At 41.8% G+C, this 144,179-nt stretch overlaps 2 protein-coding genes across 3 annotated transcripts; one reads left to right on the top strand and one right to left on the bottom strand.

The window, feature by feature from the left end:
* Positions 1-17,491: 17,491 nt before the first annotated feature.
* LRRC63 (leucine rich repeat containing 63) lies at positions 17,492-61,252 on the bottom strand. The gene is made up of 9 exons (XM_060637168.3): positions 60,074-61,252; positions 44,187-44,876; positions 43,575-43,643; positions 40,726-40,886; positions 30,291-30,389; positions 29,865-30,001; positions 26,543-26,626; positions 22,724-22,963; positions 17,492-18,174 (listed from the first exon to the last, which is right to left on the bottom strand). The coding sequence occupies exons 1-9, from the start codon at positions 60,156-60,158 to the stop codon at positions 17,955-17,957; spliced, it is 1,785 nt and encodes a 594-aa protein (XP_060493151.3). The 5' UTR covers positions 60,159-61,252; the 3' UTR covers positions 17,492-17,954.
* Positions 61,253-91,592: 30,340 nt separating this feature from the next.
* LCP1 (lymphocyte cytosolic protein 1) lies at positions 91,593-142,467 on the top strand. 2 transcript variants are annotated; one of them, XM_060637166.3, is made up of 16 exons: positions 91,593-91,705; positions 111,959-112,045; positions 112,631-112,794; positions 112,963-113,092; positions 114,760-114,892; positions 117,361-117,442; positions 119,291-119,456; positions 121,280-121,422; positions 123,667-123,762; positions 125,329-125,524; positions 127,584-127,662; positions 128,534-128,648; positions 129,551-129,684; positions 135,955-136,078; positions 139,230-139,354; positions 142,093-142,467. In XM_060637166.3, exons 2-16 carry the CDS (start codon positions 111,982-111,984, stop codon positions 142,223-142,225), a joined length of 1,884 nt encoding a protein of 627 aa, XP_060493149.2. In that variant the 5' UTR covers positions 91,593-91,705; positions 111,959-111,981; the 3' UTR covers positions 142,226-142,467. The 2 variants fall into 2 exon arrangements, with proteins under 2 accessions (XP_060493149.2, XP_060493150.1); XM_060637167.3 differs by lacking the exon at positions 91,593-91,705 and adding an exon at positions 92,041-92,203.
* The last annotated feature ends 1,712 nt before the right edge of the window (positions 142,468-144,179 follow it).

Here is a 144,179-nt window from a genome sequence, read left to right as displayed (position 1 = left end):
TCTGAAGCAAGCTCCAGGCTCTGAGCTGGAGTACAGAGCCCAATGCAGGGCTTGAACCCATGAACCGTGAGATCATGACCTGAACCGAAGTCAGTTGTTTAACCGACTGAGCCACCCAGGTGCCCCCCCAAATAACTTTAAATTAATATTCTATAGTAAAGGAGGAAGGATGAGACTATAAAGGGGTAGCACAAGGGGGATCTTCGTGGTGATGTGTTTTATGTGATAAAATGACACAGAATTATGCACACGCCTTGGACCAATGTCAGTTTCTTGGTTTTTGATATTGTATTATAAGTATGCAATGGGGGAAACTAGGCAAAGGGGTGAGGGGTGCTTGGGACCTCCCTGTCCATCTTTGCAATTTCCTGCCAATTCTATAATTATTTCAAAATAAAAAGTTTAACAAAAGCCAATATCCCCAATGAGTTAAGAAAAGATATTACATCCCAAACAAAAAAGAAGTACTATAAAAAATAAGCAAAGGAATAAACATTTGAGGTTAAAAATGGTACCTTTCCCCAAAATTAAAGGGCCGAAGAAATCTCACATAAAATAGAAGTGAAGTAAAGCAGTGGAAAATGTGGGAGAAAAAAAAATAAAAGAATCAGATTTGTCTCGAATGTCCAATATGAACGAACAGGACTTTCATAAAGCAGAAGAGAGAAAGCAGAAGGAAGTCATGAAAACAAATAAAGCGATGCAATGAGAGAAGTTCTCAGCACTGAAGGACAGAGTTCCCGGCGGCAGGGCTCGCTGAGTGCCCAGCACAAAGGACTCACACCAAAGCTCATCATTATGTAGTTGCACAACGCAAGAGGTAAGATTCTAAAACCTTCTGGGGAGAGAGAGAGAGAGAGAAAGCAACAACAATCTACAAAGGCTTATGAGCTGAACAGCAATGCCAGAGCTAGTAGACAAGGTTCCATGCTGCGGGACCCCGAATTCTATAAGCCACACACGTGGAGGCTGGATTAAAGGCATTTTCAAAGCCCTCAAAAGAATCGTCTCCCTTCTATGCTTTCTTGGGAAACTACCAGAGTCTGTCCTCCCCCAAAATAAAGGAATAAACCAAGAAAGAGGAAGATGCGGGTCCAGAAAAAGAAGATCTAACACAGGAGAACGGCACATGAAAAGTCCTGAGATGGCAGTGGAGGAAAATGATGGGACGAACTGTGTGCAGCAGGTGGGGGCAGAAGATAGTCCAGCTTGGAGCAGGAGAACAGGGCTTCCAAGGAAAAACGCTGAAAATAGCCGATCTGTTTGAGTGCCTAGAAATTGTGACCGGTGAGCAGCACGTGACAATAGTAAGGAACATCTGGAACACTCAGCCATGCACTTAGCGGACCCGTTCTGCAGCGCACTGGCTTCACCAATAGGATTACTCGATTTTGGAATTTTAGAGCTGGAAGGTGTCTTAGACACCATACAGTCCAACATCTGGTTTTACCCTTGAGGATCCTGAGAACCCGAAAGTTTCAGCACATTGCCCAGCTCTGCAGTGGTTACAAAGCAATATGAAGTGGAGGCCAGTTGTCCTGACTCTTGGTCGTTACCAGGGTTCCTTGAAATTCCTGAAGGAAGATGAATTTCCTCTGAGACTCCCGCTGAAGGATCTTCAGGCTCCATGCGGTGTAGGGATCCAGCAGAAGGGCCAGGTTGTCTCCCGGGTAGGAGCATAGTGTGGAGGATGGGTGCGGGCTTCCAAAACAGATCTGGGTCATGTTCCAGCTGTATCTGCCACTAGCAGAATACCTTTGGAAAAAGTAACAAAGTACTTCGATTCTCAAAGCCTCAGTTTCTTGGTAAACGTTCCACCTCCAAGGTGGCTCTGAAGATTAGAGATGCAGAACTGAACTCTCTGGTGTTCCCTCTTGGGGTAGGCAGAAAAAGGCCCCTGCACCCCCCACCCCCGCCCAAAGATGTCTCCATTCTAACTCCTGGAGCCTTATGTGGTATTTCCTGGCAATGGGGAAATTAAGGTTTCAGGTGGAATTAAGCCTGCTAATCAGCTGATCTCGAGGAGCTTATCCCGGATTCGACGGATGAGCAGTGTAATCACAAAGGTCCTTAGAAGGAGGTAGAAGAGAAAGAATCAGAGAGACTGTGGGATTATTGAGCCCGCCACTCTTGGTTTCCAAGATGCAGGAGTGGATCCACGAGCCAAGGAATATAGGCAGCCTTTAGAGCTGGAAAAGGCAAGAAAATGGACTCATCCCCAGACCATCCAGAAGGAACACACCTTTGCCTACACCTTGACGTCAACCCAGTAAAACCCATTTTAGACCTCAGAACTCCAGAACGATAAAGGTAATACAAGCATGTTGTTTTAAGCCACTGGTCCGTGGTAATTTGTGTCCCAGCAGCTATAGGAAATGAATCAACCTTTCGCCTGAATGTTGTTCCTCTTCCCCCAGAGCGGCCTTTGCATCGTCGTTTGGTTAGACGCAGCTTTTTGGAGGACACTCGTAGTGGTATTCTTGGGCAGAACTCCTGCTCTGACATCAGACAACCAAAGCATAAAGGCTGCTTCTTCGCCGGGTGTCGCTTCTCTCTTGATGCTTCTCAAGTCCTTTTAGCTAGTTTGGCTACAGCTGAACTGGAAGCAATGGTTTGCATTTGGAACGCCTCGCGCTCGTGAATGCAAATGGACTCGAAAATAGCTGGTAATCGGATATGTTTTTTGCCTGCTCGATGATACATTTTTTTAGTTAGAGCTGCAGTCTTTCCAGAAGGTGCTGCCCTCTTGCAAGGTGTCAGATGCTAGTCGCCAGGAAATGGTTGAGAGAGAGGCAACGGCGAGGTTCTGCACTGACTGGCAGCGGTGGCAGACGGTTTGTGGTCTCTGCCCCTTGCGACAGCCACCATCCTGTTTGACACAACCCTTTGATGCAGCGTGAAAGCCGCTGCAGCAGGAGTGAGGGTGTCTGTTTGACCTACTTTTTTATACTCAGGGGCAGGTATCAGGATTGGCGCGTTGGGTAACCACGTGCTCGTTAAATTCCATACAATCCGACCACGTGCCCGTTAAGTTCCATACAATCCGACCACGTGCTCGTTAAGTTCCATACAATTCTCTGTCTTCAGAGACACTATAACATGACCATTGCCAGTGATGAGTTTATATAAGAAATGGAGAAAACGCAGGGTGAAGCTCCACCTGGTTTTGGTACATCCGTGCCCACACGCTTCCAGTCACGTGGGTCGGCCGCTCTCAGCCTCTCTGGCCGGTGCTGATGCTGGCGCTGATGTGGGCTGTTGAGAAGGGGAGCGGAGCAAACTTCTTTCTGGTTCCTCCAAGGAGACAAGCCGTTCCTACTTCTGGAGCAAGCTGTGGAAGTGTGGGTTACTTTTAGCTTCTCCCTTTTCTAAATTTTTCTTTTCCTTTTAAAAATAAAATAGCGAGGGGCACCCGGGTGGCTCAGTCGGCTAAGGGTCCGCCTCGTGATTTCGGCTAAGGTCATGATCTCACAGTTCATGAGATCCAGTGCTGCATGGGGCTCCGTGCTGACCATGCAGAGTCTGCTTGAGATTCTCTCTCTCCCTCTTTCTTTGCCCCTCCCCCACTCATCTTCTCTGTCTCTCCCAAAAGAAATAAACTAAAAAATGAAATGAAAAAGGGGCGCCTGGGTGGCTCAGTTGGTTGAGCGTCCGACTTTGGCTGGGGTCATGATCTCATGGTTCCTGGGTTCAAGCCCCACGTGGGGCTCTGTGCTGATAGCTCAGAGCCTGGAGCCTGCTTCAGGTTCTGTGTCTCCCTCTCTCTGCCCCTCCCCTGTTCATGCTAGGTCTCTCTCTCAAAAATAAATAAACATTAAAAAAATGTTTTAATGAAATAAAATAAAATAAAATAAAATAAAATAAAATAAAATAAAACATAAAATAAAATAGCAAAGGCTGGCTCCCAGTAGAATAGTGAAGCATTTCATCCATTTGTTTAGGATTTCTGTCATGTTTGCTTCCTACAAAATTCAGAAGAAAATAGGACATTTAAGATCAACACAATTGAAATAACCACAGTAAAGTATGGTTTTCCTCCATCAAATGATTAAATATTTCAAAAGATAATCCTCAATGTGTTGGTGAATGTGTGGTATGTACCACAAGCAGGAGGTACAGATTTTCCAGAAAGCAAATTGACTTCCTCTACCAGGAACCCTAAACATGTTAATGTTTGTGACCCTGAAATTTTACTGTTCAGATCCTTCCTTTTAAAACTCACCCAACTCTTGGGCGCCTGGGTGACTCAGTTGGTTAAGCATCTGACTTTGGCTCAGGCCATGATCTTGTGGTTCACGAGTTCAAGCTCCAAGTCAGGCTCTGTGCTGACAGCTCAGAGCCTGAAGCCTGCGTCAGGTTCTGCCCCTCCCCCACTCACGCTGGCTCTCTCTCTCTGTCTCAAAAATACATAAAAACATTATAAAAAATGTAAAACTCATCCAGCTCTTGATTTCAGCTCAGGTCACGGTCTCACAGTTTGGGAGATGAAGCCACCCGCCACCCTGCCGGGCGAGGAGCCCGCTTGGGATTGTCTCTCTCCCCTTCTCTCTGCCCCTTCCCTGCTTGTTCTCCCCACTTGTTCTCTCTCACTCTCTCAAAATAAATAAATACATAAAAGTAAACTAAAAAAAAAAAAATAAATCAAACTCATCCCTTCAGTTTCATCACCTGTAAAATCAAGCTATTAGTAGAAACTGTTAGTGATGTAAGAATAGCAGACATCTGGCCCACAGTGTGTGCTTAGCAATCGTTAGGCGTCGTTATTGATGGAAAAGGAAGAGCCCTTCCAGATAAAAATTATTGCAGCATCATGGCATAGAGATTTCAGGCATGGATAGCACCATATGCCTGAGCACACCTGAAAACCATTCTAGGAAGAGAGCTTTGGCTCACCCACTTGCCATTCAGCTCTTGAAATAGATCTCTTCAGATGTCTCAAAGTTATGTAAATTGGAGATCTTGATTTAATTCAGACATATGGTCATAAAAAGGGGTGAGGACTTCCTTGACATAAGAAAACTGCACATGTTATTTTTAATGGGATACTTCTGGGCCAACTTAGTGTTCTCTTGAGGGAACATTCTGGTGAGCACCCTGTTCCTGGAGTTGCGTGTTAAGTGTGGGCTTACCAACCTTTCTCAGCAGGCACTGCTGTAGAGCTATGATATGGGGCTCTTTGAAGGTTTTCAAAGAGCTTTGAAGATGGCACTTTCTGGGCCCCTGCGGAAAGGGGATCCAGATTGGCTTTGGCTGGGAAGGAGTGGGCTGTGGTTTAGATAAGGAAATCAAGTTCTGTTGTGAAATAAAAGGAGAATACTGCTGTTTAGGAAGGCAGTAAAAATGGTGCATGGCAGGAAGTCACAGAAAATAGGGAAGACAGAGCTCTAGTGGTTATGGGATAGAGGCTCAGTGACCTGGGCCCTGAGTAAAAGAGAGTGGTCAGAATGGGAGGGGAGACTGTCGGGGGCTGGGGGGTGAGAGGAAGGGCTGGGGGAGAAGACTTCTAGGCCTATGCTGGGTCCCTCTCATGCATCCAGGAACATCCTTGAATGGTGTCTTTATCACTGACCACCCAGCCTTCACCCATGTGGAAACCACTAAGTCCAGCTCTGAGCTGCACACAGGAGAAACGGGGCTCCACCTGCTCCTGTACCTTTCCAGCCGCCAGACTAGCAGGTGTGACCCCCCCCCCCCCCCCAGCAATGCCATAGGCCGGCTTCTGTCCAACTGCCCTGTGCAGACACTTCCCCCACAACCTCCCAGGATACCTAAAACCCAAGAGGGGCACTGGGGAAGCTCCGGTCTTCAGCTTGGGCACAGGTCCTGCCAAACTGAGCAACATCTAGACCCTCAGGCTGGGATAGTGCTTAAGGACATCCCCGTTACCCTTATAATGTGAGATTCTCTTCCTACTTCTTTTAAAGCTATTTGCCTTTTACACAGGAAACACTTTCCACTGTGCCCACTGAGAACTCGGGAGAGCTGTGATTCCATTTGCTCAAAGGAGCGCAGGCAAGGAGCGAGATCTAATCGTCATGATAACAAACGCTCTCTATTATCGTAATGGAATGAATGCGGTTGGAATCCAAATATGGGGACATTTGAGGGCTCCTTGAGCTTTGCCAAAAGGAACCCTGTAGATCACTTTGGGTCTCTTTTTTGGCATATTGCCAAATAGAAGGGGAAACAAAATGGGAAAGTTCCAGTTAAGGCAATTCTTTCTGTGATGTATGATGTTACAAAGAACTGCCCTTGTCTGGATGCTGTTTTAAGGTCTGTTTATTACCGTGCTTTTGGGCCAAGAGAATCCTCAGTTAAGTTCAATTGGAAATCTGGTGCCCGAGCAAGTATCTCCCAATTAATAATGACTTATTTCTAACTGTCTCTGTATCTGTCCTCGGCCTTCTGGAGACTATTGATCTGGTTGTTGAGCCAAGTTTTGCATTACTATAAATTACTCGGGTAATTCTTACTTTTTAGTGCCTCACTTTGCAAATTAGAAGCATATGACAGAAGCGAGAGTGACTCAGGGAGCAAAAAAAATGCCATTAGTGTGCCTTTCTTTTTAGTACAAAAAATTGATACAACCCGTAAGCTATATGAAATTGAGCTAGAGAAAAGTAAAAGAAGAAAATCGAGCCATTATTTCTACAGTTTTAAGTAACCCCATGGTTTTTACCGAACTTTAAAATATTATGGTAAGTGGCTTGGCTGAGTTCCTGAGGAAAACGCCCCTTTCCCGCATGAAGTATCAACTCAAGACCAATCTAGTCATAATACTATTCTGGGCATATCCCTGGCTTCTGCTGAATTTCTAAACGTCAGCTTTCTGTATTTGAAATATACCAAAAATTTAACTGGTTTGGATTTTCCCAGCAATGAAACAAATTCAGCAAGTTGATGTGGAAATGCTGAGGAGGGTTGGACATTTCAAATTTGATGTGACACTTTGAGGACACAGACTCCTATTTCATGCTCTAGGTGTCAGGAGACATCCTTTCCAGTTTTCAGGAGCAGCCAAGGTAGAAATTCTCTCAAAAGGGACGAGTAGTTCCACTGCCCCGGATTCAAGCATTGCCTGTGGGTCATGAGGGATGGGGAAGCTGGTGTGGCTGCTTTTCTGAGCAAGTGAGACCCAGTGAAGGGGGGGAGGCAGCTGGGGGCAGCACAGACGGAGTAATTTGACCCTCCTCCCTCACCCCTCCCCCCCACTGGCCCTTTGTAACGTCTTTCAAGAACTGGTTCTTTCCTGCCTCTGCAAGAAATCTCTGGTAGATGCCAGAAGTCCTTCCTGCCCCTTTGGGTCATATGACCAGTATCATTGCAGCAACAAAGCATCCAGTCCGGTGTGGCAGTCATACTGGAAGCTCTTAAGCAAGTGAGAATAGTACCGGGTCAGGCTTGAAACCCACAGTGGGGTAGGGGCTCTGATCAACTGTGCTTGTCACCCCCTGGCTACTCTCCCCCCCGCTTGCTCTCCCATCGCTTCTCTGTAGTTTCTGATGCTTTCCGAGTGATGCCAAGGGCGAACGGGATGGGAGAAAAGGACACAGTCTTTGTCACCGGCACTGCCGTGATCAGACATTGTGCCTTTTGGCCTTGCTGGGTGCTCAGTTGGACTCCGTCTGGGCAATGTAGTGGGTTTCTTGGAGAGGCCCCCACTCACCAGGAATCTGCCACTGCAGCTCCCATCACAAAACTAGTTTTGTCCTCTTTCCTAGCTCTTTGGTTGGGAATGTTCCGTCTAACACCTCAATTTGGAAACGTATCATTTTGTCTTAAGCATTTAAAAGTGGGAATGCCGAGAGTCACATTTTAGCATCCTATTATCGTTGCTAACCAGGACGAAACAATAGCTTAGCAACCTAGCTCGGATGCATGCGTCTGTAAGGTGCTAACGTGTACCCAGAGAGAAGCTTAGTTGGGGAGTTTTTTATTTTTTAAGTTCATTTATTTATTTTGAGACAGAGAATGCAAGCAGGGAGGGGCAGAGAGAGAGAGAGGGAGAAAGAGAAACCCAAGCGGGCTCCGTGAAGTCAGCACGAAGGCCAACGTGGGGCTCAAACCCACGAACTGTGAGATCATGACCTGAGCTGAAATCAAGAGTCGGACGTTTAATCCACTAAGCTGCCCAGGTGCCCCTGGGGAATTATTTTATTAAGGAGTCAGAAGCAGAACAGGCTGAGCAGGTGAAAGCGTAAGGATTGCTTAGTAAAGTCTGCAGCGAGCTGGGGACTATGATAACGTGGGGCTGGCATTTTCCACCGTGGTGCATGTTGGCCACTCAATAACATGCTTATATGCTGTTCCTAGGCCTTCTTGGCTTGCTGGTTTAGAAGACATTTTATTTTCTTTTAAGAGGTATACAGGGGTATAAAAAGGAAAATAATTTGACCAGAAGTGGTCGATTTGTTCCTTGCCAGTAAGTAGGTCAGAGTCTGATGAGGTGAGAGAGCCTGCCTGACTCCCTGCCCTACTGCACAAATAGCCTTGCAGGTAAATCAGTTTGCTTACCCTTGTCCCCAACCTAATGTATAAACCTAAGTGAAATCAGGTTCAAAAGGGAGTTAAGACCAGCTGAAGGGAAAAAGAAATGATCTAAAAGCATATTACTTTAGTAGAGGGAATATGACTCTCTCCTAATGTATTTTTGATTGTAGTGTATTACAAGCTGTATCTGTTAAGATTAAATTTGGCTGGAGATAACAGAAAAGCCCAAAATATCGATGGCTACAACAAGATAGAAATTGAGTTCTTTCCATGTACAAGGTAGGCATACCAGTCTGATATTGTGGCTTATGGTGTCACCAAGGACCTAGGCTCCTACCTTCTATTTTCGAGGTGACCTCATGGCCCAAAATGGCTACTGGAACTCCAGCCATCCTGTCTGCATTCCAGGCTAGAGACAAGGGGAGAGATTAAAGAGCAAAACGAGTCTTCTCTCAAATCAATCTGTTCCCTTTAACCAGCCCTCCTGGAGTCCTACCAACACTTTCACTTAGATTTCATTGCCATGAGGTAGTGACTGAATCTAGCTTCAAGGGAGCCTGGGAAACAAAGTACTTTATACTGGGAGACAATTGTGCCTAGTTAAAAATCAAGATTCTACTTCAAAGGAGGGAAAGGAAAAAGGAAATGTGAATAATCCGTCTTCTGTGCCACACAGGTAATACTAAAAAAACAATGGCTTTAAAATCCCTCCTTTCCTTCAGTATATGAAAGTGCTTTGCAAATTATAAAATATTTAGGCAATGTAATCTGCTTTACAATGGTATGTAAGGGGCTGAAGTGTTGTGAAGACAGCACATTATTTGATGAGAGATTCAGTGAGCAAATTAAGAGCATTTAAATCATACTGTCTTTTTCTCCTTATAAATAACTTGAAGATTGTGAGCAAATACCTGAATTATTTTTTAAATGAGAATATATAGTCTGACATCTTGTCTGAGGCTGACAATAGATCAGAATATTTAAAATTGTGAAGTCACTTATGCAGTATATTGTTAGAGTCACTTTCTGTTGCGTGGAGAATTTATTCAGTTGAATAAATGTAGAAAAAGTCCCTGCTGTGGGCCAGACACCATGCTAGAAAATAAGTTAAAAACCAACAAAAGGGAAAACAACCTCCGCTATTTGTAAGAAGAAAAAAAGGAACAATTTATGAGAATGCAAATTCCATGAAGACAGGAACTTTTGTCTCTTTCATTCACTGCTGTCATTGAAGTGTCCTACACAAGTGTCTGTCAAACAAAAAGAACTCAACAAATATTTGTTAATTGAATGAATGAACAAATAAATGAATTCATCCGGAAAAATACCTGCCACTTACTCTAAAAAAACCAAAAAACTATCTTGGAAAAGAAAACCGACTAATCAATTCAAAAGTGAGTATATGTCTGATTTTATACAATATATGTATTTCTGAGGAGCAGAATATTAAATCATATTTAGAGCTATTTTATTTAAAAAAATTTTTAATGTTTATTTATTTTTGAGAGGGAGCACAAGCAAGGGAGGGGCAGAGAGAGAGAGAGACACAGGATCTGAAGGAGGTTCTAGGCTCCAAACTGTCAGCACAGAGCCCGACGCGGACCCCGAACTTACAAATCGCGAGATCATGACCTGAGCCAAAGTTGGACACTCAACTGACTGAGCCACCCAGGCGCCCCTCGAGCTGACAATTTAAAGGTGTCATATGAAGATTGATTTTATAAAACAAAGATCCTTTTATAAAGAGAATAATCACCTTTGGTTTGTTTGACAGATCTAGATTTTTAACTTTTTTTTTTTTTTTAACATTTATTTATTTTTGAGACAGAGAGCATGAACAGGGGAGGGTCAGAGAAAGAGGGAGACACAGAATCTGAAACAGGCTCCAGGCCCTGAGCTGTCAGCACAGAGCTCGACGCGGGGCTCGAACCCACAGACCGTGAGATCATGACCTGAGCCGAAGTCGATGCTCAACCGACTGAGCCACCCAGGCGCCCCAGATCTAGATTTTTGAAATGTGACATTTGTATAAAGTCAACTCCACTTAGGTGTCCAGAAGAGAACAGAATACGAATTGAAACCAATATGCAGTTTTGAAGTATCACATCGTCTCTATAAAACTATTTTTTTCTATGACAAAGTGTTAGGCTTGGCAAATTGAGAGTGCAGTCAAGATTTTTCTCATGCTTCTTCCTCTCATGAAGTAGAAATCAAGGGAATCATTCCAGAGACTCCCCTTCTCCCTCATGCTCAACATCCTTTCTGCCAATTTTACATTCTAAATATTTCTAGAAAATTTTCCTCCCTATTACTACGGTCATGACTTGTTGCAATTCCCAGCACCTTCTCTGAGTTTTCCAATCTGTTCACACGGTGGATCGTGTTATTATTCTTCCATTAAAATCTTCAATGGCTCTTCAGCAGCTAATGACCCTTCTTCGTATGGAATGTGAGAGCCTTAAGACCCAGCCCTGTTTACTTCTCTGGCCTTAAGCCTTATCTCTGAAAAATCCTCTGCTGTGCAATTTACAACATTAACCCTGTTCATCTGGCTTAACAAATATGCCCTCCGGAAAACTTTCTTGAATCTCCATAATTGGTTCTGTGCTACTTCATTGTGGACACACCTCTGTCATAGAACATTCCACATGATACTTTATCCAAAGAGCCTATATTTCATGGCATGTAGTAGGTACTCAATAAATCACTGGCGAAACTTGAACTCACCTGGGGAAGAAGCGATCTCCAGGGAACACTAGCTTGAAAGTTTTACTCAAATAAGTTTAATGTGATCATTATTTATTTTCTTTATTCTGCTACAAAACAACAAATCTTCAGGGGTCCCCAGAGGTATGCAGCAGAAGGGCCCTTTGGCCTCCCGCACATATGTCCTCCCACAACCACTTTATTATCAAACGTGTAGCATTTCTTATTGGTGAAAAACAGGAATTCCTGACGTGTTAGGAAAGAGTGCCTCGGATGGTCAAAATGGGTTGGCGCTCTTGATTTGTGGAGTTATGGATTTCTGAGATTAATTGGATTTGGAACATTTGTATTGTTTGCTAGCCAAAAGAATCCTATTTAAAGATTAGAAGTGCTTAACTAAGCACAACTTGGAGAAAACAGAAAAAAGAATCAATTTTTGCCATTAATCTCTACATCTTCCCCCTCCCCTAAATATAATGAAAACAACAAATAAAAAAATATGAGAGATCCTCAACTGACCCTCAATCAATTGGAAATGTCCTTGTGTTGGTAATTTAAAAGTAGGAGAAATTGGAGAAACCCGTGTTTAAAATCCATTTAAAAAGACAAACCACAACGCCCTTGAAGGCAGCCATCGTGATATCGGAGAAGGGAGAATTGGGTGGGGTCCTGTAATGCTCGCCACTTGACCTCTGTTTTCCTTGACGTTATTGGAAGTAAGGACCCAGGGTCTGGGATTTTGGTAGGGATGGAGCATTAGTAGAGGAGACTGGATGGCCCAGTCACCTCTCTGGAACAGGACATTCCTTCTGCTTCCTAACAACCACCTCTGGGGCCTTAGGCCTTGACTCTGAGCCTGCAGGACGTGGAGGCCCTGGGTGGTACCATCTAGAATGCTCACTGCAGCTGTACCTGCCGGGGCTGGAGAATGCTCTGGGCTGCCTCAGTTGAGGGCTGGTGCTTCCCCATTTCCACCCTTGCAGTCTCTGGCAAGCAGTGACACTATGGAATCTCTTCAAATTGTCACTTGCAGTGCGTCGTTGGAAGGACAGTTTATGGGAGACAGATTATCAAGAGTACAGGCTCAGGATGCATGAATTCAGGTACGTGGAAGTAAAGAACTTCCTCGATGGGTTAAGGTCATGGTTATGGTTAAACAGGGATACCAGTAAGCGACTGCTGAGTCCCTGGAGCCCGGGAGATGTCACATACTTCTGTCTCCTTAGATTCCAAGCAGAAAATGACAATCTACAACAAAGGGGGCTTAGGAGGCTCTGCCCTCCCATCCCCAACCCCTGCCTTTGGCCACAGTCAGCTAAGCATGCTGATTCCATAGAGAGCTCTGATGGTGGCCAAGAGGACAAAGCGGAGAGCGACCAGAGCTGGCATCCAGTTTTTCGGAGCTGGGCAGAATATTCCTCGGAGCTCTATTGATCAAACTTTTGAGCTTAAAAATTCTGCTTTTTGAATAAGTGCATAAGCAATAATAGCCACGATTACTGCTCCCAATAAGATGCCAGCATTTTAACATAAACAATGTAGGTCATACAGAAGAAAATCTCCCAATGGCTGAATTGCTATCATTATCATTATTACTACATAAATGATGTCACAGAGTATATGTGCCTGGATGGGGAGACTCTATATGCGGATATCAGTTTTCTTCAGTTTCCAACAAAAATCCACAGTAGCTTATTTGGTAAAAGGGAGGGACATAATACACAACAATTTTAAAGATTTTAATAATTATTGTAGAAAAATAAAGGTATAAGGATAACTAAAAAGTATTGAGCAAAAAACAGCAATGAGTTGGAACTTGAGAAACCAGATATATTAATTAAGATGCAGTTTCAGTTAAAAGAATTAAAACCGTATGGTGTTGGCATCACAGAGAACAAGTTAGTGGACTAGAGTAGGAAAAAAAAAAAACCCAGACCTAATTATGTAGGAATTTAATGCATAGTAAAAGTGACATTTCAAGTTGGTAGGGTGAAGCTTTAGTTGCTATTGGATGGGGACCTAATTTTTCAGCATTCTAGAAAGATTTAAATTTGGAGCCACCCCTCATGTTCCATACTAAAGTAATTTTGAAATGAATCGAGATTAAAAGGTAAAATATACTACAGATGGATCTTTATGTAACTGGAAAGAAAGAAGGATTTGCTAAGCTTAGCAATAAAAGACAAAAACATAAGGGAATAAATTGATTTTGACCAGTATCTGCCCATTATCCCTAAACCCCGGCTCCTGGTAACCACTGTTTTACTCTCTACTCTGACCTTGACTTCTATAGATTCCACATATATGGGAGATCAGGCAGTATTTTTCTTTCCGTGTCTGGCTTATTTCACTATTCACTGACGTTATGTCGTAACTCCAGTTTCATCCATGATTTTGCAACCTAAAATTTAAAATCTTTATGTCAAAAAGTAAATACATAAATGAAATAAAATCTTCTTGTCAAAAAAAACCCCACTTTGAATAAAAATAAAAGGCTGGTTGTAAATGGGGGGAAGAAAACCCCTTTCATCATAAATGGCAGAAGGTAACATTCTCAACATATATAAACCATTACAAACCAGTAAGATGAACATATCAATAGAAGCATCAGAAAAAAGATGTAAAGGAAAAAATTAAGAAAGATGACAGAATCATGATTATTTAACATGGAACCCAAATTAACTTTATTAGTAATAAAAGAAAGTGAAATAATCATATGTATGTACTTTCTATCTAATTGGCAATGCATACAGTTAATTAATTAACTAAAATCAACGATATTGTGGGTTTGGGGAAAAGGGCAGCTCACAGACTGCTGGTGAAAAGCTAAACTGATAATGAGGATAACAATTTAATCATAAGAATAAAAAGCTTTAAATCTCTGCACAATGTTCATCTAGCAATTTAAATGTCGGAAATTTTTGTTACAATCAAACAAAAACAAGAATAGATTTTGGCAACTATTTATCTTTGGTTTTATTACATTTATGAAATCTATTGTTGTTTACAACAGATAAACACCAGAGATAGTTTATTCAACAAGAGAATATTAGATAAGCAAGTTGGGGCATTTCCATGGCAACTTACCAATATTGGATATAAACAACCTAGAAAAATGTTTGCAATATATGACTCAGGGAAGAAAGACAGAAAGAAAATGTCGGCATTACATGATCCCATTAAAATCCCATTAAAACATTTTTATGTTTATTAGAGTAATTCATAATTAAACTGAAATTCAAACACTCAGAAGTGGAAACAATCACGTAATAGAAAGTGAAAGACCGTAGTCCCAGCCCCAGGTTCCATTTCCCAGAGGGCACCATGAATCCTTTGTTTATCATCCAGACAGTTTCTCCCACCCCCTTCTACATGTACCCAGATGTGTGCTCACACACATACTTGTTGTTACAGGATGACTTTGGGATTACCTTGAGAATTTTTTTTTACGTTTATTTATTTATTTTGAGAGAGAGAGAAAGAGCGCGCGAGCTGGGGAGGGGCAGAGAGAAGGAGAGACAATCCCAAGCAGGCTCCACGCCATCAGTGCATGGGGCTCGAATGCATGAACCACGAGACCATGAACCACGAGACCATGAACTGAGATGAGATCAAGAGTCAGACATTTAACCATTTAACCCACTGCACCACCCAGGGACCCTGGGATTACCTTGAGTATTTTACAGACAGACTGTTTCCATGATCCTTAGTCCTCCTTTGTGTTTAAATTTAATTAAGCACTCCCTACCTCAGGAAGAAAAACAGGAAAAAATAGAGGTCCAAAGAAAGCAATGAAAGGAGGGAGGGAGAGTGAGAAGAAAAAATGAAAGTCAGGGCAAGTGAAGGAAAGGAAAGGGGGGAAAGGACCTACTTATTGAGATGTTTTGCACCAGGATAATGAACATCTAGAAAGAGAAACATTCGCCTGTCTCTGTTCTCTGCACTCTGGTGCTCATGGAGGTCTGGAGGTCCAGTGGCCTACACTGATCAATTTTTGAATGTTAAACTAGTCCTGGGATAATAACATTCCTAAATAATTTTTGTAGAATGAGATCTCGGGGATGACAGTGTATGGCTGAGATGAGAAGACAATAAAGCGCATTATGCCCAAACCTGCATCTTTATTTCTCTGACATCTTGGGGTGAGCCTTCTGACCTCTGGAGACCAGAGAATGTCCATGTTAGTGACCCTTAGAATCATCTGGAGAGAGAGTGATTATGAAGATTCCTGGAAACCATCCCCAGAGATTCTAATCTAGTAGGATTGGGGTGGATCTGGGATTCTGCATTTCCAAGAAGCTTACAGACGAAGTCAGTATTGCTGCTATAGAATGTGACCCCCAAAAATTCTTTTAAAAAGCTACTGGAATAAGGAAGTATCTTCTACATCCAGCTGCGTGCTTATACATGCTTAGAATTTCCCTGGAGGCAAAGACAAGAAGCTGGTAGCAATGTTTGCCTCTGAAGAGAATTGGAATCTGAAGGAAGTTGATTGGAAAGACTAACTTTTCGCTCTGACCCAAATCTTGTTCCAAATGGGTACAATATATTAGTATTACATATTTGAAAGTGAACAAAATAAATATATTCCGTATGCCTCCAATTAAATATAAATGCCCATACCTTTTGACCTAGCAACTTCACCTTTAGGGATTTATCTCGCAAACAGATTTAAACACGTGCAAATGACAATGTTATTCTTTGCAACGTTTTTTGTTTTTTTTTTTTCATAACAAGAGGTTGTAAAAAGTCTAGAGTTCATTTGTACTGAACTGGTAAAGAAAACTATATACATTTCTCAATGGAATAATAGGCAATCGTAAAAAATAATAGAAGGTAATAATGTACTGATACAGAACCACCTCTATGGCATAGTTAAGAGGAAAGGTCCAAAAAGGAGTATATATCTGTTAATACTGTATAAATAGTAGGGAAGAAATATATTTACTTACTAGCTTACATATACAATAAAACATCCTGGAAGAATACAAAAAGCTTGGTATCACTGATTGCCTCTGAGACGGCAGGGCATTGGCGTTAAAGAATTTTTAAGATCTACTCTTTGGTATCTTTTGAATTTTAAATTATGTGATTATATTACCTAATAAATATCTTGTTAAGAATACTTGATAATTATCTTTCCATGTCAGGAAAAACAGAGCTATCTAATTTTTTAAGTGGCTGAATGATATTACCTTGTTGGATTTACCATATTTAACCAACTCTCTACTGATAAAAACTTAAAATGTTTCCAAGTGATCACTATTATATATATTTGCACCCAAATGCGAGTATTCTTGAGCAATAACTTCTTATAACTATGATGAAAATATATGTGTATTTAATTTTGTTACAGCTATTTAAATATTTAGCGCACATTTTTGTTATTGCCATTTGTTGTAGTTTATGCATTTTTGAGAGAGAGAGAGCACACATGAGAGAGAGGGGGGGAGGGGGAGAGGGAGACAGAGAATCTGAAGTGGGCTGTGTGCTGACAGCAGAGAGCCCAATGGGGGGCTTGAACTCACAAACCGGGAGATCATGACCTCAGGAGGTCGGTCACTCAGCTGACTGAATCACTCCTGTACCCCCTTGTTGTTACTAAATGAAACACACACACCTGACATAATGTGAGTTTTCTGACATTCTCTAGAGATAAGATCCCTGTATAAATTTCAATCATGTGATTTCATCAAGTTTCATCATTAGCAATGACATTTTGGACTTCAATACACATAAAAATATGACGCATATGAAACAATTTTGTGCCATTCTGAAATTCAATTGTTTGTTATATCAAAATGCTCTTACCTTCCTGTTACCAAACACTAATTCTTAAAGAAGTAAGTTCTACTGTATGCATATGTTGCTTTGCAATGTAATTTTGTAAGTTTTACCTTATTTTCTTGCCAGGCTATCTTTGGGTTTCTCTTTCAATTTTTTTTTTTAATGTTTATTCATTTTTGAGAGAGAGAGCGAGAGCAGGGAAGGGGCAGAGAGAGAAAGGGAGACACAGAATCCGAAGCAGTCTCCAGGCTCCAAGCTGTCAGCACAGAGCCCGACGTGGGGCTCGAACCCACGAACCATGAGATCTGACCTGAGCTGAAGTCAGATGCTTAACCAACTGAGCCACCCAGGCACCCCAATTGCCAGGCTATCTTTGAAGGCCTGGTGAGTGCTAGCACTGGCCTATGGAATCCGGCTTTATGAGATGAAGGTCAGGATAACTGACAGATTGTACCAGTATTCTAAAAGCCTGGGTAATGAATTCAGACAACTAAATATAGGACTGGAATAAATCTTTTATTACTGAAAACAATCCACAATGGAGATGGTTGGCACTGGGCAGATTTCCACAAAAATTCACGAACAGAATTCACATAGAGAACTTGGGTACGTGACTTTGAACCCACAGGAGGCACAAATGCCACTGGTTGACTTTGAAATGCTATCTTATCACTTGGAATGGATGCCCAAAAAAGCCAGTTGTAAGATAAATTGTGTTTTTTTGCGAAGGATTCTGTCAGTTCTCATTTTACGCCCAACATGCAATAAAAGAAATTTTCTAGATCTTCATTGAAATCCAAAGACCTTTTACTAATCTTCCTAAAGTAATTATTCTGCAACAATTCCCTCACAATCACAAAGTTCCTTAAGGAGCTGGGGTTACAAAGAGGCGTCACAGAAGACAGAACCTGTACTCTCAAAGACAGGAATTACCATATACACAAACTTTAATGGCTTTTAAAGTGGGACTCCTAAATCATTGTATGACTTATCAACTCAGAATTTAGAGCTCTTCTTTTACTGGGATCATTCTTTAAAATAAAACTGCTTTCCTTTACTTTTCTGTAGCAGTAGGAGGAACAGACATGGTACAAAACAGGAAGCTGTGTTGCTCCAAAAATATCACAGGATCGGATGACTCGAAAACCTTCACCAAACTTGGGACCGTGACACCATTCACATCTAGACGGGCTGCGAATGAGGAAACATCATGTCAATACTTAGTAAATATCTACTAAGGAAAAGACATCTTGCCTGATGCTGTGCAAGACTCAAAGTAGTTTAAAATGGGGCCCTTATCGTTATTGACCTTAGCATCTAATTAAAGAGCTAAAACATACACAAGTAAAAATTAAATGCTAAAAAATAAATATGTGAATACAAAACAATCCTAGTTTTCTAAAACAAAAAATATAGATGCATAGCAAGAAAACACTCTAAGGATAGACACAGAGAGAAAACAGTACTTATTCTTGGTCAATGTGATCACAGGACATTTTAAATGTCTTTATAAAGTTTTTCCATAGTTTTCAAATTTTCTGTAAGAACTACGTATTATTTTTAGAATTCAAAATAAATATATTATTTTAAAAATAAAGGGACTACCATAACCTAGTATAGGACTAGTGTCTGCATGTATTTTTAGATGCTCACAAATCAGTTAAAAAAAAATAAAGACATCAACCGCTTATTCCATTTGCACGAACAGACTGTTCACAGAAGAAGAGACTTGAATGTCGAGAGCACATTGAGAAATGTAGCTTCTCAACCTCATTAGCCATCAGAGACTACAGATACCATTTCATAATCATCAGATGGGCACAATGGAAAAGTCTGCCAGTACAAAGTTTGGTGTGGATGAGAATCATCAGGGGCCACTCATACTTTCTTGGTGGTGTAGACATCGGTATGATTTACCAATTTTAAATTTAAAAAATAAAAAAAAATTGATATAAACATGGATACACGTTAAATTTTATGTACGTATAAAATCTCAAAAGAGTTAACAGAATGTCTTGGACAAATTTTTATGGCAATACATTTTGTTTTGCTTCATATTATGAATAGCATCATAATATTCCATAACATAGATACACCGTAATTTTATTTTACCACTTTTTTATTGATGCACATTTAGGCTGCAATTACCATCCCTATGCCTGACTTGTGTTCACATGTTACTATTTCTATAAGACGAATTCTGAAGACTTAAATTTCTCTTTCAAGGGGTAAGCAGGGTACTGTCAAAATGCCTCCCACAAAGCTTTGACCAACTTACAGTGCCACGAATGGTACATGATAATCCAGTTTGGGGCATCCAAAGCCAACATTTAGTGTCAATCTTCTTCATCTTGATTAAACGGGTACACAAAAAACCTATTGTTGCTATGCGATATCACAGTTCCTTGATTACCAATAAGATTTAACATTCTTCATGTTTATCAGCTATCAATGTATCATCACCCCTGAATTGCATGTTCCTATCACTTATACACTTTTTATTGGTTATATCTTTTCTTATGGATTTGTGGGAGACATACATATATGTTTCAACAGCTGTATGCATTGCAATATCTTCTTGATGGCTTGCCTCTTAGTTTTATAGGTGTCATGTTACATGGAAAGATTACACTTTTGTCAAATTTATGAAATTTGGCTTTACTGTTTATATTTTTCATTTTGCTCAAGGCATGTTTTCCTATCGTGAAGTTATACATATTAGTCTCCTATACTTGCTTGCGAAAGCTTTGAAGTTTTGTTTTTTGCATTTACATTATTAATCCAACTGGAACTGGTTTTGCATAGGATAGTGACATACACATAGCAGGAATCTAATGATACATTTTTTTCCCCCGGTAGGTGACCAAATATCTCAGTACCACTTATTGAAAAATGTCTCCTTTCCCTACTGATCCACAGTGCTATTTTGCCCGACATCAGGCTTTTCCACACGCACGAGAACGTAATTGGACTATGTATTCTCTTCCATTGGTTAATTTGTCTTTTGTTGCACGTAACACCAGCTTTATTACTCTCTCTGACTTTATAATAATTGTTCATATCTGACCAGATATAAACCAACGAAGCCTTTAATGTTAGTCTTCTTTTTCAGGCTTGTCTTGGCTATTTTGGAGTCTCTGTTTTTCCATACTGGATCTTATTATACCTGAATATGTATCTTTCTCATTTGATTCAAACTTCTTTATTTTTCTGTCATTTGATGTTTTCTCTCTGTAAATGCTTTGTACATATTTCACTTGATGTATTCCTAGGTACGTTACGTTTCTTTACAAAAAGTATCATTTAAATATTACATCTCTAATTGTTTTTGATATCTGGTTTTAGTTATAGCTTCTTTTCAACACCACACCATAGACATTGTTGTTATTATTTCATGGATTCTAGAGACCATGTTTGTTTATCCGCATATTTCCAATCTCTTTCCCTCCATTCCTCCTTACATCTCAGAGCTTGCTTCTGGAGTCGTTTTCCTCCTGATGCACACCCTTTGCAAGTTCCTTTAGTGACAATCTAGAGGAAGTCAATTCTCTGTTTTATTTTCTCTAAAATGACATTCTTTCTCCCTTGTTCTTGCAAGTTCGTTGTGCTGGGCAAAGTAGCATGTTTTCGGTCATCGTCCCACTGTTGCTAGCAGTTGACTTCTTATTCTAAGTGCCTTTTTTCCCCCCTCGCTGATTTTAAGTCTTTGCCTTCGTCTTTGGTGTCTATAAGGTGTGTTACTGCCCTCGTATAGAGCTTTCAGCATCCGAGGTCACATCTTTCATTACTTCTGAAAATACACAAAATTCTCTGGGACTCTACGTCTGTGTTAGAGTATGTATTAATATCTCTTTACCTCCTGTCTGCATAGACACAATAATCTCTTCAGATACCTCTGCGTGTCTGTATAGTTGTCTATTTAACCCATGCACCAAGTTAATTTCAACTGTTACACTTTTGGTTTCTAGAATTTCATTTCATTTAAAATTTCTTTTTCAGGGGCGCCTGGGTGGCTCAGCCAGTTAAGAATCCTACTTCAGCTCAGGTCATGATCTCATAGGTCATGAGTTCAAGCCTCTCATTGGGCTCTGTGCTGACAGCTCGGAGCCTGGAGCCTGCTTCAGATTCTGTGTCTCCCTCTCTCTCTGCCCCTCCCCTGCTCACACTCTGGCTCTCTCTCTCCCAAAAATAAATAAACATTAAAAAATAAATAAATAGGGGCCCCTGGGTGGCTCAGTCAGTTGAGCAGTCGACTTCGGCTCAGGTCATGATCTCACGGTTCTGTTCATGAGTTTGAGCCCCACGTTGGGCGCTGTGTTGACAGCTCAGAGCCTGCAGCCTGCTTCAGATTCTGTGTCTCCCTCTCTCTCTCTACCCCTTGCCCACTCACACTCTGTCTCTGTCTCTGTCCCTCTCTCTCTCAAAAATAAACATTAAAAAATTTTCTTAATAAATGAAAATAAAATTTCTCTTTCATATGTGCCCACTCATATTCGATGGTCTTTTATTTCTTAACCATTTTTAAAATGAATATGTTTTATTACTTTAAACACTGAAAATAGGTATTTCATATTCTGTAAAGTTCATATTCTTGGATCCTTGGAGGTTTGTACCTGTTGACTGATTTTGCTGACTTTAACTCTTGATGGCTCATTTCCACACGTATTTGGACATTTCTTTCAATTGTCAGATGACGTTCAATTTAACTTAATTTTTTCAGAGTCTTCAAAGTCCAAATTGAGGATGTTTCTCTCAAAAACACTTGGTTAGCTAGAAAAAAGGTATTTACTGCCCAGGGACACGTAGCCCACTCTTGGGTACAGATTTGAGGAATGTCAGGTTCAGCTTCCCTACTTTGTGGTGAATTCAAATCTTTTTGTACCACATCTGTTACCACTCACTAGTTTGGTTTTATTTCTTTAGAAAACTTTGTATCTTTTGAGATATTTCTTAATTTTTCATGTGCGTTCAAATCTCATGAACACTGACATCTCAATGCATTAAAATGGAAAACTTTGGGTCCTGGTCCCATTTTACTGGTAGTTTAGAATCACCTTCTTCAATTTCTTTGATGATTACTAGTCTGTTTAGGCTTCCTGCCTTTTATTGAGTCTATATTGGTAATTTATATACTCCTGGGAAATTTTACTTAGGCATACAACAAATGTTTGTTAAATCAGTAATATACGCACTGATGAGTGTAACAACAGATTTATACCATCTGAAGGAAATAAGAGATAAGCTGAGTGGACCGCCAGTGGATGGGGTTTAAAAACCCTAGTCCTGAGATTAGGCAATGATTCTCACACTGGCCACGGATCACTGAGGAGAAGTTGCTCTAAATACGTCTGGTCTCTAGGAAGCTAGAGAATAAAGCATTTCTCTGCATAGTGTGCCTGGGACTAAAGAAGCCTTTTTTGGAAGAACCCACTTCTATGTCCTTAGTAATTCACAGGACCTATGACTACGGACTGTAGAGACATTGCCAGCTACCCCTCAGCAATGTGTAACTCCCACTGGAATTAAGTAGTGACTTGAGAATTTTAGCAAACGGGCTGAATTCAGACTACATCACATGCCTGAAGAGCCAGAAGGAGAAATTCGAAGAATTTTATGTATGCCCGAGGGTGTGGTGTGGTGTGTGTGTGTTGAAGGTAAAACTCTCACCTGGCCTCCGTTGACTACCATTTTAAAGGCTTAAAGGTGTATTCTTCCTAAAAGGGCTTCAGCATTTGCTCACCATTTTAGCAGCTCTTGAATTTCCACTGGGATCTCATCGTAATATTTGTCTAGATTACTTTTTAAGAAGAACAAGGAAGTAAGATGAGTCAGACACGGGGGGCTATTTAAAGAATTCTCTTTCCAAAGAGTAGGATGCGTGAAAGTGTTCTCAAACTGGAGTTTTTTCAGGTTAAGCTTCAAAATCGCAGGTGGAAAAGTAGTCAGATCAGTCCCGTTAACATTCAGATTTTCAAGTAATCTGAAAATAAAGGAAACCAAATTTAAAAGGTGTTTATGCAACTCATAATACTGAAATAAAATTACGTCCCAATGTTCCAGAAAATTAGCATCAAAGTTAGCAATAACATACAAGTGTTTAAGAACTTCTTTAGAATCAGAGAATTAAAAAGCAATTGAAACAGTATGTTATGCCAATAAGTGCGTTTGTGTGAATAGCAAGAGTTAAAGCATATGTTTTGGGTCTTTGCAACATGTCATTATGGAAAAAGAAATACTATAGCATAATGATACAAAGAAAGGACATATATTTGTTGAGCAATTGAACACCAGTACCTACTTTTTCATCCAAACCTCATCAAAACGGTGGAATTACCACGATCATATGTATCATGTGCTATGTTGCACACGGACTTTTCATCACCCGAGTCCCCCTGGTTTTTACTGTGTCCGTTGCTTCTGAAGCCCTGATTTCTTTGTTCAGAGAGAACGAACCTTACTGATTTTCTCATTTATACTGCTTGTCTCAATGGTGTGTTTTACAGCCACTCATCTCCTTTCAAATTAGTGCTGGAGACAGGCAGAAAAGTATCTGTTTATGAGGGTCACATAAACACAAATCAAAGGCTGGTCCAACTTGTCAAGTGTGCTGGGAGTGAAGAGGTTGAAATGACGACTTTTGAAGCGAGGGGCTGGGAGCTCTGGAGTCTGTGTCATGTGCTCATGTGCAGCCTCGTTTCTTGTCCACACAAACTCTTCAGTTCTGACTCCTGACAATACTAAAACATGATCGGGGCGCCTGGGTGGCTCAGCCAGTTGAGCATCTGACTCGATTTCAGCTCAGGCCATGATCTCACGGTTGGTGGGTTCGAGCCCCACATCCGGCTCCGCTGACACAACGGAGCCTGCTTGGGATTCTGTCTCCCTCTTTGCCCCTCCCCTGCTTGCTCTCTCTTTCTCTCTTTCAAAAATAAATAGATAAACATTTTTTAAAAATAGTATTAAAATAGTAAAGAAAAATGTTTGCTTGTGTTTGGGGGGAAAAGATAGCCATTCATTTTTTTTTTTTAACGTTTATTTATTTTTGAGACAGAGAGAGACAGAGCATGAATGGGGGAGGGGCAGAGAGAGAGGGAGACACAGAATCGGAAGCAGGCTCCAGGCTCTGAGCTGTCAGCACAGAGCCCGATGTGGGGCTCGAACTCACGGACCGCGAGATCATGACCTGAGCCGAAGTCGGACGCCTAACCGACCGAGCCACCCAGGCGCCCCAAGATAGCCATTAATAGACTGGGAAAGTACAGTAGGGTTTCAAAATTAATAAGGGAGAAAAAAAGAATAAGTAGCGTCTTGAAAAAATCACACACACATATACACACAGAAAGAAGGCAAATAGGAGAAGGAAGAAGGAAATAAATAGTAAATACAAAGTAAAATGGAAGGCAAAAATTTAAATATATCAGTCCTAACAAATGCGAACAGGTTGAATACTCCTGTTAAAATATAAAGATTGTTACATGGGATATAATGATTGGTACAAATATTAGAAAAGCAGAGACAAAATTATCTCACTTTACTGAGGATAAGACTATCCTCCTAGAAAGCCAAAGAAAATCCAGTAAAACTGAACCAGAATGAAGATAAATTGAGTTATATAACTTGATTTCAAATTCATGTAAAGAAGGACATAGCTTTTCTCTATTCTGTACTGGCAATAGTCAGCTAGAAATAAAAATTAGAGAAAATGTTACATTCATAATAGCAACACAATTATAGAATACTTAGAGGAAGTTAGTAATAAAGATAAAGGACTTATGTGAAATGAGTCATAAATTCTTTTTTTTTAATTTTTTTAATATTTATTTATTTTTGAGAGAGAGCAGGGGAGGGGCAGAGAGAGGGAGACACAGAATCTGAAGCAGGGTCCAGGCTCTGAGCAGTCAACACAGAGCCCGACATGGGGCTCAAACCCACAAACTGTGAGATCATGACCCAACCTGAAGTCAGATGCTTAACTGACTGAGCCACCCAGGTGCTCCCGGTCATAAATTCTTATAAAGGACATAAAACAAAATCTAAACAAATGAAACATTATGCTGTGTTTTAGGATGAAAAGATTTAGGGGCGCCTGGGTGGCGCAGTCGGCTAAGCATCCGACTTCAGCCAGGTCACGATCTCGTGGTCCGTGAGTTCGAGCCCCGCGTCAGGCTCTGGGCTGATGGCTCAGAGCCTGGAGCCTGTTTCCGATTCTGTGTCTCCCTCTCTCTCTGCCCCTCCCCCGTTCATGCTCTGTCTCTCTCTGTGCCAAAAAAAAAAAAAAAAAAAAAAAAAAAAAACGTTGAAAAAAAATTAAAAAAAAAAAAAGATTTAGTAACATCAGAAATATAAATTCTTCAGAATTTATATGTAAACTCAAGACAATTCCAATCGAAATTTCAATTTTGTGTTTATATTTTTTGGGGGTGGAGGGGCTTGGAATTATATTAAATGATCTTAAAGCTCATGATATAAAGAGAATAGGTTTTTTAAAAAATGTTTATTTATCCTGAGAGAGAGAGAGAGAGAGAGAGAGAGAGAGTAGGGGGGAGAGGCAGAGAGAGAGAGGGAGAAAAGAATCCCAAGCAGGTTCTGCCCTATACGTGCAGAGCCCAACTCGGGGCTCGATCCCATGAATCGCAAGATCATGACCCGAGCTGAAATCAAGAGTCAGACACTTAACCGACGGAGCCACCCAGACACCCCCTAAAGAGAATAGTTAAAAGATTATTATTGAAAAATAGTCTCCCTATTAATTGTTAAAAATTATTCTAGGGGCGCCTGGGTGGCTCAGTCGGTTAAGCGTCCGACTTCAGCTCAGGTCACGATCTCACGGTTGGTGGGTTCGAGTCGGCATTGGTCTCTGGGCTGACAGCTCAGAGCCTGAAGCCTGCTTTGAATTCTGTGTCTCCTTCTCTCTCTGCCCCTCCCCCATTCATGCTCTCTCTCTGTCTCAAAAATAAATAAACGTTAGAAAAAATTCTTAAAAAATAAAATAAAATAAAAATAAAAATTATTCTAAAGTCATAAGTAAAATAGGATGGCACTGACCTAGAAGGACATAGATGAACTTCAGAGACTTTTTAAAAATCAGTGTGAGAAAAAATCAGAGCTTGGTATTGTTAAGATTACACGATGTATGTGTATATCCTTACCCAAAATAAGTGAAGACTGATAAGAACACAGGTACACACACAGAAAAATGAACAAGGTTCTCTTGTCATTCTATTACGTAGCCATCAGGACAGCTTTTAAACGATCACTGAAAATGTTATGTCTTAAAATGTTATGTCTTAAAAATACCAATCATTTTTGAGGAGGGCACCTTTTGGGATGAGCACTGGGTGTTGTATGGAAACCAATTTGACAATAAATTTCATATATTAAAAAAATAAAAATAAAAATACCAGTCATTCAAATTCTGTTTTTGTAAACTTTATGCTTTCACATATTATGTTTTATGACCATTCAATATATGAACGAATTCAATTTTCTCCAACACAGTCATTACCAAATATACCCTTACAGGGCATATGACTGTGTGTACTTAGTACTTCCCAAATACCTGAGTTTCTGGATTTTGTTTGGGATAGAAGCAATACTATTGTAGGAGATATCAAGTTCCTCAAGATGGGCCAAAGAAAATAACCTTAAATAGAAAAAAGAAAATGAAATTAAAAATGACTACATGTTTGTCATTACTGGGCATGAATGAAGAATTAAATATTTGAGTAAAGAGGTAAAAGTATTAGAGAAGCTGTATTTTTCTAAGATCTTATAATTTATGGACTTCTTTTCATTATAGGCAGTGCAATTACAATCCAAGTTCCTCAAATAAACCATTTATCCTTTAAGACTGCCTTGAAATGTTTGGAGTGGATAAAGCTCCACGCAGAAAAAGCCACCTGAGAAATGTCTAGCACATTCGGATATATTATTTTCTTGGTTGCTGTATTAGTTTCCTAGGGCTGACATAACAAATGTCACAGCCAGGTGGCGTGGAGCAAGGGACATGTACACTCTCACAGTCCGGGAGGCCAGCGGTCCGAAATCAGGGTGTTAGTGGAGCCAGTTCTCTTTCGGAGGCTGTGAGGACCCTCCAGGTAGGCTTTGGGATGGAGAAGACAAGAACCAAGAAAGAAAGAGGCAAAAAAAAAAAAAAAAAAAAAAAAGGGAAAAGAAAGGAGACATTCTGGTGATGTCATTACCCCTTAAACAAACAATGAAAACATATTTCATGAACCAATGCTATCTCAAGGCTTTGGGGAAAAGAAGACACCTTTTGGGTTTTTGAAATGATTTATCATCTTTATTTTACAAGAAAACTAAATAGACCCATCGAAGGGCTTCCCGTGGTTACAAGACTTCAAACACTTAACCTGAGAGAGTTGATGACACCTTTACGTTGTATGATCAAGGGCATAACTCTAACTGTAGGGGGCCTAACGGCAAGGGCATAGCTAGGATGAGAACCCCGTTCTTTGTGCCTCCAGAGCCTAGACTTTCCTCTCTGCTTTTGCTTTACAACAGATGCCCTAAGCAGCTCAACACAAAATCGTAGCAACAAAAAATTGGGCCTCAGGGAATTTGTGCTGTGCTGTCAATCTTCCCCTAATACACATACAGAACCTGTTATCTAATAAAATATATACGGCTTTATTTTAGAAACACTAGTATTATTGAGAAATAGCTCCTTAAAACTTTTGACTATAACCAATGGTTAACCAATAGTCCAAACTAATTTGCTTAATCTCTAAATAGTGAATAATGTTGACCCTCTACTTACGAACAGGTTGTAGTTGCTTTAGGAATTTTTATATTCCTGGGTGCCTGGGTGGCCCAGTCAGTTAAGGGTAGGACTTGGGCTCAGGTCATGATCTCATGGATAGTGAGTTCAAGCCCCGCATCAGGCTCTGTGCTGACAGCTCAGATTCTGTGTCTCCCTCTCTGTCTGCTCCTCCCCTACATGTGCCCCCCTCCATCTTTCTCTCCCTCTCTCTCTGTCTCTAAATTAACATTAAAAAAAAGAATTTTTACATTTTGCTTATTTAAAATTTTTTTTTAATGTTTATTTACTTTTGAGAGACAGAGTGTGAGTGGGAGAGGGGCAGAGAGAGAGGGGGACACAGAATCTGAAACAGGCTCTAGGCTCTGAGCTGTGAGCACAGAGCCTGACGTGGGGCTCGAACTCACGCAAAACGGTGAGACTATGACCTGAGCTGAAGTCAGACGCTCAACCGACTGAGCCACCCAGGCGCCCCTACGTTTTGTTTAAATGACAGTTATGGTTATTAAAGCTTGTAATTCTAATTATAGATTATCCAATGTAAGTTTATATTTAGATGCATATATAGGTACATACACATACATATATGTGTCTTTATATGTACATAAATATATGCAGTTTGTGTGTGTGTGTATATGTGTGTGTGTGTATACATATGCAGGGTTATGTGTGTGTATATATATGTATATATGTACACACAGATTAGTGTACACACATATATTACTTAGCTCTGTTCACCGGGACTGTCTAGAAGCAATGTCATCACCATAGCAATGGGACATCCAGCACTCAGATCTCAGTTTTTTTTTTTTTAATTTTTTTTTTCAACGTTTTTTATTTATTTTTGGGACAGAGAGAGACAGAGCATGAACGGGGGAGGGGCAGAGAGAGAGGGAGACACAGAATCGGAAACAGGCTCCAGGCTCCGAGCCATCAGCCCAGAGCCTGACGCGGGGCTCGAACTCACGGACCGCGAGATCGTGACCTGGCTGAAGTCGGACGCTTAACCGACTGCGCCACCCAGGCGCCCCAGATCTCAGTTTTTAAACACCATCTTTCAATAAAAAAGAAACAGGGTTTCCCTAGAGAAATAGCTGCTTCTAGTATCAAGGCAGAGAAAATACAATTTATGTTACTGTTAAAAAATATAGATGATTTAAACAGAAATAAAATATACACAAGGCAGTATTCTTACTTTCTTAGTGTTTATGTTTTTATATATGTGTAATGTATGATGCGTATATACACATTTTTATACAGAAATGGTATAACTTCTATATGCTTTTTGTTCTTTTAAATGACTGAATAGTGATACAGTTTATGAATATAGAATTTGTCAGATTGTTAGTTATAAACAATGCTAGGTGAACAAGCTTATAAATGAATTTTGATGCGGTTCCTTAATTGCTGTGAGAATCTTTACAAAATGTTGTTCAACTATTTAAGAGCCCCTGTCCCTTTGCCCTTTACCCATGTTCAATTTGTTAAACTCTAACTTGAAGAAATATCTTGTTTTGCATTTGGTTACAGTTTTGGTTTAAAATTTTCATTAGGGGTTAAATAATTCCCTGTCCCTATGTGGGGGAGGGGGAGGGGGGAGGAAACCCATCTCTCTCATACCCAAATATCAACATTCCTATTACAGAATCTTCGGTATTATACTAGCTAATTTATTAGTTTACAGATTAGGAAATTGAGACCAGGAAGCTTAAGTGACTTTCTCCAGACAAAACAGGTCATTATCAATTTTGAAGTTAAAAGTCTAGATTTCCTAATTCCACATACAGTGTCCTTTCCAAAAAGGCTGTCAAGGGATAGGTGCAAATTTCTCACTTGAGCCTCTTTATATGATATGTATTCTTTTAATCTATACTCAGATAATCGATCTCTAGATGAACGCTCTAGCCCCTGTAAGAGTTGACATCTATGTAGCTGGTAGGATTCCTTTCAACACAATAACAAGAAGCAAATCAGTGAATCAGAACAAAATGCGAATTATTCGATGGCTAACAAGTTGCCAGCTGCTTTCAAACGGGAAATTGATCGCTTTCTAAATAGTAAATTCTTTTCTGTGTTTATAATCTCAGGCTACCGACCTTACCCAGGTGGAAGGGTAGTGATCAAATTAAAGGCGATGCTGAAAACTCTAAGGAACTTAAGCTGTTGAATTTCAGAAGGGATTTCTTTGATAGGATTATTTCTCAGGAATAGTAGTTGTAAATTTTTAAGACAAAATATCTGAGGAACAGAAAAGAGAAACAAATATGAGTGGCATGATAAAGTGTAAAAGTCTCTGTTTGTTACATTTTGTAAGCCCTTTGAACTACCATAGTAGAATCAGCAAAAGAACATTAACTGGCTGTATTATTTATCTCTTTTTTCACTCTTTTCCAGGGCATCATAAGTGGCGATTTTTTGGTTATAATTATTAATAAGACATTATTCTTGAAAAGACAGTAAAATCAAAATCAAAATTAAAATTAAAAGAAATTATTGCAATATATACCAATGATAAAAATGGACTCACTTCTGTGGGAAAATAACTGATCTCATTAAAGGATAAGTTAAGATATATCAATTGGGAAGCCAACGGTGTTAAGTCTGGACAATTCATAATAAAAAAACCCTGAAAGAAAATGACAAGAGATTAGAGGTGAATCATTAACAAGGCACAAAATATTTTATACTAAAGTAAACCAAGCAAAACAACGAGCACATAATCTGAGTGACGGTGTTTATCACAACACACAAACGAGCCTATATTCACCTTCCATTCATGTATTTTAGTCTGTCATAATAATAATTTCTTAATTATGTGAAGGACAGAAACGAAATAGAAACACCGCTAAGCATTCATGTGTGTAAGAAGTATAGTGTTATATGTGTGACAGGAATTATTTTCATTAATAACAAGCAAACATGGCTTGCGTGTCCACTATATGCTGAAAAGTTAGTAAATATATTTTACATTCAATTACATCTTTTATCTTATTTTGTCATGTTTCTACTTCTATTTCTCCCTAATCTCGCTGTTAATCTAACAGCTAAAATTTCTTCATGAAATATGCCAACTCGGAATGAAGAAAACTATGTCCTGTTATGAACTAAATGTTTGTGTTCCCGCCATATTCACATGTGAAAGCCCCAACCCTCAGTGTGATGCCATGTAGAGATGAGGCCTGTGTGAGGTAATTAGGGTTGGGTTCCACGAGGTCTGAAGGGTGGAGCCCTTCTAATGGGGTTAGTGCCCTTATAAGAACAGGAGGGGACCAGAGCTCTCTCTTTCTACCATGTGAGGATACAGGAAGAAGTCTGCTGTGAGCAAGAGACCTGGAACCAGGAAGCGAGTCAGCTGACCCCTCAATGCTGGACTTCCCAGCCGCCGGAACTGTGAGAAATGAACATTTGCTGTTGAAGTCGTTCAGTCTGTGGCATTTTGTCAAAGCAGCTGGAACTGATTAAGACAAGCCTGTTGCGCCCCCCCCCCCCCCCATCTTTAATGCTCCAGGAGAGTGGAAACATTTGTTTCTTAAGGATCGGAGACTCACTAATGGTCACCTGACTGAACCAAGGAACTCCATTGCTCAGCTCGTAGAGAAGGGAGACGTCGCCATAGTGCATCAGGCTACGCCAGGTAGCGTATAAGAATGAAAAGGTTCACGGCTAAAGAATCTTGAAGTTGAAAGTGCTGGTTTCAGAACTGAGATTTTACTTGTTTGTTTGTTTACGTTTTTATTTTTTTACCGAGAAAGCACGAGCTGGGGAGGGGCAGAGGGAGGAAGCGAGAGAATCTCAAGCAGGCTCCATTCCCAGCACAGGGCCCATGGAGGGGTTTGATCTCACAACTGTGAGATCATGACCTGCCAAAATCAAGTGTCAGACACTTAACTGACTGAGCCACCCCGGGCGCCCCGAGACTGACCTTGTATTAAAGTATTACTATTGGTAAACGTGTATATAGACAAAAAGGAGGCGTTCTTTTTTTCCTTAGACACTCCTCTCTGCCGAACTGGTGGGTACACTTATGTAGTAGAAACGTGTCTGTCGTAGTCTCCAATCACTCCACTTACTGTGCCAACAATTAGCGCCTTTACATTTCCTTCTGCCTTGGAAAGTGCTTCCCCCGTTTCCTTCCATGAACTGCCTTCTCACTTCATTAGTGGCCTGCGTATAGTCAGCGGTCAGCTCACAAGGCAGCTGACCAGAAAGGCCTTCCCTAACCAACCTGTGATAAATAGTGGCCTCCCAAACCTGTTTGCTGTGGTTATCATGGAAGGGTCTCAAAGAACTAAATAGCGCAGAGAATGTGGAGCCTTTCCCCATCTCCCGAACTGCTCTAGCGACCTTTAAGTGCTTAGACCCTGAGTCTGTATCATACTACACTTGTTTTGTGTAAATTTTGTTCATATAAAATCTACTTCTTTTAATAAGGCCCTGAAATAAATAAGGAATTATGACATTTGATTCGTCTGTGTCGCCCCCACAGAACTCTGGATTCTACTCTGGAGTCAAATATTTTTTTAAATAATATTTATAGCCGCGGAAATAATTTTTTTTCTTGACTAGCTTCACCCAGCTCTTTAAAAGCTACATTCTCAGCGCCTGGGTGGCTCAGTCGGTTAAGCGTCCGACTTCAGCTCAGGTCACGATCTCGCGGTCCGTGAGTTCGAGGCCCGTGTCGGGCTCTGTGCTGACCGCTCAGAGCCTGGAGCCTGTTTCGGATTCTGTGTCTCCCTCTCTCTCTGACCCTCCCCCGTTCATGCTCTGTCTCTCTCTGTCTCAAAAATAAATAAACGTTAAAAATAAATAAATAAATAAAAGCTACATTCTCTCTCCATTTGAAGCAAGGATGAGCAAACCACACTTTGCCAACTGTTTTTTTCTAAATAAAGTTTTATTGGAACGTAGCCGTGCCCATAAGTTTAAGCATTGCATATAGCTGCTTTTGAACTATCGAACACAGTTGAATACTTGTGACAGAGACCATGCAACCCTCAAAGCCTAACGTTTTACAATCCAGCCCTTTACAGAAAAAGCTTGCCAACCTCTCATTTAAAGTAATTCGCTCCGGGGACACCTGGGCGGCTCAGTTGGTGAAGTGTCTGACTCTTCATCCCGGCTCAGGTCCAAATCTCACAGTTCATGAGTTTGAGTCCCACATCCGGCTCTGTGCTGACAGTGCAGAGCTTGCTTGATATTCTCTCTCTCTCCCTCTTTCTCTGTCCCTCCCCCACTCATGCTGTCTCTGTCCCTCTCAAAAATAAATAAACTATAAAAAAAATTTTAAAAATAAGATTTAAAAAAAAAAACAAAGTAATTCACTTCAAAACCAGATAATCTGATATTTTTACTTCTAATGGTTGACAATCTTATTTCAAAAGAACCTTCCCACTGAAACCGACAGGGTAAACAAACACAACACAATAAAGGCTTGGGGAATTACCAAGGGTAGCTAGGCTTTCATAAACCAAACTTCCAGAGAGGAGAGAATCTCAAGGAGGTAAACCCGACGCTCAACACTACTTTTCTCCCGAAGTCATTTGCTTCATCAAAAGCTATGGTCAAGAGGCTGAATAGAATCATAGCCAGCCTAATTAGGGCTAGAAAGATAAAAACTGGAGTTCAGGGCTTACCAAAGACGAGGGGGGCCTCCGACTTGGTATGAAAGGGCCGAAAGGCTACAGCCTTAGGAGAAAAGGTTAACAGGAAAGCTCTATAAGATTGAAGCTCAGATTAAAATAAAGAGCTTTCGAAGCTTCTGGTCCAAGGTGGCAGTGTAGAAAGTCCCTGAACTCACCTCCTCCACGCACACACCCAATCTACACACACCTACTCAGAGAGCAATTCCTCCTGAAGAAGAACGGAGGGCTGACTGAACAGCTTCTGCACAACAAAAGATAGAGAGACCACGTAGAGAACGTCAAAGGAGATGGAAATACTGTGAGGAAGGCAACCCGCGCCCTCCACGCACTGCAGTGGGATAGTACTGAGGGACCAGGAGCAGATTCATCTGCTCTGAGGCACAGAGGAAAAGCCTGGGTTTAAGCGAGCAACTGGAACAAAAAGGAACCAGCGAACCGCGGGAGAGCCGCTGGAGCTCTGGAACTCTCTCTGGGTTTGTGGGGCTGGTAAGCGCCATGGTTGATGCTCCCCCTCCACCTCCATAGCGCAGAGGGGAGCAGGCCCCGCTGGTGGCCCCAGGCCCCTAGCTCACACCAGCCCCAGGCTCCCGGGGACACAGAGAAAAAGCCGCGGTTTAAAGGAGCAGCTAGTATAGAAAAGATTTAGCCCTAGAACGCTGCCAAATGGAGGGGGGCTGCTGGAACTCTTTCTGGGTCGGAGGGGCTGGTGAACACCACGTTTAACATTTCCCGGCCGCCTTGACAGTGCAGGAAGAAGCAGCGTCTGGGCACCATAGCCGGTGTGCTGTCTCAGCGAGCCCCAGTTCCCTAGCCCACACCAGCCCTAGTCACCCCTCCAAGATGGCCCCAGGATGGTACACACCGGGACACTCCCAGTCAGTGCTACAGATTCAGCCATCAAGCCAAGGTGACAAGGGGGCAAATGTCTCCAGAATAGGCCAGGCCTGCCCCCACGTCAGCTCCAGATGGCTTGTCAGGGCACCCCCAGCGCAGAGGGCTTTGGGACTTTCTGGCTCATGCCTACTTTGGCCCCAGCATCCCGCCAGGGCCTCTCCCGTGAAAACCACCCCGGGGAACCCCCAGCCTGCACCCTGTATCGGCTCCAGCCACCCCACAAGGGTGACCCTGCACAGAGTGTCCCAGGACGACCTGACTTGCACACACTTCAGCTTCAGCTGTCCTGCCAATGTGTCCTCTGCTCGGAGAATCCTGAGACCCCCCGCGCGCCCCCCCCCGCCCCCCGCCCCCCACCGGGCCCATACCCACTTCAGCTCAAGCCACTCCACCAGGGCAGCCCCGGCACCAGCTAGAACGATCTTTACAATTATTATTAATAATTATTAATTATTATTAATAACTTTATTTCTAATAAAGTTAGAGTTATTTAAGTTATTTAATAAGTTAGAGTTATAAAGTAAAGTTATTTCTAAAAACTTTATTTCTAATAATTTATTTCTAATTATTATATAATTATTATTATTAATAAATTATTAATAACGATCTATTACAATTACGATCTTTACAATTTCTTTCAACTCCAGTTTACTTAGAGGTATATTTGTTTTCCTTCATCCTCAGTGGGTGTTGAATGTTGTCAAGTTTTTGCATCTATTGAGATGATATTGTTGAGAATAACATTGATTTTCAAATATCAAGGCAACTTTGAGTTTCTTGCAAAAGCTTCATTTAGTCATGATACATTGTCCTTCGTTTTAAAACTTTTCACATTGCAGGATTTGAATTGCTAATATTTTCTTAAGAAATTTTGCACGTACATTCATGAAAAACAGTGGCCCATAATTTTTCTTTCTTACAATGTCCTTGTGTGGCGTTGGTATGAGAGTTATACAGGCATCATAAAATAAGGTGGTGTAAACAGGTTGTATCTCCCTTACATGTTTGGTAGACTCACTGGGGACGACCTATGGGCCTGGAACTTTCTTTGTGTGAAGGCTCTTAATTAAAATTTTAATTAGATTTTTTTACAGATACGAAACTGTACTGGTATTCTATTTCTTATTACGCCTGTTTCAGCAAGTTGTGTTTTCCAGTGAAGTTTTCCATTTCATCATAGCCGTGGCACTCACTGGGAAAATGTTCGCAGTGTTTTATTATTTTCTATTTTAAAGTCTGTGAGACATGTGGTGGTTTCCCCTTTTCTATTTTGATTTTGATATTTAGAATTTTCTTTCCTTTTTCCTTAACCAATCATACTATGGATTTAGAAATTTTATTCCTCTTTTTAAAGAACCAAGTTTTGTCAAATGCCTTTTCTGCATCAATTGAGATGATTATGTATTTTCTCCCCTTATGCAGGAATGTATATTGATTGATTTTCTTATGTTGAATCACCCTTTTATTTCAAGAATAAATGTCACTTGGTTATTATGTATAATCCTTTTAATTTTTTTTAAATCACTTTGCTAGTATTTTACCCAGGAGAATACTTTGCTAGTATTTTGCGGGAGAGGGGCAGAGAGAGAGAGGGAGAGAGGGAATCTCAAGCAGGATCTGTGGTATCCTTGAGTAGCCCGACAAGGCTTGATCTCAAGAACCACGAGATCATGACCCGAGCCGAAATCAAGAGTTGGACACTTAAGTGACTGAGCCAGCCAGGTGCTCTGCTGAGGATTTTTATCTATATTCATAAGGGGTGTTGGTCTGTGGTTTTCTTGTGGTGTCTTTTGTTCCTTTGGTATCTGGGTTATATTGACAGCATAGAATATGTTAGAGATTATGATATTCTAGTTTAAAAGAATATATATTTGTTCACTCAGATGACCAAAATATATCTCTCATATGTGTATTTGGTCTTCATTCCAAAGTTCCTGGCTCACAGCTTCCCACATCTTTGAAATTTCTAGAGTCCTAAGAGCAATGGGAACATCTTCTGTTATATTTAATTCCTTGTCCTCCATTCCTGAAACCACATCAGAGCCATAAAGATGAAATGGGTGTCTTGTTATTCATGACAAGCCCCTTTCTACAACTGGGTTTCTGTTAATGAGGCGGCTTGTGGAAAGCCCTGAAGGATGGAGGCTGGTTGCCAGGGGAACCAACCATGTGATTAGAGGGTTGGCATTTTTGGCCTCGTCAACTGCCCTCCTCCAGAGAGGGAAGAGGGGAGGAAGATTGAGTTCAATCACCAAAGGTCAGTGGTTTAATCAATTATGCCTATGTAATAAAGCCTCCAGAAAACCAAAACGACAGGGTTTGGAGAGCATCCTGGTTGGTAAATACGTGGAGATTTGGGGAGAGTGGTGCCTGGAGAGGGCATGGAAGTTCCATATACTTTTTCCATACTTTGCCCTGTGTATCTCTTTATCTGACTGTTGATTCATATCATTTAATATCCTTTGTAATAAACCAGTTATCTAGCAAGTAAATGGGATTCCTGATTTCTGTGAGCCACTCTAGCAAATTAATTGAACCCAAGGAGAGGGTCGTGGGAACCTCTAATTTGTAGCCAATTGGTTAGAAGTGTAGGTGACAGCCGGGGCGTGTGATTGGCATCCTGAGTTGAATGGCAATCTTGTGGGAGTGAGCACTTTACCTGTGGAATCTGGTGTTATCTCTAGGTAGTGTGAGAATTGAGTTGAATTGTAGGACACCCAGCTGGTATCTGAGACTTGCATAGTGGTGTGGGGCAACTGCTCCCCCCACCATGGTGGAACTGGGTTCAGAATACTATTAGAGGTGTTCTCTCCTCTTACATTTTCTGGAAGAGTTTGAGAGGTATAGGTATTCATTTTTCTTTAAACGTTTAGCAGAATTAATCCATGAAGCTATCCGGTCCTGGACTTTTCTTTGTTGGGAGGTTTTGATTATTTACTCAATCTCTTTACTCTGTATAGGTTTACTCAGATTTCTATTTGTTGTTGAGTCAGTTTTGGTAATTTGTGTTTTTCTAAAAAATGTTTCCTTTCATCTAAGATATTTCATTTGTTGGCATACAGTTGTTCATAGTATTCTATTATAATCCCTTTTATTTCTGTAAAGTCAGTAGTAATGTCTCCATTTTCATTTTTGGCTTTAGTTATTTGTATTTTCTTTTTTTCTTCATTTAGCTAAAGATTTGTTGATTTTATTGATCTTTTTAAAGAACTATATTTTTTGTTGATTCTCTCTACTGCTTTTCTTTTCTTTTCTTTTTAATGTTTATTTATTTTAGAGACAGAGAGACAGAGCACAAGTGGGGGAGGGGCAGAGAGAGCCCGAGATGGACTCTGAAGCAGGCTGCATGCTCTGAGCTGTCAGCACAGAGCCCGACGTGGGGCTCGAACCCACAAACCATGAGATCAGGACCTGAGCTGAAGTTGGACGCTCAACCAACTGAGCCACCCAGGCGCCCCATCTCTCTACTGCTTTTCTATCTACTATTTCATTAATTTCTGTTGTAATCTTTCTTACTTCCTTCTTGCTGCTAGTTTAGGGTGTAGTTTTCTCTTTTGCTCAGGTTCTTCAAGGTGTAGAGTTAGGTTGTTGATTTGAGATTTTTCTTCTCCACATACCCTTTCCACACACGTGCACCTGGTCTTCCCCAACATCAACGTTTCACACACCAGTATGATGTATTTGTTATAATCAATGAACCAACATTGCTCACATCATTATCAACCCAAGTCCGTAATTTACATTAGAGTTCAAACCTCTTGTTGAATAGTCTGTGGGTCTTGACAAATGTATAACGAAATGAATCCATTAGCACAGTATCATATAAAATAATTTTACAGCCCTGAAAATCCCTTGTACTCCTCCTATTCAACCTTCCCTCCCTCCTCCAACATCCCTGGCGACCACTGATAGTTTTACTATCTCCATAGTTTTGCCTTTTCCAGAATGTTTTTTATTGTTGTTATTTGATTACTGCCTCACTGGTGTTTAATTATTTTGCAATCTGCCATATTGATTCTTGTCTTGTTCTCTTTTGTGGTATATTTTTAAGACAGTTTCTTAATAGTTGTTACCATGGAGATTATAGTTGGCATCTTAAATTTATAACAATCTAGTTTGGACTGATACCACGTTAACTTCAATAGCACAAAAAAATCTTTGTTCCTATACACATCTACCCCTGTCCTTGTTGTTTCATCAAAAATGACATCTTTCTACATTGTGTGTCCATTAACATATATTGGTAATTATTGTTTTATGCATTTGTCTTTTAAATAACATAGGAAATAAAAAGAAGTGTTGAAAACCAAAAATAGAACAATGCTGGGTTTTACATGTACCTATGTAGTTACCTTTACCAGATTTTATTTCTTTTTAAGGTTTTTAGTTCCTGTCTAATATCTTTTCGTTGCAGACTAAAGAATTCTCTTCGGCATTTCATATAGGGCAGGTGTACTAATAACAAACTCCCTCAGCTTTTGTTTATCTTGGAACATCTTAATTTGTCATCTGGTTTTTGAAAGATAGTTTTGCTGGATATAGGATTCTTGGTTGAGAAATTGCTTTTCTTTCTTCACTTTAAAAACGTCATCCCATTCCTTTCTGACTTCCATGGTTTCTGATGAAAAATTGGCTATTAAGTTTGAGCATCCCTTATGCATGACAAATCATTCCTGCCTTGCTGTTCTCAAGATTTTCTCTAGCTTTTGACAGATTACAATGTGTTTCAATGTGAAACTGTCTGTGTTTATCCTTTTGGAATTTGTCAAGCTTCTGAGATCTACAGATTTGTACCTTTAATCAATTTGGGGAGGTTTTGGCCATTATGTCTTCAAATGTTCTTTCTGCCCGTTTCTTTCTCTTCTTTTTCTAGGACTTCCATTACTTGGTACACTTGGTGGTGTCTGATTGGTCCCTTGGCCTCTGTTCATTTTTCTTTCTTCTTTCTCCTCCTTCTCTTTCTTCTTCCTCTTCTTCTTCTTTCTGTTCATCATATTTGATTATTTCAATTGACCTATCTTCCAGTTCTCTGATTCTTTCTTGTGCCTGCTCAAACCTACAATTGAAAGCTTCCAGTGAGGTTATTGTATTTTTCAGTTCCATAACTACTTTTTGGTTCTTCTTTGTAATTTCTATCTCTTTATTGATAAATCTCTGCTCACATATCATTCTTCTGTTTTTTGTTTGTTTGTTTTGTTTTTAGCTACTTCAGAATACTTAAGACAGTTGATATAAAGGTTTTTCCCCCCTAGTAAGTCCAATGTCTGTGCTTCCTCAGAAACAGTTTCTATCAATTTCTGCTGTGACTGGCCACATTTCTTGTTTCTTCACATATTCCATATTTTTTGTTGAAAACTGAACAGTTGCATATTATAATGTGGTAACTCTAAAAATCATATTACTCCCCCTTTCCATTTTTTTTTTTTTTAAATTTTACTTGCTGTGGGCTGTAGCTGTTGGTTTAGTGATTTTTCTTAATTGTTTTCATGAAGTCTATAATTTTTCATGTGTTGTGTTTGAAATCTCTGCTCTGTTGGCTAGTGTTCAGTTAGTGTTTTGACAGAGATTTCCTTGTACAACAGGACAGGAGTAGAGAGAGAATAATATTTCTTCCAGTCTTTTCAGATTGGCTCTACGCAAGGGCACCCTTTCAATGCTTAGCCAGGCCATTAAAAGGTAGTGATTGCAGGGATCTTCTCTAGAATGCATCCTGCCCTGGCCATGCACATAGCTTTCTAAATTCCCCAGTATCCATAGGACTTTTTGAATGCCCTACCTTCCCCCAAGAAACTCTCTTGTCGCTTTTCCTATTTTTGCAAGTTTTCTATGAGTTTGAACTTATTTCGAAATACATTTTTAAATGAAACCTAGATCTTGAGGTCAAAGAGCTCTGACTTCAAACCTAAGGCTCTGCTGCTTGCTGGCTGGATGGTCTTATTTTCATTGGGCTTCAGTGCTCCTAACTGTAAACCGCAGATTATAATACCTATTCGGCTGAATTGTAAGCTTTAAGAGTAACATTTGCTTTGCACAGAGTGGGTCCTTAATAAATGGTAACTATTATTATTGCTGTTCATCACACCAGGCTTGTGTTCAGTGAAAATTTAGCCTGTTGCTAGATGTGGCACAAGGGCCGAAGATTGCCCATAACTTCAAAATATGATAATTCCGAATCTCACTTTTTTTTACTCACGCCAGATAATGAAAATACACTATAATTTCTTTGGATCTTAACATTTTACAAAACTGGAATGAAGGCAAACTAGGACATAGGTTTAGAGATAAATTTGCATGCGTTCCTGGAAAATCTCTATTGTAACAGGAAGTCTCCCTTCAATACCGTGGAAACTAACCAAAGTTAAGAAACCTAGAGCAAGAATAATGGCTGATTTGAAAAGAAATTGCCATTAAAAAGATGTAGCATACCTTAAGATTAAGTGCATTTCTTCCATGCATTTGACAGTTAATTATGGCTAGGTTGGTCATGGCTATTATTGTTTCATATCGTGTTGCATTAATAGTCTTAAAACCTTCACCCCGTATCACATGTGACTCCTCTCTTTTTATAGGTTTAATGTTAACGATACCTAAATAAACAGGAGAAAAAAATGAGACCTAAATGCATTAGCACTTAGAATGAAAGTTAAGAGGTATTTATATTACGGTCACAGTGAATCATGGTAAGTAGGTTAGCTGTGTACATCCTCTGGGAGAGAGTGCTCTGAGCCTTTACTAACCTAGTCCCACTGGTTCTATTTGCTAAACTGGGCTTTGTTGTGTGTGTGTGTGTGTGTGTGTGTGCATGCATGTGTGTCTGTGTTTCAAATATTAGCTGGCACCTTTGTCTTTCCAAAGGAAAACCATATGCTCATAGATTTCTCTCCAGATAACTTAGATTCTATCAATCTCAGTCTTTTTGTGTTATGTGTACAAATATTTTCAAAACTTTTACTACGAATTACGTAAGCAACTTCTTGCTTCACAAAACTAATAAAGGACATCACATAATCATAAGTCAGATAGAGATCACCTCGCAAGGGACACCCTCGCTTTGTTTCAAGGGCCTTATATAATTCGGCTTTCTTGTCTCCTTTTGGAGACCCCACACAAGAAAAGAAAAAAAATCCAAACAACTTAGAAGTTAGTCAAACAGAGAGCATCTAAATTTACTTCCTCATGACCCTTGTGGGTTTCACCTTCAGAAACGGTCTATTCAAGTATAAACCCAAATGCAGCAGGAAAATATTTTGTGACCTCAGAACATATATTTTACATTCACGGCCATTCTTGCTGTATTATTTGCAGCAACATATTTTACAATCTCGGAAAGCCTTAGGCCATGGCTTCAGTGAAAGGAAATCATGCATCCTAGACCAAAGAAAGCAATGTTCAGTTTCTAGCTGCCAAAATAGGCCCTGTGTGCCCATCTCAGATGAGTAGATGTGAAAGGTAACTGCAGCATCAAGAGAGATGTATGATATGATAGAGAGAGTCGTTGTCTTGGGAGAGAGAGTGGATCAAGAAGGAAAGGAGAGCGAGTTAAGACCTAGGTCTCTGTGCTGTTCCCAGCCCACCCATCCCCATGGACTAGGCCCAAGCATTGGTTTTGGAATGGAAATGGGAATTCAGGTGGAGAAAAAAATAGAAATGCCCTGATGGATCCCTGAAGGCTCTGGAAACTTTCAAAAGGGGACTGCCAGAGTGGGACAAAGTCAACAAATCAGAAATGGCAGCATGATTTGTTTCGGCTGATGACCTGGGAAAAAGAGAAAGTCCTATCATTGGAGCCTTCTGTGTTTAATCATTAACTGAATCATTCCTTGGTTATTTCTTCTGCTCTAGAATTTTATTTGACTCCTATTTTTAAAAACAAAACTTCTAGTTCTCTGGTAAAATTCTCTAACTCATTCTTTCCTTTCTTAAACATAGTCATCACAATTATTTTTAAAATCCCTCTTTGAAAACTTTGGTATCTGATTCTATGTGTCTGTTTCTCTTGCCTTTTTTCTTTCTACAGATCTTCAGACATTTTATCCTGTTTTTATAGGATGACTTGTGATTTTTTAATTTAATGCTGGATATTGTGTATGAAAATTTTAAAGGGTCCGGATAACGCCATATCTCTCCAACAAGTGTTAAATTTTCTTTGATTGAAAGAAAAGTGGAAAAAGTATCACTTTGATTCATTAGGGACTGGTTTTGAGCTTTGCTAGGGATAATCTATTTTAGTTTTGTACTTTTTTCTAAAACATCATCCTTATTTCTTTTTTCAACGTTTTTTGTTTTTTTTTTTTTTTTTATTTTTTTTTATTTTTGGGACAGAGAGAGACAGAGCATTAACGGGGGAGGGGCAGAGAGAGAGGGAGACACAGAATCGGAAACAGGCTCCAGGCTCCGAGCCATCAGCCCAGAGCCTGACGCAGGGCTCGAACTCACGGACCGCGAGATCGTGACCTGGCTGAAGTCGGACGCTTAACCGACTGCGCCACCCAGGCGCCCTACATCATCCTTATTTCTAAGGCATGGGTCCTCTGGGTCTTCAACTAAAACCCCCATGTGTTTACAAGGCCCCTGCATCTTGGCAGAGCTTTAACTTCAATAACTGTCTCCCATGCATGCTCACTTCTCGTAGCTTCTCTGCTGATGTTTTTTCTGTGTTTCTTAGAGTATTGTCCTGCACATGCACAGCTTAGAAATCAGCGGATATGGGGGCTCCTGGGCGGCTCTGTCAGTTAAGCATCCGACTTCGGCTCAGGTCATGATCTCACGGTTCATGAGTTCAAGCACCATGTCGGCTCTGTGCTGACAGCTCAGAGCCTGGAGCGTGTTTCAGATTCTCTATGTCTCTCTCTCTCTCTCTCTCTCTCTGCCCCTCCCCTGCTCACGCTTTGTGTCTCTCTCTCCCTCTCTCTCAAAAATAAACATTAGAAAAAAAGAGATGATTTTTCATTTGTTTTTTCTAGGTAACTAAAGTTAAAGCACTTAGAACAGTGCCTGGCACATGGAAAGTAGTTACCTTTCATTGTTGCATATTTATCTCACCTACCCAGATTAAAAATGCTCCAGCTTTTATGTTCCCAGCATCAGTACAAACTATGACTTATAGTCAATACGTCAAACATAGTTGCTGAGCAAATGGCTTAAAGAGCTGAAAATGAGGTGAGACATATGTGTGAACCCCACACACATACACCAACACAAAATCATGAATACTTCTGTAGAGAGATAAACTTATATACAGTTTTTTTAAAGAATGAAATACGCCTAGTGTTTACCTTCTGTCAGGTTTGACACGCTTTGCCTTGACGTGCTTTCCACATTGTCGGATTCTGTTACTTGAGTTTCTAGAAAAAAGAAAAAAAATGAAACAACTTTTTGGATACTTGTGAACACTCATGTTCAGGGTGTTATGATTTCATTATAATTGTTCATCTTTTAATGAATTTGGATTGTCCACGGAACCGTGCCCGTGAAGGGCTCCGTCCACACTGGCATTCTGCTTCTAGAGTTCATCTTGATCGCCTTCTGAATGACTGTTCATTCCCACTCCTCTTTTATGTTGACTTTTCTGATCCTTTGGGCTTCCTCATCTGGTTCCCACTACCGCCATCTGGGTAGAGCACCCAGTTTGACCTTGGCAGACCCTCAAGGTCAATACTTCTGTTACCTCTTTCTGGATCGTATATTGAATGTATGCATAGGCAGAAAGTGATCCCGCCATCCCAACCTGCAAACCCAAGGGGAAAGCAACCTTCGCTCGCGTGCCTTCTCTTCCCTTTGGTCCACTTGACCCCATTATTACAAAGCATGCATTATTTGTGATAGGAAAAAATGTAAATAATCCAAATGCCCATTTTGAACATGTATCATTTTAAACATGGATTTACCTAACAAAGACTGTCTTCGAGGTTTTCTTGGCAAAACTGGTGTTGGTAGGGCGATGGGACCTGGAAAATTACTAATAGTTAGTACCACCGCAGTATTTTGCTTTAAACGTTCAGACCACTGTCTTTCTGCTTTAACAGGCACACTTCTTGGTGGAGGGCTTGGCCCTGTTTCACTTAAATCTATCAGAGCCTGCTTAAAAATAAAGGTTTTATTCTTTGATAAAGGTGGATACTCAGAGAGAACTTCCTTGGGTTTGGGAGTAATAACTGGGGAAGGTGCACTTGCAGGTCTGGAGAACTCTGAGGAGAGAATCAGAATGTCTTTGAACATGTTATCAACATAAATATTTTTTCTTTTTGACACTTCTCGTTTTGATTTTCTTGAAGTTTCCGTTTGGCTTGTTTCTTTCCCAAAAACTCGACTTGAGGCTGAATGACAGCTTGGAAAAAATATGCAACCGGTAGCAGTCTCTGGAATGTGCCAATAGACCCTGTTAAAATATTTTCTTGGTATTGAAATAGTCGTCACTCTTTCTTGTACATGATGATCAAGAGAGAGATTTTGGATACTGATAGGGGTTTGTGATCGATCTCTTGAAACATCAGGAAAACTAATTTTCTTTCTTTCAGTTGAAGTGGTTTCGTCTGGAGTGAACGTCACACGTTTTGGCTTAGCTTTACCAGTCTTGGCTAAACCAGAAAAAAAAAAAAAAAGGCACAATTAGTTTATATTTATCAAGGTACCAGGGACAAAATTTAATGTCTTAACGTTCATGCTCACCCCTCTTTCACCTTCTAAAAATTTCTGCATATACCTGCTCAGCTATGAGGACTTTTGTTTAACTGACCGGGGTAAAGTTTGAGTAATCAAATGGAAATGAGAAAAGACTAAATTGTATTAGATTTAGAAAGGGTAGGGAGAGACTCTTGGAAGAACAGAATTGATAGAAGAAAGGGTATAAAGGTAATTTTTTGACCAGTTGCTACTAAAACTGGAAATAAAATGGGTAAATATTATTTTGATGAAGTTTTGTTATTTATCATTTCTCGTTATCCCTTCCTCATTGAAACTTCCTTGAGCAAAGACTCACAATTCTTTTCAACGCCAAATGTCAGACCAATGTGTCTTTTGAAACGATAACATCCTGATGCTGGGTACAACATACTACAAGTTCAGTTAGGTTAAAAGGTAAATGTTCTTTTCTCTCCTAGGTCCAGAAAACACACAATGCCTGTGTTCTTCGGTACCTCACCACACCAAATATGCTTTCTCTTTCCTACAGGACAGAATGTCAAATGACTCTTTTCCATTGTCTCAGTTGAGTACTAAATGATGAAGACTTCTACCTTCTAAAGAAGAGATAATAGATTCTTTAAGGCAAGGCTTGCAAAGAGATGCCAAAACAAATCCAGGTCTCATCCATCTGCTGTCTACGTATAAGAGATGGCTGGAGTCTGACCTGAGTTTAGAGAGAGGAATTCTCCTGGATAGAGTTATTGGAGTGCTATGTGTTTCCTCAATCTTCCCCTCCTTGTGGTGGGTGGAAGAGGATGATTTTTCCCCAACCTCAAACAATGTGACCAGAATTCTCAGAGAACCATTTAGAGAGCAGGAATGTATGCCAGGAGGAGAAAATAACATATCATTCCTCTACTCACCTCCCCCACTAATACTTACAGAGTAGCAAAAAGGGATCAGCCCACCCAGTCCTGGGTTCCAATTGGAGCAAGGCAAGAGAATCCTTGAAACTCCTTGACCTGTATCTCCTGGCATTTCAGGGGGTACAGAGACTGACGCCTAGTTTTTAACTCTCCTTAACTCTTCTCCATCCCTAGCCCCACTTATGGAGGAGCAGAAACCATAAGTTGGGGGAAAGAAGTAAAGAGCCAGGTGGAAGACCTTGTCACGCCCCTGTCTCCTCTGGCGTGTCTAAAAATTTGCAGACCTAGTCTGAGCTGGGGGAAGGGTCAGGCCAGATAAAAGTAATGATTCAGATTGAAATATTCGTTTAATATCTGAAAAGGAAACAAGGCTAAGAGGTGAAGTTGACTAGAAAAGCCTTGGAGGAAAGCTGTGTGTCCCGGGTGAGTTTGAAGGGCACTAGTGGGAGAATAAGAATGTTTGCTTCCTGCTTGTATGGAACTAATAAAAACTAGCTCATTCAAGAAAAATGGTCACACCATCATTCAACTTTTTTCCCTCTCTCCCATATTAAAATAAAACATAATAACGCAAGCAAAATCCTCAACAAACTCCAGAACTCCTTCCAACCACCACAGTCTCACCATATTTATCCTTCTGGAGTGTGAAGTAACTGACACTCAATTTGATGTCTTCTCCTCTCTGTTCTCTTTGCTGTTTCACTTTATTTAGTCTGTAACTTTTAATTAATAGTCTTTCTTTTTAGAACAATTTTAGATATGAAAATACTTGAGCAAGAATACAATTCCTATATATTCCCCCCTACAATTTTATCTATTATTAACATCCTGATTGGTGAGTACATTTATTATAATTGATGAACCAATGTTGACATACAATTAATTCAAGTCCATACTTGACATTAGGGTTCATTCTCTGTGTTGTACATTTCCATAGATTTGGACAAATGTGTAATGCCATGCATCCACTATTACAGTATCATAAAAAATCATTTTACCACCTTAAAATTCCCCTGTGCTTCACCTATTCAACACTTCTCTCTCTAAACAAATTTCTGGCAACCCCTGATTTTTTAGTTTTTACCATGTTATTGTTTTGCCTTTTCGAAAATACTACAGTGGTTGGAATCATGCAGTATGTAGCCTTGAATAAATAAGAGGGGTTTGTTTTGCTCTTCTCCAGAATTTGGTGGTGTCAGTGTTGTGTATTTTAACTATTCTAAGAGGTATGCAGTGGTATCTCATTGTTGGTTTAATTTGCAGTCTCTAATGACAAATGCAAATATTAAGCATTTTTTATCTTTTTTTCTTAAATTTCTTTCTTTTTTCGGTGTTAAGCATTTTTTCTTAAAAAACTTTTTTTAAACATTTTTATTCATTTTTGAGAGACAGAGAGAGACAGAACACTAGCGGGTTAAGGGCAGAGAGAGAGGGAGACACAGAATCTGAAGCAGACTCCAGGCTCTGAGCTGTCATCACAGAGCCTGATGCAGGGCTCGAACCCAAGAACTGCGAGATCATGACCTGAGCCTTAGTTGGACACTCAACCGACAGAGCCACCCAGGCGCCCCCCTCCTTTTTAAAAAAAAATTTTTTTTTAACGTTTAGTGTTAAGCATTTTTTCCTATGCTTATTTGCTTTCTGGATATCTTCAGTGAAGTGACATTTCAGATATTTAGCTCACTTTTATTATTATTATTGTTATTATTTATTATTATTATTATTATTTTAGAGAGAGTGTGTGTGTGTGCACACAAGCAGGGGAGAGGGGCAGAGGAAGAAAGATAGAATCCCAAGCAGGCTTCACACTCAGTGGGGCTCCACCCCAAGAACCCAGGATCATGACCTGAGCTGAGATCAAGAGTCACTCAACCGACTGAGCCACCCAGGTGCCCCTAGACCACTTTTTAATTAGGTTCTTTTCTTATTATTTAAGAGATCATTAATTTGGGATAGAAAGTCCTTTATCAGATATGTGTTTTGTAAATATTTTCTGCCAGTGTGTGGCCTGTCTTCTTACTCTTTTAACGATGTCTTTCACAGAGTAGAAGTTTTTAATTTTAATGAAGTTCAACTTACCAATTTTTTCTTTCATGGGTTGTTCTTTTTTATTATTGTATTGTTTTATTTCTATTTAATGCATAAGGGAATGTTCCAAAAGAAACAGACGGAAATATAAACCTGATAAATCTTCAATTTCATGGACTGTTCCTTTGGTGTCATATCTAAAAAGTCATTGCCAAATCCATGGTCACCTAGATTTTCTCCTGTGTTATATTCTAGACGTTTTAGTGTTTTGCATTTGTACATTTAGGTCTATGCTTCTTTTGTGTTTATTTTTGTGAAAGGTATAAGGTCTGGTCTAGATTAATTTTTTTTTTTTTTTTTTTTTTTTTTTTTTTTTTTTTTTTTTTGCGTGTTGGTACCTAGTTAATTTGTTCCAGGACCATTCACTGAAAAGACTATACCTTTGTTCTTTGTTCTTTTGTCAAAGATCAGTTGACTATATTTGTGTATATCTATTTCTTGGCTCTCTGTTTTCATCCATTGATCTATTTGTCCTTTATTTTGCCAATACAACACTGTATTACTTTAAAATCTTGAAATTGAGTGGTGACAATTTTACTTCCTTCCTCTTCTTCAGTATTGTATTTGGTATTGTGTTTTTCCTTTACATATAAACTTTAGAATAATTTTGTCAATACACACTAAATAACTTGCTCGTATTTTGGCTGAGATTTCTTTGAATCTGTAGATCAAGTTTAACAATATTGAATCTTCCTATTCATGAAGATGAAATACCTTTCCATTTATTTATATATTTTTTATTTCTTTTATCACAATTTGGTAGTTTTATGCATATAAATCCTATAATACATTATTAGCTTTATGCCTAAATTAATTCTAGTGTGTTTAAAAACATTTTTTTTAGTGTTTTTATTTATTTTTGAGACAGAGAGAGACAGAGCATGAGCAGGGGAGAGGCAGAGAGAGGAAGACACAGAATCTGAAGCAGGCTCCAGACTCTGAGCTGCCAGCATAGAGCCCGACGCGGGGCTCAAACTCACAGACTGTGAGATCATGACCTGAGCCGGAGTCAGATGCTTAACCAACTGAGCCACCCAGGCGCCCCAATTGTAGTGTGTTTTGATACTAAAGTAAGTTGTAGTGTTTTGAATTTCACATTCTAACTGTTGCTGGTATATAGGAAAGCAATTGATTTGGGTATATTAATCTTGTATCTTGTAACATTGCTATAACTGTTTTTTATTTCCAAGAGTTCTTTTGTTGATTCTTTGGGATTTTCTACATAGAATAAAGGTAGTTTTATTTCTTTCTTCTCAACTTGTACAGCTTTTATTTCATTTTCTTGTCCTATTGCATTAGCTAGGATTTTTTAGTACAATTGCTGAATAGCAGTGGTGAGAGGGGACATCCTTTGTCATTTTAGGGGGAAAGCATCTAGTTTCTCACCATTAAAGATGTTGTTAGCTGTGGGATTTGGGGTAGATCTTCTTTATCAAGTTGAGAAAGTTCTCATCTATTCTTAGTTTGCTGAGAATTACTTCATGAAGGCATGCTGGATTTTGACAGATGGATTTTCTATATCTACTGATGTGATCATGTGATTTTTCTTCTTTAGGCTATTTATATGATGGGTGACATTAACTGATTTTTGAGTATTGAACCAGTCTTGCATATCTAGAATAAATTCCACTTGGTCATGATGTGTGATTATTTTTATACATTGTTGAATTGAATTTGCTAAAATTTTGTGGAGGATTTTGGCACCTATGTTCATGGGTGATATTTATATGTAGTTTTCTTGTAAATTCTTTGTCTGGTGTTGGTATTAGGGTATACTGCTCTCACAGAATGATTTAGGAAGTGTTCTCTCTGCGTCTATCTTCTGGAATAGTTTGTAGAGAATGGATATAATTTACTCTTTAAATGTTTGGTAGAATTCACCAGTGACTATCTGGGCCTGGTGCTCTCTATTCTGCAAAGTTATTATTACTGATTCAATTTCTTAAAATAGGCCTATACAAGCCTATAAAGTAATAAATTATTTATAAATATAAACATTATTTATAGCAGATTATATATTTTACTTTGTGTGAGTTTTGGTAGTTTATGTCTTCGAAAGAATCTGTCCCTTTTATCTGTTACCAAATGTATGGACCTAGAGTTGTTCATAATATTTCTTTATCTTTTTTTTTTTTTTAATGTCCATAGACTCAGAAGCAATGAACCCTCTTTCATCTCTGATAGCAGTAATTTATTTCTTCTCTCTTTTTTCTTAGATAGCCTTGTTAGGGTTTTATCAATTTTATTAATCTTTCCATAGAACTAGCTTTTGGTTTTGTTGATTTTCTCAATTGATTTTCTTTTTTCAACTTAATTTCTGCTCTAATTATTATTTATTTTCTTCTGCTTGCACTAGGTTTATATTCTTCTCCTTTTTCTAGTTTCCTAAAGTAAAAGTTTAAAGTATTTGTTTTAGATTAATCTTCTTTTTCTAAAATATGCATTCAAGGTTCTACATACCTTTTAAGCCCTATTGTTTTACACTGCATATTTTGATAGGCTGTAATTTTATTTCCATTTAGTTAAAAAACATTGTAAAATATCTCTGTGACTTCTCTGACCCATGTGCTATTTAAGTGTGTTGTTTAATCTCCAAATATTTTTGGATTTCCACATATCTTTCTGTTACTGATTTTTAGTTTAATTCCATTGTGTTCTGAGAACAAACACTGTATAATATCTGTGTTTTTTTTTTAAGTGTGTTTTATGGCCTAGAATGTGGTCTAGCTTGATGAGTGTCTTATGTGAGGGAGAAGAATATTTTCTGCTGTGGTTGGATGAAGTGCTCTATAAATGTCAATTAGATCCTGTCAATTGTTGGTACTATTTGGTTCAGCTATATCCTTACTAATTTTCTGCCTGCTAGATCTGTTAATTACTGATAAGGGGTGTGGAACTCCCCAACTATAACAATGGATTTATCTATTTCTCCAAACAACTCTAGCAGTTTTTGCCTGAAATATTTTGCCTCTCTCTCCTTTAGGTGCCTGTCAGTTAAAGACTGTTGTCTTTTTAAAGAATTGACTCCTTTATACGTAAATATTGCTCCTATTTTCCCCTAATAACTTTTCTTGTTCTGAAATCTGCTCTGTCTGAAATTAATATAGCTACTATATATTTTTTTGATTACTGTTAGTGTGGTATGTCTTTCTCTACACCTTTACTTTCAACCTCTCTGTGTTTTTATATTTCAAGTAAGTTTCTTGTAGGGGTGCTTGGGTGGCTCATTTGGTTAAGTGTCTGACTCTTGGTTTTGACTCAGTTCATGATCTCATGGTTCGTGAGTCTGAGCCCCAAGTCAGACTCTGCACTGAGAGCATGGAGCCTGCTTCGAATTCTCTCTCTCTCTCTCTCTCTCTCTCTCTGCCCCTCACCCACTTGCATGCACTCTCTCTCTCTCTCTCAAAATAAACAAATAATTTATTAAAAAGTAAGTCTCTCGTAGACAACATATAGTTGGGTCTTGTTTTTTATCTGCTATAACAGTTTGTTTTATTTTATTTATTTATTTATTTATTTATTTATTTATTTATTTATTTGATGTATTTATGTATGTATTTATTTATTTATATAATTTATGGTCAAGTTGGCTAACATACAGGGTATACAGCGTGCTTTTGGTTTTGGGAGTAGATTCCCGTGATTCATCGCTCACATACAACACCCAGTGCTCATCCCAACAAGTGCCCTTCTCAGTGCCCATCACCCATCTTCCTTGCTGCCCCATCCCCCCATCAACCCTCAGTTCGTTGTCTGTATTTAAGAGTCTCCTCTGGTTTGCCTCTCGCTCTATAATAGGTTGTTTTGTTATATGTAAAATATGTATACTGCACTGCTGCTTTTTTTTTTTTTAATATTCCCTTCCTTTTTTTCTTTTTCTGGTTTTAGTTGAGCATTTTACAAGCATTCAGTTTCTCTCCTTCAGTTTCTCAGCTTCTCTCTTCTCTTAGCATATCAATTATGCTTCTTTTACAAAAAATGTTAAGTGGTTTCCCTGAAGTTTATAGTATACATTTACAGTTAACCTAAGTCTATTTTCTTTTTTTTTAATTGGCATGTACTTTATTGATTGGAATCAAAACTGTAAATTACAACTATCTCGCTATGCAAAAAAACAAGACAACTCAAGTCTGATGTGCGGCATTTAGAAAGGATATTTAATTCATAATAAAAAGTTTCTTTTATTATCCTTTCAATAATCGAAGTCTACTTTCTTTTCTTTTTTTTTAACTTTAATTCCAGTCATTTAACCTACAGTGTTATAATAGTTTCAGGTGTGCAATGTAGTAATTCAACACTTCCATACCCTAAGTCTGCTTTCAAATAATAGGATGCCACTTAACAGGTATTGTGCGTGTCTTTTAACAGAGTATTCCCAAGACCTCTCTCCCATTCTTTATAGTGTTGCTGCCATTCATTTCATTTATCCTTATGCTGTAATCACCTAATACATTGTGGCTATTATTCATTCAAATAGTTATTAGATCAAGGAAGAATAAGAAAAATAAATTTTTATTTCACTCCAGTTTTCCTTCTCTGATGCTCCTCCTTTCTTTAGGTAGATCTGAGTTTGGGACCAATATCATTTTTCTTCTTTTAACACAAAAGAACTTCTAAAAAGTTCTACTGGCCACAAATACCCACAGTTTTTGTCTGAGGAAGTCTATATTTCTCCTTCATTTTTTTTTTTTTTTAAGAGAGAGCATAAGGTGGGGAGAGGAGCAGAGGGGGAGGGAGAGAGAGAGAGAGAGAGAGAGAGAGAGAGAGAGAGAGAGAGAGAGAACATGAAGCACAGTTCATGCTCAGCACGGAGCCCCCATGCAGGGCTGGGTCCCACGGCCCCAGTGGGATTGTGACCTGAACTGAAATCAAGAGTCAGCGTTCAACCGACTGAGTCACCCAGGCGCCTCTCTCCTTCGTTTTTGAAGGATAATTTCACTTGAATACAGATTCTACTTTGGTGGAGTTTTTTTTTTTCTTTCAACACTTTTAACTTTTTCATTTTATTCTTTTCTTGCTTGCATGTTTCTGACAAGAAATCCAATGTGATTCTGAATCCTTTTTCTCTGTAGGGATTTCTCCCCTCTCCCCCTGCCCCACCTCCTTTCAAGAGTTTCCCTCTGTCTTTAGTGTTCTGCAGTTTAAATAAGATATGACTAAGTGCATTTTTAAAATATGTTTATCCTGGTAGGTGTTCCCTGAGCTTCCCGATTTGTGGTTTGGTCTGTCACTAATTTTGGCAAATTCTCAGCCACTATTACTTCAAACATTTCTTCTGCTCTCATGGCTGTTTTCTCTCCTCTGGTATTTCCATTACCCGTATGTCCTGTCTTTTGTTATTTTCCCACAGGTTTTTTGGTATTCTTTTTTGTTATTTTGTTTATTCTTTTTACTCCTCGCATTTGAGTTTGAGAATTTTCACCTGGCCTATTGTCAAACTCACAGATCCTTTTCTCAGTCGTGTCCAGGCTACTGATGAGCCCATTAAAGGCACTGTTTATTTCCATCGCAGTAATTTTTACTTCAAGCATTTCCCTTGATTTTTCCGTAGTTTCCATATCCCTCCTTACATGATTCATCTGTTCTTGCATGCTGTCTGTCTACTTTTTCCATCAAGGTTCTTAATATATCAATCAGTTATTTTCAATTTGCTGTCTGATAATTTCAGTTACTGTGTCCTGAGTATGGTTCTACATGCTTCCTTTTTCTCTTCAGACTGTGTTCTTTTCTAATCTTTAAGCATGAGTTGTAATTCTTTTGCCAAAAGCTGAGCACGATGTACTCGGGAATAGGAATGGAGGTGACTGTAGCTGTTGGTGTCAGACATTTAAGTTTCTTCTAGTTTTCTTGTTTTTCTTTTTTCTTCCTTTGTTGTCTCTGTGCTTCCCTACAGATGCCTTCTTAAATAAAGTCTGCATCTTAAAGCTCTTTCAGTTGTAATCCCCTCTTTTTATATTAGAACCCTACTGATGTGGTGATAAGGTATTAGGGAAAGGAATTATTGTATATTCTCATTATAAAAAATCTCAAATATTTATTTTTATTTATTTATTTATTATTATTTTTTTTAATGCTTATTCATTATTGAGAGACAGAGAAAGACAGAACTCAAGCACAGGAGGGGCAGAGAGAGCGGGAGACAAAGAATCCAAAGCAGGCTCTAGGCTCTGAGCTGTCAGCACAGAGCCCGATGTGGAGCTCGAACTCACAAACGGCGAGAGCATGACCTGAGCCAAAGTTGGACGCTTAACTGACTGAGCCACCCAGGCGCCCCATTTATTTTTATTTATTTTAATGTTTATTTATTTTTGAGAGAGACAGAGTGATAGCGGGGGAGGGGCAGAGAAAGAGAGGGAGACACAGAATCCAAAGCAGGCTGCAGGCTCTGAGCTGTCAGCACAGAGCCCGACATGAGGCTTGAACTCACTAACCATGAGCTCATGACCTGAGCCAAAGTCAGACACTTAACAGACTGAGCCACCCAGGCGCCCCTCATATATATATTTATTATATAAAAATCTCGGGGTTTTAGTGGGCCTGAATCCCTGGGTTGTGGCTTCCACAACCCTTAGCTTTTTCTTCCCCTTACATGACACAGAAAGGCTACAGGGGGAGAGGGTTATCTAACTTGACCTTACCCCAGGTCAGATAAGGGTCTGGTGATGTAGTTTTCTTTAGAGGGCAGAACCATGCTCTGGGAATGTTTCAGTGGTTACTTTCTCCCTCATACTGGGGAAAAGATGAACAAATTTTTCTCTGCTCTTCATGAGAATCTTGTGGGGCTCCTGGAGTTAAAACCCATGGCAGTGTGGAGGCTCCCCTAAGACCAGACCCTAGGAGTTTTTAACTCTCAAGCTAGTCCACACTCAACCTCCAGCAATTTGCCAAAATTAGCATTTAAGTGTTCCTACCACTTACTGGCTTAAGTATCTTCTGATCCCAATAAACCAATCTCAGCTGAGATTCTCTATAGCTGCCTGTCTCTCCAGATTTCAGGATGCTGGTTTGCTCTGTGACTCGAATTTTCTGATGGATCTAAGAAAGTCACCGATTATCAGTTTATTTACTTTTCCCCCTTATGAGGATATGAGTGATCGCTTTCAATCTCTTTACATTTTGAGGCTGACACTGAAAGTTTCCTCCTATTTACGTTTCAAACCGTTACGACCTGGAATTTTCCACCTCTGCTACCAAAGCTGTTATCACAGAGTGATCGTTGATATCTTGTTGCTAAACCTAACGGGTACACATTATTATTTACCTTTATGTGACCTCCTCTTGGCATTCGATACTTTAATCCACCCTATTCTCCATGAAATCACTCTTTCCTTGGCTCTCATGAGAGCCATTTTTTCATTCCTACCCCTGCCCATTTATCTTCTCTACGCAAACCTTTCTCTTTCTCAACTTACCACTTAGTACTTCCAAAGATTCTATCATTATCCCTCCCCCAATTGTAACTAATTTTCCATCTACAGTAATAATTCTAAATCTGGGTCTGGAAGCCCTAAGCACCTCAAACTTGTCATGTCTACACCAAAGTCACCAGCACTTTCTGTCCTCCTTTATCTCATAGAGATACATCTGTTATTTAGTTACACACACACACACACACACACACACACACACTGGAATCCTAGATTCCTCTTGCATTAGTTTCCTCTAGCTGCTGTAACAAATAACCACAAACCTCATGGCATAAAACAACAGAAATTTATTCTCTTACAGCTCTGGAGGCCAGAAGTCCAAAGTTATATAACTGAGCCAGAAATCAAGGTATCAGCAGGGCCCTGTTCTCTCTGGACTCCCCTGTAGAGAATCCATTCCTTGCCTCTTGCAGCTTCTGGTGGCTGCCAGCACGCCATGGCTTGTGGCCACATCACTCCTATCTTCAAGGCCAGCACCTTCAAATCTCTCTTTGATCCATCTTCGTATCATAGTCTTCTCTCTGCCTGTGTGTGTGTGTGTGTGTGTGTGTGTGTGTAATCTCTGTTTCTGTCTTATAAGGATACATGTGACTGCATTTTGGGCCCACCCGAATAATCCAAAATAATCTTTCATCACAAGAGCCTTAACTTGATCATATTTGGAACCCCATATAACATTTTCTTTTCTTTCTCTCTCTCTCTTTTTTTTTTTTTTTTTTTTTTTTTGCCATAGAAGATAACGTTACAGGTTTGAGAAGTTAGGATGCTAATATCTTTTGTGGGGTTATTTTTCCGTCTGCCATACTTCTAATTCCTCACATTTAACACATGCAATTAATCACCCCAGGCTATATTCAAATTAGATATGTCAACTCTAAAGTTTCTAATTCCCCACCCCTTTCGTCCCCCATCCCACTCCCCTTTCCTTTTCTACCATGAGAATCACAGAAGAAGTGAGCTATTGTTCTCATGGATTCATGTCCCCTCTTCATTTGGTTTACAGTGGAGATTAGGATCGAAAACCAGTGACCTAATTAAGTTCTGCTGTTTCAGAATAGAAAGGGAAGACCCGTTGACTGGATGACTTCCTAAGGCCACACATCATATTAGTGTTGAAGCTAAGACCAGAATTCAGATCCCTGGATTCTCATTCTAGGGCATTCGGCACTGTTCCAGGTTGCTGCAAGCCAGTAAGTTCAGACCAAGTGAGAAGTATTACAAGTACTATAACATCTTACAACCACACAGTGACTTTATAGCTTATAATGTGCTTTCACGCAGGCTATTGCATTTTAACCTCCTTCTCTCTTAGTTAAGTGACATTTTTAAAAAACCAGATTTTCTCTTCTAACTTTCACTGCCATCATCCTAGTCTACATCAATTTAACTTCACCCTTGATTGTCTGATGCAGCCTTATAAAGTTTTCATCAAATTATCTGAATCTTATCAGTGATAATTCAGACTTCTTAGTTTGGTGAATAACTATCTATGTGAACTGTAAACATTTTTAAAAAACCAGGGCACCTGGGTGGCTCAGTTAAGCCTCTGACTCTTGAGTTTGGCTAAGGTCATGATCTAAGTTGTGAGATCCAGCCCTATGTTGGGCACTGAACTAAGCATGGAGCCTGCTTGGGATTCTCTCTCTCCCTCTCTCTCCCTGTCCCCTAAACGTGGGCTTTCCCTCTCTCTCTCTCCCTCTCAAAAATAAATAAATGAACATTAAAAAAACAAATCTATGCAAACTGGACCCACTTCACCTAATCTTGCTGTGTAACGATTCGTCAGTTTCCAGGAGAAACCCCCAGATACTCTAATTTATTACTGACAATCCCAAAGCCCATACTGCTCATTTGTAATTTCGTTTCCTACGTTGACCACACTGCGTGGAATACCTTCTCCCACTAGCCAGTTGAAATCATTCTCTTCTTTCCAAGTCTACCTAAAAACCTTACTCAATTCAATTTTCTTGATTAACGTAGCCCATATTTACCGTTCTCGTTAATTCACTAAACATTTAACATGTATCACATGCCAGCTGTACCCACAGTGCTGAGGGGACAGTCACACAGCACAAACCTTACTGCCATCAAACATCTCCCCATTAAGTGTAGAAACTAGGCAGGTAAACAGTTAAACTAGAGAAGGACAAATGCTTGGTAGGGGTAAACATGGAATACTATGGGAGCATAAAGGAAGGTACCCTGACTAGGTGAAGGGGGAAGTGGTGTTTAGGGATATCTTCCCAATGGAGATGGCATCTGTCTTCTCAATTCCATGCTTCTCTATTTCTTGACACATTTCTCCATGGTTTTTTTTTCTAGTATATTAAATTTCTACTTTTCCAAGAGACTCTTCGCTGCCATCAAAAAAGTACACCAGTCTCCTCTGTAAAACATATTTCACTCCACTTTTCCTAATTCCTTAAGTCTTCGTTCAAGCCCCATTCCTGCCCCAGTGCTCACTCACATGTATGAACTACTATTGCCTATACCATTAATTGGACAAAATTCTATGCTGCTTTATACTGTTAAGGTTCTTATTTCATGTGTATCTCATCTCCAGAACTTGATTAAAGGTCTTAAAATGTCCTGAAGGGCAGGGACCAGATCACTCACGTCATTAACTCCCTATGGCATCTAGCATCTTATGCAAATTCTAGATATTCATTTCAGGGTTTTATTTCAGTGTTTGACTGTTCATGTTTATAAACTGTACTTCAGTCATTTTAAGTATTAATGGATTTCAACAACAAATATTTTGAACACCTACTATATGCAAAGTACTCCACCAAGAGCCTTTGGAAACATAGGATTATTAACAGTCAAGGTCATAGAACCTCCAAGGTGCCAAAAAGCAAGAGAGCCCCCTCCCCCAAAAAAGAATTTTCCAGCCCAAAATGTCAATAGCAAGAACTGTGTACTAGAGGATAGACTTCAACCAAGAGATGAATGAAAAAACTACAACAAAAGAACTGGTAGTGAGCAGTAAATCCACATAACTGTGGGCATTATTGTTACACAACAGGTTGTAAATGTAGAAATATAGAACATTCTAGAAATGACCATGTAGAAATGATATAACAAAAGCTGAAGGGAAAGTGGGATAGGAAATTGGAGGTAGTACGGGCATGTTGATTTCTACATCTTTAATAGCCAGGAATCAAAGGTAATAATTTAGCATTGGAAATCAACTGATGGACTAGGCATATGTTAACAGTATAAATGTTGACACGAAAATAATGAAATACATTATAAAATAATGAACACAATGGACTACAATCAGGTGACTGAGGAGACTGAAAAGGGGAAAGAAGTGGAAATATGCTTTTATCATTGCTGTACAGAGTCAAAAGATACCACATACAGAAATAGAGGATTAAGGGTATTATATAAAGTTCTGGTTATCCGAGGGACTCCTCTTCACTTTACTGCAGTGTAATTTGACAATTACTTATGTGATTATGTGATCCAAACAGAGGGCAACCAATGAAGAAGATGGACAAGGTCTCTTTTGCTCATTATTACATCCCCAATTCCTAGCGCTGTGCTAAGAAGTACAATCAGTTCTTGTTATCGGTGGCCGTTCTGTTCTACAAAATCTCAGTGAACACTGAATTATCCAATACTGAGCCATTGCTTCTAAGGAAAATATGGGGTTAGGTTCCTCTAAACTTCTGGTCTCAACATTATCAGCAACCAATCAATACATAATCTTGTTTTACCCGTGTTTCTATTTAAAGACACTTAACATATATTGTTGATTCGTTAACATTGAACAAACAGCCAGCAACACTGCAACTCATGCCTGAAGGAAGCTTGACTAACGCATGCTTTTCTCTGTAAAGGCACATCGCAGCCTTCTTGTGCTCAGGAACACCAGACAGCACTTGAACACTATTCCTGGGGGTGATGGCAAAAGCACCAACAAAAGGCACAAAAATTTTAAAAACATGGCAGAGGAAAAAGACTGAAAACAGAGTGAGAAAAGGGCAGTTGTTTATAGTACGAGAGCTGAAACAAGAAGGCAGAGCATTTTCCTTATTGGACGTCAGCTGGGAACATGTATGTTTGCACTGCCTGCCTCATATCCATCCACTAATGACTGAGAGTTACCATATATACTATTCTCCTGCATACAGTTTCACCTATGATAAAAGGAAAAAGAGGGGCGCCTGGATGGCTCAGTCGGTTAAGCATCCCACTTCGGCCCAGGTCATGATCTCACGGTCCGTGAGTTCGAGCCCCGCATCGGGCTCTGTGCTGACAGCTCAGAGCCTGGAGCCTGCTTCGGATTCTGTGTCTCCCTCTCTCTCTGACCCTACCCCATTCATGCTCTCTGTCTCAAAAATAAATAAACATTAAAAAAAAATTAAAAAAAAAAAAAAGAAAAAGAGCTGTCTCTACGGCTCTGAAGTCTTCTTCATTGACATATCGTTGAGTTAAAAAGATAACATACAGCACAAGGTACTGGTTTGGGCGTTAGAAATAATTGTAGCAGTTAGGTAACTTTGCATCCATAGAGTCCACAAATAATGAAGGTCAACTGTAACTGTAGAATTGAATTGGATGTTATCCTCTCACAACAAACATTTGGAAGTTACCGGTTACTAGTGAGTGTCTTTTTTACTATTGTGGTTCTGAACCGTGCAGCCTGAGAAATTTCTATGAAAAATAAATAAACTTAATAACATATCTGATTAATACACATACCTGCATAGACTCTCTTCTTAGGTAAAGGCAGCTTAGGGAGTTTTGGAGGTAAAGGTCTTCGAAGTAGTTGTGGGTGGTTTTGCATTTTAACTAACAATGAACACTGTTTTTCACAGCTATTGGTTAATCGGGAATTGAAAAGGTTTTCAATATGTTTGAATTGTTGCTGAAAAGTAATTCATTAGAATCTACATTTTAGTGAAAATCATTCTTTGGTAATACTGTGCTGAGTCCAAGCAGAATTCCTATAAAAGAAAAAGAGGATAAGGAAAAAAAAATTCTTTAAAACTTCTAGAAAGACTCTAGATAAAATTTAGGTTTATGACTAACACAATTTTAAAATATATACACTATTACCAATCAGGATCATTCTAAAATTTCTCCTATTAGCAAAATGTTCAATCTGCCCATGCTAGATCATTTAGTAGATACTGATTTTCCCGAACAGTAAAAATAACACTCATTTTTTCACCTCTACCTTCAAACTGTTATTACTTTACATATTTGGGAAAAGATTTGGTCAAAAAGATTAAGGAAATCCCTCCATGATAGCCTCTTAAGACTCGAAATATCTGTTTACAGTTCACAGGTAACTTGTTTTCTTTCTGCAAAAGGACTTGTTTTAAGTTTCAACCACGACTAGTTGGGTCATACTCTTTAACCCAAAACTAAGATGGTCTTCAATATAATCAGATTTTCCAGGATCTCTGTTCCAATTGGTACAATTTAGAAATAATGCCAGAAGCTCAAAACATGCGCTAAGTTCTCAAGGCAACATCAAAGCGCCTGGCACATCAGGATTCCGTTGACAGTTGGGAAGGGAATGCTCTGGAGCTGCATAAATGGGCCGTTTTATCCCCCAAAGATAACTTTGCACACAAGCGCTCAAGGTATGGTCCCTGTTAGTACGTCCCCCTTGATGCCGGTAATTTTCCTTCCGTATTATTGGAGAAGATGCGCTGGACCCCTACACTATCCTTCAAGGCAATCAGCTGCTTCTCAAAACGACCGGCTTTTCCTCTTTCATCTTTTCCTCGGAATTGAGGCAGCGAGGTAAAGGTCAAGGCAGTCTCCCGCGAGAAGCAGTCCGCCGGGAAAGCACCTAGATTAACTACCCTCGACCCCCACCCCCGCCGCAAGGCCTGGCCTGAGGCCAAGGGCACCGGCCCTAGCAACCGGAAGCCGATAAACCCGCCCAGCCCGCGGGACTCGTCGGCGCTGGAGAGGGGGGCGGGGCCGGGCGGGGCGCGTGCCCGCCGAGCCCCGCGGAACCGGCCCCGCCCCACGGCTCGGCGCGCGCGGCGCCCACGGGCCTCTCTCTCTGCCGCGGTGTCCTGCTGCCGGGAGGTTGCGGGCGGTGGGGGCTGGAGGAGAAGCCCGCTGCGTGTGTCGCTGCTGTACGGAACCCCGTGGTGACAATCGTTATTACTTTTCTCCTTCTTAATGACATTGACCACTATTATTTATTTACTCTCCTTGATTACACGATGTATCTAGGGTCTGGGCTGGCGTTCCTTAATGCTGCACTTGGGCGCAGCGGGGTCCCGTGGCTGATTTTGTAGTGCCCCCGAAAAGCGAACATTCTGTTTTCTTTCTCTTACTTGAATGCAAACTGTTTTGCCTTTCTGAGCCTATGAAGTTCCTGGAGTAGGAAGAGGGGCATTAAGGGTCCAAGGGGGCTTTAAAAGAAACCCACCCGTTTCTCACGGTTACAGTCATTTGTTTTGATCATAGTATGGCTTGTCTCCTCTCTCTCTCGGTGTTGACGATCCTGTACGTGCAGGGCTCGGTACATCGTCTGTGTTTGCGTGTATGTCTATGTTTCTTTGAAGATTTGAGGGAGAAAGAGTATGAGGGAAAACTCATCAGGTAGGTGTGTAAATCCCAACTCAGAAAGTAATGCAGATGGAACTTCCTCGCAGTCTAATTTTTTTTTCTGAAGTACAAGTGTAGGAACTTTAGTAACAGATGTTGAAAGGTGAGAGACTTCGTTATAAATCTGTCTAGCTTTGGGGATCCTTTAAGATTTACTCCCTAACCAAGTCTTCCTTCTTCTCCTTAGAAGCAAGCATAGTCCTTGAAAAAAGTGGAAAAGTAAAAAAGTATTTCATCAGACTCTGGGAAATAGGCACCTTGTTTTTCTTTACAGTATTAGCATGTGGTTTCTTTTCCTTGTAAGATTAATGTGTCCCAATGAGGCCGCGGCCACAGACCATGAATTTATTCCGTTTTTGCCTATAGATTTTGCTCCGTGGATTGATAAGCCTCTCAGAAAGACAAGAAAATTGACAGCATTAGGCAAATCTGATTGCTCAATTTTGTCTCAAGCAGTATTTGTTGTGCATAGTGTGTAAGTGTGAAAAATGTTTATATTTTTAGGCCTAAAAATGTGTTTCTCATATAAATGTGTGTTCCAGTATTTAAATTGAGTCAGGTTCCTATGCTCTTAAAAGTTGTTTGAACCGTGCCAACTGCTGAGATTCAGTTTTACTGACCAATGCTTGGCCTTTAAAATTTATGCTTTGTATTGCATGGTCAAAATCAAGGCAATGTGCTTATCAATAGTTTTTTTAAAAATGCTTTGTCATATATGGAATCAGGCACCAGGCTTCATTCCCTGCAGATTCCTTCTAGCAAGTACCAGGTAGAACCCAGGGCTTTAAATGTGGAAATGATGTACAAATACAGGCTGGATTTAGAAAGTACAAATCACATTCAATTTGGATTATTTTATTTTTATCAATTTTTTTTTTACTATTTTTGAAAATGTTACTACCTCCATTTTTTTCCCTTTTAAAAAAAAATCATGTCTCTTTAAATACGGTAGCTCCGTCGTTGATTTGAAGGATTTATTTTACCTGTTGTACAGTACAGCCAGCCTGTTTACTTGTCCCATTAGCTTTGCAATTAGACAGAAACACGTGATGAGAAAAAACTGAACCACAACACTTCTCTCTTTTAGCAGATTGTATTAAGGAGGCCAGAGTAATGGTGAGCCAAGGTTATATACATCCTGTGTTTTGTGCCTTTTTTTTTTATGTTGCTAAACTGAGATAAAAGCTTATGCAAAAGAAACCCTAGGCAGCCCACAGGTAATGCTCTTGATTTTCCTAATGGTGGGGAACACTTGGGGAACCTCTGATTTGCCATTGGTGAAAGGGCTGCGTGGTCTGCTGCAAAGGTGTAGCAATTGTTGCTAGAAATCTTTACCATTTTCCCAATAGCTCTGTCGTTTATTTATTTTCCTTTTAAACAGAGGTTTACTAACCATTTTGGTCAGTGCAGATTTAATCTAATGTTTGCCCTATGGAAATAACTGGAGTAATTTGTATTTTTATGCTCAGTAGTTTTTAGAAGTTCTTTTAGAAAACGAAGAGTTATTTTTGAGTGCACATTGGTTAAGCTATTGAGTCCGCATGGTAACCCAGGGCACCAAAATGCTTTTGAGAAAGAGGTATTTTCTTGGTCTGAATTTACCTGTTTAATTATGTAGCCAGTACTGCAAAATGTCTTTATTCTAGTCACCCATCATGGTGGCTTAAATGTATACATATATTTCTTGTGTTTCCAGGCTACTGCATACAGGACAGTTTTATATTTTCTTAAATGTTAATAAAGATATTTTGAAGCTGCTTTTCTTTTTACCTCTCATATCTAAACATTTCACTTCTGTTCTTAATTATTTTAATTATTTTTGGCCAGTTATTTAGTTATTTCTTTTTGTCTTTCAGGATGACACTTATTTCCTTATCTTTGTTTGAAGTAGAGATTGATCCTGAGATTCGCCCCCAAAAAAATCATTACTAAGGAAATGATTCAAAAATCATTAATAAGAAAATATCATGCAACCTGCATCATAGAGGTTTTAAAAATCCTAGACATAATGAAAAGGATAGCGATTTATTGGAAACCTATTATGCATAAGGTCTTTTGTAGGTGCTGAACTTTAAACTTTATTCAAACTTAACAATGGTTCGTTTGAAGCTTTATAATTTTGTACATTGAAATGAAAATTTAAATCATTTTCAAAGACTTTATCTTATTTTTCTTTTTAACATTTATTTATTTTTAAGAGAGGGGAGGGTAAGGGAGGGGCAGAGAGAGGAAGACAGAGGATCCCAAGCAGGCTCTAAGCTGTGAGCACCGGATCCTGGGCTGGAACTCCCCAACGGAACCCCTAAGATTGTGATCTGAGCTGAAATCAAGAGTTGGCTGCTCAACTGACCCGAGCCACTCAGGTGCCCCTCAATGATTTTATTTATCTATAATTACAACTACTTGAGGTCTACATTTTTAAATCTTTTTTTGTGTTATGTTGTTCGGGTAGAATAGTGTTATTTATTCACACTACCCTGAATACTTGGAAATGATTTTGTACTTCCTTTGCTTCAGTGATGGTTTTAGACTGTTCATCTATACCCAGCCGATATTAGATATCTGTGTATATTGTGTGACTGTGTCCTTCCCCAAAGAAAGGTAAATAATATTTGTTTCCTTAATGTTAGGTTGACTAAGCAACGTTGCCTTTAGTGCTGTGAATGGTGAAATGTCCATGCGCGTTACTTACTATGTGGAAGGCACTGTTCTAAGTGTTGATTTTGTTTTATTTTACCCCACAGTTAATCATGTTAATTGAAAATTCTAGTGTGCATCAAGTTTCAGTCAAAGGCTGCATAACATATCTCAGCTGGGTTCAAATCCCTGCCTGCCCCTTCTTAGCTCTCTGCCTTTGGACCAGCTCCTGAATTGCTTAACCTCTCTAAGCCCCGGTAGTTTCCTCACCTGTGAAATTGGGGTAAAATGGTACCTAACTCAGGGTATTGGGAGGATTTAAAGCAATAATCAGTGTCAAGGACTTAGTTTTGTGCTGGGTACAGATGAGTCCTCCCTGGATGCTAATTGTTAGAAGACAAATGGTACAGGTGTCCTATCCCTGTTGTCCCTGCTTTATGTGATGATAGTTGACGTAAACCAAAGTATTCAGAGCATTGGGGGGTGAATCCTGGGCATTTATTTGTCCATGAAGTATCACACTTAGTTTGCTAATGTCTCCGTCATGACAGAAAACCTAGCCTGCCGATCTCAGATTGTGAAACAAATGCGTGCTCTAGACAGGTTTCCGATCCTTATGCCCCTCCGGGCTGCCGAGGATCTGTGGGACAGCTTGTACCCAAAAGAGTCCAAGTAGGTGATGTAAGTAAGGAGACCTTGATTCGTCCTTCGCGTGAGTTGGGTCCGCGAGCTGCTGTCAGGATTGATTGAACTGGACTGAATCCATGATGAATCTCAACCAGTAACCCAAGGGTGAAAGTCACCTTGTTGTCAACATCCTCCGGGCCAGCTGGTGAGCCTAACAAAGGTGGAAAAGGCGAGAGGGGCTGCAGCGTGACTCCCCTTTGAATGGCTAGAGGGAAACGTATTCCAAGAGCACATAACCCTTCCCAGGTTTTTTCTAATGTGCTGAGTCCTTGGAACCAGCTGGGATTCAGTCCTAAATTTATAACAAACATGTGCCATAGGCATAAGGTATATGAGCTGCGTGCTCTCTCAGTCCTCAAAAATGACATGCAGCATTTCGAACCACAGGTGAGCAGAAATGCTTTGTGATGACACTCTTCATTCTAAGACCAATAGCAGTTTATGACCTTAAACAGTAAATACAATGGATTTGCGCTTCAAACCTATCATTCTGCTTATGCTCACAACCCTGACTAAGCGTATATTTTATCCTTCCATGTAACGAGGCTAAAATTGCATGTGGGGACTCGGGTAGGGAAGGACACAGGTTGCCTGGACAGGTGATGGCGCGTCGTGCTGTCTGTGTTGACAAGGAACTTGCATCTCTTACACCACAGCTGGACAAGTAGGGCGGTTGACTGTTTCTGAATCGCACAGTGAGATTAGCGTGTTCTTGACAGTCCCATAGGATTTACAACAATCTCAATCCCCCACCCTCATGTTTTGATGTCAAGAGACTTTATCCGGGTTGAAAAGAGGAAGTTCCAGGACACTGCTTGTCTCCTCACCCTGTCCCACGTAGTGACCTGCCTCGGTGGCATGGAGAACATTGTTTTCATTTCTTCTGCCAGTTTTTCCAGGTGATGTGATATCCTCCAACGGAAGGAGATATGGTGTCCAGCTCCTATCAGGAGTCATGGGGAAGACAGACTATAGTTCTTTACTCTTCCATCCACGAGGAAAGATGGATGGAACACCTTTACAAGCAGAACACCTACGCTTTCATCTGTTTGACATATTAATATGGCTCTGCTTACGATTTGCTTTAAAGAAAAGGTTCTGTAACTACAAGAGGTTTGCGTGCAGACGACCAAATACGATGAGCCTTTGTGCTCCTGCTTCTCATTGGACGGTCCCTTGCCATCCTGCTTCTCACTGGATGGTACCTTCTCATTGGATGGTCCCTTGCCATCCTACTTCTCATTGGATGGTCCCTTGCCATCCTGCTTCTCCTTGGACGGTACCTTCTCTTTGGATGGTACCTTCTCATTGGATGGTACCTTCTCATTGGATGGTCGCTTACCATCCTGCTTCTCATTGGATGGTCCCTTCTCATTGGATGGTCCCTTCTCATTGGATGGTCCCTTGCCATCCTGCTTCTCCTTGGACGGTACCTTCTCATTGGATGGTACCTTCTCATTGGGTGGTCCCTTCTCATTGGATGGTCCCTTGCCATCCTGCTTCTCATTGGATGGTCCCTTCTCACTGGATGGTCCCTTGCTCTGAGCCATGGAACTCCTATATGTCAGTGCTGGTGAAGTCCCTTCCTTGTGCTCAGGAGCCCCACACACCCCTTCACTAACCTATCCAGAAGCAGACCCATAAGGAGATGCCTGTAGTCACCACTCCTTTCAGCAGGAGCTAAGAAAACCATAGCATTCCCTCTTCCCTGCTCCCCCACCCGGCCCCACCCCATCTCCCAAACCCAGACTCATGGCATTAAAAAGGATTGCTTCCAGTGGGTTTGTAACTTGGTGTATCACTTTACCCAAGTGATCCTACTTGGGAGGTGAAAAGGCATCTCCTGCACACTCACTCTGGTTATTCTCAGTGCATTGTTGTGAGACACTTGGTGTGTCCCCAGTAAAGGTAAGAGGAAGGTGGCACTAATGGGGTCCGTGAGGAGCTGAAGCAATTGGCCACGGTGACTGAAAGTGGATCCATTAATATAACAAATCTGCCTTGCCACCGTTTCTTGCTCAGTAGAGATTAGTTAGTTAGGAACCGGAAGGGCCGGTTTTGCTAATCTGCTGTAAAATAAGCTGTGATGAATTAGAGCAGTGTGCTTTTCAGACCCACACCTGAGAACTAGACCTGGCCCAGAGTGTTTATTAATACATTCATCTCATTTATCCTCATTTTCAAGAGGAGAGAGTCATTTTGAAAAAGAAATGTTTTCCATAAGGTGTAGAAGTATTAGAGCATCAAATGCTGCAAGAACATCCCTTAGTCGTGGAGGTGTGGAATTTAAGAAGCCAGAATTTTCTGTATGAGTTATTGACATGAGCTGGCTGGAGAATACAGGAATCACAGAAGGGAGGGGCTCTGGCTGAAATGGAAGCAAGGATCTTCTCTCCTGCTTGACCTCTAGACCTCCCCCAAATGACCTCTGCCCTCTTAAAACATCCGCACAAATCAGCACCTTTCTAGTAAGAACAGGTAAGGGAACCATGGCACCCATGTATGGGCACAATGGTAGCCCTCAGATGGCCAAGCACCGGGGGGCTGGCTCAGCCCTCCACCATCGCTCAGTCCCCGGCTTGCAACCTGGCACGGGTAACACCTGGCTAGCTTGCCAGGTCAGTCCACCTAGCACACAATGGGACAAGGAGGCACCTGACCCCAAGAGGGAAGGGGTGTGCTTCCCTTTCCAACACGACCTTCCCCACCCCCACCCCGGCTCCCCAGATGCTCCACCAGCAGTGGTGATCCAAGGGGGTGGCTGGGAACGGGAAGCGAGACTACCCTGGGCCTCAGGCACCAGGGGAACCGGGGGCCAGGTTCAGCCTGCTCCGGCCCCACGGCTGGAGAAACACGGTGACGACGGTTCAGCCACCTGCCTCGGGGAGAGCCCCTGGGGACTCACAGACAAGAGGCCAGAGAGCATCTGCTGTGTCCGAGAACCCAGGCCTGTCAGCACCACCGAGAGGCAGAGGGTGGGAGGGAGTCCTCCACCCCTTCCTGCACACTGCCCACCAGCAGGGAGGAGAAGGGTGGCCACGGGCATGGGGAGAAGAGTGGTCCCATTCCCCAGGAGTGCTTTGGGCAACCTGGGCTGTGGCCCTCCCAGGAGAGCACGAGGTCACCACGTCCATCTGACAGGCACCTTTCTTCCTGGTACCGCATAGCGCCTCTCTGAAGTCCAAGGGACAGACTTCTGATGGGGTCAGGGTGAAGCACAGGAAGTTGGCACCCGGGAGGGCGCACAGCCCTGATGAGAGGTAAGCTCAAGATCCTGTCTCCTGAGACCGTGAACGACTTTTATGGCAGTTGTGTGCCATTTGTTGTTAGACAGTGGGCACGTTTCCTGAGAGTGTGACCGTGAAGTTTATGTAAGTTGTATCATTACTGAGTCACTTCAGGACAGCTCTAGCCTAAGTCTCCAAAGGAAGATCCAAGAGAGTTGTTGGGATTGCTGTGTGTGTTTTCAACCTAAAAAGTTTCTACAGCTAAACTTGGTGGGACTCAGGGACCGTGTTGTCTCAGGTGGTGAACTTCTGTGAAGCCTGTTTCCTCACCTTTAAGGCTCTTTACATATTCATGCCCTCTGGTGTTATTACCAGTTTCCAGTTTCCATTCGTGAACAATTATTGATCAATAACCGTTAAGTGTAGCGAAGTAATTATTGAATATCTTAACATTTCCCACATAGACCAATCTTGGAGTAAAAATGTCTATAAGTCTATTTGATTTTCAAGTACTAGACTTGTAACTAGGGGTAATTTGTTTGCTATTAAATAATATCCGTTAAGCTTGGTGGATGTTAACACTGAGTTTGGTATTTCCGTAACTTAACAAAAATGTGTGCACTTTATGAATTTTGATCAGCTCCTCCCTCAACTCTTGTATTTTTGTGTTATTTATTTTTTAACGTTTATTTGAGAGAGTGTGTGTGAGCAGGGGAGGGGTGTGTGGAGGAGGGGAAGTGAGAGATGGAGAGAGAATCCCAAGCAGACTCTGTGCTGTCAGCACAGGGCTCCTAGTGGGGTTCAGTCTCACAAACCCTGAGATCACAACCTTAATCGACTCAGCCACCCAGGAGCCACTAGTTAAGTGTTTTAATATCGAAGTAATTAATGCTTGTTGGGAAAAAAATAATAGAAATGTACAGAAAGTAAATGTCTTCTCTCTGTCTTCTCCCCAAACCGTTACATTTATTATATAATACAATTAATACATAATATATAAACAATATATACAATCTCATATTTACTAATTTATAATTTATAATATTTAAGTAAAGAGATTACATTGCATTACTTGGTGACTCAATTTTTTCATTTATTTTATCTTCGACATCCTATGGGACCAGATGTATAGACCCACTTCATTCTTCCCAATCCAGCCTTTGATTTTACAGGTTCAGAACCTTGCTTTTTCAACCTGCCCAGGTATTGTTAAGAAATACTGAATCTAGGGGTAATGAAACCAGCAACGTGTTTACTATAGGAAAATCAATTATACAAATAAACAAAAAAAAAAGAAAAACTTCCTGTAATCCTTTTCATATAGAGATAGTTATTGTTAATATTTTGCTATAATATATATAATTAAAAGCATTGTAGGGGCGCCTGGGTGGCTCAGTCAGTTGAGCGCCGACTTTGGCTCAGGTCACGATCTCGCGGTCCGTGAGTTCGAGCCCCGCATCGGGCCCCTGTGCTGACAGCTCAGAGCCCGGAGCCTGTTTCGGATTCTGTGTCTCCCTCTCTCTGACCCTCCCCCATTCATGCTCTGTCTCTCTCTGTCTCAAAAATAAATAAACGTTAAAAAAAAAATAAAAATAAAAAAAAATAAATAAAAGCATTGTATATACATATAAACATATATATGTATATATATATATATCTGTATTTTAATTTAAAAATATTGTTTCATTGTTATTTTATAACCTTATTGTTTCTTTCAAACATGGAAGAATTTTTTTCCATATGGCATAAACATTTAAAAGCTTTTTGACAAAATATTCCCTATTTGTCTTCTGGAGTCCTGATTTAATTCCCACCAGCTGTGTGTAAGTGTTTATTTTCCTTCATGGGAGCTAACTGGTCCTGGGAATTCATCATTTTTTTAATCTTCATTATTCTTCTAGGTAGAAAATAGCATCTTATTTTAATTTGTATTTGATTATTAATGAGCTTGAACATCTTTTCCCTCTGTTTATTACTGAATATTATCTATTATAAAGGACTCATCCTAGTCTCTTGCCTATTTTTGCATCATAGTGTTTATCTTTACCCCCAGTGATTTTTAAGGGATCTTTGTGTATTATGGATACCTACTCTACCCAGTTTGTCTACCTCAGCCATTTAAGATGAGATGTAATGTGATGATCTATTGGGACCCTAAAGCCAAACAGACACGGTTCGATTGCTGGTCCCACCATTTCCTAGTTGTATGACTTTGGTCAAATTACTCAACCCTTTAAGCCTTAATATCTACATCTGTCAAATTGGGACAGTAATGGCACCTGCCCCATAAAGAGCTGTGAAAATTAAATGAGAAGATCCTTGAAGTGCTTTAAATGGTGCCTGGAGTATCGAAAATGCTCACTAAATGTCAACTATTATTTTTCTCAGTGGCAATTCAGAACCTAATCGTATAAAGGAAATGTCACACCATGACCATTATTATTATAATTGCATCTGACAGTGATTTTGTTGCTAATTTATACTAAAATGGAACTTGTGCTCTTCTTTAAAAAAAATATATGTATATATGCAAATACATAGGTATACATGTACATATGCATTTATATATCTATACTTATATGAGCAGACAAAGTTATGAAGTACATATGTATTTACACATGTATATATGTGTATATATTTATATATTTTCTATGACCAGTCATAAAGTTATTTTATGAGTATGTGTAGTTTGTTTAATTGGTTAGAAATCGATGCTAGGAATTTCAGTTTACGTTGCCGCCAGTGCTGAGGTGGACGACCTCCTACCCAAATACATAGAAACGTCAGATAAAATATGTAGGTGAGATGAACAGAAAGGGAAATCCTGGCGTTGGAAATAAAAAGAAGTCAGTGGCAGTGAACCAAGCTTGAGGTGAAGCTGTGACAATCCACCGAGGTATCCGATTAGGACATGGGCTTTTAGGGGCCAGGCGCTGGGATGGTGGCACGTACGTGGGGTGTAGGCAAGAGCTCTCTGGTCAGCAGCAGGCAGAGAACTGAAACAAAATACCCTGCTTCCTGTCCCTGAAACTAGAAAACCCACGCCCCAAGCCAGGAAAATGGGGGCAAGGGAGCTCTCCGGGATCTTTTTTATACAAGAGCACTAATCTCTTTCATGAGGGTTCCACGCTCGTGACCCAATCACCTTCCAAAGCCCCCACCTCCCAATATCATCCCTCTGGGGACTGGGTTTGTACATATGAGATCTGAGGGGAAATAGACATTTCAGTCTATGGCAGCAGGTGTCCTAGTTTGACAAGGGAAGAAGCTGGTTAGGGATGACTGCCAACGTACGTCGGAGAGGGACTTAGATGTCAGGATTTTGAAACAGTAGAGAGTCACTGAAAGATTTGGAGCTGGGCAGATCTTTGGCAAAATGAGGTCCGCATTAAGAAATGAATCTCGAATTGATGCCAAGTTACTCCTTTAATTTCCAAGGGCTAGTGAGCAAAGAACCAGATCCAAATAAGTCATGAGTTTGTGCAAAGTGAAGGCCAAATGATGTCACTGAAGGCTGCAGTAGTTCAAAGCAAGCGAAGTAGAGAATTGATCTCCTGGAAGAACACAGTAGATGGTGTGGGCGGTGAGCACAGAATAACCTGTGCCCTGTGCCCATGGGGATCGGCACCCACTCACAGGGCAGAGGGTGACTTAATTCCAGGAAGTCACCACTCTCCTCATTAACAGATGTAATTCGATTTTGTTGTTATTGTTTTGAATTTAATTTTTAAGCTAATTTTGGATCCATAGCTAGGATCTAATTGCATTAACAGTTTATACCAAGTTTTATGCTTGCTTGTGTAATAGCAGTCGTTAGAGACAACTGCGGAAGTCGGGTAATTTTTCCAGACGTTTATTTCCAGATGCTAGAGACGTTCCGGTCTAGCTGACTGCCCTTATTTTACAGTTACAGTTAAATTATACAATGAGAGGCACCTGGGGGGCTCAGTCGGTTAAGCACCCGACTCTTGATTTTGGCGCAGGTCGGGATCTCACGGTTGTTGCGATTGAGCCCTGCGTCGTGCTCCACACAGAGCGGGGAGCCTACTTCGGATTCTCTCTCTCTTTCTGCTCCTCCCCTGCTCTCACTGACTCTCTCTCTAAATAAGTATTTAAAGAAAGTAAGATGTAAAATGAAGCACAAAAGGTGACTAATAATAAGAGCAGCCATAATTGAAATTAAGTGTGAAGACTGGCACTTCTTGTGCCCGTGCATCTTCTCACGAATGCCTTGTAACCACGCTGGGACGTGAGTGCTGTTTACTTTACTTTTCTTGTTTTGATGAAGAAACAGGCTTAGAGGAATTAAGAAGCCTATCCAAACTCACAAAGACCATACATGCAGGACCCGGGTTCGGAAGCCAAGCCTTGGTAAACTCCGGAACACGTGCTCTTAGCTGCTTTGCTATACTGGCTTGAGCTGGCCACACAAGTTGACACCCTGGCAACTTTAGATTCCAGATCTCGGGATTTGTGTTCTATATTTTCCACCTCACCCCAGGCCTCCGTGGCTGTGAATATAGATGGCTGAAACCACAGAGTAGTTCAAGATCCCACTGTAAGAAAAATGTTTAATTAGGCACATCTACACTATCAGAGCTTTGGAATATTAAAAACTCTGACTTTTCATGGAGTCTCCAGAATGTTTTAATGAGTTATTTGATACATACTTGATTTTCCCTATCACCTGTAGCACACACCAGTTATTCAGGTTTTGGACCAGATATTGGCCCAATAAGTATCTGTTGTATGGACGAATAAAAATCTAGAACCTCTTTCTGCTTACAAATAACTTATATTTCAATAGGCTGCTTTCAAATGCAAATGTATGTAAGTCCGTAGTGACAAAAATTGATTTAAGAAGTATTTTCCAGGAAGTACCCGGAAGTCTTTGCACAAAAGCTGGGTATAAATTCATCAGTGTCACAAAACTTGAAAATCAGGGCTATTTTTCTTCTTTGAAATCATAAAATCCATCAAACTTTCTCTTCTATAATTGATTATCTTGGTCTACATGGAAAATCTTTTGAAGCAATTAACCTTTGTATTTGATGATATTGGCAACTGTTTTAGGTTAAACCTTAGCTAAGGTGCTCACTTGATAAACCACAGTATTAAATCAGTTCTCTACCTACTCCGTACCTGCCCCGGTGGAGATGAATAGGGTGGGAGAAAAACCATGCAAAATGCTTGTGTTATGAATTCGCGATCACCTAATTATTAACTACAAAGAGAAAAAAACAAACTTTCCAGTGGAGGACCGTGGCAGACATCAGGGGCTCCGAGATATCATGCGCTAAACAGGACATGTCACTTATGTGGTATTTACTGCCAAAAATACATACCTGACTTAAATTGTGAGGAAACAGACAAGCCCAAACTGAGTGGCATTCTACGACTAGCTTTTTCCAAAGTGTCAAGGTGACGACAGACAGACTGAAGAAGTGTCCCAGGTTACAGAAGACTAAGGAGACCCCACAACCGCATGGAAAATGGGATCATGGAGTGGGTCCTACTCCAGGAAGAGAACAGTAGGACAATATGCTAAATTTGAAAAAGGTCTGTACTTTGGTTAATAGTGGCGGGTCGACGATAATGTCCCGATATTGCCAGCTGTACTGTGGTTATATGAGATGGGAACATTTAAGGAAGTTGGGTGACGGGCATATGGGAATTCTTTGAACTATTGTTGCACCTTTTTTGTATTTCTGGAATGATTTCAAAATGAAACATTAAGTCGTTAAGAGAAAACTATTTTTAAAGTGTCATCCCTAGCCTTGAATGTTGCTCAGGCGTCTTACCAATATGCCCCTGAAGCATCCGCTTCCAAACTCCTAGCCAGCCCTTTTGTACCCTCTCCTTTCTGTACAACCCTTCCATAGCTCCTTCCCCAAACTCATTCATTGTGGAAGTAAAGGCAGTCAGAAAAATTTGTGCAGGCCCACCGCCCGGCGCCTGGGACCATCTGTTCTGCTTTCTCTCCTGTCTTTGTGGATGGGCTCTGGAAGGAGTCTAGCCCTTCACTTGTTTACTAGAGCTCATCCTTTCTTACCTATTCAAGAAATTTGCTCCAGCAGACCGTCCCTCTTGTCTCTTGCATTATTCGCCTCCCCCTCTCTTTGATGGGTAATCCCTAGAATCGTAGAAACTTACTGTTAACTTCTCCCATCTTAAAAAAAGACACTTGGGCCCCCTTCCCCCCTTGAGCCAGCTTCCACAACCTTTCTTTTCTTCCTTTTACAGTAAAGCTTTTGAAGTTTGTGTATAGTTTCCGTCTCCAATTTCTTCTCTCCCATTCTTTTGGGAAAGTACTCCAGTGGGACTTTGGCCCCTCCTCTCCACCAAACTTTTCTTGTGTGATTACTAATGGCCTCCATATTTCTGTGCCCAGTGGTCAGTCCTCTATCCTTATCTTGTATAACTAACAGCAGCCTTTCAGAGACCGATCCCACTCCCTAACTTGAGATTTATCTTTACCAGGCCTCCAGCTCATTACGGTCACCTGATTCATTTCCTGTCCCTCTGAGTGCTCCTTCTTAGTATACTTTGCTGGTCCCTCTTCATTTTTCCAACCTTTTGTGTTGGAGTGCCTCAAAGCTCAGAGCGTGGACCTCTTCTCTTCCTTATCTGTATTTGTTCTCTAGGTGATCTCGTCCGGTCTCAGAGCTTGAAATACCGTCTATATGCCAGTGACTTCAGTGTGGGCCTCTGGACCCTACAGCCCACTGCCTGAGCAGATCTCCTAACTGGGTCCCTCATATACGACTGGTCTAAAACTGAGCTTGTGCTGTTCTCCAGCCCCAAGCCGACTCTCATCTAGTCTTTCCACATCAGTGGAAACGTCATCTTCCCAATGGCTCAGGCTAAAGGCCTCGAATTCATCCTCGACTCTTCACTTTCTTATATGCTGCACGGAATCTGTCAGGAACTTGTTTCAGCTCTGCTGGCAAAATATACACAGAATCTGATGACTTCTTGCCATCTCCACTGCTAAGGGCTCAGTCCAAGCCAGCACCGTCTCTCCTGGATTACTGCAGCAGCCCCCGCTGGTCTTACTGTACCCGGCTTTCTCTGCCTTGGTTTAGTCAGGAGACTTCCTTCCCTACGATGGCTTCTTATGCCACTTCTTGTGAAAGCCAACACCCTGTGCAGTCAGGCCCCTCCGACCTCATCTGCGGCTACTCCACCCCTCCATCTATGCCTCATCACGTGGGCCTTGCAAATGGCAGATGCCCCTTTCCCTCAAGGCCTTTGCCCCTGTTGCTTCTGTCTGGAATCTTCTTCTTCCTCCGGAATCTGCAGGGCTTACTCCACTTCTCCTTCTTGCTGTCAGCACCCATTTCCCTCATGTTTCAACTCAAAATTCTCTCCCCAGAAGGACACACACAACTGTTCCCTTTCCCTGATTTTTTTCTTCCTAAGATTTATCGCTAATATATCACGTACCTTGTTCTATGTATGTAGACAGTTAGAATGTAGACTCCAGCAGGTCAGGAACTTTTGTGTGATTCATGCACGACTGTATCTCCAGTGCCTCTGATGGTACCTGGCTCATAGTAAGTGCTCAGTAAGTATTTGTTGAATGAATGGATGGATGGATGCATGAAGTTGCACTGGAGCCTCAAATTTTGGTGAAATGGGCTTGGAACCCATGGAATGGTTCCATGCCCGGCAACAACTTTCAGAAGCAGTTTGCCACGGTATGTTAATTGCTCAGATTCCGAGCCTTCTTCGGACTGACCTCAGGCACCCAGTGTTTACACAACCGAAGATTTTCCCCTCATTCCAGCTGATGAGGATAACAGGTCAAGCTCGTGTCAACATTTTGCGTGATTCGTTCTCATCTTTCAGTGTCATTTTTAACTGTCAAACCACTCACCCCATATGTACAGTGGTAGTCACTAATGTTACCACCATTACTAAGTCTTTTGATTATAAATGGGTGCCTCTGCTGTCAGGTTATCTCAATGTTCTTGAGTCTTTTGCCCTGGTTACACATGATAAGGTTAATGATGTTTGTAAATCTGCAAATGCCTTCCGTGTTCTCTACAAGCATAATGAACTCTCTGTAGACCAGAGACTGCAAATTAGTGACAGGACATTTAATTTTTTTTTTTTTAACTCCTTGACAATATTTTAAAAATTAGATGATCTCACATAAAAATCTAGACTTCTGGTTTCTCCCGTGCGATCCAACTGGCATTCCTTGTGCTCTACTACCTTTGGGCAAGACGTACGTTTTCCAGTGCGTGTCAGTTTCTGCCACTTATACTCAGCCCGTGTCACCCAGTTTAACTCCCTGTGGGTGTTTGACAGTGACTCGTACCACAGGCAGGGAAATGACTTAGAGGTGAAGACAACCCTGTGCGCCCAGCAGAGCCACCTGCTAAGGTTGGCCGAACTGGCCCACTTATTCTGAAGCTTTGTCTTCTGTCCTGAACACTTAACAAAATGAAAAGTCTATAAACTCACTAGCTCCAGTAAATCTGCTCCCACCAGCAGTTTGGGAGAGTTCATGCTTCATTCATTCAGGGGCTTTTTTAAAATTCTTAATTAAAAAAAAAATGCATATTTTTTGTCCATCTTCCATTTACCCTTCATTTCTATGGATTTAAAGAGGAAAGGACAGTGAGGAGGGAGATGAGACGACAGAGGCCCCTTCTTCCCATGTTCTCATTCCTCTGGCTGGAGTTTGTAAAAGACTAGGGGGCCTGTGAAGGCCAAAACCTTCACTGTGTAGACGGCAGACAGAGCCCGCTGGAGAGGGCCACTCAACTACTGAGGTTAAAATGTGTGACCACTCGGGCACGTATAACAGTCACATCTAAAATAGTCCATCTAAAAGAAGACCTCCATCTGCTGGTTAGCAAACACTCAGCCTTCATCTGTAAAATGTTCGTAGCCAAAGGACAATGGGAAAAGCAAGTAGAACTCATTAAATGTCACTGAGGTCCAATCCTGTTTACTTTGGATTGGAAGCAAGAAGGAAGGATGCAAATTGTCAGGATTTCGGCTCTGCAGTCTATGGGAACAGAGAATGTGTGTCTAATTCACCGCTGTATACTCAATGTCCCGCCAAAAGTAGGCTGACTGAGGAAAACGGTGAATGAACTTGGACATTGTGGTCACTGCAGGCAAAAACAAGTTTTGAGATTTTCTGGGCACTTCCAGGGTCTCGCCGATGGAAGCAGATCTTACACATTATTGGAAATGGAAATGGATTGTTAATCTTCTTGTTCGGTCTGAGAGACTTCATTTTGAGCCATTTCCTTTCCCTGAATAGGAAGCTTCTCAAAATGGACAGAATTTAAAGTGCAGTGCACATGCCTCTTCCTTTGTTGACACTTAACCTTTACTGGGACAGAAAAACAAAAATAAAATGTAGTCCTTTATTGTCTAATACAATCTAAAATAATCTGAAATCTAATATAATATTAGTATATTCAATTACATGCCAAAAATTGATCAAAATTTGGCTTTCTTCTCTCTCCCTCTCTTGATGTTAGCTGTCAGACCTTGAACTTCTGCTGATTTGCTCCTACGCGCTTCCTCCTAGAGAGCTGACCTTGTTGCATGGTTTTGCCGACCTCCATGCTGATGAGGCACAAATCTGTGTCTTCCGCCTCGACCTAGCCCCCCAGCCTCAGTGATGTGGCTTGCATTTTGCACCAGTGGGCTCTCCTGAGCATTTTCAGTGTTGCCTTAATGTCAGTGTGATCCAATGGATTTCCTTCTTGGCCGCCCTGAAATGTCACATATCTATCCAGGACATTATCACTCTCCCCTCAGTCCCTTAGCTGATTGACCTCAGTCATCCTTGACTCATTCATCTCATTTATCCTCTACACATAGTCTCAGAGATAGTCTGTGTGCCTCTTGCTTCTGTCGCTCACTGCCATGATCCCAGGCTGACAGTTCCTGCCTCATACCTTAGTATGAGGTAGTACCTAGTACCTAGGTACCTAGTACTTAGGTACCTAGTACCTAGTGGTCGTGGCCTCCTACCCTTCTCCTTACTTCCAGTCACTGCCCGCTCCATTCCATTTCTCTGCCACCAGACTAATCTATTTCATTGTGTTACTCTCTACTGCGTATGTTTCCTCTGATCCTCTGTACCTTTGTTTGTTTTGTGTCTTCTACACAATAAATTCTTCCTGAGACCCATGAAGTAAATGCTTGTTTAATAAAGGAGTGATTGAAATAAGGAAGCTGTGTCATATGAACCGACTGAAGCTGCACTGACTATGTTTTGGCCGACTCTGCAAAGAATTAGCAGCTGATTCATATTCCTATTTAAGGAATGGAGAACTTGACCAGAAATATTTTCATTTTGCTGCTGCAGATACACAGTAAAAACAACAACTTTTCATCTGGGCCTCAGTGTCCTTACCTTCAGATGGAAATAGATGCCACTTACATCATGGGGTTGCTGGAAGTCTTAAAGGTGATGTGTTAAGGCCCTCAGCACAGGGCACTAGTAAATGCACAATAAATTCCAGTTGAATTTTAAAGAAAAGATTGAATGAATGAATGAATCGGACTTGGCGTAATGAAATATTTAGGTATTTTATGTAGACCACAAGTTACCAACTCAGATTCAGCTAAAATTTGGCACTAGCTAGGACCACTGTGTTAGCTGTGTTAGGAATAATCTTTATTCTTCAGAGTAACCCTGCGACATAGGTGGGAGTGTCTCCAATTTACCTATAAGTTCAGCTGAGTAAAGGGGAAACTCCTTACCCAAGATCTGGTGCATATGCTGGAATCGGGAGTTATCTCTAAGATTTCTAATTTCAGGTCTTTTGCTTTTCCTGCACACCATGTTCCCCAAATATTTTTCTTAGTAGCTTTTTCATTTTTATTTTTAGCTTTGCATCGTTAAAAGGCTCATGACTTTGCATCTTAAGACTTGATGCACACACCCTTTTTCTTGTATTGTTTTCTATGTGCTTATTTTAAAATCTCGGTCCGTGTATTTGTATTCTTGGTGGTTGGAAGGATATCAAATACTGTCTCAGCAACAGCAGCATATGTGTTCACAAAAGTTGAGGAAATACTGTATTTCCAGCATGGGAAGCCGAAGGTAAGTGGCCTACATTCACTTCGGCCCGCATCTGTTTTAATGACTCTGTTAGTGCAAATGGGTTGTAAAATGCCAGTGAGTATCTACGGAGTTGCTATCAACTCAAGTTAAGCAAATTCTCTACCTTGGAAATGGTCAGAGCCTGCATCGTTTGCTAGATTTAACTTTTTAATACTTAAAAATATTGCAGGGCTTACATTTTATTGCACTTGACATTTTATGAAAATAAAATTCGCAGCTGTGAACAGCCCTCTTCCGTTTATACTCTACCTGGCAATAATAGCTATAATTAGCTTTTGTTGTACTGTTATCAGAAAGGGGTAATAAAATTAGCACTAACCAGATGTAAAGTCAGTCTTTATATGGCAGCTGCATATATATAAATTTTCCGGAAGACCTCTCATGCTTTGTAAATTTTAGATATGTATGGAAAATTTATCCTTTTGTTCAACTTTTCAGTCCCACATTGTTTATGGAATCAATTTGCCTTCTCAGCTCATCCAATATTTATTGCATTTGTACTATGAGCAATGAATTGGATCAGGTGCTAGGTGAGCGTGCAATTCCTCTACTCCAGAAGCTGACATTTTGGCCGGGTGAGGCACGTAACAGTCCCACACTGTACGTAAGTGCCGGTCCCTCTGAAATGCCCTTCATCACTCTCTTTCTCCTGCTTCGCCTGGCCAGCTTCCATAGACTCTTGGGGGCCCAGCTCCACATCTTCTAAGATGCCTTCCTGCCCGCCGCGCCACCCCCATGTCACTGGTACCTTGGGCATCTGTCTCTCACCGTGTTGATCAAAGGGCGTTATAATTGTTGGGATATTTAGTAACCTTCCATATTGTGAAATCCTTGAGCGTGTGAGATGAGTCTTCTGGTGTTGTCTTCTAAGGGGCTGGCACGGAGGATGTTCCTCCTAAGAGCTTGATGAATGAATCAAGATGTTACAAACACATACGGACATGCAGATGGACACAGAGATTAATGGACAATACAGACACGGAGCTTAATGGACCAAGAAAGGTCGCGTGCAGTAAATGTCAAGGATGACTTACAGACAAGTACTGTAGGTGTTAGGAAGAGAACAAAAGGTAAATTGGTGGTCAAGGAGCAGGGACTGCTTTGTGGACCTGTGACGTGTGTCACACAGGGCCCTCTGCTCAGAAGGGCTCCACCCTTGGCTTCATGTTCTGTCGTCAGCGTCTAAACATCCTTGATCGTTTTTGAACATAGAGCCCCACGTTTTCGTTTTGTACCGGGGCCCACAAATGACATAGCCAGTCTTGTTCTTGGGACCGGGAGAATGATTCAGATTTATAGAAATGGGGAGTGAAAGAGCAGGCAGAGAGAGCGCACAGGAATCTGACAGGCGTATGAGAAGTGTTCCGGTTTTGTCAGATGGCTAACAGACCTGCTCAAGAGCACCAGAGGGCTTATGCCGTCAGTACGAGGCCTGAAAGATAGATCGAGGCAGCATTTAGACATTATCCTGCAAGTGGTGGGTGCTCTCCGATGATTAATGAGCAGGAGAATGAGGGGAGGGAGGTGCAGCTTGATGAAGAGGAGTATGGTGGTGACGTGCAGGATGTATTAAGGGTCGGTGAGGTAGGAGGTAGTGAATCAGGAAGTTGACCCGAAGCCCAGGGCTATAGTAGTAAGGGTATATGGTAGAAGAGGCATAGAAAGCACAAAATTGGGAAAGACTATCAGGGAAAAATAAATGCAACTTTGGCCACAGGAAAAAGGAGGAGTCAAAAAGTACTCTGGACCATCCTAGGTCAGTGATGCACTCCTGGCTGAACTAAGGACGGGGTGCCCGGGAGCTTCTTTGTCAGAGGAAGAAGGAGTTGAGCTTTAGATATTTGCAATGACAGCGGGATTTCAAAATAGAATTGCTCGTTTTGCAATTATGTGTAAATAATCATTCGTGGAGAAGATGCTTAACGCATCAAATGTCACTTAAAGACATGACATTAACAGCGAACACATTAACGCTACGTAAAGTCCTTTAGATCAGTTTTAGAAGAGGGGTGAGATGAGCAGCCCAGTAAAGACAGTGTGGGAGTTAAGAGATGGGGTCATCCTTGACTGCTTTTTTTCGTCTGTTCAGTCTCTTTCTTCCTCTGTATTCAATCAGTTCCTTCTTGTCCTTTCTGTTTACCAAGCCACCAAGCGTCCCTTGCATCTGCCCACCTATCTTTGTCCCACCACTGCGTGCCCTCGCCTTCCACCCACCTGAAGCCACAGATCTCTGGAATGGTCTGATCTTTATCCTCTCCACGCCCACTCTTTCTCGTTGGAGGTGGGGAGGTTTTTCTAAGAGACAGTAGTAAGGGTATAAGGTGTCACTTCCTGTTAAGACACTGTTAAGAATTGTGTCCTCCCCTAAAGATACTGAAGTCCTAACCGCAAGTGCCTATGAATGTGACCTTATTTGGATATAGGATATTTGTAGAAGATGACATCAAGATGAGGTCAGAAGGGTAGGTTTTAATCCGGGATGGCCATCTCCTTATAAAAAGGGGAAATGTGCTACCACAGAGATCTGGGGGATGCCTCTATCAGAAAGAATTGTCAGCAGACCACCAGAAACTGGAAGAGCCATGGGTAAACCACCCGATTTGTGGTACTTTGTTACAGCTGCCCTAGGAAACTAGTACAGACTTTAAAATAGTTCCCCATTCTTTTCAGAGTAAAGACCAAACTCCCTAACACAGCTTGAAAGACCCACCACGATCTGGTCTCTGCTGGATTCCGCAGCCTTTTCTCTTTCTTTGCACCCCACCCCCCTTCCGAAGCTACACCTTGGCACTCATCACAGCAGGAGTACTTAGCTCCCCCATGACATTCCTTTGTGGCCAAAGTACATTTCTGCCTTTCCTTTCTATTTCCTTCTTCCAGTCAGCAGAGTCCTCTGCATTCATTTTATTCAACAAATTATTGTTGAAATGCCAGATAGAGTGTTTAGAAGCTAACAAAACATGCACAGCCCTTGGTTTCATGGGCTTTCCAGTCTAGTAGGAGAGCCCAATATCAAATGAGGTAATAGTCGATAAGAGATGTGAGCAGAATGTTGGAGGCCATAGAATAGATGGATTGCAGAAAGTGCTTAAGCCCACACAGCAGCTGGCCCCCAAGCCTGGAATGAGAGACACCAAAAAGAAACAATTCAAATCCCACCATGGACTCAGCAAAGCTCAAAACTCTGAGGTACCACATACTTTTGAAGGTTGTTGTGCAAGATGGAGCTGGAAAACACGAGGATTGGTAGACAGGTTATACGAGGAGCAGTAAGACCATCCTCACTCTGTCCTGACCCCCCTCCCCCCACATTGCTATTATATGTTAAAAAGGAGTATTCAGAGAAAAAGAAGGAGGCTTTGGCTATTAAAAAGAAGAAGGAAAGGAAATGTTCAATGGAAATCTTGAAGAAAAAGTTGACATACTTCCGTGACAGTAGAAATAGGCCAAAAGACAGGGGAGCCTGGGTGGCTCAGTCGATTAAGCGTCCAACTTTGGCTCAGGTCATGATCTCACTGTTCATGAGTTCAAGCCCTGCACCAGGCTCTGTGCTGATACTCAGAGCCTGGAGCCTGCTTCGGATTCTGTGTCTCCCCCTCTCTCTGTCCCTCCCCTACTCGCACTCTCTCTCTCCTAACTAACTAACTAACTAACTAACCAAGCAAGCAAGCCAAGATACAGAAAATAGAAGGAAAAATAAAATTAGAAGGTCAAGCCAGGTAGCCCAACAATCAAATCCAATCCCAATGAAAGAGAACACAGAAAACAGAGGAGATGAGAGAGAAAGAGAGAGAGAGAACTCTCCCGAACTGAAATATTTGAATTTTCCAGATTAAGTGATCACAGAATCCCTAGCGCACAGTGGATGAAAACATATCCACTCTAAGGCATATCATAAAATTTCAGAATGCCAGGCACAAAATAAAAATCCTAAGTATTTCCAGGAAGAAAAAAAATGACACGTAAGGGATCATACGTCAGGATGGTATTAGACACTGAAACAATCCCTCCAGAATTTTGACAAAGATGATTTCCAGTGTGGACTTCCAAGAATGAGACTAGACTATACATATTTCCAGCTATAAAAACATCTCGAGAGGGGCGCCTGGGTGGCTCAGTTGCTTGAGCGACCCACTTCAGCTCAGGTCATGATCTCGCAGTCTGTTCGAGCCCCGCATCGGGCTCTGTGCTGACAGCTCAGAGCCTGGAGCCTGCTTTGAATTCTGGGTCTCCCTCTCTCTCTGCCCGTCCTCTGCTCAAGCGCTCTCTCTCTCTCTCTCTCTCTCTCTCTCTGTCAAAAATAAATAAACATTAAAAAAAATTAAAAAAAAAAGTCTCGAGAAATTTATGTCCCATGCCATCTTTCTCAGGAATCTCCTAGAGGATGTGCTTAGCCAAACAAGGAAGGAGATGGAGAAATGGAAGGTGCAGAAACAGGAGCTTCAACCCAGAGGGGGAAGAAGGGGAATCCCGGGATGATGGCAGAGGGAAGCTTCTGGATGGCAGCTGGGCAGCAGGACCAGAGAGGAGGACAAAGGACCCTCGGAAGAAGGGTAGAAACAAAAGGGAGATGTAAACATTGTGCCCGACATAACAGCTGTGAATATTTATGCAGTCATTGTCAACACGGAATGTTGATTTCACTAAGAGGTGTTATGCCTGTGTTAGAGGATGGTGGGGGAGCTCGTGTGTACACACTGGGGGAAGTGAGAGGGTCAAATCTCCGTCTCCCATGTAAGATGTAAAAAAACCAAAAAAAAAAAAACCAAACACAAAAACTGAACGTGGACATCCAGACCCAGCATGAACATAGCATCTTAGAAATAGGGAGTAGCAAGTTCGAGCCCTGCATCGGGCTCTGCGCGGACACTGGAGCCTGCTTGGGATTTGCTCTCTCCCCTCTCTCTCTCTCCCTCTCAAAATAAGTAAACTTAAGATAAAAAAAAAAAAAAAACAACAAAATTTAAAAGAAATAAGGAGTAGCAGAAGAAATAGACTGTTGAAAATCATTGTTTCTGGGGAATGGAAATTGGAGGTAAAGAAGGAGTGTGTCAGGAGACTCGTGTTTCTTCATAAGCCCAAGGGTAATGTTTGATTTCTTTTTTTTAAATTTTTAAAAAATGTCTTTATTTTTGAGAGAGAGAGAGTGAGCAGGTGAGGGGCAGAGAGAGAGAGAGAGAGTGAGACACACAATTTGAAGCAGGCTGCAGGCTCTGAGCTGTCAGCACAGAGCCCAGCCTGGGACTAGAACTCATGAACTTGAGATCATGACCTGAGCGAAGTTGGACACTTAACCACCTGAGCCACCCAGGTGCCCCAGTGACTTCTTTTTTTTTTTTTTTTTTTTAAATTTTTTTTTTTTTTTCTTTCAACGTTTTTTATTTATTTTTGGGACAGAGAGAGACAGAGCATGAACGGGGGAGGGTCAGAGAGAGAGGGGGACACAGAATCGGAAACAGGCTCCAGGCTCCGAGCCATCAGCCCAGAGCCTGACGCGGGGCTCGAACTCACGGACCGCGAGATCGTGACCTGGCTGAAGTCGGACGCTTAACCGACTGCGCCACCCAGGCGCCCCCCCCAGTGACTTCTAAAACCGTATGTGGTTGACCTTTGGGCAACATGGGTTTGAACTGCATGGCTCTACTTGTACATGGATTTTTAAAAATACAGTACTATACTGTAGATGTCTTTCCCCTTCCTCATGATTTCCATAATAACATTTTCTTTTCTCTAATTTACTTTATTGTAAGAATATAGTATACGATACATATAAGATACAAAATGTGTGTTAACTAGCAGTTTATGTTATCAGTCATTAGTTATTGGTCAACAGTAGGCTGTTAGTAATTAAGTTTGGGGGGAATCAAAAGTTACACATGGATTTTCAACCTTGGGGGGGGGGGGCAGTGTTCCTAACCCCAATGGTGTTCAAGGGTCAACTATACTGATTAAAATATTAAGGCAAACATATGTCCGTAAACAAAAACATGTACATAAATGTTCATAGCCACATTGTTCATGTATCCAAAAAGTGGAAACAACTCAAATGTCTATCAACTAATGAATGGATAAATAAAATATGGTATATCTGTACACTGGGATATTATTCATCTATAGAAAGGAGTAAGGTACTGGGGCACCTGGGTGGCTCAGTAGGTTAAGCATCTGACTGTATTTCAGTTCAGGTCACGATCTTATGATTTGTGAGTTTCTCTCTCAGTCTCTCAATATAAACAAACAAACAAACAAACAAACATTTTTTAAAAAGTAATGAAGTGCCGATACATGATATATCTTACAACAGATGAGCCTTGAACACATGCTGCAAAGTAAAAGAAACTATTCATTAAAGACCATGTAGTCTATAATTCCATTTATATGAAATGTCCAGAGCAAGCCAACTATAGAGACAAAAAGTAAATTAGTGGTTGGGGGTTTGAGCGGTGGGGGTAAATGGGGAGTAACTGCTGATAGGTACATGTCGGGTTCCTTTTGGGGGTAATGAGAATGTTCTAGAATAATATAGGGTGATGGTTGCTCCGCTCTGTTAATATACCAAAAACCACTGAATTTCAATTTTAGAAGGTGAATTTTCATTTCAGCCATAGCTCAACGAAGCCATTATTTAAAAATTGAAGAGGAAATGAGTTACCAGGGGCCAGAGAAGGAAGACAAAATTTTTACCGTATATCTTAGTGCATCTTTTTAAATTTTAAGCTGTGTGAATATATTATGAATCATGAAATTAAAATTTTTAAAACTTAAGAATATTTAAAACATTACAAAAGAGAATATTAGAGCCAACACTCATGTATCCAATACTTTTTTTTTTTTTTTTTTTTTTTTTTTTTGCCACATCTGAACATTTTGCTGCAGACATAGTTGAATTCTCCTGTCCACCCTCCTTGATCCCACTCCCTCCCTAACTTGCCGGAGGTAACTCTGTTCCTAAATTGGCATTTACCATTGCTTAGACATGTTTTTGTTATAAACACACACACATCCACAAATCACACTATAACAGTTGGGTAAAATGCGTATGAATATTAGCAGTATTCCGCAACGTTTGCTTTTCTTCCAAGTTTATATTCTTAAGATTTATTCTTGCTTAGGTGATCTAGTTCTAGTCCACTCATTATAACCGCCACATATTACATGGAACCCCAATTTATACATTCCCTCTGCCGCTTCCTTTATATTTTTGCTATCAAGCAAAGTGACAATAAGCTTTCACCCATACATCCCATTTCCTAACTGAGCGGTGGTACTGCTCCACGAGCCAGGCATATGGCTGAGAAAAAATCCAATAAACATCTACCCAAAGCTGAGCTTGGGTTTAGGAGGAGACAGTAAACTTAATGTTAACATATTGCATGCTAGAAGGTGTTAACTCTGTAGAAAACAGACCAGAGTAAGGATGATTGGAAATTCTGGTAGCAGCAGAATTGTGAATAGTTGCTTGGGGGGAGGGGTGGGCACTGCTAGTCATGTGTCTCCGTGACAACCCTACTTAGCGAAGACTCCCGAATCTCACCTGTTTACAACACACCTAGGTTTTTGGGTCAGCCGGGGTGGCTCTGCGTCAGAATGTGGGTCAGCTAGATTTGGCCTGTGCTGTGGGTTGGATTCAGGTTGGTCCCAAGCATCTCGTCACTCCCCTGAAACAAGGGTGTGTTTCCTTCGTGGTAAATGTCAGACATGAAGGAGACCATGTCAGATCATGGATGTATATTCAAGACCTCTGCTTGTGTCTTGTCTGTTAACTTGCCACTGCTCCGTTCCAAGCAAGGCAATGAAATAAGCCTGGCTAGGAGGGAAGCATAGTCTACCTGCTTTAGGGGGGGGTCCTGAAAGGTCTCACAGGAAAGATGGCAGTGCAGAATTCCATGGAAGTCATGAAGAATTGAAAACTATACTAGGGGCGCCTGGGTGGCTCAGTCGGTTAAGCGGCCGACTTTGGCTCGGGTCATGATTGCGTAGTTTGTGGGTTCAAGCCTGCATCGGCCTGTGTGTGGACAGACAGCTCAGAGCCTGGAGCCTGCCTCGGATTCTGTGTCTCCCTCTCTCTCGGCCCCTCCCCCACTCATGCTCTGTCTCTCAAAAATGAATAAATGTTAAAAAAAATTTTTTTTAAAAGAACACTATAGTAAAAAAGGGTTTTTTGAAGGAAAAAAACACAAAATAATTCCGAACTCATAGGGCTATTGTGAGGAAGAAATGAAACAATGTACGTGCAGAGTCTAGTCCGGAGACTGGTACAGATATTAAAAGACTAGTTAATACTTCCATGTCACTTACCATGTGCCAGGCACTCTAATGTGTTCTCTATACCTATCCATGTAACCCAACCCTCACACTATTCTGCTGCCCATTTTCTAGATGAGGAAACCGAGGCCAGTGAAATGAAGTCATCTGCCCCAGGTCACACGACTAGTACAACTGTAGAGCTGGGGGTTGACATCAGACAAGTAGCCCAGCATCTTTACTCTTAACCATGCTCTCTGCTCCCTCTGCACACCTCCCAGACCCCAAGTCTGGATTAGTGCTGTGTGTTCCCACAGGCATTTTGCTTTTCATCTCAGGGTTCTGGGTACCACTCGCCTTTTCACTTGTCTGCGTCCTTAACTGCGGTGGGCATTCTGGAAAGGCAGGGATTGTGCCCATCTTATTTCCTTTCATTCCCTACCCATCGAACATGGCCATGGAGTGATGCAACCGTCTTCTTCCCTTTGTACCGGTCCCACAGTGTGTGAAAGCAAGCGAAGGGAGCACAAGAGATTAAAGATGCCAGAAAAGTGTGCAGTCATTGATGGACCAAGGTATTTAAGTCAGCAGAAGATAGAAGGTTAAGACTAAAATGAGGAAGTATGGACCTTGAGAAGATGGAAGGACACCTCTTCCTTTAAAGGTGGAAAGAGAAGGGAAAAGTGGATCTTGTAAGAGCAGAGGAGGCTAGATGAGGAAGCTCAGGCCGGATGACTTGAATCATCTCAGTAAATAAGGGGCGGGAGAGGATGCTGGAGGCTGGAGTGGGAGATCGAGGTAAGAGGAGAGAATTTGGAATAAATGCCTAACTTTTGGGGTCTGTGATCTGTTTTTTTTTTTTTTTAATGTTCATTTTTGAAAGAGCGCACAAGCAGGGGAGGAGCAGAGAGAGAAGGGGACAGAGGATCTGAAGCAGGCTCCACACCCACAGCAGAGAGCCCGATGTGGGGCTTGAACTCACGAATCACCAGATCATGACGTGAGCCGAAGTCAGACGCTCAACTGACTGAGCCACCCAGGCACCTCCCGTGATCTCTTTAACATTACAGTAAAGAATACGATGAACCCAGGAAAAAAAAGAACATACGCACAAAATTGTGCATAATAATTTTCGAGGTCCAGGGACCCCAGGTTGGGAACTGCCTGCTCTCAGGAAACTAATGCAACCGAGCAAAAGTATTTCTGAGAAGGAATTTGAAGGCAGGCAGCTTGAATTCATAGCCTTCTACGTCTGTGTTTCTGTGACTTCAACAGCACACAATGGCAGCAGAATAGCGGCTGAGGTGGAATTAGAGACTGAGGCTGCGGGTTTCTGAGCAGCCCAGGGCTGGGGGGGGGGGGCGGGGGGGAGGAGTAGGGGAGGGCAGTAGGGGTAGAGAGAAGGCAAAGGATGGGCCAGCCAAGAAGTGGCAGACGTGGCACTGTGGAGGGTGGCGGGTGGGACGGGTCCTCTCTGGGTGTGGGCCACCCGAAGCTCGTGGTCTGTAGAGAACAGAGAAATAGTAATAAAACGGAAAGTCCCATTTGATGCATGTTGGCCGTGATGCCCCAGCCAATTCTCAACACCGACAGTGATAAAATCCTGCCCTCTGAAGAAGCCTGGATGTCACGTCTAAACAGCTGCCTGTATCTGGGTAGACACGCCCCTGGGAGGCAGATAAAGAGATTTCTCTGGAGGGAGCAGTCCAGGATGTGGGTGAGGTGCTGGTGGGCGGCCAAGGTAGAGCCCAAGTTGAGCTCCCGCTAGAGAAGACTCCTCCCTCGCCCCGCTGGTTAAGCGGCACAATTCAATGGCTTTCATCTTCTAGAATCTAGATGCTGTCTGGAACCCTAAATCCTTCGTCTGACTGCCAGTCATAACCGTATGTGATTCACTGTCCTCACGCGTCCGCCCTGCCCCACATCTACACCTGCCTCGGTGTTTCACAGCCCTTTCGCCCCTTCTCCTAACAGATGGCTCTTCCTTACAGATTCCTCAGGTCTCCGATGACCAGGCACCGGTAGACACAGGATGCTGCCCCTTTCCTCCTCCCAGGTAAACGAAAGGAGTCTCTCCTTCCCTTTCTGACATGTTCCTGCGGGGGTGTTTTTATTCCATTCGTCAGACCAACCTGGGACGTAGAACCAGATTAGAGGGATCCACGTTTCACATGGTTTTCATCCTTAAACCATCAGGACACTATCTAGAGAATCCTGCTGCGGGGCTCAGAATGGTGATTATTCCCACCAGAGTAGGAACCGCCAGCTGCTTTGTAGCGTGACGGGTACTGTCACAGTGGTGCGTAGGTGTTTCCTTGGTGTCCCAGAGGAATTTAGTTGCTTCTTGAAATCCCTCTGCAATCTCTTACTTGGGAGTAATGATGGAACGGAGCAAACAGGGTCTGATTCGCCCTCCCAGTCTTCCTTGGAAGTCACTGGAGGGCTGGTAGTTCTCTGGAGGTTAACCACTTCTCAAATGGACCGAATCTCCACCATCTCTTCCCATTACTCTGCCCATGCTCTTCTTCAAGATGGCCTCTGTGTGGTTCTGACCAAGAAGTTGCCCCATCACTGGCCAATGAAGTAGATAAACTAGAAACAGCTTGGTTTAACATTTGAGGTTGGAAGCAGGAACTTTCTAGAGGAGACCTCAAAGAAGCAAAAGGTGCATAAGAGCAGCTCCCCGACCGGAATGCCCACTGGGGGGATTCCAGGCTCCTAGCAACTACAGAAGCATGTAGAATGATCAAGCATGGTCAACTCACTGTCAGACTAAAGCACCGCCGTATATCTTCATTCCTCAGTAGCTGACCGCTGGAGCCATACACAGTTTGGGGCAAATGTGAAGATTATACTTAGTTAACATTACTCAGGGCACTACACAACCTTCACAGCCTCTGTGAGGCCATGAGCACTCGTGCACTTACTTTGGACAATGGGAATTTGCCCTCAAGACAAGCATCCAGGGTTTGCACATAGAATAGAGCCTTTTTTTTTTTTTTTAATTACTTGCTAACATTATAAACCGTGCATTCAAAAAATAAATCTGGTCAGTAAGAAGGAATTCAGCTACCTATTTAACTACAGCAGCTGCCTGTGTCGTCCACTGGTGCTCTTTATAGGAAACGTCTAAATAATTGAAATCTTTAACTGGGTTAAAGAGATCCCTAGCACATAGATGTTCTATAAATAAAAGTGAGTAAATAATATAGTGGCCATTCTTTTTAGGCCCTTCCCCTTAAAGAGACCATTTTGTTTTTGTTTGCTCCAATAAGATCGGTGTTCAGGGACACTTGAGAGAGGTTAGGTTTCGGCTGGGGCGGAGCTTTCCCAAAGAAATCCCTTTTAGTTTGTTTCAGGTGGATTTCCACCTTCTCCCTTGGCTACTTCACTCAAAACGAATCATTTGTTTGTCTTTGCTCTAAGTAGCCAGGCACCTGGGCTTTGCATTTGCAAGTGGGGTCAGAGCAAGTAGTAAAGGTAGCAGGCTGACCTTGCCTTGTTATCTGAAATCAGACAGGTTTAAGTAGCCCAGAGCTTAGGAGACAGAGAAGAAAGAAAGGGAAGGGAAGAGAAAAATGCTTATAAAAAGGAAGTGGTAAGACGTTTCTGAATTTCAGTGTGACCTGTTCTGTCAGGTGATTTCTTGTGGGGGAGGAGACACGAGAAAAAAAAAAAAGTTAGGTAAAATGTCCTTATAAAGACAAAATCTATTTCTTTCCTGCCTGATGATTTGTCACTCTAGTCACTTCCTGCCTTGTGACCGCGTACCCGGGTTTGACAAAGTTGTTCTGCAGATCAGAAAGGAGGGGGTTTCTGGTCACACGCCAGTACCACTGAGGACAGTTTTTCAACAAGGTAAAATTTCTTAATGTCTTTTTGTCATTTCTAAGTGCTCATGATGTTTTTCCTGGTTGGGCGGCGGCTCTGTTTCTGTGGGTTGTGGGTTTTGCCTTCAGGGGACTGAGATCTGAGCACCTGTCACCCGAGCCCTCTGTGAACCATGTCACCGTTTAACTGCCCAGCCAAGCTGTAGCCACCCCATGTGGCTGTCCAGAGTCGGACCCCTCAGTTCTGTGGGGTGGCTTCTTCTCTAGTTATCCACAGTTAGCACCCCCAAAACCAGGATTCTTTTTTTCCCTTTTACTTTATTTTTATTTTTTTATGTTTATTCATTTTTGAGAGACAGAGACAGAGCATGAGTGGGGGTGGGTGCAGAGAGAGAGGGAGACAGAATCTGAAGCAGGCTCCAGGCTCTGAGCTGTCAGCACAGAGCCCAACGCAGGGCTCGAACTCAAGAGCAGTGAGACCTTGACCTGAGCCGAATTTGGACACCCAACGAAATGAGCCACCCAGGTGCCCCCTTTTTTTTTTCCCCCTTTCAAACCAAACCATGTTTTGATTTATTTCTCTTGCTTTATCTCAGGGATGCTATTTACTGTGATTTGATCTACTTTAAAATGTTTTCAGGAAAGTGGGTATTGATCATTTAGATTGTGCTGCTCATTGGCCTGGTGGGAGTAGTTTAATTTTAGCTCCCGTGGTTCTGTTTTTCTAAAAAGTTTCTTTACAGCATTTGAGTGGATGTATTAATGCCTTGAGTCATATGTTGCTGAGTGTGTTACTGGTTATTTGAGTGATTTTGGTGCCAGTGGTTTTAATGTGTATGTCTAATAACCACAAGGAATCGGAGGCGCCTTTTCTTCATTTACTCTCTAAAAATAAAAGCAATTTGCGTGGCTTAATTGTACTGTTTTTGCGGAATTGTTTGAACTATTGCTTAGGCTGATGACCAAACAAATGGCCGTTAAATTCTGGATGAAAGGCTTCTGTCTACATCAGAAATTCTGATAAAGTCGACATGGAATATTTACTCCAGAAGCTCTGTTGAAACATAGACTTTAAATATTGTAGCGTCGGCATTCATTTAATTATCATTATCCAACAGTATTAACAACCATTGACAGATGATAAACATAAAAGCCATTCAGACTGGAAATGGCTTAATTTATCAGGGTACTTATCAAAACCCAATTTTTCTTATTCAAGGATAGCAACTCATTTTTTCAAGTTAGTTCCCCAGGGCAACTTAAAAAAAAAAAAAAAAAAACCTATCAGTCAACAACGCTGGTTTATTCGCCGTGTCTTAGTTTTGAATTTACATAAATTTATCATAATTGGTTTCTATTAAATAAAACATTTCAAAGAACCATCTGCACAGGCAAATTTGAATGGAATTAGCCATTTACCTATAAATGTGAATTTCTGAAAGTTGCAAAATGTGGGCATCGATATTTACACATCTCTCGTGAGTGGTTTTAAACTAGCAAAAATGTGGAATTGGGGGAGGAGGACCTGAGCCCCAGAAAAGAACAAATTAAAAAAATGCTCTATCTTCTTTCCAGTAAAGATATTAATGAGAATGAAATAAATTAGAGTGTGAAGGTATGTCAGTCTTTTCCTTACTTTGGAAGGAAATAAAATGGAATATGAAAAAGTTAATTCAAAGTAGAGAAAAAAGTCTCTTGATTTAAATCAAGTTTAGACTGTTAAAGTGTCAACCTGATACGCTATAAAATATCCATTTCTCTTCTGTCTAGCTCACCCCCAGTAGCATCAGGGAAGAATCTTCTGGGTCTTACCCATTGATCAAGCACTGTTATGGTGGGACATTTCATTAGCTATCTGAAGGATGCTTTTCTTGGTCACATTTAAAATTTTATTTCCTTTAACTTACAAAGTATGCCTTGAAACAATCAGTAATTTGGGAAACAATTTCAGTATTTTAATACCATTTATAAACCTTCTTCTGGTCCCTGTGAGGAAGGGAGGCCAACAAGTAAAGTCCCATTCAAATACGACCTACTTAGAGAGGACAAGTAATAACAATATTATTATATTATAATATTTATACCTACTTACAACATGTAGCCACTCCTTAAGCATTATCTCACATAATGCCTTTAGACATGAGGCGGGGGGGGGCTCACCGTGGAAGCAACTGGCCCACTGTCACTGGGTTATTGGAGGGGTCGAGGGATGTTAGATAGTCATGATTTCCAGCTCCATATTGCTTCTCTATAAGCATCTGTCTCTTCTAGATCCCTTCTTCCACACCAGCATATTTTTTTCCCAGATGTAGATCATTAGAAGCTTTTATTTCTGAAGCTGACTGAGGAGACCTTGGTGCTCATAATTTTAAAGGAAAGAGGGGGAGAAAGAGAGAAGAAAAAAATTTGCAATAAACCCAGAAGCTTTTTTTGTCTTTATAAGTAAGAGATACCGTTGTGGGTTTCATGTAATGAGTGCAGAATCCTCTTTTAGAGAATGAAGAAGTATCCTCTTTTAATTAATGTATAATTTTACCAAAGAATTGTACGCCTTCACAAACTTGCCTCAACCACTTCCCCAACCTTATTTCTTGTCACTTCCTTCTGCTCTGGCTGCCCTCCATCCTCTCACCCCCCCCCCCTCATTTGCCCATGTTCTGGGTGCACAAGACCACAAGCCGCCAGAAAGTTCCATGCTTTCACTTCTTTTTGCTCCAACTGTTGCTCTGATTGCTTTCTTATTTATAAAACTTACAGTCAGTTTTCAAGACTCACTTCAAGAAACGAGTCCTTTTGGAAGTCTTCCCTATGGAACCCTTCGGCCATCTTCCTTGCCCCACAAACAGTTTCTTCTGTGTGTGTGTCTGTTTAACGTTTTGATCTTAGAGTAAGTATAGCAGTAAGCATAATTGCTTAAGTTTCAATTCCTTGTTTGACAGCCTGAGCTCCTTCTTAGCTCTCCTAGCACGTGGTCAGCACTAATGATATTTATTGAATTGAAAATTTGTCACACGTATTTTCTCTCAGCTACTTAGAGATGCATGGAGGTCTTTTCTTTGATTTCACTTATGAACTTATTATTTACTGAGTTCCTCACAGTGATGGCTGTGAAAGAAGATATAGTAATCATACGGTATTTTGCATTCTACCGTGCTTCCTCTTTGCCAAAGCACTATTCTTCATTTTAGCCTCAAAGCACTGAATGGACATTGAGTTCAAGGTATTTAGGAAATTTCCCAATGACCATCACAAACAGACAAAATTACAATCTTATTATTTTGGCCTAAACACAGTCAATGACCTCAAACTTAGCTACACTTACTGAAACTATTGTACTTGATAATGGGCTTCTTTGATGACAGAGAACCTAAGAACAGATATTAGTAACTTTTGCTTAGTTACTTTGGATTATTCTAGAAAGTTCTCAAGTCAACTTCTCATTACTTGTAGAATAAAGACCCTCCATATATAGAGGAGAGAGGGCAAACACATTTTGATATCAGTCTAGGTGAAATAAAATTAACAAACTTGCTCATAAGATTCCATTAACAAAGAGTCAAAATTTATAAAGCAAGATTGTAAAGGCACCAGACTTTATGATTAATAGATTTTGTGGCAGAGTAACATTATTTATAGTAGTCTAATTGTTTCTTTAGGGCTTTCTGTCAGCTAGTTTCCCAACTCACAGAAACCACCAACCAAAATGATGCTATGCCATCTACATATTGAGCCCTGCGGGCATAATAAACATTAGCATTAGAGCTCCACCGAAATGTCAAACTAACCAGTGTCAACAGATTCCAAGAGTTGCAAGTTTCCCTGTTTTGCCAGATGGCAAGGCACTTACATCAAAAGCGTCCATGTTTCATGCTGTTTTCATTTTGAAGTTCTGAGAAGTTGCCACCAGATTAGACGTTCACATTTTTAGGGGCATCTCCCTACAGCTGCTCCCAGATGGCATCTCCCGTGGCTTTCCTCAGTTCCCTTCTGAGTCCATTTCCTTAAACTATTGACTGCCCCCATTGTTTTGGGTTTGCCAAGTTTCAGTGATTACATCAGTCTTCCCAGTAATTTCATCATCGCTTCGTCTTGTAACCTACAGCAAGCAATAGAGCGGGGAAGAAAGAATTTCAATTTACCACCCTAATAATGATAGCTAACACTCGGGTACTACTCCCTCGGGACTGAGTATTTTTTTGTGTTTTAGCCAATACTGATATATTTAGTCATCCCTACGATCCTGTGAGGTAGTTACTGGTGTTATCTTCATATGTGAAGAAAGTCAATCCATTCAGATGGTTTATTACTTTAATTTTCTACATTTGAATCAGTTTTTTATATAACTGCTGAATTCCAGGAGAGATAATATTCTCCTGGAATAAACAGGCAGCAGACCATGGGGCTTATTTGTACCTAAGCTCTGGAGTTGAGCTCAAATAATGATAATTTATCCCAAATAAAAGGATCTGTATTCCAATTGCTTTTATCAAACAGATTCCTCCTCTTCCTTTTCTTCTTCTTTTCCTTCTCCTTCTCCTTCATCACCATCACCATCAGTATCTACCCAGCACCTCTCTGCACTTGACTATTTAGTTTTTACCCATTTATCGATCTCTGCATGGGTCACAAAATATGATTTCTATCCTCAAAAGCTTTGAAAAGTTTTCAGTCTTAAAAGGTTAGAATACTTTCGGTCAAGTTTTATTCACATTTTTGACTGTTGTGACTGATAGACACAAATAAATTAGACAATTTAGTATTTACACTGGAACACCCATATCTCTAATTGTACAGTCGTGGCCAAACATAGGTGTCCTAAAAACTGGGAAAGAATGCAAGATTGTTTTAACTGTGAGTTGAAAAATAGATGTAAAAAGTGACCCACTTAGGGGCTTAAAATGAGTTTTGCTCAACTTCAGAGCCACGCCTGTGTGTCAGCCCCATTTATAAGTTATAAGGAGGCTTGTTTCTCAAATATGGTCATTGGGTTTTTTCTGGTGGAAGGAAAAGCTGCAATGTTAAATTGAGGAACTCACACAGCCACAGTCCTGTGGTTGCAGCATTGATTCGTGTTTTAGTCCAGCAGAAGTTACATAGCCAGTGGATGCTCTCTGCCTTATCTGTCTTATCTGTCTCTATCTCTGTCTCTGTCTCTGTCTCTGTCTCTCTCTCTCTCTCTCTCTCTCACACACACACACACACACACACGCACACGTCTTTCTGAGTGGCTGAACTAAAATGGAAAAGAGATTATGTTCTCCACAGGCAGAAAAGCTAAGACATCGAATTCTGCAGGCGAATTAATTATGCATGTGAATTGCAATCTCCGGATAATTTGTTTTCCTTTTTTCTCTGGTTGTACTTTCAGGGGGGAAGTGAATTAATGGAATAATTACTTTGCATTTAAACAACACCCTGCATGTTGATCCCTCAGTCGGGCAGTCAGTACCGAAATTTATCTAAGCTGTGTACCCAAATATATGAAGTAAAGAGGTGTACAAATGTATGTGTATAAAATTTGCATCTTCTTCCTTTTCTCCCACAAAACTTAGAATTAGAATTGCATCTTTGTTCATCTCTGGTGTAACATTTTAAAATGTGGGTCCTCTACACCTCCTTGACATCATCAGCCCACGTTATTTTCACTGGGTGGGGGTGGGGGGTCCGTAGGGGAGAAATCTGGGCGATACATGCAAAGTGAAAGTAAGAAAAAATGAGCAACGCCTATGCTGTTACGCCCTCCTTCTTCATCTTGACAATGTGAAATGAACTTGCCCTGTCATTTCCAATGCTTTGTAAACATTAAAAAAAAAATCCCTTTGGAAAGATAGAATATTATGGTCACCTTTGAGAAATTTTTCACATTTTTCCCTTCCCTTCCTTGTTGTCTTTCAGATGAAGCCTTTTCATCAACATATCCTTGATCCTTTGTTTCTTTCCTATGACCACAGAGTAAAGGCAATTGGGATACTTAATCTGTCCGATCATATATAAAGTATACAATATAGAATGTACTTAATATTGTATATCATCTTAGTTTTTTAAAGTTTGTGAGTCTGACTATCTGTAATTTCTGTGCATGAAACAAACAGGTATGATATTCAGAAGACAGAGCAAATTTGGAGGCAAGTTTGGATTCGTATTTTGGTCTTTTACTAAGTGTGGAGCCTGAGCAAGTCTCAGTTTCCTCATCTATAAAATAAGAGAAAGCACTGTCTGTTTCCTAGAACTGTTCTTGGGGTCATTTTCCTTTCCCATTTCCCCATGCCATCAGTCTGTCTGCACAGTCACTCCACGACACTCATCATCACTATGGACTGACCGAGCCCTCGCCATTTGCTGGGCGTTGTGCTGAACACTTGACATATGTTTACTCTTACATTTTAACACAAAAGATGCATAAGGTTGATATCGTCATATTCTTCTAACAGATGACCAAACTGAGGTTCGTGGAGGATTAAGTCCAAGGTCCCAGAGCCAGTTAAGTGCCAGAACCAAGATTTACACCCTGCCTCTTTCCCATTTTATAGTCACAGTTTCTTAAAGGTGATTTAAAATTTTGACACAAGAAATGAGATGTATCACATATCCCAGTATAAATTGGTATCGGTAAATATTTGCCAACCAAACTGTGGCTTCCAACAGACTGAAGATATGTATAGCCCGTCAAATTAATACAAACTTCCTGCCTCCATGTATCTGTTAGTCCTCATTTTTTTTTTTTTTGAGAATGAGTTTGTCATTAGAGATTCTAGAACAACGACCCCAATGAGCCTATAGAAAATGAGGTCACATTGTTAAGAATAAATAGAAGCTTCTGTTGTAATTGCGAACATACAAATGTGTGCTGCGTATTGTCTTGGTATTTTTCCAGCTCCAACAATCATAGAGAAAATGCCTAGACAATGAGGGAGTGGAGAGCAGACAGAAGTAGGGCACAAACTCACAGAATCCGTCCCCTGGACACCTGCGATTAAGGAGACATTGCCCGATGGTCCCCATCACAGATACTCATAGATCTCATTTCTTTTGGTGACTCATGGAGATGTGGTCAGGCTTTTCTTAAGATTGCTGTACATTTTCCCACTCTGGCCACACTTCCTCAACTGTTAGAAGGTACTTTCCACCGTCAGTATTTCAGGCAAGACTAAGCCCCTTGACCACTCAACCTCAGATCAGCCAATACCAATGCTGTTGACTTCTGGTTATGTCAGTTAGCACTTCTGCAATACCTTTTGCAACTGACTTCAAGAACTCTGTATGAGAAATGCGCTAAAAGAACCAAAATGAGCCACACTAAGACCATTTGAAGGTAGAAAACAGATGTGAAATATAGATTTACATACACACAGACCTACATATAACATACATACAATTAAGTGTGGATTGTAGGTGGTGACTCTACATAATACTTGATACAATTTATGGTGGAAATTGCGTTTATTCCCCAAGATGATTTTGTGAAACTTCTTTTTTTATTTCCCCACTCATTTCTTCCTTGCTTTCTTCTTTCCTTCCTTCATTAAGCACTGTTGTATACAATTTAAATCCTCTGTCTCATTTAATTCTAATACAACCCTATGGAGTGAGCACTGTAAATTGCATTACTAATATCGCTTTTTTACATATGAAGAAACTGAGGCTCAGAAAATTTAAGGAGCACCTAATTGGCTTAGTCAGTTAGGCGCCCAACTCTTGATTTCAGCTCAGGTCATGATCTCAAAGTTCATGAGTTCCAGCCTCATGCCAGGCTCGTGCTGGGTTTGGAGCCTGCTTGGAATTCTCTCTCCTTCACTCTGTGCCCCTCCCTGACTCACACGCATGTGCTCAATCTCTCTCTCTCTCTCTCTCTCTCTCTCAAAATAAATAAACTTAAAAAAAAAATTAAGGAGGGCCACCTGGGTGGCTCCGTCGGTTAAGCGTCCGACTTCAGCTCAGGTCATGATCTTGTGGTCCATGGGTTCAAGCCCCGTGTCAGGCTTGCATCTGTCAGCCTGTCGGCACAGAGCCTGGAGCCTGCTTCGGATTCTGTGTGTGTGTGTCTCTCTCTGCCCCTGCCCTGCTCGTGCTCTGTCTCTCAGAAAGAAAGAAATGTTAAAAAAAATTTTTTTTTTTAGTTTAAGGAATGTGTACAAAAACACATAGCAAGAAGCAGTTGCATAGAAAACTCATCATCTTTTCACCATACCACGCTGCTTCCTACTTTATTATCGATATACAATTGTATATGTAATTTCACAAAGGAAGACAGAATCATTAGCATTTGGATGAGGATTTTGGATGCCTGAAATGGATTTTTGCTGGCTTGGACTAGGAGAAAGGCAGCTTGTGTTGTTGCAATAGGTGAGGCTGTAAACTGTGGAGCCTAGGCCATTCCTGAAAGACGTGGTTGAAGAAACTTCTCCCCTTGTTTTCCTCTCCATCGACATCTCCGAGGTATAAAGTACATTTCATGGATTTTGCATCCCTAGGTTTGTTTTTTTTTAATCTGTTACGTTGTTTAAGTGTTTAGTTGACTTCTGTTTTTCCCATACCTTGGCTAAACCAAACGACAATTCTCAAGGCTCTCCTTCGCTTTTCAGACCAATCACTGACTCACTTTGAGACTTTGGGGAGTAACTTCACTTTTCAGGGCCCCATTTCCCATTTTCTAACATATCCAGTTCCTTCCTCACTTTGTAGGGCTGTATTTTCTACATGGGAGATGGCGATAGAAGGAGGAATCCCTGTCCATATAAACAAACCCAAAATGGCCTCTAGACACAGTGGTTTTGTTGCATTAGGAAGCTGCAGAGTATTTGTATGACCTAAAGAGGATGTCGTCAGCATCGTGGCTGAAGATAGCAGGGAGAGCCTAGATCACCAGGCTTTTTCTTCTGGAGACAAGAGCTGGTGAGGAAGGCAACCACATTGGCACTTCCCCAAACTCTTCTAGGGGCTGCCTCCTGGGCCAGTCATACTAAACCCCCAACGGCTTCCTTGGTGACCTTCTCTTGCTTGACTCCTCCCTTTGCAGGGCTATTTTCCCCTATACAGTAGTCCCCCCCCATATCCACGGCTTCGCTTTCCATGGTTTCAGTTACCCGCGGTCAACCGCGTTCCGGAAGCAAAATATCCTCCTCCTGACATTTTATCAGAAGGTAAAAGGTCAACAGTAGCCCAATGCTACATCCCACCACCTACATCATTCACCTCACCTCATGTCACCACGTAGGCATTTTATCATCTCACATCATCACAAGAAGGGTGAGTACAGTACAAAAAAATATTTTGAGAGTGAGACCACATTCACATAACTTTTATTGCAGAATATTGTGAGAATTGTTCTGTTTTATTAATTATCGTTAGTTTCTTACTGTGCCTAATTTATAAATTGCACTTTGTCATAGTTGTGTATGTATAAGGGAAAACATAGTATTTATTAGATTTGGTACTACCCGTGGTCGCAGGCATCCGCTGGGGGTCTTGGAACATAGCCCCTGTGGATAATGGGGACCACGGTGTGGAGAAATGGAGTGCCACTCTCCATTTTGTCTTTTTGGAAAATTCCAACTGGTTCTTTGAGATGTAGCTCAAGGAAAGTTAATATTGCCTTCTTTGGAGACGTCTCCCTTCTCCTCTGGGGCAGAGTTAAGTGCTTCTCCCTCTCTGCTCCCACAGCGCCGTGATAATAACACAGTTAGAACGTGAAGGTCAGCGTGGCCTCTAAGTGGCAGTCGGCACTTTCCTTCACAGGATTGTGTGTCCTTCAAGAGCAAGGATTCTTTGCTATTCATCGTTGCATCTCCAGCCCTAGAAGAAGGCCAGGGCTTTATTCAATGTGATGGGATGACAGGTGTGGGGCTGCTAAGGAAGAGCACCCCTTGTCCCGCAGAGACAGGAGGCACAGGCAGGAATGGGCATGGTCACCCTGGCGGTGTTCTTGCTCCTAACTCTCCCCTGAAGATGTTGAGGAACTGAAGGGAACTTCTCCAAAGAGCCCGGGAAGGTTTTAGCCATAGGTAAAACCTTGCCAAGCGTGTGTATCCCCAGTGAACTCGAGGTCAGAGCTGAGTAACCCCGAAGGAGAGCAGAGAACCTTAAGGTACAGAAATCCAGTGACCCCAGATACGAGGAAAGCTGCCTCCAGGAAGACCTACATCGTGTTGGCCTGTAGTGGGGTGTAGGGTGCCTCAACCGACCCCCAGGCTCTGTGCCAGCCTGAGGCTTCCCTAGTTCACAGCAAGGTAACCCTGGGCCAGTTATTATAATCTCAGTTCCCTCGTCTCTGAAGAGCAAATCATAACAGTGTTCCCTAGGACTGTGGCTCGAGGTAAATGCATATAAAACACTTAGCGTTGAAGAAGCACTCAGTAAACATTACCTGGCCTTCTCATTTGTCTTTTAGCCATTGTTTTCTTGGACTCCAACAAAAGTGGAGATTAATCCATAATCATCCGGCATGAATAAGAAAAAAGACTGACTGAACTCTAAGCATTTTCTCATCTGTGGAATTCCAGGTCACCTGTCACTTCCTGTGGGAACCGTGCCTGGCTCTCCGGGAGAGAGCCATTTCCCCACTTCCTATGGCTCTAAATTGCCCCCTGTATTCTAGTGACTGGTGTCTCTCTTCCCTACGAACCAGGCCACGGCCACATCTTACCTTTGTGTTGCCAGCATCTAGCCCAGGACCTGGCATATAGTAGGTATTTGGCAGATATTTACCGAAAGAGGAAATGTGGGGGCACCCGGGTGGCTCAGTCAGTTAAGCGTTCGACTCTTGGTTTCGGCTCAGGTCACAATCTTTCGGTTCGTGGGATGGAGCCGCCCATCGGACTGTGCACTGGCAGCATGGAGCCTGCTTGGGATTTTCCCTCTCTTTTCCTCTGTCTCTGCCCCTGCCCCGCTCACGCCGTCTCTGACTCTCTCAAAATAAGGAAATCAAGACATGCACAGATGTATACATTTGTTTAGTAGCAGATATTTAGAATTCCCAGAGGGTTTTCATAGTCCAGATGGTGATATGCAGATTACATCCAGGTGAACTCTAGCACCCGTTCCTTGTTATTTCCTCTGTGCTCCTGGTTCACTGGCTTAGAGCATCCTGGCCGGTTTTACCCTCCTTTCGGCCACTGCTGTCTCCACAGTTCCTTTCCTGTCCTCTCAGAGTCAGGCACGCAGTTATCTGGAGACCCCACCGCCAGGCATCACAGTGGCCAGCAGGGTTTATAAGACAGCTTGGAGGCCCAGCCCCGGGCTATGCCACCCTAGGCAGAGACCTGTGCCACCCTAGGCAGAGACCTGCCACCCTAGGCAGAGCTGGTGGCTGGCAGGGTGGGGCCAGGGAGCATCTCTTAACTTGGGTGTCATTTCTCTCCTCTGTGGCGGGAGGAACATGGCCAGATAGGTCATCTCTGCGGTCCCTTCACTGCCACCTTCTGTGTCTCAGTTATCCTTCTGTCATTTAAGAAAGTGGGCTTGGACCCAGACCATAGCAAAGAAAACTGTTAAAGACTTGGACGACAAGCCCCCAAAAGCAGGTTAAAAGAATTGTTTTGAAAGGCCTGGTGGCAGTCGTTAAAGGCAGGTGACAGAATCATTATGAAATGAGCAGCTTCTCTAATTCCTCCCTGAGAATAGCCTGAGAGAGAGAGAGAGAGAAAGCTTTCATCGTATCAGAAAAGATTTAGGTTACAGGGTAGCGATTTGAGACATCGGAGAGGTTGTAGGGTTTCATGATTCAGATATTTTTAAGAAAATAGTAGATGGCTCTCTTTCTGGGACAGTTTGCCTACCGTCTTGCCTAGAAACTGGGAGGGAACTGGATCGGCGTGCCTTGAGCTGTACACGGAGGCATGTCAGAAAGGAGATCCCACGTGCAGCTCGCCAACTGCCCTGCTCTGCACTGAGCGGCCGAGCAGTGGGCATCTGCCTTGCTCAGTGAGGGCAATGCACGAGGCCAGAGCTCTCCCTGCCGCTGAGGTAAGAGCAGGAGCCGGGAGGGGCAGAGTGGGACCCACCAGGGTGATAGCCCCAGCTCCTGATCACCCCTGCCCCTATTTCTAGGCTCCTTTGAAGCACACCTTCTCCGAGCCCTAACTGGTGCAGACGCTTACCAGCCAGAGAGTAGACTTTGGGAACTTTTCACACGGAAGGGATTCCGTTTCTCAACTTACAGATGAGGAAACGGAGGCCCAGGGAGGCCAAACAGAGCCTGATATCACACGGACGGGCAGTAACCTAGGTCTCCCAAGCCCAAGCTCCACATTTCCTTCCCGTCTCTGCCAGGTTTTTGGTTGTGGTTTCCTTGGAGATGTACAAGTGTGTAAATTATCTGGGTCTCTTTATTTTATGGCTGGTGAAGATGTTTGCTCTTTGTATGTTTAGGTAAGTTTCTGTGTTAATTTCTTACTCTTCTTTTTCCCCCTTGCGGTCCTGTTTCACTTGTCCATTTTTGATCTTCAGAGCTTTTCTCATCGTATTTCACCGTTTTGCAAGAAGTGAGCGATAGTCTCTGTGTCACATTTGAAACCTGAGATGTAACTGTGGGCTTCATAGAGCCCGAGGCTTTGTGACCCCCTCGCTTATAGCCCAGCAAGGAGAGCAGTGCTTTGCACACAGACTAGTAGGTGAGGATGAAAGTATGGATGAATGAACAAACGAGGAATGAATGATGTCTGATATTGAGGTAACTGAACTGAAGAGTGGGTGATCTATCAGTCCATAATAATATTCAGCTTTTTGAAAAACAAAACCCAAGGATACCCTGAACTTTCAAGAAGGAAGGGTCTGGATCTTAAAGTCCTTGTGGTAGAATGTGGAATGAAGGGATTTTCAAGATGTTAACACCAGGAGAGTCACTGCCTATATATACCCCGGGGAAGGGGAGGGATGACAAGGCAATGAGGGCCTCCCCAGCCCCAGTTTAGAGCATCCCCTTTGCTTGCAAGAGTTTTGTTCTGTGTCACATCCTTCCTTCTCTTCTCTTTTCTTTTCTTTTCGAGAGAATACAAGCAGGGAGGGGCAGAGAGAATCCCCCCATCAGCGCAGAGCCCCATGTGGGGCTTGATCCCATGAACCATGAGATCATGACCGGAGCTAAAATCAGGAGTCAGAAGTTTAACCAACCTAGCCCCCCGGGCACCCACTGTGTCACACCCTTCATGGCCATGAGCAGCTCGGTAGAGAAGCAAGGCAGTGTGGGGGTGGGGTGTTGGGGGAGGAAGGAAGTGGGGAGAAGCAAGGCAGCATGGGGAAGTGGGGAGATGGGCACTCCTTGGTTGGTAACTGAGCTGGGCTCTGTATACAGCTTCCAAAGCCCCTCAACTGTGATCAGACGACAAAGGCCCCCAGAACATCACGTTCACCAGGGTTAGAGTGACCTGGCCTGCCAGCTTCCCATGAGAGTTCACAGGCCACCCGAGAGAGAGAGCTAGAGAAGAGAGCCACCGGGTCAGTGCCCCTGACCCACTCCTGCACCGTGGGGGCAGAGGTGGTAGAGATCCCAGTTCTGTGCTCTGGGGAGGCCCTTAGGCAAATCAGTATATCTGCAGGGAGAGAGAGATCGAGAGAGAGGGGACAAAAGACAATCTAAAGGAGATTTTGACTTGACAAAAAGAATTCGTAAGAGTTCCTCTAAATGGTCCTCTATATTTGACGCTGTTTATAATTATATGGCTTCTTAAAAACAAAGTCATTGTTAAACTACATTTTCAGAATCATCCTTTACGTTAAGCTTTGGAACGTCCCGAAAATGGTCCTGAGAACTTACAGTAAATCACTGGTGGTTACATCCCCTACTTTGTAACATGAAGAGGACAGAGTTGTGTGAAGCAAACCTGCTTCTTTGTCTCGTAGAAGCTTATCATGATGGCTTCTTAAAAACTTATGGGTATGCTATTTTGCTTCAGAGTCTTAGGTGTTTTATGTTCCTCTTCAGTAAGTGTAGTCTAGCACTAAAGATTGCAATATGAGTGACGTTCTCGATTACGCGTTGTTTTGGATTATTAACTGTTCATTCACGTATTTGGAAGTTGTACAGCTTTCTCCTGGCGCTGTCCTGAAATTATTGAGGCAAAGCTGGGAATCTGGGTCCTGAGTTTCCAGTTTTATTTTACCCACTGTGTCAAGTTGCAGGAAAAGTAGGACACATTCAAAAAGAGTCCCTTGGCAATGTGATGCCGGGTCACAGATGCCTCCCTGATCCTGGCAGTTATATAACTGGGCATCAGTATATCAAACCGAAATACTGACCAGCACACCATTACCACCTCTCAGGAGTAAATGCAGCCCACGGGCATCTCACCCTAGCCAGTCACCTTTCCTCATCCCTTCTGCTGCTTTTCATGACCAGTTAGGAAACCCCTCAGAGAAAATTCAGCTTACACGGTTGCATTTATTTTAGAGAATGTACTATATTTCTTTCTGTAAATCCTACAGCACTGTGTTCTATAACAACCTCCCACAAATAGTTTCTGTATTCAGACTTTAGGGAACTTGAGTTTAGGTGCTTTTATTCTTAAGTAGTCATTATCAGAAGTTCTCTTTCACTGCCGACCTGGGAAATACCAGCCTCCTCTAAGCAGAGACTCAAAACTCATTGACCTAAAGAAATGAGCGGGTTTTGTGGCTTCTGCAACTTGGGGGGTAATCTGGCGTTCTTAGGACTTTGGAAATAATCTTATAAAAGTGAACAACCGGTACTTTCTTCAGCCAAATGTCTTGGAATTTTAGAGCTATTGATTTAATACATTTAAGTGCTCACAGAAAACCTGGCAGCCGGATGTGACTTAGATGAATGGTGGGAGTCTGTACTCTTAGATTTATGATTTGGACAGTGATTCTAAAACAGGATTCCATAATTCACCCCTGATTTGCGAGATACCTTAAAATGGTTCCTGGGAGGGCATAGTTAGATGATGCCGTCATTAATAAGGGAGAAAGAAGTTGTGACGTATATACAATGGAATATCATTCAGCCGTAGAAAGGAGGAAATCCGACCATTTGTGACACTGTGGATGGACCTTGAAGGCATTATGCTAAGTGAAAGAAGTCAGACAGCGAAAGGTAAATGCTGCCTGATCTCACTTTTTGTGGAATCTTAAAATACATATATACATACAACTAGAACTAAGCTTATGGAAGAAGAGATCAGACTTGTGGTTACCAGAGGCAGGTGGTGGGGGAGGAGGAATTGAAGGAAGGTGGTCAAAAGAGGCAAACTTCCAGCTGGAAGATCAGTAAGTCCTAGGGATGTGATATACGACCCTGTGGCTGCAGTTAGCCCTTCTGTATGGTATATAGGAGAATCGTTGCCAGTAAATCCTAAGAGTTGTCCTCCCAAGGAGAAAAAATTTCCCCCTGTGTGCTTTCCTCTTTCTTTGCTTTTTATTGCGCCTGGATGAGAAAATGGGTGTTAGCTGAACCTATTCTGATCACATGTCAATCAAACCGTCCTGCTGTGCGCCTTAAACTCACACAGTGATGCTATGTCAAGTATTTCCCAATAAAACTGGAAACAACGAAAGGGGGGCCCCACTTAACGCAGGAGCAGTAGAGTGGAAACTGGAAGGAACGTGTTTTCCTCAAACCCTCGTTTCAGGCTCTAAATGCCTCAGTACATCCCATTCCTGCAGCGACCTCTCTGGAGACTGTGGCCAGTGTGGGGCCAGCAATTTGCAAACTGAAACCCTAACTTACTATCCTTATGAATCTGACAAATGTTAATACCACCCGTGCCTTCAAGTGGGCACGAAGTGGGTATATTTTTTCCAGGCAAACGCATCAATAGACTGTGTAAAGTACCTCAGATTTGATTCTAACCCCAGCGATACCCTTCTTAGAAATGGTCTGATCTGCTTGGTGTTAATGACCTCTTCTTCCTGCTCCTCGGCTTTGTGAACATGGTGCCATTTGCACGTTCAGTTCAATTAGTTAAAGGGTCTCCTCTCAGCTATGGACCTTAATAGGCCCTATTGATGGTCCCTTCATCCTTCTCCCGCTGTGCTCACCAGCAACTACATTTAGAACTCTAGAACTTGGACAGAGACATGGCCTTTAATCTCATTGAAACTCTAGTGTTCTGATCTCGAGAACGAAGGAGTTGTAATGAATTATTCCTTAAGTTCCTCTTGCCTCTACGAGTTGGCTGTGTCTCCAAGACTTACTGCCCATTTTGACAGAACAAGAGACCCTCTCCAGGTGTATATTTGTGTTGGGGCCCCCACACAAGGCAGCATCATAGTAACTCGGGCTGTTGACTGTTGCTTCTCCAATGTACCTTTTAAAGGAATTTTCCTCTGGCTCGCAAACCACTCAGGGATTTTGGAACTTTAAAATGTGAGGGCTGTCTCACTCTACGGCTTCTCTAAGTTGATCTTCCCCGTTTATAAATCTCTTTGAAAAAATACAGTTTTCCAGATGCCCAGGTTTTTCATCTTGACCTACTTGCAATGGTGTTTAAAAACCACATGGTTTTAAAATAACGCTTCTCCCACCCCTTCTCGGTCTTTAATTTGAACGGGCCATGCCATTCATTTTCTCAGCTTTTCCATTGCACTGTGGTCTTGAGATTTTCTTTCTCATCTAATACGATGACTCTTTTGTTGCTTCTTTGGCCCTGCTCTTGACCCTTAAGACGCAGTCTCATTTTTGTCTTCACTTGTGTTTCTCCCTAGCCCCTTACAGTGCTCGACGGTCTGAGACGCTTATGTCAAAGGATGGGGTTAAGTTCAGACTCAGAGATCCCGTTCAAGCTTCTACCTTTAACATTGTTCCCTGCTTTTCGGGTAACTAGGGCAGTGTAGACATGCCTCACCTGAAATGAGAACAGCACCTGGCTTGTAGCAGGCATTTAGAAAATACTGGTAAATGAATGAATTTATCTCATAACAACCCCATGAGCATCCATGAACCAGGAAGTGTGAATTAAGACTCCTAAGAACAAGAAAGGCCAGCCACCTCTAGGTCTAAAGCCCCTTGGATTTTATCAAAGATCTTGTGGAAACGTGATGGAGAACCTTCTCCTGATGTGTATATGGAATATTTGTAAAGGCATAAAGGAAATCTAGGCCAAATTACTCAACAAGGATTTAGAAAAGGGTACAAAGTTATGTACGAATTTCTTAGCACAGAAGCTTTGCTTCCCTCACACATGAAAGCAAAATCTTCCTAAGCTAGAATACCTAGATAGGCTCTCTGTGTTATGGATTTTTTAAAATCTCCCATGGAGTATATATATTAGATGGTTAATAATTGCTGAGTGAGCATATGGGTTGACAAACTGAATGTCTAGCAGAAGTGTGGAGGCATTGAACCTGAGTAGACAGCATGAGGGAAGGGAAAAGACTGAGAATTGGAATCCTGGCTGTTCCTCTCCCTGGCTGTGTGATCTGAGATATGTGTCCTAACTTCTCTGAGCTTCTGTTTCCTGTTCTACAAAATGGGAATATATATCTATATTTATGCCATCAGATTTCATTGAGGGACATGATAATAAACACGAAGCTAGTGTTTACTGCACCTCACAAGTGTCCTCTCCTGGGTGAAGGTATTGCTATGAGACCTCAGTTCTGTGGTCCTAAAAAAACATTGGTTTGTTTGGCTCTTAGAGATGGAGTGAAGTATGTAACTGATGACATTTCCCTTTTTGCATTCGCTTCTAGAGAACTTGGAACTAGATTTTCAGCCTGCTTCTAGCAAAATACGCAGTCTTAACTGTGGACTTGAAGGATTAAAGCCCCCCTGCCATTATCTTGTCTTACCTAGGCGTGGCTCTCCTCCTTAACAATTACATGATTTTATTCATTTAATTCTTACGCTTGGGTGTAACTTTGTAAGCTGGCTCAAATTGTTTTTGGAACAAGGCTTGGTGAGGGAGGAAGAAGGAAGGAAGGATGGGAGGAAGGGAGGATGAGTGGATGGAAGGAAAGGAAGAAAACATTTTTTAAAAAAGGGAGGGAGACAGAGAGAGGCAGAGAACAAAAGGAAAGGAGAGGAGTGAGGAAGGCAAGAAAGTCAGATAGCCATTGCCTGTGTCTGAGGGTTATTGTGCTGTGTAAATATTTGCTTATTACAGCTAAGTTCTGTGCAGTTTTACCTTCCTTCAGAGAACCCAGTGAACCTTTTTAGATACATGAGGCAACTAATAAAATTATTATTGATAATAAAACATATTTTTAGAGGAATTGAAATCGCAACAGTATCTAATTCTCTGATTTTCTTTTTTAAATGTTTATTTTTAAGAGAGAGAGAGAGTGTGTGCATAATCAAGGGAGGGACAGAGAGAGAGGGAGACACAAATCTGAAGCAGGCTCCAGGCCCTGAGTTGTCAGCCCAGAGCCCGACGCGGGGCTTGAACTCACGGACCTCGAGATCATGACCTGAGCCCCAGTCGGATGATTGACCGACTGAGCCACCCAGGCACCTCTAAGCCTTTGACTTTCAAATCATGCTCCCTGGAGTTCCTACTGGTACATAAGCTCACAGGAAGTGGGATAGTAGATGCAGGGGAACATTTGAATTTCTTCAGCCAACGCCTCTCAGAGTTGTTATTTTGTCTTGTTTGCTTCAATCTACATGTAAAGCTTCTGTTAACAAAGGATTTGGGGGGAAACCAAAGTTTGACGCCACCAATATGTGTACATAACAAAAGAGTAAGTTGGTGGATAAGCCAAATTGAGCGTAAGGCATTTTTGAACTATAGATCTAAGTGTTAAGCTTGCTTCCCTTTTTATGTGGTTGTTGATTGGTTGGCACCGAGAACAAGTATAGCACTATAAAATGCTGTGAAAACATAGAAAAGGAAATTCATTTAAAGTAATATCCTGTAACAAATGTGAAATATGTTTTTTAAATGTTTGTTTATTTTTGAGAGAGAGAGAGAGAGAGAGCAGAGCAGGGGCAGGGAGAGAGGGAGACAGAGAATCCCAAGCAGGCTCCACAGTGTCCGTGGCAGAGCCGGATGTTGGGCTCAGTCCCATGAACCATGAGATCATGACCTGAGCTGAAATCAAGAGTCAGACGCTTAACTGACTGAGCCACCCAGGCATTTCACAGATGTAACATATTTGCAAAACATCAGTAACTTCACTGAAATGCTCAAATTATAATTACATGTAAAAATACCCCATCATCCGCACTCCCACCCTGCTTATCCCTTCACCACCAGGAAATCCAGCAAGCTTTAGTGGAACTGCAATTTGAAATATTCTGGTGTGGATTAGCTAGGGGCATGGAGAATATAATCCATTTTCTGTTTCATTCTCTTTCTACCCACTAGAGGGCAGCAATAAAGCACAGGGAAGGGGAAATTAACTCCAGCGCTGGCATTTAAGTTTCCCAGCAAGACTAGCCTTTCCGAAAACAAGAACACCTAAAAAGTCCCTGAGATTCCCACATATGAATTATTAGAGGGTCAGGTTCCCTTCCCCTTTCCCTCAATATTGAGAGAACTTTGAAAACTCCCTTTGAAGTTATAAAAGTTACCTGTTGGCTTGGCCAAACATACTAATTGTAAATGTGAACATGACATCATCTCTAAAAAAGGCATTTATGTAAAAGTTAAGTGTTATAGTTGTATATTTCCGTGCAGCACACGACTCCAAGACTTAGTGATTTACCACAACAGCCATTTTACCGTATCTCTCGATTCTGTTCACTGGGCACAGCTGGGTGGTTTTTCTGTTTTGTGTGATTTGACGGGGGACCGTGGACATCTAGGGTCTCAAATTAGCTGGAATGTCCAAAGTGGCCTACTCCGTGTGTAATTGTAAAAGATCCGCGTGTACAATTTCTGGTGCCTGGCGGTTGAGGCTAGCTGTCAGCTGGGAGCCCAGCAGGGACAGGTGAGCAGAGTACCCGGTCCTTCGTTGGCTTCTTCATGCGGGTTGGACATCTCAGAGCATGGCACTTGGTTTCCAAGAGGGAATATCCTAAGACTGAGCATTCCCAAAGGAAGGAGCCAGAAGGTTCCAGTCCCAGACATGGCTCCTGCTGCCTCCTCAATGGTCAAAGCAGACACAGGGTCAGCCCAGGTTCAAGGGGGAGGGAATCAGCTCCGGCTCCTGATGTGGAACAGTCTGTAGACCCAGGGAGAGGAGGGAGTGGTGAGGGCCAATTGGAGGCCACGTGGACGGTTAAGAATAAGGGAAGATATGGAGACATATGGGGAAGATATGTATAAATCGTGAGGGATACGGAGGGATATTTTCTTCATTTGATAAATGGAAATTGCTGCTTACTGTGGTACTTTAAGAGTTAAGACGCACGGAAGTCATTCCTTATGTTCTTCTCCTTCCTCAGATCTGTTGCCGAAAGCAATAAAAATGGCCAGAGGATCAGTGTCCGATGAAGAAATGATGGAGCTCAGAGAAGCTTTTGCCAAAGTTGGTGAGCAGGCCTGCAGCTCGAGTCACATGATTCTCCTCTTTGCTGAGTAGCTTCAGGACAGATTCAGTGAATCGGTAACATGAGCCAAATAGCGGAAGTGAAAGGAATACAGCGGTATTGGTTAGAGGAGCTGAGGGAACTTAATTTTGAAACATCTGCTTTAGGAAGATGGCTTCTTTCTCTATCAAAACATGGAATATGGACCCTCTCACCCCTGCCGCTTTTCTCATATTCTTATCTGGTCTGATTTCCTTGGTTTCCTTTGCTTTTCTGCTATTCCATACTCTGGCTTTGTATCTCTAAGCTTGTGATGTATTTTCCCGTCTCTTTCTGTAAAAGTCTCTTCAGATTCTGTTGCCAGAACCTCTGCTGTGACGTTATGACGTGTGGATGTTGGAAGTGACGCTAGTGCCCCTCCCCGGTAGAAACAGGCCTCTTGCGAGACTCTGACTCTCGCATGGGGTCAGGCTGCGACCCCCGAATGATTGCCCCTCCAGCCCACTCACCTCCCGTCTCTCCTTCCCCCACCTCTTTATCCTGTTTCCTGAACTGCCCTGAAACTTCAAGTCCTCTCTTGCCTTGCAGATACCGATGGCAATGGGTACATCAGCTGCAACGAGCTGAATGATTTGTTCAAGGCTGCTTGCTTGCCTCTGCCTGGGTACAAAGTGAGAGAAATTACAGAAAACCTGATGGCTACAGGTGATCTGGACCAGGATGGGAGGATCAGCTTTGATGAGTTTATCAAGGTGGGTACGAGGCAGGACGCACGCAGATGCGTTTGAAGCTTAGAGCCTCAACCTGAGAAATATCCAGAAATGGATTCCCACCCTCCCCACCTCACTATTACGTATTCTTCCCTTTGGGATTCTCTTGATCACAGATTGGGTTTCTAAAGATACATTCCATTTTTGCAGGTTTTCCATGGCCTGAAAAGCACAGAGGTTGCCAAGACCTTTAGGAAGGCGATCAACAAGAAGGAAGGCATCTGTGCGATCGGTGGTACTTCGGAACAGTCCAGCGTCGGCACCCAGCACTCGTATTCAGGTGCGCTGTCCCAGCGGAAGTGGGGAGGGTGCTGGCATGAGGAGAGACTGGGGGGTAGCGGGAGAGGGAGCCATATGGAAAGGATCTGTGCCTTCTGGGGCTCCACCTTCTAAACTCGGTGTGAAACCTAAGGGGTGCAAACCGACACAGAAGCCAACGCGAGTGTATTGACTACTGCCTGTTTCCCTGTGGTTGGCGGGCTAATTCCAGGGACGTGATGGAGGAGGAGCAAACCTAGTTCTAGGTAGAGTCCAATACCAAGTAATCTCAACAGCATTGAAAAAATACATTGAATGGAAACCAATTTGACAATAAACTTCATATATTGAAAGAAAAATACATTGAGGCTGGAGGGTATTATGCTAAATGAAATTAGTCAGTCAGAGAAAGACAAATGTCACATGACTTCACTCATACGAGGACTTTAAGAGACAAAACAGATGAACATAAGGGAAGGGAAACAAAAATAATATAAAAACAGGGAGGGGGACAAAATGTCACAGAGTCATAAACATGGAGAACAAACAGAGGGTTAATGGGCTGTGGGAGGGGGGCTGGGCTAAATGGGGAAGGGGCACTAAGGAATCTACTCCTGAAATCGTTGTCGCACTATATGCTAATTTGGATGTAAATTTTAAAAAATTAAATAAATAAATACATACATAAATAATACATTGAGGCTGCCAGAATTCCTTTATAAATCTTTTGGATAAAATGAACTATTCAGGCTTGTATCTCCTCCACGCTTCATGATTATTCTCAATGCCCACTGATGGGTCAAGAATATTATGTTTTTACTGATTTGGAAGGAAACTGTGTATTTATTTTACAGGCTGCCATCCAACAGCCCTAATGGAAACTATTAAAAATTCAAACGGTACAGTAATCCAACGAATCCCAAACTGAGTTCTTTAACACGTTAGTGGATCTTAAAGATAAGTTCATGGTTAAGTACCATTTGTGATCGTGAAGGCAGTGTTTAACCTTTTACTTTTAAATACAGAAATCACATAAATATGCATTATGAATATTCAAGACAATGAAGACTCGAACTTTGGTGTCTCGGGATTCTTCTGTGTTTCCAGTGACACACAATTTGGGAAACACCATACTGGGCTGTAAGGCATAGCGTGAGGTTTCATTAAAACTTCTGAAATCAACTTCTGGCAGCTTTATTGATAAGAAAGAAAGATTATATCACACAGGATTTTATTTCATAACAATTATATACAGAAGCTCAAAGATTTTGTAGGGATTATCTGTGATCATCTCACATTTAAATTGGCTGGGCTGAAGGCAGCCGCTGAGTTTTATCCTGTAAGCATTAGATCACATTCATATTTAAATTGTATCTAAATATAAATAAAATATATCTCTAACGTTTACAAATATAGTTACATGTTATATATCTATTATATCTAATATATAATAATTAGATATTATTAAATCTGCTTGCCATATGTTTAATGACTTGGAGTGAATAGAGGTCCTGTGCCTGGTCCCCAAGTCACTGAGATTTTTCAGTGTCAATCAACGTAAGATGATAAGATAAGGGACCAGATAGCATCTCAATGGCTCTCCTGGGCATGGCAATCTGAGATCCATGTACATAATTTTATGTCAGATTTTCACTTTGCAAATAAGCCATTTTTATCATTTACTTGCAGAGGAAGAGAAGTTTGCCTTTGTCAACTGGATAAACAAAGCCCTGGAAAATGACCCCGACTGTCGACATGTTATCCCAATGAATCCAAACACAAATGATCTCTTCAGTGCCGTGGGAGATGGCATTGTCCTTTGGTAAATAACGCTTCCTTCTTGGTTTCTAAGACCTTCCTGGAATTTTCTGGAATACCGGCAGTTGATTGTCTTTATCCTAGGCCAGCGTCCTTTGGCGCTCAGCGGGACTTGAAATGCTTTCTGCACTTGCACTTGGCAGGTCCCAGAAAGCAAACTAATTTCAAAAGCAACTTATAACGAGACACGTAAAGCTGCTGTTGCTTGGTTGGAGGGGAGGGATGCACAGTATACAGACAAACACAGGTGGAGATACAATAATACAAGGTCAAAAGCAATTACTTTTGGAACATATGCCACTTGGCTTCATCTGAAAGTACCTAGATTCAGCATAGCAGCGTGATGATTGAAGCAACCCAGTGCCAGTCCTTATGCAGAGACTTTTGAGTGGTACGTACAAACATGCAATTCAAATGCTGAGGACACCTGGAAAAAGAGGAATGCATTCTGTTTGCGGAAGGCCTCTACAACAATTGGTCCTCATGGTGTCTTTGAAATACTTCTGTAGCTCTTGCTTTAGCAGCTTCTAATGCCATTGTAAGACACGGTATTAATGAAAGAAAGGGCTTGGAATAGCCAATCCCAGGTGAGCTCAGGAGTTGAAGGGAAGGATGGATGGGCAAGATTTAAAACCCCCTCTTCCCTGCTCTGAGCAGGGCAATTCTGCTTTTGGTATTTTATTTATTAGAGTTCACCATGAGATTTCATTTTTAAAAATTTCAACTGCCAAAAAAAAAAAAAAGACATACAAAATGTAGGCAGGAGCAAATCCTAATTCCTTCGGTTGGCCCACAAAGCACCCCATCATCTTCCCTCAGTCTCCTGCTAGCTTTACCTCCCAAGACCCCCATGACTCAGGGACCCAGCGTGGGACACTGAGTGAATGGCTGCGGGAATGGCTACATCAGCAACCATACTTACTCTTCCCCGTACACGTCCTGCTCATAACTGTAACTGTGGCTTTGCCTTTTATTCTCCTTTTTAAGAATGCCTTTCCATGGGGGTGCCTTGGTGGCTCAGTTGGTTAAGCATCTGACTCTTGGTTTTGGCTTAGGTCACGATCTCATGGTTCGTGAGATCAAGCCCCACGTCGGGCTCTGTGCTGACAGTGCAGAGCCGGCTTGGGATTCTGTCTGTCTCTCCCTGTCTCTCTCTGTCCCTTCGCTGTTCACACACACTCTACCTGAAAATAAACATATTCTAAAAAAAAAAAAAAAAAAAAGAATGCCCTTCCCATCATATCCTCCTATGGAAATCCATTTACCGTGATAGTTTTTGGTCTATTCCAATCCTCCGGTGGTCTCTCCCTTCAATGGATTCTTAAAGCGCATATTCGTGGTACTTTGGGAGCCATCATAATGTTCTTCTTTTGGACTGTTGGGTAACTTTTCATATCGATATATTTTGTCTCCATAATTGGACCATAAGCTTTTCAAGAGCAAGGTTACCTTATACTTTCTGAACCACCCCTCCCTCCTACCATTTCCCAAGGCTTCTAGTTCACCAACAGCTTCAGATTTTTCAAATAATAATTTAGGGGTTGGTTTTGCCTGAATCGCAGTAAAGTATCTTTTATTTAAATATATGGAAACACACACACACACACACACACACACACACGACAAAGTTACGGAAATACATCTTTAAAGGCCACCCCAAAAAAAGGCAGTTGCATAAAAATTGTTAGGAAAAAATGTTAATGCTGATTTCTCATTAGACACAAATACCCAGGGTCAAGTTTACAAGTCTTTGAATTTGTTGTTGTTCCTTTGGATTTGGTTTTTCAACTTCCTTTCTTTAAATAAAGTGGAGGTGACCTAAGGAAATGTATTTTTTATGCTCCACTGAAGTTGTTAAATGAATGCTAAATGAGTCAAATCAGTTTTTCATAAATAATAACTGCTCACTGCAGATGTCTGATCAATATATTAGACACTTCCCTGGGTGAAATTTCTCCAGCATTGATACAACAGTGGGTGTAACAGGTACAGCAGAGTATAAAACATTTTATCATCCACTTAGTTAAAAGTATAGAGTTCCACCAAGTGTCAGATAGAAATTTCGACATTACATGAGCTCAGAAGTGTATAGATGGTCATTTATATAGTGGGGACAATTTTCACAGCTGAGAAAGCAAAGCACTCCTGGTGAATTTGCCTTGGCTTTCTACCCAGAATTTCCTAATATGCTAAAGAAACCAGGATGATTTCGCAGCTTGTTAGGTACATGAATAAAGCGGGGTCCTTATTGCCTGCCTCAGTATATTAGTATGATTTCAGGAACATTAACCTTTCCCATAGATAGTGTGAATCTAGTCAAAATCGCATAACTGATTTGATATCGAAACACTGGGTCACACGAATTATATCGTGGTCTTACGTGTTTCTGGTATTGCTAGAATTCAAATTCAATATTACTGGACTCTGTCATTCGGAAGCCAGCTTTCTTTAATTTAATTGTTTCTTTCTCAGTAAAATGATCAACCTCTCAGTGCCAGACACAATTGATGAAAGAACAATCAACAAAAAGAAACTCACCCCCTTCACCATTCAGGTAGGTCTTCTCTCCGTTACCGAAATATAGGATTGTGTTTGGGATGCGTGAGCCCCGGAACTGCAGAGTCAGCCTTTTCCGGGGGCTTGGCCATTATTCCAGAACTCAGGTTTGCGGCTGGTGATTTGTCATGACTAGCGGGACAGAGAAAGACGTTTTGTTTTTGTCTTTCATTAACAGAGCAGGGGGGCCGGGGAGGGGGACCATTGGTGGGACATTAGCAGTAGTGGCCGGGCGACGTTTGTTTTGGCAATTATGAATACAATTCACATTGGCTAAAGTTTCAACTCAGACTTTCCCTAGCAGTTTATCTTTGAGCTGATGCCAAACATGCAGCATTTTAGCTGAAAAGATAAGCCTTTCTAAGAATTGAAGGGCTGAGAGACGGGAAATGCTCTGGCAGCCTCCCAGTGGTATTGGCCACGGCCACTGGTGTGATAAATATAACCTGGTTTTATGCCTTCAATTTGTGAATTAACTGGAACGGTAACCAGTGGTTAAGTAAGCTGTATTTCTATGTTCTGTCCCAGCGTTTTAACATTATTGTGATTCTCTCGTTCTGGAACCGTGTCTCACTACTTAAATCATGAACAATATATTATGCCGTTTGGCGTAAGCAACGCCGTGTACTTTTAACATGCGAGGGGTAACCAAAGTGAGAACGATGATTAACCATATATGAACGTGCTTACTGTTAAATTTAACCTTGAGGTTAAATTTTAATCTTGGCCATAAATAGAAACGGTGTTTTTATTCATCATTTGAGCTCTCCACCAAGGCAAAACCCCACTTTATTCCCCCCCCCCCAATAGTTCCAAGTCACCGGTAGCCTGTGTTTCGTTTTTAGTTTGTCATAAAAACGACTTCTGTACATCCCTACCTCAAAATCTTCTCCTTTGCGGACCCAAGAAGAGGATATAGATTCTAGGCTGAAAATGTCATTGATTCTATTCCAACCGTGTTTGAGATACATCACGTGTGTTGTTGCTAGTTCTAAGAACGGGTGGTCTAGGGGCGCCTGGGTGGCTCAGTCGGTTGAGCGGCTGACTTCGGCTCAGGTCACGATCTCACAGTCCGTGAGTTTGAGCCCCGCGTCGGGCTCTGTGCTGACAGCTCAGAGCCTAGAGCCTGTTTCGGATTCTGTGTCTCCCTCTCTCTGACCCTCCCCTGTTCATGCTCTGTCTCTCTCTGTCTCAAAAATAAATATATGTTAAAAAAAAATTAAAAAAAAAAAAAAAGAACAGGTGGTCTATATTTGTATGTGTGCATGTGTGTGTGAGTGTGTGTAGGTGTATGTGTACTTAAGGTCCCTAGTATTATGGATACTCAGTAAATTGTCTTAGTGAACACCACTCTCTCTTTCCCAGGAATTTGATTTTTATCTTTTTCATTCCCTTAATACCCAATCTGAAAGTCAAAAAGCTGTTTTGTTACTCTCTTTTATGACCTTGATTTACATCAACACTTGTGCTATTAATGATAGCCAGTGACAAGACAATGACCACCCTCAAAGGTACCCCTCTCTGTCTGGCCCAGTGGGGATGTTGAGTGGGTAGGCTCCATCACAGGGCAAAATAGAAAAATGGAACACTCTTTAGTTTCCTCCGGCCCAGGGTGGGCCTTCAACTCAGGGAGCCGGTTTGATTGAACAGACACCGCTTATAAGCCCAGTGCCTGGGTTTCTCTGAAAGATTTCCTCTTTCAGGTGTTACTGCTTTTTGTCGATGTTGAAGTCTAGTGAAGACCAGGCCTCTAGACCTGTGAACTTTCCAGAAGCAAAACATTGTTGTCGACCGTTTTGCCATCTGCAAAGTCAAAACTGAAATTTGTACAACTTTCCTCCCTCAGGAGAATCTGAACCTGGCTCTGAATTCTGCCTCAGCCATTGGATGCCACGTGGTTAACATCGGGGCTGAGGACTTGAAGGAGGGGAAGCCTTACCTGGTCCTGGGACTTCTGTGGCAGGTCATCAAGATTGGGTTGTTTGCGGACATCGAACTCAGCAGAAATGAAGGTATGAACTAAGCCACAGATGTTATTAATGGCGTGGCTTTTTATTAATGGATGCGCGGGGGGCTGTAGGAGGAAGATGTCAGGAATACTCAAGCCCAGAATCCCCAGTTTTTGAAAACTGTGGTTATATTGAATCTGTTGCATTAATGTAACAGTTTCTGTCCACACTGACCAGGCTTTTTAAAAGGACAGAGCAAAAGCTTTTTAAGACCACAGGCTAATAATAATGCTTGTTTAGAACCTAGAGCTCAGTCTGGCTGTCTGGGATCCAACCTCAAGAGCTTTTCTGGGTTCACTTTGCCTTTAGAATACTTTGTAACAAAATAGACGACTTCTTTTAACTTGTGTTTTATGAAGCAGTTCTCATTCATATACTGCAGTGACAGCACCAGATGAGGAGAAACGTGGTCTTATTTCTTAACCAAGACTGTGGAGGATTGCATTGAGGGTTTCAGAGTTCTCAGCTAAATATTGTAGCTGTCAGTCTTAGCCTGTCTGCTTCGGCACCCTCTCTCATTTAAACAATCACAGCCCCGTTGTTTAGACAGAAGCAGCAGATTGTGATAAGAATAAACTGAGGGTTGATGGGGGGTGGGAGGGAGGGGAAAGTGGGTGATGGGCATTGAGGACGGCACCTGTTGGGATGAGCACTGGGTGTTGTATGGAAACCAATTTGACGATAAATTTCACATTAACATAAAATAAAATAAAAGGATAGGGAAGTATAATCCTCCTGGAAGTAAAGGAGATCCCAAAATTGAATAATAAAAAAAAAAGAATCATACAAAAAACAGGGTTACCTTTTAGTTTTCTGGTACAGATCCCAAGAATATGAAATCTGTAGCCAGATTCTAATCTTTAGTTATATATACTTTCTAATTTCTATCTCCAAATCATAATAACCCCTGAAGAATCCTGGGTTGCTATTTTTAAACCAATATATTCAGCATGATATAGAGTAGAAAAAGCAAATAGGAAACTTAGAACCCACGAGAAAGAATATTGATTTGTAAATTATGACCTCAACTGCATTTAGACCTTCTAGCCGAGCAAAACCCATTTATTCAGCAGGGAAAAATAGAGGAAAGAGCTGATTACGCTTTTTGAGATGCTGATAATGATTCGAGCGAGCATTTGAAATACAAAACACCTATGGGAATAGCGAGAGGACAGTTGTCATTATTATAAACATTTTTTTAATGTTTACTTATTTTTGACACACACACACACACACACACACACACACACACACACACACACAGCATCAGCAGGGGAGGGGCAGAGATAGAGGGAGACACAGAATCCGAAGCAGGCTCTAGGCTCCGAGCTGTCAGCACAGAGTCCCACACGGGGTTCGAACTCACGAACCGCAAGATCGTGACCTGAGCCGAAGTCAGACGCTTAACCGACTGAGCCACCCAGGTGCCCCACAATTGTCATTATTATGAAATCAATCTCTTCAAAGCAAAACTGTTGGCATATTGTGAAACGTGGTCCGATGGAGCCAGAGGAGCGTTCTGAGCCGGTAGTCTTGGTTGTTTCTGCGTCCCTGCCCTGGTGCTCCTAGGCACAGCTTCGAGATTCACTGGCGACTTGCCTTTCCCACCTGAAAAATGAGGACAATAGATAAGCTCGCAATACCTTACCTTTCTTTTCAGGGAATGATCATAAAGCGTTTATTCCATGGGACAGGCTTATCAGTACCTTTACCCCAGAGAAATAACATTGCCACGTTGGCTTTCCGGAAGAGCCCAGTGAGAGTTGTAACTGCCCCCCTGAGCTATCCCCTGGATTTATCTTTCTTCGGCTTTTGTCCTTCTTCAGCTCTGATTGCTCTTTTGAGAGAAGGGGAGAGTCTGGAAGACCTGATGAAACTCTCCCCTGAGGAGCTCCTGCTGAGGTGGGCTAATTACCACCTGGAAAACGCAGGCTGCAACAAAATCAGCAACTTCAGTACAGACATCAAGGTAGGAGGCGTGTGCAGGGAAGGGGGATTGGGCGTCAGTGGAGAAAAGGCAAAGACTCAAGGCTACCTTCTGTCACTTCAGAAGCGCTAGGGTTAGTGAGAGGGTGGCTGGTGTCCTGGGAACTGCTCGATCCTGTCCAGGGTCCTTGTGCCGCTCTCCCTTGGGGCCCCACGCAGATCTGTCCAAGGTCCTAGTGACTTGGATGCAGCAGCCTCCAAGGGAGATGGGCCTGTCCAGAGCCAGAATGTCAGCAAGTGGAGGGAGGGAAGGGCGAGAGGTAAGACGGCTTTTCAAGGAGGAGGGTACGTGTAGGACTGTGATGCCTTTCTCATGTTATCAGTGGGAGCATCAGATGAGAAGCCTTTCAAAAAAAAAAAAATGAGGATTACTCTTCGAATTACGCGAAGAATACCAAACACAGTATCTCGTGCACGCTAGGTACCGTCCTACCTGCTTTATACATGCATTGGCTCATGTGATCCTCACAATAAACCTTTGAGATAAAAATTACTATTTTCTCATTTGACAGATAAGGAGACTGAGGTTAAAGAGAATTTAGGTACATGGTTCAAGTTCGCATAGCTGGGGAACGAGATCAGGATTCAGATCCGGCAGTCATGGGGACTCCATGGCCCCCATCTTTGACCATCGGACTTACCGCCTCTCTAAAACAACTCGCGGATTTCTTGAAAGGTTTTCATTTGCAGAAACCAGAGTGGTTTTTAGAAGCTAATGATCCTGGAAACCATCTGCAATGAGAATTCACCCCAGGGCATGTAGAAGGGCGGGCAGTCCCACAACAGAGATCCAAAGGGGGGAAAGGCTGAGGGAAGCATGCACTGTTTCAAAACTTGGTGAAAAGTTCCACGTCAAGGTGAAGGACAGGTGTTGACATTGAAGACGGATGTGCTGAGGTAGAAAGAGCTTAAGGAGATGTCAGGAAGATCATAAGGCACTCCCTAGTAGTAAACGGTGTGAGATGCTAGAGTGCAGCATGAGAAAAACATTTCAGTCTCCGCCTTCTCAAAAGCTAAAGAAATTTTCTCCCAAGAGCTGGAGGAAAGGTCACATGCTCACCAAAAGTCAACCCAAGTTTATATTTCTTTAAGTGACAGCTTCCCCCTGCTGTGGACTCAGTGGCTGCCAGGCCTGGTGCCAATTAGACTGAAGCTTCTAGATGGGAAGTCCCGGATTCTTTAGGACCTAAGCTAATCATGCAAAATTAATTTTTCTAACTCTACAATTTTCACTAGTTATTAATAGTCTAGCTACCACCAACCAAAGAGGGGTTTAACTGGAGCTGGACAGCAGCATTATCTTCCTTTCGTCCCAACAGTTAAGCTCTGCACCTGTTTCAGCCAGAATTTTCAAGCTTTTCATCCCAAAATTAGGCTGCTTTATCTGAGCCATAAATGTATCTGATTTCCCATCACTAAAAACTGCATTTTTTAGAATAATAACCATTGGAACTAGCAAGCTGAGCATATACAAGGGTTGTGCCTGTGATCAAAGAACAGCTGTATCCCGTCCAAGGTCAGTGCTGTGACGTATGTCAGAGCATCTGGCAACTTTGGGGGGTTTCAATCATACGAAGTCAGCACAGGTGGGGAGAACACCAGCCCCCGAGTGAGTGAGAAAGGTTTATTAGTATATCCAATCTGCTAAAAATTTAGCCGTCTTTTTCAACTTTGTGGTAAACGTTAAATGCACTTGTCGTAGTAATATCTCCTTTTATGTAAAGATTGTTTGTGAATGCTTCAACCTTCTGTCTCTGAAATCTTTCTTTTTCTTTTGCTGATTGTCCATTTAAATGTATTTTTAAACTCTGCTTTAAACTTCTGCTTCCTTTTCCTGTCACTTTTTTTTTTTTAAATTAAACCTTAGCTGACTGACTTCTACAGCAATATAAAGGTATATATATTTTTCTGTATACAATTTAATACATATACATAAAGTATTTTTCTCCCCTAAGAACAACAGAGTGGCATTTGCCTCTTTGGATTGCCTTGTGTGTATGTCGTATATTTGTTACACTCCTTTTACAAAGAAAGTCCAATATGGTATGTAAACAGACAAATCGAAAATTCAAATTAGTGAATGTTTCCAGCTTTGTTAATTAAGTTGCATTCTCAAATGACAGTCCAATAAGAAAATAGAACATGTTTGCTTTGGGGAAATTATTGTCGTGCTAAGTATGTAATTAGCTGCGCTGTTTTGAAATTGTAATTTCTTAATTTCTCACAGGACTCAAAAGCTTATTACCACCTGCTTGAACAGGTGGCTCCGAAAGGAGATGAAGAAGGTATTCCCGCTGTTGTTATTGACATGTCAGGACTCAGGGTAAGGCCGTGTCCAAAGTTGCATTTAGAGGACATGATATTGTTGTTGGGAGCTCTGTCGCCCCGCATGACATTGACTCCGGGGCTCCGCGAGTGGATATCTCTGCATAAAGCCCTGCTAAGGCCGTTAACAACAGTTAATGGTTTGGGATAACAATTGTGGGAAATGGAATCTGAAAATGGACGTTAAGGAAAGAAAGAAACTAATACCAATCCAATGCCACACACTTCTGTATGTGTCTCGTCATTGAATAGCACTCAACAGCACCAAGAGGGATCATTAGGTTCATTTTTAGGTACCTGAGTATTATTTCTAGAAACCAGGGGGATATTTAGGCAGATAAATAAACTATCACTTTGTCATTGAAAAAACCGAGTCTGAGAAGGATTAATTAATATGTCCGAGATCATATATATGACAGATTATTGGAAGTTATCGGACCCAAGGCTGGGGTCCTTTTCCTCTGGTAATAATAAGGACAGACTACATCAGTGGGGATAATAGGAGAAAAGGGCCGGGTAGGATTGTACAAGTTCTTAGAAGTGTCTGGTTTGAGGATTCTTAAAAACAGTCAACACAGACTTTAGTTTTTCCACCACTTTGGTATTGACCTTGAGAGGTTACCTTATCCATGTTTGTGCCTCATTTGCTATCATTAGAGTTAAGTCCAATCAGTTAACGTTAAAGTTAACTCATTTCTGAATGAGGAGCTCGTGAAATGTATCATGTACAGTGTCATCTAGTAAAGCATTATATTAAATCAATTTAAGTTCTGTTTTCTGAAAATTGGTGGTTTCATAGACTCTTAAGAATTTTAAGAATGGTGGACCGCATTTCAACGGAACTTTACCTTCTAGTAAGCGTCTACTTACAAAGGACTGAAGATCCTCTAGAACTATTTGAATAGACTTTTAATATATCAAATCCTCAATGAAGTTTACAAAAGCCAAACTGCTCTTATGTCCTTCTCAATGACACTATATAGCTTGCCTATCAGTGACACTATGTCGCTCACCTATCAATGATAACTATGTGGCTCACCTAACTGAGCACATTTTATTTTGTTCGAGTTGCAAGTATACCAACTCAGTTTGGGAAAGGTGGTTACACTAATCAGAAGTTCTTAGTGACAGGTGTAAATGTCTTCGATGAACTGAGAATAGGAGTATAATTTTTGATGATCCCATGAACACTGCTGGTAGACACAATCTCACGGACTCTGTGCAAGCAAATAATAAAAGGAAGCTTAATCACAGAAAATAATTAAGATCAACTTAAATGATAAGATTGTAGACTCTCTTTAAAGACAGGACAACCAAGCATTCATCTGAAGTGGTTCTGTATAGAGATGAGAGATTCAGTTACTCAATTTCTGAGATTCGTTTTACTTGTAACTTGCTGATTTCAGTTTAGGCAAACGTAAGTAATAATACGCTGTGGTTAAGTGTCTATCTGAGGTTAAGCCCTGAGGGTTTCAGTATGGTTCCCGTTACTGTTTCATGTTCCCTGCCTACTTTGTGCATGGAGGGTCTTGACCCAGCCTTGACATGACCTTTGTCGTTACAGGAGAAGGATGACATCCAGAGGGCAGAATGCATGCTGCAGCAGGCAGAGAGACTGGGCTGCCGGCAGTTTGTCACAGCCACAGACGTTGTTCGAGGGAACCCCAAGTTGAACTTGGCTTTCATCGCCAACCTCTTTAACAGATACCCTGCCCTGCACAAACCAGAGAACCAGGACATCGACTGGGGGGCCCTTGAAGGTAACTGGAAACCTGTCACTTACAGGTTCAGAAAGGCATTCACAATTCTGATTCAAGGGCAGTTTGAAATTACCTGCTAAGCAAATGGGAACCCCTCACACGTTGGGGAAGGTCATCAATTTTCTGGTATATAACAAAGAGAATAAATAGATTAACCAAGTCAATTACAACCTAGCAGAAATAATCAAGTACCATTATGTCACATTCATTATACATAGGCTTCATCCATTACCAGAATTAAATGTTTTACGGAAGACAGTGCATTTAATTATAGGATGAAATAAATTCTGAGTTCCAAATACCTAATTTATGTACTTAATGGACTGAGTGTTAATTCCTGGAGGCAAGAGGTTGCAGTCACTCTTCATCTGAAAATATTTAACTTAATGCTAAGAGGTGTTTAGTGAGGTTTTTGTTTTTGTTTTCTTACTTCGATTTGGATTGGGGGGGGTGGAGAAGAGTAAAGTTTTGAGGCAGCATCTCTGATGGTTGGAATTTGGGGGTTAGTGCCCTAAGATTGAACATGTAACTATAGTCTGGTTCTTTTTTCCATCATGAATTAGTTTCAATATTGAGACCAAAATAAAAAAATCAAGACAAAATTGATATTAAATGAATATCACCAAAGAAAGGAAATCCAGATTTGAAGTATTGATTGTTTTTGTTTTTTGGTTTTTGTTTTTCTCTGCGATGCTTTACCCGAGCTGGATGTGCAAAATCAATCTGTATTCCAACAGTGGTGCATTTGAATCATTTGATAAATTGTGGTCAGGGGTCCAGGCATTTTGTTGACTACCGAGTACATATATCAAGGCCTCTAATCAGCCACTTCCAGCTGCCTCTAGAACATCCCCATTTGGTCCCTCCGCCATCGCTTGAAATTCAGCATGCGCCAAACAGAATTGATCATCCCCCCAGCCCCCCACCCGCTCCCAGCATCGCCTTTCTGCCCTCCGGCCAGCCCACCCACTCTCCTTTAGAAACTCCATTTTCACTAATCATACCACTTTTTGTCTCCCCAAAACCCTGCTTTGATATTTTCCTCTTCTTCACCTCTAAATCTACTGAATTAGTAAATACTAATAGTTCTTCCTGCAGAATGGCTTGTAGATTGTTTTCCCTTACTGCTTTCTGGGCTCTTATTAAATCATACACCACCCAGTTCAGTAGGTCTTAAGGGCCTGGTCCTCTGTTTATCAAGCACTTGAACGTGCCCATGTGCCAATGGCGCACCCCGTCCCCTCTGCGTATTTAATTTAAATGCACATTGCCTTTCAGTAATTTCGCACACTGCTGCCAGGCACATCACAACACCACCTTCATTATATCTCTGCCCTGCTCAAGAATTTATTACAGTAATAATAATAAAAAAAAAAGAACCCATAATGACTGGCATTGTTTAATATATCAACCAACATCTGGTAGCTGGCATTCAGAGACCCCCGATTCTGGTTCCAGCCACTAGGCAGCCTTATCTCCACGGAGAACACAGATCCCTGAAAAATGAGTTCCTAATGGTTTTGACGCAGACCTTGCCTGCCACTCCTCTTTGTGTTCCTGTCTACCCCGCCTCCTCTCCCCACCCCTGACTCGTCCCTCAAATCCTCTTTGCTGTCCAGATTCTACTGGTCCTGTAAGTGAAGCTCAGATTCCACTCCCTCCAAACTTAGCCCACGCTGTTCTCTCTCCTTTCCGAGCTCAAGGGGCAAGTGTGTTTGCCTCCTATGTTAGCCGTCTAGCTTGCGTGATCGCACTTTGAGGCCTGAAAGCCTTGTTGACCTTGAAAGAATGTTAGCCTCTTAAGTGGCGGCTCTGAACCGCTTCCCCACACAGGAGCTCGTGCACCACTAATGGATGGTACAGACACACACTCATGGAATTGGAAGAGAGAAAAAAATTAACCGCGTAACAAGTGTCACCCAAATCTATTAAGGTTTATTGAGTAAATTGTCTTCATTCTTCGTTTCGTTTTTCGGATAGCCTCTTGAGTTAAACTTTGATCATAAAAAAGGCCTCTCTTCTTAGGGACCTGAAAGATAACGGGTCTTCATTAATTTAGGTGAGACAAGAGAAGAGCGGACATTTAGGAACTGGATGAATTCCTTGGGCGTTAACCCTCGAGTCAACCATTTGTACAGGTAAGGATATGTAGGGACTCATCCTGTTTGTTTTTTTAAACATACAGATCTTTTTTTTTTAAGTTTATTTATTTTGAGAGAAAGTGAGAACAAGAGGAAGAGGGGCAGAGAGAGAGTGAGAGAGAGAGAGAGAGAGAGAGAGAGAGGATTCCAAAGCAGGCTCCACGCTGCCAGCGCAGAGCCTGACACGGGGCCAGAACCCGTGAACCGTGAGATCACGACCTGAGCCAAAACCAGGAGTTGGACGCTTAACCGACTGAGCCGCCCAGGCGCCCCGTGGAGGGACTCATCTTTAATGTGAGACACCGAGACCTTGGAAGATCCCTGGGGTCTCAGATATCTCTGTGCCATGCAGTTGTCTTTCCCAAATGTGTGCATCTTGGTGAGAAGGGGGATGGTCCCAAATGGAGCCGCAGGTGTTGAACCTTCAGCCGAGAAACTTCCATCTACCATCTTTGCTGTGTGTTCCCTAGAAAATCATGAGCCGGCAACCGGACAGATTTACTACATATTGTAAGCCTGCGCTCCGCTCAGAAGCAGGCGAAACAAACAAACAAAAAAGTTAAGTTCACGGTGATGAAGTTAATGGCGTCTCCCATGCCATTTGTTGAAGCCGCATTTCTTTTCCTGGAGGCAGCGTGTTCCGGCTTACGGGAGCATAGGTAGTCACACCTGGGAGAGACCTTGAGGAAGTTTCTTCAGTTCCTCTGAGTCAGAGTTTCTTCACCTCTAAAGATGGAGCTGCTAATACCAATTTTGCCAGGTTGTCGCAGATGTCCCTTGTGCTGATGTATGAAGAAGTGCCCGCCCACTGCGGGCCCTTACTAAAGGGTGGCGATCTGAGGATCCTTTTCTGTTTGTTTTTGTTCAGCGACTTATCAGATGCCCTGGTCATCTTCCAGCTCTATGAAAAGATTAAAGTCCCTGTTGATTGGAACAGAGTAAACAAACCACCATACCCCAAACTGGGAGGCAACATGAAGAAGGTAAACAGTGACTCTTGCGATGTTCCAACAGGCAGGTGAAGCCATAAGCTGCAGGAGCACCCTGTGAATACTTGATTAGGGGGCCAAACTTAGATAAGTAATGTTTATCCAGGGATTAAATTATAGTACAGCAATCAGAAGCCTGAATAGTTTCATTACAGTGAGCCCATTATTTCAGTTGATTACTTATTTATAATTCCACGTCGGATGTCTTTAAACATGATGATGTATAAATTCTAATTAAGATAATTAGAGCGAGCAGGACTACAGGGTTGCTCTTCCACCAGCAGGATCCTTATTCTTATTTTCTAAAGAATTAGAGCTTTCTACGGACAGTTTGACTTGTACAAAGAGTTTGTCTCATGTCAGCTCAGCGGGGACACATTGTTTCGTAAAAGCGGAAGTGGGGTTGGCACAAATATTTCTCACCATTTCTTGTCCCTTTGGCTCTTAACGATCCAAGCGTAGCCATGGGAATACCTGTCCCACGTGTCAGCCCGTTACGTGCACGTAAAATGGAGGATCCGGATTTTCTGTGTCCGCCTCCACAAATTCAGTTGCTTTAGGAATATTATGGACAGGTAACTGAGCGTGGCCCTCTGTTTCTGTAGTGTGATACAGCCATGACAGTATTCATAATAATGAATTCATTTTGGTTTTGCACTTGGGAGTACACCAGAAATATTTTTTTTTTGGTGGAAGTGAGGGGTTCTAGTTAAGAAAAGATGGAAAATTCTTTGACTAATTAGAATCCCAGAATCGCAGAACCAGGCAAGTCTTGAGAGATCGTTCAGGGTGACAATATTTATTTCATTTTGTGTCTTTATTTTTATTATCTCATCTGGTATGTCTCCTCATAAAGATGGTGGCATTAGAATGTGTTCCTTCTTGCTCGTTAACAGCTTGAGAATTGTAACTATGCAGTGGAGCTGGGGAAGAATCAAGCTAAGTTTTCCCTGGTTGGCATCGGTGGACAAGATCTCAATGAAGGAAATCGTACTCTAACATTAGCCTTGATATGGCAGTTAATGAGAAGGTAATGTAACTCGGGAAGTGGCTTTTTATTGAGGGTATTATCAACCTGGAAAAATACTAGCAAATTTTCAAGAATGTGACACAAACCAGCAAAACTACATTTTAAGCTAAGCTTAAAACCAAAGTTGTGTTTTATTATTTTCCTGTCATTTTTTTTTCCTGTCAAGTCTTTAAATTTTCTTTCAGGTACTTTGGAACTCTGTTATTAGATTTCTAAATATTTTAGATGGCTTATCCTTTTAATGAACCACTCCTTTCTCATCATGGCATGACCTTCTTTATTCCTGGTAATATTCTTTTCTTTGAAATCTACTTTTTCTGATGTTAATATAACTACTCCAGCTTTTTCTTGATTAATTTTAACATGACATATCTTTTTCCAATCTTATTTTTAGATTTGTATAAATAACAAATTATCTTTTAAAGAGGCTTTCAAAATAAGGGGAAAAGGTGCTATACTTACTTAGACATTTGCCATTACTGGTGCTTTTCTTTTCGTGGTGCAGATCGAGATTTTCATCTGATATCATTTGCTTTCTATCTGAAATATTTCTAGCAGTGTGAAATCCTCCACTGGTGAGGATGCATTTCAGCTTCCACATGCCTAAAAAGTCTTTATTTCATTTTCATGTTTGAAAGATATTTTCTCTGAGTATGGAATTCTAGGTTGGTAGTTTTTTCTTCCAGTACTTTAAAGATACTGTTCTTTGTCTTCTGGCTTGCATTGTTTCTGCTGATAAATCTGCTGTCATTCTTAACTTCATTCCTTTGTACATAATGTCTTTTTTCTCTGGCATATTTTCAGATTTTCTCTTTATCACTGGTTTCAAACAAATTGATGATGATGGGATTTGGTGTTTCTCATGCTTGAGGTTTGTTGAACTTCTTGAAACTGGGGGCTTATAGTTTTCATCAACTGTGGGAAATTTTGGTTTTTATTTCCTCAGGTATGTTTCCTGTACCACCCAGCACAGTTTGTTTTTGAGGGACACATATTTGTCCAAATCCACACATATTTGGTCATTTGAAGTTGTCCCAGGGTTCATTGATACTTTATTCATTTTTCCCCTGTTTCATTTTTCCTCACTACGTTTCATTTGGGATCATTTCTATTGCTTTGTCTTCAAATTCACTGAGCTCTTTCTTCTGCAGTGTCTAATCTTACATTGGTTCCATCCAGTGTGTATAGTTTTTCTTTTTTATCTCAGACATTATAGTTTTCATGTATAAAAATTTGAGGAGGGTCTTTTAGGCATCTCCCGTATCTCTTTCCTCTACCTTCTTGAACATATAGAGCATAATTATAGTAACTGTTGTTTCTGAGTCTGTTTCTATTAATTTTTATCTTCATTATAGGTCATATTTTACTGCTTCTTTGCATGCCTACTAATTTTTTATTGTATGTGAGGCCTTGTGAATTTCACCTTGCTATGGGCTGGATACATCCGTATGCCTTTAAATATTCTTAAATTTTGTCCTGGGATGCAGTTAAGTTACTTAAACACAGTTTGATCCTTTGCAGGCTAACTTAAAAGTTCAATTAGTCTTGAGCTAATTTTGTCTCTCAATATTGAGATAATCTCCTCTGAGTACTGAACTTCAGGTTCCATGTATCATGAGGTTTTAACACTCCAACTGGTGGGAACCAAATTATCTACAGTGCTGTGTGAGTTCCAAGAATCATTCTGCCCCTTCATTTCTGACAGCTCTGGTCCCAGTCTCTGGTAGTTTTCTCATACACATGTGCTGAGTTAACTCACTTTACCCAGCTAAAGACCTGTGGCAAACCCTCTGAAAATGTCTGGAGCTTTCTTTCTAGATGAATCTGTCCTTTCCAGGCAGCTCTCCCCTCTCTGGTATTCTGCCCCACAAATTCCAGGCACCTTGGCTTCCTTGAGGTTTCAGTCCTGTCCTCTCAACTCAGAGGGACTACTGTGCTCTGTTTGGGTTCTCTCTCCCTGCGTTGCAGCCTGGAAACTCTTCGTGTAATACACTGGGATAATCTTAGGTCTCACCAGATTTGCTTTCCTTATTTCAGGGGCAGACTGTTTTGTGCTTCCTGTTATCCATCGTCTGAACAACATTGTTTCATACGTTTTTCATTGTGTTTGGGTGTTTAAGGCAAAAAAGGAAATCTGGTCCCCGTTACCAGCCCATGGCCAGAAGCAGAATTTCCTGTTAGTTCTTCACAGGACAATTTTCGATACCTTTTAGAGTTTAATATAAACTGAATTAATGTGAGAGCCATGTGGCAATGTTATTTGAAGAAGGTAGAATATGATATGTAAGTAGAAAATAAATTATCAGAAAAGTCATCAATTTTTGGTACAAAATCATGAGCCTGGGAAGAATTTAAGAGAGCAAATCTGTAAATATAAAATAGTTTACTTTTAAAATGCTTCACACTTTCCCCCTATACTGATAGCCTTGACCAGGCAGAAATCTTACAACCCTTAATTAGAACCTATGTTACTGTGGCTTAATTCATTTTCTACCTGGAAGGAAGTTCCAGAGGCCACATGTCACATTACATTATGTCTAACAAGTGAATGACAAAGATAAGGCATGTAGCATCTCTAGGCACTCCAGCTTTATTCCCCAGCCACCGTCTATGGATCCTGATACTCATAATGGCCCCATAAGTATGTCCGTGTGTCCAGGCGATGCCGTATAGTCAGAAATGATCATAATGGAGTTCGCTACCCGATTCACGCGTGCTTTACCTGGTGTAGTGCTCAACTACCCATCTCTAACCCGAGGTCTCCTTGAAATTTAAAGGCAGATGTTACAAGGCCCTTCTGGCCCAGAAGACTTCAGAACTAAAGAAACTTCAGCTCCATCTTTGATTTTGCTGCATGCATTTAGAACGTCACTGGAAGTGCCCAAGGGCTGCCCTAACCAGCATATTTTCAGAAACACGCGTGACCTATTTTCGATGGTCTTTCGCGTGTGTTTTTAATTTGTAATAGACTGGCTTCAGCTGCTGATTGCTTTATTTATTTTTTTAATGTTTTATTTATTTTTGAGAGAGAGAGAGACCGAGTGAGCAGGGGAGGGGCAGAAAGAGAGGGAGACAGAATCCCAAGCAGGCTCCATGCTGTCAGTGCCGAGCTTGACGTGGGGTCTGAACTCACGAACCATGAGATCATGACCTGAGCCAAAGGTGGACGCTTAACCAACTGAGCCACCCAGGTGCCCTGATTGCTTTAAAAAACAAAACGAGTCTTTTTAGTTACAATGGTTAAGTTGACTTTTGGGTTTGAATATGAAAATAATCTTTGATATTTTCTGTTTTAATGATAAAAAAAAAAACTCAGGCCATTGTGAGTTTTATGAGACCTGAAAATCACTTTGTAATAGCATCTTTGTTCTGTACATCTTATAGAAATGTGGCCCCATGCCGTACTTTATGGCTGGTGTACATGTGATAAAATCTAGACTGCAGCTGCTGTCCCACCTGGTTAATAAGTCACATTTCTCCTGAGCCTTTACTACAGCATGGTGCATATAAGAAAGTGGACAGACAAATGCATTTCTGTAGAAGGCGATGAAATGACCGATAATTATGTAAATGCTACCAGAAGGGATTTTTTTTTTCCTCTGTGTGCTACACATTCACAGATCTGTTAAATTTAGAGCTAGTTCTAGCCGGAATTTATTTCATCGGATTGCACAGATGTGCTAATTTGGTCATTTATCTGGCCAATAAATGGCATGTCATTCTCCCCACCCCCCCCCACCCCCAAGAACAAATGAGAGATAGATGTGTGCTTAAACCTCCCTTTCCCCTTCAGTAGCCTGGGAATTGTTCTCAGATTAGAAAGCTGGCAAATAGTGTGTGTATAAATTTGGAGACAAAAGCTAGATAGGAGTAAGCTGCCGGCAGACGGCAGTGACAATTAGACTCCAGCAAATGACCAAAGAGGCAGGCCAATGAGGAATTCACCCCAAATCAAACAGGCCGTGGGCAGTGAATTTGGGTTAGGTCCTTGCGAAACAGAACACCAGGGCTTGTCCCTCTGGGTCAGACGTTAAATAAATCAAGCAAGCGTCGGAAGGCAGGAAAGCAAGCCAGTAATCTTCGCAGACCCTCCAGCGCTGCACATGCCCACCTCATCAATCCTCTTTTGTTGAATCAGGCAGTGGCTGAAGCCAGAGCTCACGGCACCCTTTCGCCGTGACAGAGGGCTTTTCAGCACCACACAGTTTGCAAACACCAGTGATACTGGGATCCTGTCTAGAAGTTCCAGTTCAACATCAAACATGTTTGATGGCGTGGAGGAAGATAATCAGTCTTCCTACCAAGGAAAATCCTAGGCAGACATGGGCCAAATTGATTTTTGTTTCAAATTTTGAATCTACAGTTAGTATTCTGTGGACTGTCCAGAATTGAGACTCTGCCCTAATTCTATCCTTTCTTTTTACCATTTTTACTTCCAGGTGGGTATATGATTCCATTTAAACCGCTATACCTTCCTTGAGGTGGGGGAAAGGCAGTTTTGTACTCGGCAGAACTCTGGGCCACCCCGAGGGGCCATACTCAGACCCCTGACTGCAGTCAGCTGCCTCCCATGATTTTCTGCGCGTCCCTAAGTTTCCTTGTTCCTTGGTGGCTGGCTATTTGTGTTTGCACAGATAGACTTTTGTGTAGAGGTGAGCCTGTGTGTACCACTTCCTTCCCTAGCTTCTGTCCACTTAAGGGTGTTGGCAGGGAGGCACCACTTCCTCTGCCTTTCACAATCCTTCCAGCCGGCCTAAGAACCAAATTAACGTGAGACCGCTTAATAGGAGAAAGTCAAATTTAATTTTGTAGGAACAGGAATCCACACAGACATGGAAATTCCAAAGATGGTCAGGCAAAATGAGGTATATACATCCTTCTGAAATAAAGAGAGGGGGTTAGGGGTCTGGGACTTCGGAGGGAAGAAACGCAATTTGCGGGAAGGTGAAAAAAAGTAAATGTTTGGGAAACAAATGTTTGGTGGGCCACTCAGAAACAATGGACATGGAGAACTTTGATCAAAAAGAACTTTCTAGTTTCCTCCCAATCTACTGCACCTAGTTCATAGTGTAATGCAATCAATTATCTCTGATGCTGGCCCTCTTCCTGGAGCAGGTCCTCTATCTAAATTTTTTAAGGCACTCCTAGAGGGAGGTAAAGAGCTTTTCCTGAATCTGTTGGGTTTTGATGGCTTTTTAACTCAAAATAATCTGTATGCCCTTGGTCTCTACACTGTCAACAAAGCAGTATGGGCCTCCTGACAAAGGGAAGTGAGAACACATCCCTGAGATGAGTGGAGCCTCCAGTAGATGAGCTCAGTTCGCCCCATGAGGGTGCATATAGACATGACCCGATGAAGCATGAGTTCATCTGCCTTCTCTTACCACATTCACCCGGCAGAAATTCCTAAATGTTACAGTAAATGCTCGTAAGTCAATACCCCTGCTCACTCTCAGGGAACACGAAGCCACTTATGCCAAAAACCATCATCTTCATGAACTGATCAAAAACTAGGGCCTTGTTCTAAGAGAGGATCATTTTGAAAAGCTACCTGAGACTTACCCCATTTGTATCCTTTACTTCCTTAGCATTTGATCCTATCTCTGGGCCCAGACTAAGCATTTCTCATCTTGACTTTCTCCTTGCTTTCTGTGGGAGGAAGTCATTTTATTTATTGCACCTATCACTCCAGTCTCTCATTTACTAGAGCTTGAAGCATCTTTTTAATCCCCCCCACACACACCCAAAACCCAATTCTCATAATAGTGTGTGTGAAAGGTGATTCTTACGCTCAGACTAGAGATTCACTTTAGTCCGTGTATTCCTAGTATTTCTCTTTTTGTGATAGAAGAAGGAGACTCTTTTATATTTTTTCCCTTATTATGTTGGCCCTTGGGGTTTTTTTAACATTGAATTGTTTGTCAATTTTTAGGGTTCCTTTACGAAGACTGTCACTGTTTTGAATCCTTTGCCCTGTTTTCCTTTCCTTCTCTTCTCTTGTGCTTTCTCTTCCTACCTAGAGCAATGACTGTGCTTAGAAGGATGTATTTGTTCTGCATTTCACTATGATAATGATAAAGCTACATTTTAAATTTTCCTAAAAGGAACAAATGTTGTTATTTTTTTTCCCCACAAACCTAACGGTATCTAGGCTACGTGCCGCGGCATTTCTAGAAAGAAAAGAACATTTCTACCCTGGCTATTTTCGGTGTCATTGAATTCCTTAGCAACTTTTCTCCAGAAATCATTCTTGATTTTTTTTTTTTTCAGGTACACCCTGAATATTCTTGAAGAAATTGGAGGCGGGCAGAAGGTCAATGATGACATTATTGTCAACTGGGTGAATGAAACATTGAAGGAAGCGGAGAAAAGTTCATCCATTTCCAGTTTCAAGGTAAAAATCTTAGTCTACCGCTCACAGCCACCTGAGCTCTATGCTAATCTTTATTGTTTTCACTCCATTTTAAAGTGACCTTCAGTGTGAGGTATCTGAGTCTCCCTCTCCAATTTTGATTTTGCTTGAATGGCCCATTATTGTTTTGACGGTCACAGGCCGTTTCATTGACAAATTTCTTGTCACTTTCTCCTGAAATAATTAATTTAAAAAACCCATCATTTTAGCACCTTGTTTAGGCATGTTTCTTCCAAAGTAACATAAAATATAATATTTTTTAAATGTGCATGGCTCCGTGATTCAGATTTTTAGCATAATGATGGTGAAATGTAAAATGCCAAAAGATCTCCCGTGTGATATTTTTTTCGGAGAAAAGTAGTTGTGTACTTGTATCCAAATCCCATTTTTATTAAAAACAGCATTATATTTTATTAAATTTCTTAACTCGTGTTTCATACATTAGTTGGATCCTTCCCCTAGGGACTTGCACACCTGATTCGTGTCATAATGTCTGGACCGTCTTAACTATGTTTTTTTTGGTTTAAAGGTCAGGAATTAGGGCAGGGGACCCCTTCAGCGTTTGTATTTCTATGATTGCAGAGGCAGTTTGTCACCATTCAGTCTTCTGCTTCAAAATCAGGAAAACAGCCTTCTGCTTCAAAATAAAGAAAAAAATTTAAAGTTTCACCCCACCGAAAAGAGTAGGAAATATTTCTGAGTTGTGCTATACCAAGAGCGCCCACTCCCTGTGAGCTCATCACAGATAACGGCTGACCCTTCCATCTGGAGAACTTACTAGAGGCAGGAGCAGAGGCTGGTGAGAGGCGCAAGCAAGGTCTAACGAAAGAAGATTTGGAAAGGCAGGCTTTGTCAGAGCTACTGGACCCTGCTGTGGTGGCCGGGAAGCAGCTATGGGAAAGTATATATAGGAATGGGCATGGCTGTGTTCCAATAAAACTTTATTGATAAAAGCAGACAACGGGCCACGTTTGGGAGCACTCTCAGTATGGAGTGTGCCCTGAGTAGCAGGGGCTCCTTGTTTATGATGTCTCAGGTCATCTCACAGACATTGTGAAGGCGGCTTTACTGTTTTCCTCATTTTATAGGTAAGGAAACTGGAACTCAAGTAATCGAGGTTATAGTTAGTAATTGCAGGGGAGGATCCATCAGGGAGCGGAATGCGCCTTTACCTGCAGGGTGAGGTTACCGAGCAGTGTGTACCTCTAGGTCGCTTAACCATTACTATGCAGGGATTGGGTAGATAGCCCCAAGTGCAATCTTTCTGTAACACACGTGCCGCTGGGGCCTGCCAGGTCACCCTGGGGCTTCTGGGGCCTTCTCCTGGGACTCACTCCTGGGAATGTTTGACAGCTCTTTGGTTTCTTGTGTTGCTCTGGGCTAATTTTCTCCTGTCTTCTCACTAAGTCATTATAGAATTGATGAAGTAAAACATACACACACACACACACACACACACACACACACACACACGGAAGAAGTCAAATTAGCCCCACATTCTTTTTAAGTGAAACCCTAAAAAACTGAACACAATTCACTCTTGATGAACCATTTTGGAAATAGCCCTGGTCCCCTTCTCATCTGTGAATGCCGCCAAGTGCTGGTCATCTCTGCCCATCGGCGCTTCGGCAAGATGGTGGGCAGAAAGTAGGAGAGACGGCCAGACTCAGACCCTTCCATTTTGTTTCCCTTGCGGCTGTTCATCAAGGCTCAGGCTAACGCTGGAAATGGTTGTGATTACATAGTAATTTATTTTTGTGGTAGTTCTCCTATTACCAAGAAGTAAATAAAAATGGACCCTTTATATTTTTAAAAATATCATTCTTCGTCTTATCCAGAGGACCAATCCTAGAGACCTAGCATCTTGCAGGGGTCCTGTAGCTTGTTTCTTACTAAGAATTTATTCTGAGGGGCGCCTGGATGGCTCAGTCAGTTAAGGATCCGACTTTGACTCAAGGCATGATCTCACGGTTCGTGAGTTCAAGCCCCACGTCAGGCTGTCTGCTGTCAGCACAGAGCCCGCTTCGGATCCTCTGTCTCCTTCTCTCTCTGCACCTTCACTACTCACTCATGCTCTCAATCTGTCTCAAAAATAAAAATTAAAAAAAGAGATTTTTCTGATTTGGACCCTCCAGGTGTGCAGTGTTTGGACTTGACTGTGCTCAGATGGTGTGGGCAGCTGCCTCGCCATGTGTGCTCACAGGTCCCCAGGACGGGGGAGAGCACGTGGGAGCATCCACGGCTCTATGTGTGAAAATCACAGTGTTTCACAGTGCCAGAGAAAGAGCCCAGGATTTTAAGTCCGAGTACCCAGGTTCAAATCCCAGCTCCACCACTTACGAGTGAGGCACTTAACCTCAGAAACTCTCTTCACTCGCTATAAATTAAGACGAGATGCCTATACCTGGGGCTTGCAGTGACACGTGAGGTGGCCTAGGAGAAAGTTCTGGGCAAACAGTGAGGCACCGACAAGTGCTAGTTACCGTCACTGCATTTAATCACACAACTGCCACAACTACCTCCTTAGACCCATGGACTCTATTCTTTCCCTGAGGTCTCCAAGAAAGGAGCGTCCTCTGAAACTCCTTCCTGCCCAGCGGGGGCCTCATCATGATCCCTGCCAGTCACTTCCGGGATGTTATATGAACCTGTTTCCATTCACTGTTTGCCTGTGGGCAGTGGGTTTCCTCAGCTTAGTGAGGCAGGCGCCAGGAAGTTGGTGACGCCCCTACAGAAGCTACAGTTGACTTGCAACACCGTGTGGAACACTGTGGCTTTTCCCAGTGTAGGCTGTATTTATTTCGTATTTAAGACAAAAGATGGGGCACCTGGGTGGTTCAGTTGGTTAGGCGACTGACTTCGGCTCAGGTCATGATCTCACAGTTCGTGAGTTCGAGCCCCGCGTCGGGCTCTGTGCTGACAGCTCGGAGCCTGGAGCCTGCTTCAGATTCTGTGTCTTCCCTCTCTCTACTCCTCCCCTGCTCACGCTCTGTGTCTCTCTGTCTCTCAATAATAAATAAATGTTAAAAAAAAAATTAAAAAAAAAAAAGACGAAAGAACCAGCCATTTCCCTTGAGCTGAACAGAAGTAACTTGGGGGCATATTGATGGACCAACTCTTTCTCTCTGCGCAGGACCCGAAGATTAGCACAAGTCTACCTGTTCTGGATCTCATTGATGCCATTCAACCGGGTTCCATTAACTATGACCTTCTGAAGACGGAAAACCTGAATGATGAAGAGAAACTCAACAATGCAAAGTACGTAAACAAACCTGAGGCCGGGGAGGCGGGGGACCCAGCTGGCAACTGGATAGCTGTAAAGTCTATTGCTTGTGCCTTCGCACAGTTTATTGCACTACCGATGCTTTTTGTTCTCATTATTTACTGTGTCCCATCATCATTATTTTAGATACTGTACAATAGTAACTGAAGAGTTCTAGTGTTAAGCATGGGGGCAAGACCGAGAACAACAAGAATATTCTTCCAGTTGAGAAGCAAGCCTATAGTTTCATAAAACCAATGTCCTAATCATAATCTATGGGAGACTTCCTAAATAAAGTACATGGCAGGCCCAAATATAAACATCCCATTTGTGATTATCCGTGCATGTGAATAGGCAGGGGGTGGGGCTCAAGACCAGAGTCTTTACCAGCTTGAGAGCGGCTCCCTGAGGGCAGCTTTGGCATGTAGAGTGAGGGTCAGCACATGATAGTCTGTGAGCTGAATTTGGTCTGTTGTCCGCTTTTGTAAAGAAAGTTTTATTGGCATAGCCGTGACTGTTCATTTATATATTTTCTGTAGCCACTTCCCTGCTGGAAGGGTGGACTTGAGTCATTGCGACAAAGCCCACAAAGCCTAAAATGTGGACTCTGTGAGTTTTTGTGGCAAGTTTGCTGACCCATCCTCTGGAGGAGTGTCTTTCTCGGAACAGGTTGTATCAGTTTCCGATGGTGGTCGCAACCAAATACCACAAACAGGGCAGCTTAAAACAACGGAAATGTATTGTCTCACAGTTGTGGAAGCTAGAAGGACAAGACTGAGGTGTCGGCAGGGTTGGTTCCTTCTGAGGCTGTGAGGGAGGGTCGGTCCCGTGCCTCTCTCCTCGCTTCTGGTGATGGCCAGCAGTCCTTGGCCAGCAGTCTCTGCCTTCCCCTCCAGGTGATCTTGTTCCCTGTGTGTCTATGACTTTATGTGGCTGTCTTCCTTCTGTGTCTGTGTCTCCTCTATGACCTCTATGTCACTGGTCATACTGGGTTAGGGCCCCATTCTACTCTCCACTCTACTCATCGTAACTAAGTACATCCGAAACAACTTTCTTTCCAAAGAAGGTCATAATCTGAGTTACTAGGGGATAGGGCTTCCATCTATCTTTGGGCAGGGGAGGGGGGGGGACACAATTCAACCCATCAGAAAGTTCCAGAATTAACAAGTTGAGTAGTGCCCGGCAACCCTGTATGTTCATAACCTCAATAGTATTCTTCTTTTCACAGTTTGGGGAAGTGTAGGTCCTTTGTTCCTTGTATGCTGGAATTATAAATGGCAGTTACAAGAGATGGTGGGGGGAGGGGGTACGGAGTACTATGGAGGGGACAGGAAGGGAAACAAAGCTCTACGGAGCAAGTAACATCTAAGATGAGATAAATTGAAAGGGCAAGTAATAAAGAGGTGGGGGTACCCAGGTGAAGGAGGCAGAAAGGATGCTAAAGGGGGGAATATGTGTGAAGGCCCAGAAAAAAGAAAAAAAGACTTGGGCCTAGTTTTTCAAGGGGAATGTGATGAGGCTGAAGGAATCTGAAGCTCCTCAAGTTCGCTTACAGAGCCCAAGGTCGTAGAATTACTAAGTGGTCCAGCTTAGATTCAAAATCTGACTTCAGACCCCAGGCTCTCGAGCACTCTTCTCTAAGGACAGGATACAAAATTACTGAGAAAAATGGTAAAAGGAATTCTACAAAAATGCCCAAAAATGGCTATGTTATGGTGGCAAGATTTGCATGATTTTTTGAGGCTCTTGTTTCTAATTTTTCAACGATTCCCCTCTCCCTTTTATAATGGGGAAATACATTTTTATTCCATTGATCATGAACGTAGAGGCAGTGATTGAGACATGAGCAGGGAGCAAAAAATGGGGACCACTCCTGCCTGAGGCTCTTAATTTAATGTGATCAATAGAGTAAGAGTTAAGTTGGTTTACAGAGCAGAGGGCATAATGGGGCCTTGGGTGGCAGGGAGAATCTCTGGAGTCGTCATTGTAAGAGGTTACTACTTACAGGTTATTACTGAGAGGTAATCGCCGAGGTGAAAAAAAGAGTTTCCAGGTAGTAGTGTGGGCTCATTTGAAAAGAGATCATAACTCATAAAAATTATCTTCATATAATTATAAAAACAGAGCAAACTGTTCCACTGGAGCTGTGATAATTTTACGTGAAAAATGGGTACTGTGAAACTCTGGCTATTCTAGTGTTAGAGTAGCATAAAAAAATGCATGCCTCCGTGGGCAACGATTGCAACGGGGCAAAGAATAGAACTGACGCGTGAGGTCAAAGTATGACAGACGCATCTCCCCTCCTTTCTCCCTTGTGCGAGTGTTTCTGTCGTTGCAATGCGGTCCGAAGACCTGTCGCAGCACCCATCCTTTTCAGTCCTGTGACCTCTTTTGCTGCCCTGCAGCCCGAGCGGATCCTCTTGGGGAAGGCATCAGAAGCGGCAGGAGCTAGGGAGGTCCATAAGGACAGATGAGAGATTTGGTAATTGTCGTGAGCAGAGACCGCACGTCTGGTGGAGCCCGGAGCTCTGTGGAGCCGAGCTCGGCTCCCCAAAGCGGAAGGATGCTGTGACTGGCTCCCGCTGTCCCAGCCGTGAGTCCTGCAGAGCATAGGGCATGTGGCACATGGCGTGTGGTCTGTAGCATGTGGTACGACTGTAACTCTGATCCTGAGGGGTCCCCTTCATCCACTGTTCCTCAGGCTCCCCTCATCCTTCCTCTTTTCTCCTTTTAGGTATGCCATCTCTATGGCTCGAAAAATCGGAGCAAGAGTGTACGCCCTTCCAGAAGACCTGGTTGAAGTGAATCCCAAAATGGTCATGACAGTGTTTGCTTGCCTCATGGGGAAAGGCATGAAGAGGGTGTAAGGCCCAGAGGGGCCTTACACACACACACACACACACACACACACACACACACACACACACACACTGGCTGAGCACGGGACACCTACAAGAAGCAGGGGGGTGATTCAAGCCATTCCAGAGTTTTCAACCCGGTGACATGACACAGGATTCCAAAAAGTGTATGTTTGTTCAGCCAGGTAGCCTGTCCGGTATTTAACAAAAATGCTTCATTCTTTGCAAAAAAAAAAAAAAAAAAAAACAAACGCAACCTCTTACAAATATTTTTTTATGGTTGAATTTATTGCCTCTTTGAAAATTTGGAGGGGAAAAAAAAACCTTATCTTCCAGGCATCCTTCATGCTTTTGCCATTAGTCACGTTTAGTAGCTGCGGTGTTATTAATTTTAACAGTACTTCCAACTGGCTTAATTTAGCTGCCTTTTTTGTTCAAGGTGAGAACCAGGAGAGGGGGATATCACCAAACCAGTCCTTAAAGCCTGTTTCCGGAAGGCAACATTTGCTCTGTTACGAGCCTCACCTTCTGTTCCCCTTCTCCTACACTCTGTCTCCTCCGGCTTTGCTCCACACTCTCTCCAAACTATACCTTCTCTGTGGCCCACCCCTGCTGCCCGTCGTCATGTCTGAGCCATTTGAAGCATCTGACGAACCAGTCAGGCTGGTGGGGTCCCCAGAATCTCTGGAGACCTGCAGAAGTAAAACATCGTCAGAGCCTTCCCTCAGAACTAGGGTCCCAAATGTCGTGAAGTTTTGGTTTTGTCAACCAATAGGAAGCTTCTGCTTTTAACTCTAGAATTTGGGCTCGGGCCAGGTCTAACATCTTCAATACTGGGCCTTCAGAAAGATTGCGAACTCCAGACAGGTGACGTCCAAGGAGGGTGTCATTGAGCATCCGACCACTAGGGGGAAGTGTGGAGCCATAGCAAAGCCTCTGTCCCCCACCCACCGGGGTGCCGCCTGGGGTACGGCTAACTAACCACTCAGCTCTGCTTTCGTTTGCTCTTAGATCTTAGTGCATCTGGTTGCCGCAAGGCCATACTATCAGTGTTTACTTTTTTGGTACTTCAGATGCTTTTTGTCACCCCCGGGCTCAAGGGGCCGATGTGTGCCAATGAACAGTGCCACCCTCCACAGCGTTATGTACACCTAATGACATTTAAAGAATTCTGAAGCCAAACCACAGGAACAGTGTGAATTTGAGCAGCCCGAATAGGTTATACGATTTCCGTGAAAGCATACTGAAGTCTAAAGAGCCACAGAGCATTGTGAACCAACACTAGGGTCCCTCCGTCATGGTGACAAGGCTCATCAACGAGGTATCTTGTAATGGAACTTAGCCATTTTTCAAAGCAATTGAAATGCCTCGCCCCACATCTGTTCCCCGGCAGCAGGTTCGAGAAGCCAGTATGTGGCTTCTCCCGGCCCATAATCTATATTTCTGCTGCATCTGAACACAAAGCGGTTGGCTTTATCTTAGACTGAACTTAATGTAGCCTCAGATGATTCTCCCCCGCCTGCCTCCTGGAAGATTGTTACTGCCTTAATGGAAAATGAAGATAAAATAGTGATCCAGATCCCTCCAAATAAAATGTTCCCTTCATTAGATGTCTCTGGATGTTTCCTTTTGAAAGTTTTGTGGGCATGTAGTATAACTTGTTATTTCATTCAGCCAACATGCACTAAAGGGCCTAATAGATGTGGTAGGCATTGTGCCAGATGGTAGAAATATGCTGCCAAATAAGTCGCATCGTGCTCAGCCCATCAGGAAAGACTGAGGTTGAACAAACTGGCAGAAGTGGTAAGTAACAACAGAGGGAGACAGCCTTAGAAGAAATATTTTAGCTAAAAACTGAAGAGTCAGTTGGAGTTGGACACATTGAACCCAGTCATGAGCAAAAGCCAGACGTGGAACTTGGTGCAAGATGGCTTCTAGGATGAGCCAAGAGGGAGTCCTTTCT

The sequence above is a fragment of the Panthera onca genome, chromosome A1, assembly GCF_046562875.1.
Source record: "Panthera onca isolate mPanOnc1 chromosome A1, mPanOnc1 haplotype 2, whole genome shotgun sequence".
Classification (NCBI taxonomy): Eukaryota; Metazoa; Chordata; class Mammalia; order Carnivora; family Felidae; genus Panthera; species Panthera onca.
Note: the sequence above shows the minus strand (reverse complement) of the source record. Positions and strands in the feature narration are given on the sequence as shown.

Bases quoted from the DNA above. Each gene is read 5' to 3' on its own strand.
- LRRC63 (XM_060637168.3), bottom strand. From the start codon at position 60,158: ATGCAAAACCACCCACAACTACTTCGAAGACCTTTACCTCCAAAACTC. The intron at 44,877-60,073 runs GTATGTGTATTA...TTTCTGGTTTAG, and splicing joins TAAGAAGAGAGTCTATGCAG to CCAAGACTGGTAAAGCTAAG. The intron at 22,964-26,542 runs GTATTTGGGAAG...CTTTATTTTCAG, and splicing joins AACAAAATCCAGAAACTCAG to ATTACTTGAAAATCTGAATG.
- LCP1 (XM_060637167.3), top strand. The intron at 112,046-112,630 runs GTGAGCAGGCCT...CTTGCCTTGCAG, and splicing joins AGAAGCTTTTGCCAAAGTTG to ATACCGATGGCAATGGGTAC. The intron at 127,663-128,533 runs GTAAGGATATGT...GTTTTTGTTCAG, and splicing joins CGAGTCAACCATTTGTACAG to CGACTTATCAGATGCCCTGG.